Source organism: Carassius auratus, chromosome 5 (genome assembly GCF_003368295.1).
Source record: "Carassius auratus strain Wakin chromosome 5, ASM336829v1, whole genome shotgun sequence".
Lineage (NCBI taxonomy): Eukaryota > Metazoa > Chordata > Actinopteri > Cypriniformes > Cyprinidae > Carassius > Carassius auratus.
Window position 1 is genome coordinate 11115584 of NC_039247.1, and position 101714 is coordinate 11217297.

The window sequence follows — 101714 nt, forward strand, 5'->3', positions numbered from 1 at the left end:
CTTGACACACACACACACACACACACACATACACACAGACCCCCGCTTCCTTAGCTAACTTTTTATTAATGACCTCCCATGGTTGAAGTGGTGAGTGTGATATGACATTGTTTCCTGCCGTACTTGAAATAATCACAGATGCTCTTTACAAAACAGGGTAAGATCACACACTCACTCTACCTGGTTAACTATGTTTTTCATATGAATTCTTTAGATAAATTTGTCAAATATTTCAGTGTAAAATATTATGCAGATGATGATGTAAATGTCGTGAATAAAGTTAATTCAGCCGGACTAATGGTGAATTATAGCTCATGATGATGTGTCTCTTGGCAGATAAACTGTGAAACTGTGAACAGTTTAGGAGCAGAAAGACTCAGGGATGGCATGTCAAACTGAGAAACAGTGTTTCAGCAACTAAAGTTTTCAGTGTACTTTGGTTAACATTTTTTTAAACCAAATTATTTAGTCTCCGAATATATTGTTAATATTTGCAATATTTGCATTTATATGATAATAGTAGGGTAATAGTTTTGGTACTACACCAAGGTGAGGTACGTTAAACTAAATTTTCCCTTCAAAAATTGCAAACTTTTTTCTTCACAGTGGTTAAATTATACATCCTTCCTGTTTGTCAAGTCCGGGGTGGACCTTGTTATTTTCCGTGTTGATTGATGAACGTCCCTTTCGATAGATTGTGTGGACAGAAAAAAACATTTTAGATTAGATAAATAAGGCTGTACTCAGACGGTTCATGGCATATTGTTGTCACGATTTATTCAAGGTCACATCTGAAATGACATATTACTGGATATAGGGCGATGTAATAAAGGCAGGTTAAGTTTAAGAAAGATTGTGAGTGATTACTGTTAAACATACAGTTACAATAATTTATGTAATACTTATCTTGAAGAATATAAATAATTAAATTAGTAAAATAATTAGGTGTATATTTTTCAAATACAAAGAACTAATTTCAAGCAACTTCTAAAGCGGTTTCTGGAAAGAATGATCAACTCCTTCCGTTATTTTTCATGTCTGTGATTAACAGAGTTTAGAGGAGCGCTGCCAGCGGATCCTGCAGGAGATGGAGGGGTCTTTGACAGCTCGGGACCGGGTGGGCATTCAGGATTTTGTTCTTCTGGATGCCTACACCAGTGAGACAGCATTCATGGACAACCTCAGAAAACGGTTTAGTGAGAACCTCATATATGTGAGTCCCCACCTCTTAGGATAGACTGTAAAAAAGGCAGGCCGTGCAATGTCCAGTATCACTGTTTCTTTCATTATTGGGAGAGAATGATGTAGACTCTCATGGTGAACAGCTAGACCACTAAGTGAAAATATTCTCTACACATCTAATTTACCTGGTCACAGTGACTGGAAACTCACTTCGCTGATGATTCAGGTTTATCAAGGGCACCTTACAAGGATAAACCTCTTAAATGAAACTGCTGAGACAGGTTTATTCCCTGATGATCTTTAACCCGTGATAGTTCAAATTTTATCTCAATACTTAGTTGAGTGAAAATACTGGCTTTTAACTTTTTCTGAAATGTCCTTATGTTTTTTATTTCTGTTAGACCTACATTGGGACCCTCCTGGTGTCGGTTAATCCATATAAAGAGTTGGGTATCTATACCAAAAAACAAATGGACACTTACATGGGAGTCAACTTTTTTGAGCTGCCTCCTCATATGTAAGTTTGCATAATACATACACAGGAAATATACGCTGTTGTTCAAAGGGCTGTGGTCAGTAAGGTAAAAAAAACAACAACAACAACAAAAATGACTGTTATTCAGCAAAGATGTATTAAATTGATTAAAACAGACAGTGTAGATATTCAAAATGAAAAAAAAAATGAACAAAAGAATTCAATCTCAACTGAAATAGAATAGAAATTCTAAAATAGAAGAGTTATTTTTAATTGAACTATATTTCATAATATTACTGTTTTATTCTGTATTTTTCAAATAAATTCCCCCAAAACTTTTTTTCTTCTATTTATAGCCCCCCCACACTCCCTTTTTAAAAGAACATATATATATGGATACATTGCTTATTTTACATGTAGTCTTTCCATGCATTATTTTTCTGACCTCTCAGCTTTGCACTTGCTGACAATGTTTACCGGACAATGATTAGTGAAGCCAACAACCACTTCATCCTCATTTCTGGTGAAAGTGGTGCTGGCAAGACGGAGGCCTCTAAGAAAGTCCTGCAGTTCTATGCAGTGTGCTGTCCCAGCACTAGACTCCTGGACAACGTGAGAGATCGGCTCCTTCTTTCCAATCCAGTGCTGGAGGTCAGAATTCAAACTTTTTGTCTGAAATGAGCTATTGAAAATATGAGTACAGTACATTCTGAATGCACATGCTCAAAGTGTAGCACAGTATGAAGTAAAAGAATGTTGATGCTAACCATTTTATATCTACAGGCTTTTGGAAATGCCAAAACCCTGAAAAATGACAACTCGAGCCGATTTGGGAAGTACATGGACATACAGTTTGACCATAAAGTAAAGTCAGATTTAAACAGAAGTACAAGAACAGAAAGAAGTCAATAGAAATGTAAATAAATGCTTTTTTCTTTCAGGGAGCAGCAGTTGGTGGCCACGTCTTAAGCTACTTACTGGAAAAGTCAAGGGTGGTCCACCAAAATCATGGAGAAAGGAACTTCCACATCTTTTATCAGTTAGTTGAAGGAGGGGAGGATGAGCTTCTTCGCTGGCTTGGTTTGGAGCGAAACTGTCAGAATTACCGCTATCTTATTCAGGTGAGAAACACAGATATTACTTTATATTTTCTGAAATTAATATATATATATATATATATAGACATGTCAGAGTCATAAAGCATATTGATTTTATTGTTCAAAATCTATTTTCTGGACAGGGAGAATGTGCCAAAGTGAGCTCCATTAATGACAAGAATGACTGGAAAACTGTACAGAAAGCTCTTACTATTATTGAGTTTAGTGAAAAGGATATAGAGGTAAGATACTCTTAGATTGGAGTTTTTGTCCTCTAGTGTCATTGGGTCAGTGTAGAAGGTAGCTTTTTTTTGAAAGAAATGCAATTGTTTAATACGTTTGGTGTTTTTCTTAGCATCTGTTTGCAATCCTTGCCAGCGTCCTTCATCTTGGCAATGTTCACTTTGAGGCAAGTGCCCTGGGTTATGCCACATTAAACAGCAGTGTGGAAGTACACTGGCTGTCAAAGGTACTTCCACTGACACTTCTATCACATTTTCGAATAATTATGCATTAGAAGTTTTATGGTTTACATTGTAATACCAGTATTGACCTCTTATTTTGTCTTATTTGATTTTGTTGTTGCTGTTGTTGCAACCCTTTTAATTTCTCCTTTCTTAATTTTTGTTCTTGTTAGTTATTTGGCATCCCCTCAAACATGTTAGTGGAGGGTTTAACTCACAGAAAGATTGAAGCCAAAGCAGAAGAGGTGAGGCAGATTTATGGACAGTGGCTTTTTACTTAGTTTTTTTTTTTTTTTACCTATTCCAAGTAAATACAACATTTAATGTGACCCAAATAGTGTGTTTACATGGTCCTGTTTAAAAACACTTGATTAGGTAAAGAGTTGCTTTAGAGGTGGAATACCAAGTAAAAAAACATTTCCTGTGCTTCAGAAATCCCTGCTTATGTAGTATTTATCATTTTCAGGTTCTAAGCCCTTTCACCGCTGAACATGCGAAGTATGCCAGGGATGCACTAGCCAAAGCCATCTATGGCCGCACATTCTCATGGCTTGTTAATAAGATTAATGAATCATTGGCAAATAAGGTAGATTGGTTACATGGAATTTACAAAATATATATATATATATAAAATACATGAATTAGTTGATGGATTATTAGGTTATCAGTCAGTTTATACCAATGCAGGATTCAACCAGAAAGACGGTGATTGGACTGCTCGACATCTATGGATTTGAAGTGTTTGATGTGAACAGGTGACCCGGAAGCATTGCAGTTATATTCACTCACTGAATGCATTTATTGTAATGTTTTTCTTCAAGAAAACTTTTAAACGGGGGTTAATGAGTAAAAAAAAAACAATTAGTAACCTTTTAATCAATATAGTGTCAGAACAAGCCCTCTAGACACAACTAATAAAAAAATGGGTTATCTATCATTTAAAAGAGGTCAGTAAGGATGCATTCATTTGACTGTAAGTGACAGTAGGGACATAATGTTCCAAAAAAATTCAGTTTGAAACAGATCGCAAACTTTTGAATGATGAATGAAAACACACTACGCTGATTACATTATTTCTGTTGCGTATCAATTTTCTTATATTTGTGAAGTAGTAGCTATTTATAGTTGTGGTCAAAATTCTATATTTTAAAAGACTTTGAGGGACCTGAAGGATTTTTTTTGAAGAACAGCGGGCAGTCTAACTGTTCAGGACAAACAGTGGACTTATGAACAACTGTATATAAAAAAACGAAAAAGAAAAAAAAAAAAACCTGTGGATCATCCAGGCAACAATACAGTATTAAATATCAAGCGGACGTAAACCTTAAAACAGGGTTATTTTTTATAAATTCAGCTATTATTTTATTTTGTGGACTATATGTAAATGTCTATATGAAATATCTTATTCAGGTCAGTACTAAATAATAAATAGCATGCATTTTGTATGATCCCACCAATTTTGGTAAAATATTTGACATTCTTGACCACATTTGTACATTTTGATGGGTTGATATTTACCATGTGTATGATTACTGGTGCTTTGCTCCTCAGTTTTGAACAGTTCTGTATAAACTTCTGCAATGAAAAGCTTCAGCAGCTGTTCATCCAGCTCACCCTCAAATCAGAGCAAGAGGAGTATGAGAAGGAGGGAATTGAGGTGACTATTTCCAGAACATACAGCATTTATCAACAAAAGATGCCCTCACCTTCAGATACTAATGTTATAAAAATGCTTGCCTCACCTTGTGTTTTAACATATTTTCAATGATAAATTTTTTTTCCATATTGACATTTTTCAGTGGGAGCCAGTGCCATACTTCAACAACAAGATCATCTGTGACCTGGTGGAGGAGAAACATAGAGGCATCATATCAATACTGGTGAGGGGAACTGATTCAAGCTCACATATATATTAAGACATGATCAGGTCACAGTCTTTAAGTCATGTATCCCGCAATTAAAGGATGAAGAATGTTTGCGTCCTGGCGAAGCCACTGATTTTACATTCCTGGAGAAACTAGAGGAGAAGATGTGTGGTCACCCTCATTTCGTCACGTGGGTAGCTTTTCAATCTGAACTGACTTCATTCAAGTATTTCAGTGCTATCATAGCACAAGATGATTTTAAATAAAGGAAAGAGTTTAGCTTCAGTTCTAATTAAACCAGCTAATCAAGGTCTCAAGGATCACTAGAAACCTCCAAGCCAGTGTGTTGGAGCCAAACTCTGCAGGAAGCAGGAATGGACACACCTGCATTAAAACAAATCCCTAAAAATAATAATAGATCATTTTGTAGATACCGTATGCAGATCGTTTCCAATTATACTGTTATTAAAATCTTAGTTGTATTGTAAGATGCAAACTAGAATTGTAGTGCTGTGGTAAAGAAGAACTTGTACTGCTGCGAGGCATTATATTTATTTATTTATTTATCTATCAAATTTACTTTCACTACATTTCAGGCACAAGTTGGCTGATCAGAAAACACGCAAAACCCTTGAACGAGGTGATTTTCGTCTTCTACACTATGCCGGAGAGGTTACTTACTCAGTTGTTGGTAAATTATTTAAAGCAAACAGTGTAAATACGAATACTTTTTAAAAAACATTTCCTTATCTTGACCTGTACGATTTCCTTATGTCAGGATTTCTCGACAAAAATAATGATCTTCTGTACAGAAACATTAAAGAGGTAAGAGGTTCCACGGCAGCATGCATTCTCCCGTGGCCTGTCATCTCTGAAAAAAAGAATGACTGTAAAATAGACATAAATGCAAAAGTTGTTTGTTATTGTTTAAGGTCATGCGACAGTCTAAGAACAGTATTATGCAGCACTGCTTCCATGCTATTGAACCTGATGGCAAGAAAAGACCTGAGACGGTACAGTGAAAGACTTTTAAATAGACAATTAAAACAAATTATCATAACATCCTGATTGCTCTCTCTCGCTCTCTATATAATATACATTCAATGTTAATTTTCTGTCCATGAGATAACAAATTTACAGATTGTTTTATTATAGTTTTAGAATAGCATCATTATAGCTGATAATATATGAGCATCTCCCCTATTTAAGTTATTGCAGCACTTTAATATACTGGAATTATTAACCTTTTTTCTTTTTTGTAACAGGTAGCCACCCAGTTTAACAGCAGCCTTGCAGGCCTCACTGAAATCCTCATGACCAAGGAGCCGTGGTATGTGCGGTGCCTGAAACCCAACCACTGCAAGCAGCCAGGTGAGCATTTCACTTCACACCTCTGGTTAGTGGTTTAGTCTGCTGAATGTTTTACAAGATCAGTGACCTCTCTCTCACTCACTTAACCTCAGACCGCTTTGATGATGTCATGGTGAGACATCAAGTCAAGTACCTGGGGTTAATGGAGCACCTGAGAGTCAGGCGTGCTGGGTTTGCTTATAGGAGAAGATGCGAGGTCTTCCTGAAAAGGTGCATTTGCATTACGTGTGTTTTCATTGTGACTTCAATTGTCTTAATCAGTTTCATTCATTTGCCAGACATTTTCTATCTAAAGTTACAGTGCATTTAATTAGTGGTTCTTTGAACTTATCTTCTCTATCAGGTGTTTCTTCTCACCTGCAAACATCTGACAATCCTTGATGCTTTGCAGATATAAGGCTCTATGTCCTGACACGTGGCCACACTGGATGGGGACACCAGCGGAGGGAGTGCAGCGACTCATCAAACACCTCGGCTACAAACCAGACGAGTACAAGATGGGAAGGTACAGACTTTACAGGCTCCTGCTATGATGTGTTGTTCTAATAGGATCAGAAAATAACGGTTTCCTCATAGTGTTTCCTGAAGTTTTTTTTCCCTCTTGTTTATCAAGGACAAAAATCTTCATTCGCCATCCCAGGACTCTTTTTGCCACTGAAGATGCATTTGAGATCTGCAAGCATGAATTGGGTAAGGGACCAGTAACATTGGAAGAAAGAGGGCTGGCATTCCCTGAAGGTGTCGTGATGATTCTTGCAGTGCCATCTTTGACCTGATTGGTTGGTGTCTCAAATCTCTTTTGTTACAGCCACAAGAATCCAGGCCAAATACAAAGGCTATAGGGTGAAAGGCCGATACCAGAGGCAGAGGGAAGCAGGTATTAATCTTTTTTGTTTAAAAATACTAGAGATACTTAGGAAACCCATACATATAATGTCACTCTTAATTCATTTTTAACAGCTACTAAGATTGAGACATGTTGGAGGGGCCTTCAGGCCAGAAAAGAGAGGGAAAGGAGAGCCTGGGCTGTCAAAGTCATCAAGAAGTGAGACAATTAGCATGTCAGATGATTTGTTATTTTATTTTTTTGTGCTGAATGAAAATTCAGTAAAAATGCATTAAATTATTAATTTAAATATGCATTAATTTGATCAAAAGTGACATCTTTCAAAGAAAAAAAAAGTATTACAGTATCCATAAGAATATAAAAGAAATAGTTCACCCAAAAATGATGAATGAATTAACTCACCCACAATAATATGGTTACATTTCCTCAAAATATCTTCTTATGTGCTCAGTAGAAGAAAGAAATTCATAATGGTTTGGAAAAACTTGAGGGTGGGTAAATAATTACTTATTTTTTTGGGGTGAACTATTCCATTAAGCGGTTTTCAACATTGACAATAAGAAATGTTTCTTGAGCAGCAAATAGATGTATTAGAAACATTTCTGAAGGATCATGTGACACTGAAGACTGACGGCTGAAAATTCAATGGACATCACATGAATAAAATTTACAAAAATTATATATTTAAGTTAATTCAGTTGTATTAATTTTTCACAATATAACATATATTTCTGTATTATTTGGAGCAGATAATTGCTACAAATTGTATGATATTCGAGTTGTCAGAGATGTTTTACCCAATCCTGCAGGTTTATTAAGGGCTTCATGAACAGGAATCAGCCTGTCAGCATGGACAACTCGGAGTTTCTGGCCTTTGTCAGACAGAGCTACCTCACTCGACTCAAAGAGAATCTGCCAAAATCAGTACTGGACAAAACCACCTGGCTAACTCCTCCACCCATAATGCAAGAGGTAGGCCATACATTATTGGATGCTTTATTATTGAAACCATGTAAAGTATTGTTTTATAGCTAAAATTAAAATTATTTTTCACTGTAACCATACTTTATTTTGTAATAAATGAATTTATAGGCCTCAGTGTTCTTGCGTCAGTTGCACACACGTCTCCTTGTACGGAAGTATGTTCGAGGGATCAGTGCACAGCAGAAGGTGCAGGTAAAACTATTTTACCTCACATTTATCTTAATGTATTTTTTCCCACTTTATTCACTGGCTGGAGTCCGTTTACAGTTTACAGTTCAAATTTATTTTCAGCTGCAAATTAAAGCACTGGCCAGTGACATATTCAGAGGCAGAAAAGAGAACTACCCTCAAAGCGTATACCAGCCCTTTGCTGACACCAGGATAAGTAAGAGTTTATGAATTTATGTTTTTGATATGCTGCTGTTGCTGTAAACCTTTTAATGTGTAAATACAAAGATCAGGTTATACCTATGTATTACAGCACATTGTTTATTCCTTGTCCTTTCAGGTGAAAAAGACATAAACATCAAAGTTTTGCAGCAGATTTGTCCTGAGGGCATTAAGGTACATGCAACTAAGAGCAGTTAAAACAGTTTAAACATTAAAGGCCTGAATAAAATATTAACTGGCATTAACCGTATGCACCATAATTGCATAAAACATATGAAGGTAAAATTGGCACTTTTATGAGTTTATGTTGCTCAAATGTTACTGGCAAACTTGCAAGTATAATTTTATTTACTTGTCATTGTAGTCACTTATGGAAATTGTTAATTTTGGATCCTGAATGTATGTAAAGAATGCTTGGGAGAATTTCGGGGCTTTTTAACTAAGAGTAGAGTAGATCCATCTGAACTTTATTTTTCAAACAGACAGATGTTTATATCATTTGACATGCATGGGGAACTGATGTGATATCTCCCTTTATACAGTACAGCGTTCCAGTGATTAAGTATGACAGGAATGGCTTTCGGCCACGTTTCAGACAGCTGATCTTCACTCGGGCCGCTGCTTATCTGGTGGAAGAGGCCAAAATCAAACAGAGGGTCAATTACAGCTCACTAAAAGGTGCCCAATGCCAGATGATTAAAAGTCTATGATTGTGTGAAATTTGCCATCAATTTAGGTTTCCACAGTTATTTTATTTAAATAGATGTTTTATATCGTATAAGCACTTTAATATAAAAATAAGTACATGGTCCTGTTTCATTAAAAACAGCTTTCAAAGGTGTAAACATTCCACATGTTGGGTAACACACCATTACTAAGTTAGTCAAGTTGAATCCAGTTCCATATAATACCAACCCTTGTTTACATGAGCAATATTTGATTTTTTACAGGGGTGTCTGTCAGCAATTTAAGTGACAACTTCCTGATTCTCCATGTCACCTGTGATGACACGAAGCAAAAAGTATGCGATGAACAAATATCTTTCACAGGGAGTTTCTGTATGAATTTACTGTCACATGCAGTTTAGTAAATTTACTGTCTTCCAGTTTACCACATGCAGGAGGTAAACTGGAAGAACTTTTGTTCCTTTACAGTCTGTCACGTTCAATGTTATGTTGACATTAACGTTAGGGGTCTCACTTTCTTTTCCCTATCCTTTATTTAAAGAAAGTTCTTTATTACCGAGTGAAGTTTGCATGCCAAGCCACTCATCATACATATATAAGAATACATTTACTCATTCAGATTTTTGCTTTGGAGCCGATCGCTTCATGAGCAAGAGAGTTCACTTTGCTATCAACACATCAGGAAGCATCTTTGCTGCGTTCCTGAATGGCACATTCAGCGGTGTTCCTCCCTTGGGTGCCTCAGCTAAAAGAGCAGTTTCCTGTAACACCCTGCATGGTTGTGAGTGTCTTTCGAGATGTCTTTCCGACTGTGTGTTTCTGGGTGCGGTAGTTTCCTTACCACTGACTTATCACTGACTCACATGTCTGGGCCTTGGATAAGTCTTGATTGCACGGCGAGTTCATGTCCATGGCTACGCTAAGATCACGTGAAGGATGAAGGTGCTAGTCCGTCTAATGGTGGACCTACAGTAGCATCTCATTTGGGGCTCTTGAATAAGATAAGATGTCGCTTGCAACATCAGAGGAGGGGCTTTCATCTTCTGATGCTGAAGACTGCTGAGCAGCCCCCAGCAACGGTGGCAGCTAAGTTGGAATCAGAAGCTGAGTTGATGGCCTGCTCCTCCAGAACGCCAAGAGCATCGGGCTGGAGGTTAATTTGTCTCCATCTTTTGAGCGCTTAAGCCTGGACGATTAGTAACTGGGCCTCGCTTTCACCATGCACCATCCTCTGGCTAGGATACATGTGCCTTATCTTCTCCCTGGTCGAGTTCCTCCAGCACCCTGTGGCATTCAGTTTCCGGGTCCAGTACTTGTGGTGTATGCCATTAGTCACCCTTGTACTGGACTAGGTGTCCATTCATGAGATTCAGCTTGGGTAAACCTGTATGTTCTTTCTATGGTATGGTTTCCCATGTTAAACCTGTGTCTTTCCCTGGACAGTTCTACTGTTAGTCCCTGTTATGTCCCCCTAAACTGGGGTCAGGTCAGTGAACCTAGACTGTGCTGCAATCAGTCTTGTGTTTTTCAAATTCCTGAATGAATGTGTCTCAGCACCCCAACTATTGCAGAAGTAATAATGTGAGAATGTTGGAACACCTTTTTTTTTGGCTTCCTCAGTAAGCCCTTTATAGTTGATTTTTATATCTAGCTTATGGGGCATTTGGCAAGTTACGGATTTAGGTGCATCTGTTCTGGCATGGTTGGCTGTCAGCACCTGCACCATCAATTTGCTTAACACAGTTCTTGTTGTGGCTGTTTCGCTAGGGACCCCTAACGTCAGTGTAGACATAACGTCAAAAGTGACTGACTGAAAGGGAACGTCTCGGTTATGTTCCCTGAAGAGGTGAACGGAGACGTTATGTCCCTCATGCCACAACCTTGAATTGCACTGAATGCCGGTTTGTTTCTCGGCTCCTCAGGACAAACCTGAATGAGTGGATGCACACCACCATCTTATATACACATATGTATGGGGAGTGGCTTGGCATGAAAATTCCACTCACCATTAGTCATTGGCCATTTCTCGTAATGCTCACAGGTGATTGGGGCTCCCAAGTGAGATCCCTTACGTAAGTATCAATATAACGTCTCCATTACCTCCTTCTGGGAACAAGGGTTACATCATGTAACCGAGACATTTACATACTGTACATCAGAACAGAAAAAATACTTGTGTTCAACATGTATGAAGTTTTCTGTTGAACTCTGTATGAACAACCTGTCACTGATTTTTATATATATATATATATATATATATATATATATATATATGTGATTGTTAAATATTCTGTTTAAAGGGGACCTAGTCTTGCAGTGCAGCTATCTATTTGAGGCATTGACAAAAATCTGTGTGGTGACAAAAAATCATAGCCTCATCAAAGTTGTTCAAGGAAGGTGAGTCATACTTCAATCTGAATTGCCTTTGATACTCAGTCCTGCTCACACACACACACACACACACACACACACACACATATATATATATATATATATATATATATATATATATACATTTTTTTAACAAGAATGCATTATACATAAACTGAATTGTTGTCATTTTGTAGTGTGAGGTTTGATATCCAGCCTGGCAAAGAGGGCTTTGTTGATTTTAAGAGCAGCAGTGAATCCATGGTCTACAGAGCCAAGAATGGACACTTGATGGTGGTGGGTCCACATAATGCAATGCATACAACTAAATGAATACACTGGAAACATAAACTATATTTAAAGTGTAACCTCTATGTATGACCATTAATAATATGCAGGGCTTAAATTGGGCCGGGGCTGAGCAAATATGGTAAATATTGTGCTTGATAAAATCTATCTGCACATGTTTTTACGTCTTTGGAGTTTTTAAGTTTAAACACTCACATTTTTTTAAGCCATTTAAGCGCAATAAGCAGCAAAAGAGAGACGGTATACTGGTATATTCGGACGATATATTCTCAGATAACACAGGCTTTTTTTGCGGCTTATTGTGTAAATGTTCTGATACATACAAAATTTTCAAAATTCCTGTCTTGATGAGTGTTCCCATAAACACAGTCAGTTAAATCTTCAGTGAACGTAAACAACTTAGAAAGAAAACACATGTGTAATGTATATTAGACCCGAGCAGCTGTATGTTTTATTAATTTTAATCAAACAACAAAAGACAGAAAATCTAGTTTTCATCTATTATACAATGAAGACTATATAGTGTTTTAGTTTACATTTGATTACTTAATTCAAATTCTGTAGTATTTCTGTACCTGAATATTAATCATGAGACATACCTGAAAAACAAAGCACTGATTTACTGTCATCAGATATGCCTTTGCACACTGTCAGCATTTTGAATGATTTTGACCAGCATTTAGGTGTTTATAGCAGAAGGCTCTCTTAACTTCTTATATTTAACACTTTGTCCCTCGTTATATTGGATAACTTTAAAGTCTTTAACCACGAAGCCTCCAACATAACAAATCCCAATATAACCCTTGCTAATATGTGTATAAATGTATACCACTGTGATATTGATATAACTAAACGAACTATTTACATTATTCATTTTGAAGCCATTTATATTTTTATTTTGCAGGAATCTGCAAGGACAAAATCTCGATGAGGAAGTTTTACCTCACAAACCTTCCACAATGGCCCAGTTAATGCATTTCAGTCAAGCTTTATTTAACACCATAACTTTCCCTAAAAGAACCTAGAACATTGTTTTCCAATGGACTCCCTAATCAAACTCTCCTAATTCAACTCATCAGCTCATTGGCAGAGACTCTAAGACCTGACCTCAATGTTCAGTTATGGTGGCAAAATGTGTATTTTTGGGGAACTCCAGAACCAGGGTTGGGAAATACTGCTATAGGATATGACTTGTGAATTCAAGGGACAAATCATGAAATATCACTGCAGTTTAATTACCAAGAGGAAAGGAAAACAAGTCCAACTGATGTATTAAAGTAGTTTAATATTATATAATATTAGTATTATAAGATTGTATATCATTGTATAATATTACATTTAAATTCTGTATTTTCATAGTATATATTGTCTTTGATATGTATTTTATAAGTTTCCAACACGTCATGAAAATTAGTTGTCTTGAATCTTGCTAATTGTGCTAATTTCTGATGGATATAGAAAATAGGTTACTTCAAAACACATTTTTTAAATACAAAAGTACTTGTATAACTGTTCAGCAAAGACTTGCATGTGCATCAGTTACTCAGACAAACAAATTTACATTTTGTTGGTGCATTTTGTCTCACATACTGCCAAATCCTGACAACATACTGCATCTTTTGCTTACCACAGACAAACATACTGAAGATGGCTATATATGCACAGAACACATGAGCAAAACAATGTATGCATGAAGACATAAACAACATGTGTATATTATTCAAATATAAAAAGCCATTTGATATAAGACACTGTATAAATCTGTATATAACTCTAATAATAATCATAATTCCTTCTATATATCTATTCCATTCAAATGTGTGTTGCTATTGTGGTGTTAAATTACAGCAAATATCAGCATCTGTATAATGTTTAACTTAATGTAATGATAGTCCACCTTTTTTTTTATTGTGATGTATCTGTTTTTTTTTTCTCTCTCCTGCAAATTCAGTTCAGCAAAATGAGTGCAGTGGTAAAAGGAAATAAAGTGGTTCATGATTGAGTTGTATTTTCTGGCCATTTAACTTGATTTCCTGATAACAATTATAAAAGCTTAAAAATAAATAAATATATGATGATTCATACGTATTTACATTTTTTCTTGAACTTAGTTTGTATTTAATTAAACGTTAACTTTGTTGCCACCTCGTGGTGAATAAATGGACGATGCTTTTTGGTGCGCTACCTATTTAATCATTTTACTATTAAACTTTTTTGGACAAACGTCAGCCACTATTTAATGCGCAATGGTTTTTTCAAGTTTATTTCGAGAGCGTGATGACCACCGACTACAAGTCCGTAGCCCCACACGCTGCAGGACCACTGATCATATTTACAGAGAACAGTGCAAAACACAAGATACAGGGGGCGTGGTTGTATATCTAAGGTGGGAGGAGTTTGAGCTGGATCCAACCACGCCCCTAAATCTTGTGTTCTGCAGTGAAACGAAACTGGCGCTCTGGTTCTTATCAATGTACTGATTGGCTGATCTCCGTGTCAATCATTACCTCCCGGCATGACGTAGAAACACTTCCTCTTTGCTTCTTCCATCGACTGTTGTTCTTAAAATGGCGCCGTTGGACCTAGATAAGTATGTGGAAATTGCGAGACAGTGCAAATACCTCCCAGAGAACGACTTAAAGGTGACTGTTATCAGCAATTATATATTTTTCTATCAGAATATTAAACATATTCGATGTTGATTTATTTGTAAAGGCATGTGGTTCGCGGTAATGGCTGGTAGAATAGCACTGTGTCAGTGTGATGCAGTCGTTAGCGCTGCGTGTGTATGAATCCATTCAGTGTTTTCCGGGATTTATTTTAGACGTGCTATCAGAAATAGCAGGATATACGACTACAGAAAGCAGTCAGTCCTAATAAAGGTGTGTAACCGACTGTTTATTTCTAGTAGATTCTCGAGGTGGCTAACTTATGTTGTTGATTTGAAACGCCCATCTACTTTCCATCATCACCCGTTTAGTTAGTCTCATTTATGATATTTGCTAATTTGCAGTTTTTATCCTTGACTGTAACTTCCTCCATTCTTGTCTTTAAATAGATCTCGTGTAGATATACAGCTTCTGAATTAGTCCATAATGCAGTTCATTAACTGTAACATCCAAGCCACTAATGTGTGATATTAAAAATGTGATTTCACGAATTTAACTGAATTCGTATGACTTTAGATGCAGTGATCTGCTGCTTCTGTCATGAGCAGTGATGCCATTTCCTTTGCAAACTTGATCAAACCTGTTGTCTTCTCTTCTATTGCTTTGACAGAGATTGTGTGACTATGTTTGTGACCTGCTGCTTGAAGAGTCAAATGTACAGCCAGTATCCACTCCAGTCACTGTGTGTGGGGATATTCATGGACAGGTACGAGCGGCCCTATCAATGTGTTTCTGTTATGCACAGATGAGGTGACAATGTCCTTGTTTGGATAATAAAATGCATATTGACCTAAACCTTCTCTTTATCTCTAGTTTTATGACCTATGTGAACTCTTCAGAACTGGGGGACAAGTACCGGACACAAATTACATTTTCATGGTATTGTGTATATATAAAAATAATTCTATATGTTAAATATTGTTGTGTAGTTCATATTTGGTTACTCATGGGAAGCAATATTTTCCCCCCAAGCGTACACTGAAGAGACATTGGTATGTTTTCTTTTCTTCTAGGGTGACTTTGTCGACCGAGGATACTACAGCTTAGAAACATTCACATATTTGCTAGCACTTAAAGCGAAGTGGCCCGACCGCATCACACTGCTGCGTGGCAATCACGAGAGCAGGCAGATCACACAAGTCTATGGCTTTTATGGTGAGACTGCTGAAATCTAATGGATGCATACCATAATAATATACTCATCGTACTTCACATAAAATATACTTACTGTATTTTGTTGTGCATTTTTTATTTTCATTTTAATTTCTGTTTTTTCCTTCTATTTATAGATGAGTGCCAAACGAAATATGGAAATGCAAATGCCTGGCGATACTGTACTAAAGTATTTGACATGTTGACTGTTGCTGCTGTAAGTATTGTCTTTTGAATACAATTTATGTGTTTTTATTATTTTAATAATAAAAAACAGTAATAATGTTTTATTATTGTTAGACTTTATGCATACAAATAATACTAATATCAATAATGTCTATGCTATAATAGTGTACTTAGTACACAATCTAAATGCATTGCAATGCTAGATGTGTTTATTGTATACTTAATGCTTACACTGTACACTTTGATTGAAAATGCCATTTTGCACTTTATAACCGTCCGAAAGACTGTATATGGCTATTTTTTTTCTTTTTTCCGCTGTACTTAATTGCAATGTTTTGATTTCTCCCGTAGTTGATAGATGAGCAGATTCTTTGTGTACATGGAGGCCTTTCACCTGACATCAAAACTCTGGACCAGATACGCACCATTGAACGCAACCAGGAAATCCCTCACAAGGGAGCTTTTTGTGATCTTGTCTGGTCTGATCCAGAGGATGTGGACACCTGGGCTATCAGCCCAAGGGGTGCTGGCTGGCTGTTTGGTGCTAAGGTTACCAATGAGGTAAGAGCATTCTCTCCATGTACAGTCAGTGTAGTCCGATGGGAAGTGTGTAAACAACACTTGAGACATTTCTGTAATTACAAGTGGAAATCTGCGTATTGTCACTTACTGTCTGCGTTGAAACAGAGGTGTAGTTGAGAACTAGATTTATAAGTAATTTCAAATTTGGTAAAAGCTATGACTAACCGTATTTAGTTTTGTGGCCTCTGTATTATCTTGGATGAGTTGAATTTTAATCAAACATTCTGTGATTCTGTAAGTTTGACAATGAAATAAGCAATTCATGAAAATATCTAACTAAATGCATTGGTTGTTTGATAAAAGTTTGACATACTATTAAAAGTAAAACATTCAGTAAATGCTTCCTGTCTTGCAAAACATTATATATTTTTTCTCTTTTTCATTAAAGTTTGTTCACATCAATAACTTGAAGCTGATTTGCCGTGCGCATCAGTTGGTTCACGAGGGCTATAAATTCATGTTTGATGAGAAGCTGGTGACCGTCTGGTCGGCCCCAAACTACTGCTACCGCTGCGGTAACATTGCCTCCATCATGGTCTTCAAAGATGTGAACACACGGGAGCCCAAGTTATTCCGGGCCGTTCCTGACTCGGAAAGGGTCATACCACCTAGAACGACAACACCCTACTTCCTCTGAGGTCTTCATTGTCGCCTGTGTCCAGCCCTCTTCTTTTCATTGTTCTGTCAAGAGCTCTTTTATGGTCTTTAATTTTTCTGTTGCCTTTTTTTTTCACAATTATTTTTGTAAAGATCGAAGTACTCTCCAGAATAACAGTAGTAAACTATGGTCAGGATTATGGACTGATTGTTCAAGTTGGTCATTATTTGGTCAGTACAATCTTGTTAATGTGAGCATGTGAACGTAATTAAGTGGACATCCTCATGCTGTTCTCAAGCCACTCCTCTTACAAGGCTTTAAATGTAGATCTAAGAGCCATTGACTATCTTAGGACAAAAGTCTATGGTGTAAGAACTCACCTGATCAGAACAATGAGGTGTTTGTGTTTTTCAGAGAACAGATCAGAAACAAAAGCACTGTTCTTTTTCCTAGCCTTTAAGTGTAGAAAAGCAATGACCAGACAACAGGACAAAGAAGGCTGTGGTTATTTTGTACATTAATATAATTGTATTGTTTTAATCTTCTTTTTCTCAGATTTGTTGTATTTTATTATTGTAGAAGACAGCAGCCCATTTACCAATTAAATATTGAAAATAAACGCCTTTATTAAATAACATTTCTGGCGTTGTCTCCTAATCAATGGAAGCATGAAAATATCACTCTTTATTTTGTCTCTCCACACAAGACATTTTTAAAGGCGCTACAGTAAGACACCGCAGAGCGGCGCACGTCCCTTTTGAATCGAAGGGTCAGTGCCGTAGACGGCAGCACTACCCAAGTCCCGCCTCTATGAGTAAGTTGTATTCTGACTGACATCGCAGCCAACCAATAGAATGTATCGAACGTCACTAACAGACCGGCGGGCATCTGATAATCATGTTAGTTTGAGCGGGTTGCCACAACAGTCAATGAAAATTCAGCTGGCCAAACTGGACCGTCGACCGCAGTAGATGCCGAATGGCAGATACTCCCTGCTCTTCCCTGGGAGGGTGATTTGAATGAGCTGGATGCAAATGACGGTGCGCCACCGCACTGGATGTTTAGATTTGTTTCGGGGCGAGAATCACAGGCGAGCACTAACGTAACAGTTAACGTTACATGGAAACGCTGTTCTTGAGGAGCTGAAAAAGAAGATAGCCGCACCAAACTACACCAGTGCTCAGGTTGGGTCTCAAATCACTGACTTTTTTACAGATATCACTCGGCGATGTAGTATGCGTTAATTAAAAGACGAACATGGGTGAAGTTAACAAGTCTTAGTGGACTAAGATAGTCAAACATCAGTCAGACACACCATCATTAAAATATATTTATTCTGTAGCTTTCGGTCAGAGCGAAATATTTCTTATAGATAGGTGTACGTATATCATATCATCCCAATATATATGACAGAACACATCAGATGCTTTCAGTCACAGCGTCTGCTAAAGCCACAGTTTTGTCAACTCTGATGGTCATTTTGAGGACATGAACGCTCCTGCTTTCCGAACGTAACGTTAGTAAAACCCTGTTAACGCAGCTCTGTTGCCTCTATTGCCGTGACACGATCCAACCTATAGTTTCATCTTTGACAGAGTCACACAGAGTTGTCGTGGGTTACCGCATCCTGATCTGAGAAAGAGACAGACAGCCGTCGCGCTTGAGGTAAGTCATTATAGTTGAGACGCAGGCTTGATGCACCGGAGTAAGTGCATTGCGATGTGCTGGATGACGAGACGTGTCACAGTTGTTCTCCACACTGGTAATTGATGTAAAACAACAGCGATCAGTTAAATCAGTCCGCGTTCCTGATCAATGAACGGAACGAGCGCTATTACGCAGTGATGCACGCTGCCAAACGATTTACGTGTAGTTTTGGATTTTCACCCTTTGTCTATTGTTGCTTTTAGTCCACCCTGATATTCGAGTCGGGAGTGATATTGTGAATGGAACCCGAGCCAATAAGCATCTCTGTATTATTATTGAATGAAGACGGTTGAAGAATCATTGGCTGTCGCAAGAATTACTATATGTGCAGTCCGTGTTCATTCTGTCCTGCAACAGCACAGGATTGGGTTTTGCAGGGCGCTCGCTGTCTGCTGCTTTTATTGTTCACGATCGGGCTGAATCGGCCGTGCGTGCGTAATCTGAATGTAAGGGCAAGCGCGAATTGTATATTATTGTATAAGAAGCTTATTATGGCTGTGTTATGAATATGCATTGAACTTCAGATGAGGTCCTATGATAATTAAGCGAGATTAAAAAACATCGGATGACTGGGACCGAGAACAAAAAGGGAGATTTGTTGCAGAAATTCATGTTTTCTCAGCATCAGCTCTCACACACATCATCTTGTGAAACGAGCCACCAGGTTGCTTGGCTGAAATGACGTCATACAGACTGGTTTGTTATGGAAGAATGAGCTCATGGAAGAGAATTCTTCTTCTGTTACTGTAGGTAATATTATGGGTATTACCTTGTTTAGTTAGCGACAATAATGGGTGTAGTTTTTATCTTAAAATATTCATTTTATTTGAGCTCCATTGTAAACCGTTTTTAGTTGTCTGCACCCTTTTCTAACAGTCCATATCAACATGGTTGTGAATCAAGTAGCTCGGGTCGTGCTGGCAATTAGTGTAGGGCTGCAACACTGAGTACGATATTTCTTGAAGTCCACATGAAATCAAAATTGACCCTATTTAATTTGTTAGGCATTGGGCACAAAATCCTTAACCACTTCCCTCCAATCATCAGTCTGCTATGAGAGACGCCAAGGAGGTGTGATGAAACCAAGCACCTCCCACTATTTTTCTCATTCAATATTCTGTTTCACTCAGAGATACTTCACGAAACTGAAGTCGGTCACAAAACACTTGCATCATCATCATCATCATGCGATTTGACGCGATTGCATCTTAGATGTTCAAATCAGTATGTAATGTCACTCTAATGGCTGGAATACACTACACAACTTTTACTCTGATTTACAGTCTGGAGAAGTCCACACAATAGTTTCCAAAAGTCAGAGCCAGTCTGCAGATTTGAGTCGACAGATTTAATAGAAAATCGTGTATTGTATGATGGTTATGATTTTTAGCTTCAGACTTTTATTCCATCCAGTCGGAGGAGATCAGACATGTTTGATATTTTCAGCTGATTCTGAACCACACATTGTTTAAATTTTTCATGCATCTGCAACAAGGCACACACTTCTGCATGAGTTTGTTGTGACCGGAATGACTTTAAAGAGATACTCCACCCCAAAATGAAAATGTTGTCATTAATCACTTACCCCCATGTCATTCCAAACATGTAAAAGCTTTGTTCGTCTTCGGAACATAATTTAAGATATTTTGGATAAAAACCAGGAGGCTTGAGACTGTCCCATAGACTGCATAATAAAATAACGACTTTATTTAACAATTCCTTTGTCAACAATCTCTGAAAGAAAACAGCGCATCCTTGTGGCGCGGCTGACACAGAAGAGCGGAGGCAGTTTGAGTGATGTGGAGAGACACAGAAGAGACTGTGATTGCAAGCTGGTTTCTAAGCATAGCAAAGGCTTTCTGTTTGTTTCCTGTGTTTTATGGTGTATATATATATATATATATATATATATATATATATATATATATATATTCATTCCGAGCAGCTGAGTCCTTAGCAATCTTCAAGAATCTGTAAAAAACACACCTCTCCATCTTTATTTGGCCCTCTAACTTTAGCACTCACTATTCTAATTCTATTCGTAAAAAAAAGTATCAAACTAGTTTTCTTTTCATTTATTATTATTAATAACAAAATTAATATTAACAACATTAACAAAAAAAAAAAAAAAAGACCTAACACTAGCTTGCTCTATTTTTTTTCTATTCTAACTGTTTTCTTTTTATGTATTATGTTATTTAAAAGCCCTTGCTGTGTACTGCATTAAGTTAACTGAGACTTGTTATAGCACTTGTATATCATTGTTCTTTTGTTGATTTTGATTGCTTTCATTGTCCTAATTTGTAAGTCGCTTTGGGTAAAAGCGTCTGCTAAATGACTAAATGTAAATATAGGACACCTGTCCTATTTTTCTCTGCGTTTACTTCTTACCTCATTCCTGTGTGGATCTGAATACCGTTATAGAGACTTGGGCTCTTTTGCTACCAAGTCCACCATGTTTTGACTCACTCAAAACTCTCACTCTCTGTTTAGTTATGATGTTTCACAGTAACGGTATTCCATTAACATGAGGATGTAGGCCTTTCAGCATAATATTTGGTGTATGCCTAGATGCCAGTTGAATTAATTTTTAGAACTTTTAATAGAATGTGTTTGGTGATGCAGTGACTGCCAAAAGTGATATATAGGATACTGATTTGGCATATATTTTCAGTTGCATGTGTAGGTTTAATACAGGACAAACATACACATACTGCCTCATCCTGCAGTTCTTTTGCTGCAGATGCATAGCTCATGCATTTTTATGGAAGGAAAGGAAATGTGGGTCAAGCACACACATCTGTGCATGAGGCCTTTTACCTCTGCTGGCTTTAGAGCAAGCGCATGCATGTGTTTCCTTCATGAGACAAGGAGATCTTTCTTATACATGCCTCATTTCCACTCTTACCATCAATTATCCAAAGCCCATCCTCCATTCATTCCTAGATTGCATTCATAGAGGTTTAGAGGACAAGTTGTTTGTTTCACCATAAGATCTCACATCCTCTGGTCTGAGTCTTATGGCTGATTCTGTTTCCATAGCTCTGTGTCTATATATGCATATATTGATCATTTCAATTACCAATTGTTACAACATAAATATATAGAAAATTCTGTTTCAATATATTTGAAAATGTAATAGATCCTTCAAAAATCATTCTAATATGCCGATTTGCTGCTCAAGAAACATTTCTTTGAGCAGAAAAAAAAAAAAGTTGGGCTACTGCTTATTATTCTTGTGGAAACTCCGATAATTATTTTCAGTATTCTTTGATTAATAGGAAGTTGAAAGGTATGGCATTTATTTAAAGTGGAAATGTCAGTTTAATGCACCCTTGCTTAATAAAAGGATTAATTTCTTTCCAAAGAATCTTATTGACCCCAAACATTTGAACAGTAATGCATGAAAATTTAAATGTGACATTTTTTTAAAGGAACACATTACACACTCATTTACAGTCATTCATCTATTAAAATCAAGGCTTTGATCAAGTTAATTAGTTTGTGTTGATTTATAAAAATGCATGAAGATCAACCTTTCTGTTAAAAAAAAGTTACATTTTTCCAAACTACACTTGAAATCATCAAGTTATAAAATGAGTACTATTGTACTTATACATTTAATATTTTACTGTCAAAAACATTTACATTTATAAACTAATTTAGAACTTTCATAAGTTTATACCTTTTAATATTAAATTAGCTTAGATTTTTTTCTTATTCTCCTGGCACATGAAAACTGTAGTACCGGTATCTGTCTCATGCTGAAAAAAGAGGATGAATTCAATTGAGAATCAATGCAGAGGCTGTGCAAACAACCAGTGTGAAACGCTGAAGGTGCTTCCTTAATACAAGCATGTTTAAAAGTTAGGCATGATGTAAGGTGAATGATACAGAGATGTAGGCTACACATTCATGTAACGTGTTTGCATAATGTGTCCTGTTATTAAGCATCTCACATTCCTGTAGTCTATAATGCACATATGTGACACAAAATGTTGTTTTAATAATTATTTTATTTTATGTGTCAGCTAATGAGAAATGCTTGTCGACAGTTGACAGTTATATTGTTTGTTATAATACCTGTACAGTAGAAAACTACGGAAAGCTCAGGAGCCCTGAAAGTATGTGATTTTAAATTTTTTAGATTAGATCTACAGAGCATTATCTGAGCTATTAAAGTAATGTATGGCGTATATGATTACAAAAGAAATATTATGTTGTCAGAATACACATTTTAAATGCCCACTGTGCTTTTAAGAACCAGATGGTCTCGTTACCAGCAGGAGCTAACAGGGCTTTGGTAACAAGCTTAAACCTCGACCTGTGTGGTAGAGTCAGCCTTTTCCCCTCATTTGTACACCATACTAAATTCAGCATCTTAACCTGGGTACAAATTTGCATTGCAATGTTGTTGTTTTTTTGTGATCGACTCGAGTATGTACTAGCATTGTATTTTGTCCAAGCTTAAATAATAAGTTTGCTAACGATTGTGATAATTAAATTATTGTGTTAATTGGGACGACATCTTTGAGAAATCCACAAAATATTCTCTGAATTTGTTGACAGCAGTTGAAATGAAAGGTGGACTGAAACCGTCCATATGTGGACCATGGTGAGCCATCTGGAGGCTGAGCAGGGGTGATGGACACGCTCAGGTCTTGTCCATTCAGACCACCTTGGACTGACAGCTGAATGTTTGCCTTACTACCCACTGGGTCTGACCACATGCACACACACACACACACACACACACAAAAGTTGACACTATACAATGTTTGAGGCAATAAATGATGTTTCTCCCTGCAGTGGCTTCCAATGTCAGCACAATACATCACACAATTCTTGCTCTTATTGGTGAGAATAGGCCTTCAACATACAAATTAAGCATTTATTCTCCCAGATGCGGAGTTAGAGCTTTACATATATCTAGACACGATGCTTCTTTCAAAATCATTTGTAAAATTGTTGACTACATTGAGTCAAGGCTATTCAAGTTTCTTAACACTTTATAAATGAACCTTCTATTTTTTTTTCCCCACAAAGCTCACTTAAATTCATGCTTTGCATATGCATTATAGCTATTTATCATGGTTCCTCCTCTCATTTGGGTCTCTCCCCTACTCTGTCCGATTTAACATCTGATCTGAGCAGTAAGCACAGCACAGTCAGCCTTAGGCGTGTGTTTGTCATACTCCCGCTTTCTTACTTTCTCTGTGCCTTTGACGTCTCTTTCTCTCTTTCCCCCCAATCCACGCCTCAGACACAAAAACATACACACAAACACACACACACAATGCCCGGTTCCTCCTGGTGTAGCTAGAAGAGGTGCACGTTTCCTCCCTATGACACATCTACGCCACATTTATCTTCTGCCACCACAGAGAGGCCATGTGTGGTGTTGTGTTGTTTGGTTGACACCACATAGTGTCACACAAACACACAAGCTAAGTCATATTCACAGCATACTTAATGTGTAAATACACAAATAGAATCTGTGCTGTGATGTTTAGCATTTAAGAGTAGTGAATTATTATCGTGTTGATAATGTGAAAACACGCAGATTAATTGGGCTTCTGTGAGATCCGACCTTCTTCCATCTGCACAGAGTAGACTATATGCTGTCTTTAAAGGCCATTAAAGCAGTGAGCTTGCTTCTGAACAGGAAGGGCCTTTGAAATATCCCATTCTTCAGCCAGAAAAGATCAGTGTGTGATGGCATATGTAGCAGGCAGTTTGCAGGACCTGAATCTCTTCTGCCCTTTAGTGGTTTATTAAGACTTCAAGTCAGCATGAAATGAAAATTGACCTTACTTTACGTTCTTAGTCTTTAAATAATTTTAAATGCTACAATGTACAGTAAGTAAAATGGCTATTTATTTTGAGGTTTAAGATTACATTTAATAGTGTTATTAAATTTAATGTAGTTTAAAAGATTAATTTAACACCATATTCTAACCGGACACAATATGATAAGATTCCAGCAACACAAATTTTCTTTCCAATCCAGGCGCTTCGCAGCTACAAGATCAAGATGAATGAGTGGGCGGGCGGGCTTTTCCTGGAAATTAATTTAAATAAATGATTTTAACTTTATTCAAAATACACACTCTGTGGCTGTCAAAATGTTTGCCATGGAATATGCATATTTGTTTACATAAAGTTCCCAGTTTCAATGCTCTTGTTTCTGAGGTTATTCATTGTTGTTTTCATGCACAATGATATACAGACTAAAATTAAAGGAGATGAAAGCAAATGTAATCTAAATAGAGAAAATGGGCATGAACATTTTAAAGGGGTAATATGAAGCATTTTTTTTCTCTTTGGAGTGTTACAAGCTCTTGGTGCATGAAGAAGATCTGTAAAGTTTTAAAGACATGTTCAAAATCATGAATATATCACGTTATAATGGGGTTTATGGTTTTGTCTCATCGCTTCGCTGGACAGGGCATCACAATATGCTAAGGGCTGTAACATTTCCGTCACATGCTTGAGGTATTCGGCCAATCACAATGCACTGGAAAGCTGGCCAATCAGAGTACACCCGCTTTTTTTTTTTTTTTACCTTGAACTGCATAAACCCATTTCATTGCACCAAATACACCAGATAATTTTCTTTTAAGCAGCATCATATGACCCATTTAAATATCCAGTATCGACTGGTACTGATAAATTGTAAAATATCTAATAACGGTCGATAAGTCAAGTAAATTCTGCTTTATCGTAAATTCTTCCACATGTACATTACATGCATACAGAGAATCGAAATTGCGTTACTCACAGAACCCCGGTGAATACAGATAACATTAACAGTAGAGCCTTAAAATCTAGATCAAATACGAAATATAAGAAACAAGTTCAGGAGGGAGTTCAGCTTCGTGACAGCCTGGTGGATGAAGCTGTCCTTCAGTCTGCTGGTCCTGGCCTGGAGAATCCACAGTCTCCTCCCTGATGGCAGCAGACTGAAGAAGCTGTGTGTGGGATCACCTGCGATGCAGAGGGCTTTGAGAGTGAGACAGGTTCTGTAAATGTCCTGGAGGGAAGGGAGAGACACACCAATGATCTTCTCAGCTGCTCTCACTATGTATTGCAGAGTCTTTCGGCAGGAAGCATTGCAGGCACCATACCACACAGTGATGCAGCTCGTCAGGATGCTCTTGATGGTGCCTCTGTAGAAGGTGTACATGATAGGGGGTGGGGCTCTGGCTCTCCTCAGTTTGCGGAGGAAGTAAAGACGCTGCTGTGATTTCTTGGCCAGTGCTGCTGTGTTTTCAGTCCAGGAGAGGACCTCTGTGATGTGCACATCTCCTGTGCGCTCTCCTTAAGTAAACAATAATCTCCTCCTTCTTCTCCACGTTCAGAGAGAGATTGTTGCACTACACCAAATTTGCCAAGTGGCTCACCTCACTCTTTTAGTTTGTCTCATCTTTGTTGCTAATGAGACCAACCACAGTCGTGTCATCCGCAAACGTTATTAAGAGGTTGGAGTTGTGTGATGGTGTGCAGTCGTGGGTCGAGCGAAGAGGAAGAGTCGAGCGAAGAGGAGGGGGCTCAGCACACATCCTTGGGGGCAGCCCAGTGTTCAGTGTGATGGTGCTGGATGTGTTACTGCCGAACGGTACTGCCTGAAGTCTTCCAGTCAGAAAGTCCAACAGCCAGTTGCACAGCGAAGTGTTGAGCCCCAGCTGGACCAGTTTGTAAATGAGCTGTTGAGGGATGATTGTGTTGAATGCTGAACTGAAGTCTATTAACAGCATTCTGATGTAAGAGTCCTTTTTGTCCATATGTGTGAGTGCTGAGTGGACGGCAGTGACGATGGCATCATCGGTCGACCTGTTAGACCGATATGCAAACTGGAAGGGGTCCAGAGAGGGGGGGGAGGCAGACTTGATGTGGTGCATGACTAGCCGTTCAAAGCACTTCATGAGGATGGGAGTAAGTGCAACAGGACGGTAGTCATTGAAGCAGGATGGAGATGGCTTCTTCGGAAACTGGAATGATGGTGATAGTTTTGAAGCATGTGGGAACAACAGCTTGACTAAGTGAGATGTTGAAAATGTCTGTGAAGACATCAGTGAGTTCTGCTGTACAGTCTCTCAGTACACGCCCGGGGATGTTTTCAGGACCCGGAGCTTTTTGTGTGCATTGATTCTGCTGAAGGATCTCCGCACGCTGTCTGGGGTCAACGTCATCACTTGGTCGCCGCGAGGAGGTGGAGTCTTCTGTGCAGTAGTGCTGTTTTGTTGCTCAAAGCGAGCGAAGAAGGTGTTCAGCTCGTTCAGAAGAGAGATGTTGCTGTCACAGGTCCGTGGTGGGGGCTTGTAGTCCGTAATGGTCTGTATCCCCTGCCATAGGCTCCTAGTGTCTCTGCTGTTGCTGAATTGATGTGCTATCCTCCTGGAGTGCTGTCTCTTAGCCTCTCTGATGCCGGATGAACAGGATGGCTGTTCTCAGGCCCACCTCATCTCCAGCTCTGAAGGCAGCATTCCGTGTCTTCAGGAGTCTGTAGACCTCCCCTGTCATCCATGGCTTCTGATTGGCCTGGACATAAATAAAATGGTACTGATATATTGTGCATCCCCATTTTACACCTAAAGATGTAAACAGTATTTATTTTTTTTATAAATGTAACATTTGTGTATTTTACCTTTAGATGAAGTCATATCGACCACTAAAGTTGCAAATTTTTGATGTCTCTCTAATCTGACACACATTTGAGCTCTTGAAGTCCTTACTGATGAGTTGAATGAGGTGTGTTTGATTAAAGAGACATCTAAAATAGGCAGTGTCTGGGTTCTCCAGGATTGAACAGAATAAAAAAGAAAAACGACTTTCAAGCTTAATATATCTTGGTTTATTCATCTCCATGAAGTTCATATAAATGGATTATTTTAAGGGTTTCAGTGAAATGTTTGTTCCAACTGCGATGCAAATTCGTCAGAGCATGTCAGTTGGTTTGGAGGTGGAATTAGTCAGTTTATGTCAAAGCTGATTCAACATCTGCCCACGTCACTGATGCAGATTCTTATACCCACAATATGTCAGTTCAGAATTCTGTGGCGCTCATTTAACTGTGATTCATAAAACTTGCTTCCGCCACTGATGCCTGCTTCAGTGTTGTGCTAGTGCTAACGACTCAGTTTTGCTTAACTCTGCCGAAGGTCTGTTTTGAATTCATTTTTTGTTTTGTTTTGTTTCCAGCAGCTGCCATGACAGGGGTGGGGGCAGACGATGACATCCCTCTCTGTGAGAGAAAAACTGTCACTGACTTCTGCTATCTCCTGGACAAGTCCAAACAGCTTTTCAATGGCTTAAGGTCAGTCTTTTCTCGGTGTCTGAGCATTTTGCTGTTTATTTATGGTCTTGTTTGCCTTCCAGATAGCTGTCTGGGTCCAATGCTGCAGTGACCTCATGTACACTTGCTCAGCTCAAACTCTTCTTTCCTTCGTTCATTCCTTCCTTTCCTCTGTTTTCATACTTGCCTTTCTTTTTTTTATGAATTTTGTTCATTCTTTTGATAATTTGTTGTTCTTTTCTTCTTTATTTCATTCTCTTGTTTGTTTTTGTTCTTTCTTTTGTTTTCATTTGTTTTTCATTTTGTTTTTTCATGCATTGTTCATTTGTTTCTGTTTTAATTCCTTCCTTCAGTTTTTTTTCTCATTCATTGTTTCTTTCGTCTGTCTTATTGTTTGTTCATTTATTCATCTGTTTTTGGGTATGACCCATGAGGAATTCATTTGAATACCAGAGTCAAGCTTGTTTTCTGTTCTGGCAATAACCATAAATCATGCTTTAACCATGTAGTGACAGTGACTGATGTTAGAATCAAATATGGTGACTTATGTAACACTGGACTGTCTTATCACAGTTGAGACAACGTTATTTAATAACCAAGTCTAGTCGAGGCAGCCAAATCTTAATTAACCGACAGCAGCTTCAAATGCTTTTTAAATTTATGAGAGCAGCATATCGCTTGGGTTGCTTTCAGGCCACAAAACTGACCAGAACACCAGTGACAGAATCTAAAACCTTTGGCTGACACAAAGCTCATATTGCCAAATATGAACAAAAATGTGAATGGCACTCATTTTTTGTAATGTGGAAGATATTACCTAGTAAACATAGTACAGGTTTACTGAATACAGTCTCAAAGAGTCAAGAAAATATAAAGGGATAGTTCACCCAAAAATGAAAAGTCTGTCATCATTTGGTCACCCTTATGCTGTTCCTAAACTGTATGACGTTTTCTAATGTGAAATGCAAAGATAATGTCTTTTTGTCCATACAGTGAAAGTCAGTGGGGTCCAGTGTTGTGTGGTCCTCACTGACTTCCAACATGAGAGTGAGTGAATGTACACAAGATTTTCATTTTTGGTTCAGTGCAGTTCATAGAATATGGGTGTTACTCTCTTTTTAGCTGAACTGTGTGTGAATGTAACCATTTTTAGCACTCCGAAACAGGGCTGATAACTTTACTGTATATTGACGTGTGTGAATGTAGCAGTTTTGTAGGTGTGGTTGGTTTTCTCTGCATCTTTAAATGAGCAGGTTCTGATGTCTCATCTGTGCTGTGCTTTATGTATGTGTTGATGTTTGCCTGTTCATCCGTAGGGAGCGGAGAGCCCTTTATATTTTCCAGTGTCTGGGTGAAGTGAGCTCAGTTTTACATCTGAATGAATCTTCAGCTCTCCTCTTCCACCCCCTCATATCTGCCAGTGTTTGTCTATGCATTACACACACTCTTTAAAAAAATGAATCGCGTCGCTCCCGTGTTTATCACCATTTCTCAGTAGCCAGTAGGTTGCGCTTGAGTTAATCAGTAATTTTTAGCTAAGACTATTTATAGGACAAGTATGTCAGTAGTGTGGGCTCTCTCTCTCTTTTATGCTTTCTTCCTCCATTCTTTTTTCTCTCTTTTGTCTTCACAGTTTGTATTCCTTCCCTACTTTCTTATCTCGGTTTCCATGCCCTGTCCTTATGGACAGGGTTTGTGTTTGTTATATTTATATCGCATAAGCGACTGAGACTGCTACAGTCCAAGAGCTTGGTTCGCAGACTTACTCGCATGTTCTAACATATATTCATGCAGTAGGTTTTTTGCGCATCAAGGAATTTTGTTTTTTAACCTCATCTGTAGCAAAACAGGAAAAAAAACTAAAATCAGCTAAAGTATAAGTGAAATCAGGAAAAAACAGCACTCTCTCTTGCTTCTGTGATGTTGCTAAACCAATATCATATGATATTAATATAGGACAAAAACCCATGCAGGGGCATTTTTTTGTCTTCATATCTTGAATATTGTGGGCATAAAATTGCATTCATAAGCTACATGTTAAGTCATCGTTCTGCATCATGTTTGTCAGCAGCTGCATGCAGTGTAAATTGACGTGCAGGACTGGGCAGGGTGGAGTGCATTAAAATGTGTTAAAAAATTGTAATGCATAATTTTTTTCCATAATTAAAAAAAAACAAAAAACTAATTTCCTAGCCTTAAAAATTTCTACATTTTATCTGAAACCCCCCAAAATGACAAGTGATAAAAGTCTCTCCTGCATTTGGGACAAAAATAGCTTCCACTGACTTTTTTCCAGTATTAGTATTGTACCTCTAGTCCAAGCATAAAGGTGCATATATCTCTTATTTACTCATTATTCCTGCATGAAGGATTTCATGTGATGCATTTATGTTTCTTACCTTAATGATAGCTTGTGTCTACCCAAATACAAGACTAGAGGCTTTTTATGAGGCCACGCCCCCATGCCCTGTTTCTCCATGCTAATTAGGCTGTCTAACCAGTTGCGGCCTACTTCTGTATTTGACGCTTAGCAGCACCCTGTAGAGTTCAGTAATGAAACAGCTATTATTAATTGGTCTCATTTCTTTACCTAATACTTCCAGTACTTGATAGCGCTCTCTGTCTTTCACCTCTTTGGTATCTCTTTATTAAACAAGCTTGACTCATTAGAGACATTTATAGTGGCTTTGACATTTTCATTTAACATTCATATTCTTAGTCAGCATTTAACACAGAGTGAAAAAATGCAAACACGCATACACCACAGTTCAAAAGTTTACAGTAAGCAAGAATTGCTTTTTTTTAAAAAATCTTTATTCATTAAGAACACATTAAATGATTCAAAAGTAACAGTGAAGACATTTACTTTTGTCATTATCATTCCATATAAACGATTTACTCATCAATGAATCCTAAAAAATATCACAGTTTCCACAAAATATTAAGCAGCACAACTGTCTTCAACATTGATAATAATAAGAAATGTTTTTTGAGCATCAAATTAGCACATTAGAATGATTCCTGAAGGACCATGTGACACTGAAGACTGCTGAAAATTCAGCTTTGCAACACAGGAATAAATTACATTTTAAAATATGTTACAATACAAAATAGTTATTTTAAACGAATAATATTTCACAATAATGTTGTTTTTACAGATTTTCTCTTTTTTTTAAGAAATAATGCATACTTGGTGAGCATAAGAGACTTCTTTTTAACCCCAGACTTTTGAACAGTATTACACGTGTATGCCAGCATAGCTATGTTCAATTAAAAAAATATGTATAAAAAAACAATGCATATATTAATATATTTTAAATATCTAATATTTTTTAGATTTAGGGTTTTTAAAAAATATATCAATATCAATATAATTAGCCTACTTACTCCCGTATATTGTTTGTAGACTTTCTTAAACTAACTCTTTTGTTCATGTCAGTTCCAGAATATATTCCAGAGTAACAGAGTATAAATGACCTCACTCAGCCATACAGCATGCAGATGTAATATTGCTACATTACTCAAATAACACCACATCTGACCCCCATCTGCACATACACTGTCCTACATCCCTGCTTTCCTGCTTGCTTAATTTACAGGTCTGTCCCTGGCTGTGTTCTGCCAGTGAATCTGTCTTGTGAGTATTAATACTGACAGAGAGGATGGGAAATTAATGGTGCATGTAGTGAAATTAAAGCCCTGCCTAATGACTGCACCTATCTCCTTCCTGACCTCGTCTCTCGCAGCACACAAGGGCACTCGGGTGAACCGTAAATCTCACAAATCCATCTCTATAACCTTACAGTGTGTGTTATCAATGAAAGTTGTGCAACTGAAATGTGTGCGTGTTGGCGCTACAGCACCGGGTTTAACCGAATCTGCATGAATGAAAGGAGGTGTGTCTGTGCGCGGGTGTTTCATTGTGTTGCATGATGTGTGTGTGTGTGCATACATTATATGTGTATTCGCTAACTCAAGGTTATGCCTGGACAAAAACATTTGTTTTTTTACATTCATTTTTGTCTCCGCTCCTTTCCCTTAGTGGCCTGATGCAGGTTCATAAAAGATGCATCATCTACTGTAATCATGTGTGAGCTTGTGTAAATGAGGGCTTTTGCATTTACCTGCTGTATTCACAGCCTCCCTCCCTCCCTTCCCCAGTCCCTGCTTCTGTTGTCATAGCAACCCTCTGATGATAACAATAGGGACTAGAGGTGTTTTGGGAGGGTTCAGGGGGAAAGGGACGGGAAAGGAATAAAGAGAGAACGAGCGAGTGGAGGCGGAGGAGGCAAAAGAGCTGTTTCTCCAGCTGATTGCCATAGCTCATCAAATTCCTTCACATCATCAGCACTATGACTAACCACAGCCCTGCCCAAAACACTCGCACATTCTGACTCTCTCTGATTGCTCTGTTTTTGCTCTCTCCCATCAACAGTGACTTCACATCATTGCCATGATGAAGCTAATTAAGTGCATGACAACCATGACCACTTGTATATTTGGAAGGCTTTATCTGCTGTTGTCCACATGACGTCCTGCAATAGCAGTGTCTGGGCAGAGCGGCAGAAATGGCTATTGTAATGATACGTGGGTTTCAAGGTTGTAGGTTTGGTTTGAACACAGACTTGATATTATAATTATTAAAACAAACCGGTGATTAAAGCAATGAGTCACAGTGACCTTGATCATATTCACAAAGCAAGTTCAGTTGCATAGAAGTCTGCTAATATAGGGAAAATAACCTTAGATTGACAAAAATCATAATTGTCGATTATTCCCTTTATATTGCAATTGTGATTTATTAATTACGATTATCACAGTTTACATTGAAGGATGTTTATACCATTGTTTGATGCAACTGCATGCCGTATTTTTATATGAAAATAAACAAGCTGAAACCTTTAGTGCTTCTTCTTTAAATGATAAAATAAGTAAAAAAAATGGTTTTATAATGTTATACTAAAGCTAAAACGATGGAAAAACCATTAATATAACATGTAATAAAGAAAAAAACAGATCTTAAGCATGCAGAATAACATAAGTGGACTTTGAATTGCTGCTTTGAATGATTATGTAATTGTTGCATCCATAAATGCCATAATTGTAATCGCGAATAGAAATTTAATTAATTGTGCACCCCTAATTTACCTCATACCCGAAGTCTAATTTTCTATGCACTAATACATTAATAAAAATAAATGAAGCCAAACCTGTATGACTTTTCTTCTGTGGAACATAAAATAAGTTATTTTGAGAAATGTCTCTGGTGTTTTTTTTGGGACTACTATGCAATGGAAGTCAGTGGTCACCAAAACTGTTTGTTCACCAGCATTCTTTAAAATATATTTTATGTTCTATGTTGACTCTGTTGTAGAAGTCTGTATTCAATTGTTTTCTTCAAAACTTGATATCAATTTAATAGCAAGAAGATTTTCTAGTTTTAAGAAAGTCACCATTTTCAGTATTTACTTTAGTCATTGTCAAGTCATGTCACATTGATTTATGTAGCAGTTTATAAAATACTTAGGAATTGGTTTAATTTGATATTGCTTATAATTGAATGGCTTTAATCCCTAAACCTATTAAATGGTTGTTTGAATACTGATAAATGTGGAGATTAAACTGAATTTGGCTGTGTTTCTCTTGTTTGTTCTCTCACACTCCTGCAGGGATCTGCCTCAATATGGACACAAGCAGTGGCAGTCCTATTTTGGCCGAACATTTGACATATACACCAAGCTGTGGAAGTTTCAGCAGCAGCACAGGTCAGCCCTCTAGATGGACCTATTTTTGAAACTGAAAGGTCTTTTTTTTTTTTTTACCAAAAGCACAAAAATAAAGCAGGCTCTTTGGCTTAGAACTACATAGACTGAAGCTCTAATATGCATGACCAAACTTCCCTCTGATAGTTAATCTGCACCAGTGATGTCAACATAAATGACAGATGATTTCTTATGTGGTTTTGCTTTACTGGAGAATAGACAAGTCCTGGACAACCGGTACGGTCTCAAGAGGTGGCAGATAGGTGAAGTGGCCTCGAAAATTGGCCAGCTGTACTACCATTACTAGTATGGAGCTTTTTTAACACTACTCTTAATTCAGTTCATATCACACTGTGTATTGTAGGTATTGTTTTTAAACATTTTAATATATTTTTTTAAATCCTCAGCCTCCGCACTTCAGAAACAAGCTACCTAAATGAAGCCTTTTCCTTTTATTCGGCCATTCGCCAACGATCATATTACCACCAAGTCAACAAAGAAGACAGGTGAAAAGAAGCTACTCAACATACTTGTTTTTTTGTGTTTTTTTTTACTTACCATGTTCTGGAAAGTTCCTTGAAGTAACATACTTATGAGCAAGAGTAAAGCTCTCAAATTTCTTGATTTCTAGTCTTCAGTTCATCGCCCTGTGTTTCTTTTGCGCAGGCCAGAGCTGGTTGTAAAAAAGCTGAGGTATTATGCTCGGTTTATCGTTGTTTGTCTGTTGCTCAACAAGATGGACCTGGTTAAAGTGCTGGTCAAGGTAAGTGGACCTCAGACCAAACAAATCAGTTACACAGTTTTAGTCCATGGCTCACTATAAATATTGAACAGAGGATCTTGCCAAAAGATCAGTCAGCACAGACAGGCTGTTGGCCACTTATGCATCTGGAATTAATACAAAAACCATGCCTCATAAATTTTGGCACATTCAAGTAAAATTACACTCTGTCAGCCATTACATTTTTTCAATTTAATATTTACAAAGTACTAATCCCTATACTGCCAACAATACACTGTTAAAAACACAGTAGGCTGGCTATACATGGGTGTGTCTGAGACCATCTGTGGCGTCTTTTTCTACAGGAGCTGTCTGAAGAGATTGAGGACTACACCCAGCGCTTCAACACAGAGGACCAGTTAGAGTGGAACCTGGTGCTGCAGGAAGTTGCTGCTTTTGTGGAGGTGAGAAGTCTATAATGTGCCTTCATTATCACCACGAAACACCATTCACAGTTCATTGACTTCCATAATGTGATGACTCGCCAAGTGAAATAGAAAAATAGAAACAAATAATAATAATTTCTACCTGCTATGGTGGTTGTGGGGAGGGGCTGAAGCATATGTGGGAATATGAGGTGGAGCAAGTTATGATTTTGCTGAAAGATCATGCAACTTTAAAAAAATTTTTACATTGGAGTAATATAAACCAATTATACACACAACCTTGACCGTTACTTAAAGGACAGGTTTAGTGCAAAGTAAGACTTTTTTTTTGGCACTGTTTGAAAAATATTTTCCTGACATTGTGTCTTTAAAAAAAAAAAATGTTTTTTATCTATACAGGCAGATCCTCTTATGCTCCTAAATGATGACAACGCCGTGGTGGTCATATCCAATCGGCTGCAGGAGGGGGGTGTGCCCCCTCTTGAACAGGGCATGGTGGTTGGCCAGCTCACCTTGGCAGATGCACTCATCGTTGGCAACTGTAACAATCAGGTGGGAGTACAGCTGAGCAAGTTACATAATAAGTCAGACTCAAGAGGTGCTTTCTCATGTAATTGATTAGACACTTCAAATTTGTGGTGTAGGTTATAATAACAGTAGTGTTTATTGTAGTCTGGTTTTTGTGATAGATGGATTTTATCTGGTTTACAGGTGAAGTTTAGTGAGCTGACCATCGATATGTTTCGTATGCTCCAAGCGCTTGAGAGGGAACCAGTGAACCTAGCCACACAAAGCTCCAAGCCAGGGACACTTGTAAGAGAAGACTCTTACACTCTGCCTGTCACTCTCTATGTTGAGTGTTTCTGAGTATTTTCACCCTTCCTCCCTTGCTATTTCAGTACTTCACCTTTGTTGTGGCTCTCTCACTGTTCTTTCTCGCTCCGCGTGCTCTCGGTGTCTCTCTATTCCTCTCTCACTCGTTTATCTCTCTCATTATAGGAGCCCAATGAGAAGCCGGCCAAGAGAGAGAACCCTCATAAATATCTCCTCTACAAACCAACCTTCAGCCAGCTCTACACTTTCCTGTCTGCCTCCTTCAAGGTTTGGCTGATGTCATTCCAGTTATTAACACCTGTCAGTTTATTGTTAATCCATCCTGTCATTTATGTCCTTGTTTGACTCTATATTGCACAAGACCTTGTAGCAGACATGACGATTAAGCTTAAATCGAATGTGCCATATATACTGAGCTAATGTACTCCTCAATGACAAATTTTATTAGTTTGGGGTCAGCAGAGGTTTTATTTTTTCCATATATTCATCATGGATGCATTAAATTGATCAATTAAGACTTTTACATTGTTTATTTATTTATCTATTTAATGGCTTTTCTTTTGAACTTGACACAAAAATTAGTTTCATTAATGATAATAATAAGAAATCTTTCCTCAACACCAAATTAGCATATTAGATTGATTTCTGAAAGTTACTAAAAATCATCACAGGAATAATTTACATTTGAAAATTAATTAAAATAGAAGGCAGTTATTTCAAATGGTAGTAATATTTTACAATCTTACTGGTTTCATTGCAGTTTTGTTTAAATAATGTCTTTTTGAACATATGAGACTTCTTTCAAAGTAGGGCTGTGCGATATGACCGTTTTTGATCGTGAACGATAAAAAAGTCTCCACGGTCTGCTTTTGAAGAATATCGTAGTATTGTGCTACAGCGCACATACTATCAGCTGCAGTTTTGGCGCCTCCGTCATATACTGTACAACACCACATGCATTCACAGCATTGTTAACTCAGCATTAAAGTTACTGTCACAGGAACTGTATTTATTTCACAGACACAGAACTACATTATTTATTTGCTTTAAAACCTTGCTGGTTAAACGTTTCATTCACGTGCTGTGCTGACGTATGCTTTTTCGGAGTTCTTACACCCGAAGCGCGCCAACTAAAATACCTGTCAAACAGCACCCGATTACTGAACAAAGTTTTCTTTCGCAATAATACTATTAAAAGGTTTATATATAGACTCTGTTGGTTATGTTTAAAATGAAAGTAAACAGTTGAGAAAAAACAGATAGGTACCTGTGTATTAGATGTGTGCAGGACTTAAAGGGACAGCACTGAACATGCTGCTGACTGTCATTAAAAGAATAGTCCATCCTAAAATTAAATTTCTGTCATTATTTACTCACACACATGCTGCCCCAAACCTGTATTAATTTCCTTCTTGTGCTGAACACAGAAGAAGATATTTTGAAGACTGTGGGTAACCAAACAATTGCTGGTCTACTTTTAATTTGATAGTAGGAAAAAAATACTATGGAAGTCAACGGAGACCAGCAACTGTTTGGCTTTCCACGTTCTTCTTCAAAATAGCATTTATGTTACACAGAAGAAAATCACTCAGGTTTAAAACAAATTTTGAGGGAGTAAATGATGGTATAAAAATAAAACCCTATGACAGATTTGACAGAATGATGACAGAATTTTTATTGTTGGGTGAACAATTCCTTTTAATGTTAATAAAACAACAAAACACAGAGAAAAATCACTCAATGCTCTTGAAACAGTGACTGAAAACTTTAATACAGTTGCTTTAGGAATCAATTTATATAGTGTTTTATTTTTATATTTGTTCATTATATTTCTTGAATGCTCTTGCTAAATACACACATTGAACCTGAAAAGAAAGCTCTGTTTGTTTTATTTGTATAACGTGTATTTGTAATGTTTATTTTTGTTCTTAGTTTTTTTTAATAACAAAGATAAAAATCTGAAATTATTTTATCTTCACCCACTTTGGCCTAAATTTCTGCCATTCTTTTGTATATTCTGTTACATTGAAAGGCTTTGTCTTTATAATAGAGAAATCCATTTGGCTGTAATGCTCAGACAACTTGCAAAATAATAAAACCAACATGACAAAGAACCGTGATCAAATCGAGATTCGTTTTTTTTTGTTTAACAAATTACAATTGTGATATGATATTTTTGCCATATCGCCCAGTCCTATTTCAAAGTAATTTAAAAATCTTACTGACCCAGACTTTTGAACCGCAGTGCACCTATTTAAAATGTACTGCTTCTCTGGAACAAAAACACACCAAAGATATCTTTTATTACACAAATGCACACTAGAATGAGAATGTTCCTTCTTCTAAAATGTAAAACCTACAGCTAAACAATTCCTTTTGGATTGTAAAGGGCAAAGATAAATAAAACTGCTTTATTTCTGAACAGTTATTGCATTCTGCTTGTCTATTCCGTGCGCTAGTTTGGGTTCTGTTGTCTCGAGTGACACCTCGTGTGAGTGTGTGTGTGTGTGTGTGTGTGTGTGTGTGTGTGTGTGTGTGTGTGTGTAGCAGTGTTACTATCTACTCTGCTGTAGCGTAGCACCTCAAGAGTGTGAGGGAAACCCACACGCACATATGACTCAGATACTTTGTTTTTGCCACGCAGCAGTTCATTTTTAACATTTCATTTTTTCCCCATTGTGCTTCATTTTTTTGTTTAGATAAACAAATTACAAATAATTGTCAATTTTTTTTTAACCATTTCCAGTCATCAGCTGTTCTGTGTGTGTGTGTTTCACTATTTGAAAAGATGAATACTACCTCCTGTTATATTTTGAAATGTGTCTCGAGGGCATTACTGAGGTGCTCTGACTGCATAGCACTTAGAGTGCCACTGAACTTAATAATTAGACACTGCTTTACCATTTGTACTATTGTGAATGTTCTGATTTAATTAGCCAATTTAATGGATCCATTTTTCTGATGAAAGTTTTGTGTTCTTTGACTGATTTGTTTTATTGCTAGGAGCTGCCAGCCAATAGTGTCCTGCTGGTTTATCTCTCTGCCACCGGAGTGTTTCCTACTGGACGCTCAGAGAGTGAAGGTATGCCGGGGTGTTTTAGCTCACTATTGTTCTGACACCACCAGATATTTACATAAATATCTACTAAATATGGGCACTGTAGAAACACTGCTCAGCCGATTAAATTAAAGGATTCAAAGATTTGTTTAATATTATGTATTATCTGCATGAACAGACTAATACTAAATGCTTGTCAGCCTTTTCCATAGAGGATAATATCTAATCTTTCAACGTATTTTCAACGTATTTTCTGTCAATAGTAAGTAATATTATAATCAGTATTCTATTTCGGTATATTTTGAAATGTAGTTTATTCCTGATTTATTCAAGATTCTTTGATGAAAAGAAAGTTCAAAAGAACACATTTTAAATATTATTTTGTAACATCAATGTCTTTACTGTCATTTTTGAGCGGTAGTGTTGAAAACGGGGCAAACAGAAGTTTGATCCACGTAGAATTGTATTCCCAGTGCAAAAGGAAGATTTAGACTCCCATGATGCTTCATTTGGATGAATGATCCACACAGGAAGACGTCAGATCTGTCCTATCGTTATTATTTAACATCACCATTTCTTTATTCTATATAGGACCTTATGACTTTGGAGGTGTCCTGACCAATACTAATCGAGATGTGGTAAACGGCGAGACGGCGCAGAAGAGAAGCCAGGCACAAAAAGAGATGCACTGGTGAGCCTTCATTGACATCCATTCAATGCGCTAACTCTATGTCTGAGACACTGAGGTGTTATTTTAACATGCTTGTATGCGCAAATGTGTGTTTTTTCAGTCTCCACCCAGGAGACCTTTTCCCCTTCACCAGGAAACCTCTGTTTATCATTGTGGACTCATCCAACAGCACAGCATATAAGGTGAGACATCAACTCTCCGTCTCCCTGTCTTTGTCACACACACACACACACATTTCTTCCATTATTGCAGTATTCGGTGACTTCATGAGGCCCTTCATTATTCAAAAGCAGCCATGTGGTTGCTCGGTAAACGAGACTGTCTGACTTCTTGACTAGTATAAACATGAGAATAATAAACCTTGTATTCATTTTTCTTTTTACTCACAGTCTGATTGAATTTTTTTGGTCCATAACTGATTTTCTTTATTTGGCTGCTTAGTTCAGTAATGGAGTGCCCTCTTGTGTTCATATTGACATGGTGTACTAGTAGAACTGATTCTTCATCTAACTGTAGCTTGTTGACTTCTTCCTGTCTTTCCACAGAATTTCTCCAATCTGTTTGGCCAACCACTTGTCTGCCTGCTTTCTCCGACGGTGTATCCAAAGAGCATGCAAGGTCTCTCTTGATTTGCCATTGTGTTAGGACATAGGAAACATTTGTAACATTTGATTAACATTAGTTTTTCTTTTCTTTGAAGTAGGATCGTCTGATATTTATATTGATTATTCTATCTTGCAGACCAGTGTCAGCGTGGGAGTCTGTTTACTCTTTTCCTTTACAACCCCCTCATGGGCTTCCTGTCTGTGTGTGGACTGAGCAGCATGCGCTATGGATTGTGGGAAAAGGCCCAGGAACTCCTGCGGAAGGTTTTCCATGACATTGGCCAGATGATCACGAGCTCCCGAGCTATAGGTAATGCCAAAATGTTTCATCCCTTTCTTTTTTTTATGCCTTACATTAATTTTTATATACCAGTGACGTGTTTGACCAGTTTTCCGTTTCATAGTTTTCCTGTTGACTGTCTTCCAGATCAGGCCTATCTGCAGTTTTATGGCGATGAATTTCTACGTCTGCTCATGATCCGTTTCGTGTTCTGCTGCACCACGCTCCGATTACACAAGCTCTTCCGGGTGAGACTGAACTAAATAAATATCATACATGTTTATGTAATAAACACAATTTGATTTAATAATGATTATGTTTATTGATAACAGCCATATGTGTCACATGATTCTAAATGAATACATATTCAGCAATAAATAAACATTAGAGATATTCATATATGAGGTGTATCGTTAAACTTTTTAAATACGACTAGTTCCATTTATCTATAGTCTACTATTTTCAAAACGGATCTCTAAATCCATTGTTTATTGGAAGCTTAAAATGGATTTCTATTGAGATCCCATAAAATAATATCTTGTTGTTGTTGTTTTTGTAAATATGCATATCTATCAATCATTTTTTTATAACATGTAGACTAAAATTAGTGTGCACTTATACTGATCAACAGCCATTTATACCCAGTGTTGGTAGTGTTAACTAAAACTACAGCTATTTCTATGAAGCTTTATATAATTCATTAATTGAAATGAAAAATAAATATTAGATTAGAAACGTAAAACAAATTAAACACAAATTAGAAATGTTGCCTTGGCACAAAAAAAAAAGAAAGAACAAAAAAAGCTAAAGAAAAAAAATTAAAAAAGCACATACAATTTATAGAAACATTAAAACTACATATACAAATGAAAGCTACTTCAAGATATTAATAAATACTGTTATAGTATACAAATAATATAAAAATAACATTGTTTGTATCCCACGATCCTAAAATAATTATTTCAGACATCGGAGACAGTGGAGTATTAGACATACAAAGCTGCATCTGTTTCTAAACTGTATTTAAGTTAGAAATAGATAAAACATTGAGAAATTTTAATTTAATTTAAAAAATAATAATTCCAGTCATGTTGTATACATCCTGCTGGCACTACACACTCCACAGTTTGAGGACCACTGACTGACAAGCAGCTGGATGAGAAAATGTTTCTGTGTGCATGTTCCAGGAAGCAAGGAGTTTACCAGAATCATATCCTCCGCTGCCGAAACAGGAGATGGTGGAGAGCAGCCTTCTACAGAAGCATGTGCTGGAGCTGGCGGCCATGTTGGACGTGCAAAACCTCTTCTCTGATGGCATGCTGGATAACTATTGACCACATGGTGGCACAATGCCAACCTGCAAACACACATTTACACACACGCTCATGCCCATACACACGCATACACAAGTTGTAGGTAGTTTCTTCTGAATAAGCTAGTTGTTTAACCTAATCTCATTAGATCTAGATAGTTTAATAACTATTCAAGAGAAAATATCTTATCTTTGTGGGCAGATATTTACAATTTGTCAAGATCACATGTATTTTTAGATTTTAAGGCGCTTCACACATGCGCAGATTCGAAAGCGTTGCTCCCAAGATACAGGAAATTGTACTACATGCATGTATCGTATGGGTGTACGAGTGCAGGCACACAGGCGTTCAGACCTTTTGAAGGCAGCTATCGCCGTTTCTGAAGGTGATAAGAGAGCACAAGATGACGATTGAGAAGAAAGGAGCTCTGGAAACATTTATTTTTATGTGAATTGGTGCAATTCCAGGGAGATTCTTCCAAAATATGAGCCTACGGCTTTGGCAAAACACATTTTGGAGAAGGACGTTCGATTTCCTTCTCAACACTTTGCCTCTGCAACGTTTACAAATTTTTTCCATAGGGAGCGTGCTGCATGTTTGCATTTAATTGCTCCGCCTTGGATTTTTTTGGTTTGTTTTCATTCATTAAAACGTGTTTGCTTTTCCGTTTCGACACGCGTTTCGCAGACTTTAGCCTGGTCTTTCGAAGGAGGCCCACCATGCTGTGCCTCTTTCTAGTTATTTTGGTCATCAGCTAATCGGTTGTTAATTAATTAACGCTATGTTGACACCAGAATCTCCATTTTATAGAGCATTTCTTCAAAAGAGATTCTTTTTAGCATGCCTTGGTAGTGTGGTAAGCCCATACTTGCATAGCTGATGTAATAACCTAATGTCTTATTCCATGTGTGCTGTGGACACCAATAGCCAACGGAGTTCTCTTTTATAGTGTCACAGAGACGTACAGGCGTACTCCTGTATATAAGTACAAATTTGTGTATATATCTATATATAAATATATGTATAGTTCTATAAGAAGTCAATGTGATGCAGAGAAGTGTGTCTGTCTGGGTTGTTCGTGGTGGCAGATCTGTTAAAAGATGACCCTCTGCATGTGACCGTTTTGTCTAATCTGTGAATGGACCATGCCACTGTCTCAACTGCGCACCCTCCCGCCGCTTCACACAAGTGCAGTCAGCTCGACATTCCAAGGATCATGGCATAAGAGCGTCCCTCTGTCTCAAGGACAAGTGCACTGCGTGATGTGATCAGTGTTTCGTTCGTTGCATTACGTCATGTTTTTAATTACAGTTACAATAATAGCCTTGCACTTTACTTGCACTATTTAAGTTTGATTCTGATGTTATTTATTGCGCTTTTGGCAAGAGGCATGTCTGATCATTCCGTTACGTCACGCTTTGCAAATAGCTCATCATTTCCTCCATCTGTGATCTGTGTTAGAAAATGCCATACATGGTGATCGATTTTTCTAAGTTTACCGACTCTTCCAACCGAACTGCAGGCTTGATCGTGGCCATTCGAAGGGGACCAAAAGATTCTTGCATGTGAAGAGCACAATGTCCCGAACGATTCTCGTACTGTCATCTCTGTTGAGTTTGTAGTTGATAGTTTTGCACGTTTTCACCCAAGCATAGCTGCTTCCCCTCGTGTATTTTATTGAATAATTGTTTTGCATAAAAAGAGAGAAGTTTGCTAACGAACAAATCACTGCCAAACCTTCGCTTGGAATATCCACTGCCCAAATTAAGCAGACAACTGTGTTGTCTGTGCTTTTCGCGGGCACAAATAGTTTCATGGCCTAGCTTTTTTTAACAGTGTTGTTTTAGTTTGCCGAAAAGAGAAGGGCTGGATGGAGGATGGAGATGAAGAGGGAAACAGATGGTGGATGTCACTGTTTCCTCTCTGTCTAGTTGTCTGACCTTGACTGACAAATGTTTTTGCCTTGTTTAATGTGTATTTCTATGTGTATTTAAGTATAACTTTTCAGGAATCTATAAGTTCTTGCTCAGACTGTCCTGTATTCACACCGCACTATTTAGCTGAGAGCACAGGGGTGAATACAGACTTGAAGCATTTATACATGTAATGTACCACAACAGAAGCTTACCAACCTAAAATTTAGGGGGAAATGCAATACCCTTTTAAAAATGATTTTAACAAAAGTGTTTTCCTACCGATTGCCCACATTTCGGTGGTAGATGCATGCGAATTAGTAACCCCTGCTCCATTTGAATGCATCCTGTAAGTGCATTCGCGGCTATGATTGGAAGGAACACAAAGAAAATCAGCTGCATTTGTTTCCTGTTGTAAACATGGGGCCAGATCTAAGGTGTAGTACGGGTGATTTCTACCAGTTCCTACTGTTGTGGGAAGGAACATTTTCAAAAGTGATGTAATGGTCAGAATACTCTTTCTTCATAAGTTAAGGGGTTCTAGAGTTGCTAGTCGAACATACGTGCATTATCCAATTGTCATGTGTTTTTAATCGCTAAACTGTTTTGTCTTATCTGTTGCCAAATTATCTTTGATGTTCGTTGTTAAATGCGGGAAAAAAAGAATACAGAAAAAATGTGATGATACCAAAACATGCAAGCTTTTTGTTTTTAAGAATGCTATTTAAGAACATTAAAAAAAAAAGTTTATGACTGTTTTGGTTAATTTGTGGCGTTCCTTCATCTGTTTTATTTACTTATAGCCCGTATACAGAAGTGATGAAGATTTGCGGTGCATGACATTTTACATATTTAAAGTATATTTCCATTTATTAGTGTAGTTTAAAATTTGATATTTGCTCTGTTCATTTTGTCTTTTTATATTAAATTATCAGTCATCTTGTAACACTTGCTGTAACGTAAAAGCTAAAAACACTGTTAAATGCAGTCTTTATCAAATTTCAGAATTTTTAAATCCAGTATCCATTTTAGTGTTGCAATGTTTTAATTGCTTGATTTTAGTTTTTAGTATCAGCCATAACATACAAATAATTATCAGCCAGATTTTTAAATATCAGTGCATCCAACTCCTCATATACACCAATGTGAAAAACATTTGCTATTTCTAGATGAATCCGGCTCCTGGTTCTTGTGCCGCCCAGCCGTGAGATTACAGCGCCCTGTTCCTTCAATGATATCCCAGAGGAGCTGGTCTTGGCATGATAGAAGTTATCTGTAGCACATCCTTCAGACTACTATAAAGATCCCTTTATCTTCATTTCCTGATATGTATTATCTTAATTACCCTGCCCTTCCTGCTTCTGTAGGTCACCGTCCTGATAGAGCTGTTAAACAGGGTAGACATGTCTGTGGTACAGTATAGCGCCGGTGAGGCATTTAATAACAGGTTCCAACTCTACATAAATACTGCATTAAAAAAAAGGAATCGAACACAGATGACGACATAAAGGAGATCCGTTTACTTTATTGTAGCAGGCACTTTACAATGATCCCCACTCTACCACTTTGGTGTATGTACATCACTGGTTCCATTATTAAATCTCTGCACAAAAACATAAGAGTATGGGACCAAAGATGTGAAATAAAATAAGAAAATAAAACATTGATTAAATCTATTTTTTTTTTAGCACAGAAAACACCTCATATCCAATAACAGCCTCACATGTACTAGCTCACACTCACTTGATCTTAAATATGCAGTATGCTGTATTCACCATGTCACACCGTAACCATGTCGGATTGAAAGCTTTTAGATGCCAGTATATCATAGAATCATTTAGGATATACTGACATAAGAATGTTACTTCACTTTTACACAAGCAAATTTTTTTTCTGTTTGAAACGAGTGCCTCGAGTGTGTTTCTCTCACGTTTACAGTTCATAGTATTTTTCTTCATCAAGACAGTAGCATTCAAAACGATGGTCTATTCTCCTTTCCTTTAAGTAACAGGCAAACCTGCCTCGTGTCCTCGGCGTCTCTTAGCGTCACTCTTTCAGGTCCGGTCAGGCAGTCATACGGTCTTCCTGGCTGTCAGAACTCGAACAATAGAGCCTAGTCCTCCAACGGCAAATGCCTGGAATAAAAGAAAGAAAAACATGTTCCACATTTGCCATTAAAATCGTTCTATCTTATTTAAGGCCCTCCAAAGAGGAGTACGATCCAGTGGGCTTCGTAAAACTAAATAATGCACCATTACACCTCACTCTTGATAGCCTGGGTTTACCTTTTCATGCCACTGCAGCAATATGGCACTGCTATTTTCTGTGGGCCTCTCGAAGCCTTTGTAGATGTACTTCATGAGGAGATCGACTCCATTCTTGTCGAGAGATTTAACAGCAGGCTCTATATCGCTGCCCTTAAATGATGTCAGAACCCTTAATACCGCAGCCTGGGCTCTTTCCTGAGAGAAAGACAGACAGGAAAGGTGAACTTGAGCAGTCTGCGCCCCATATGCTTCATTCTGAAAAGTTCTCCGGTTAAAGCAGCCTGTACCTTTATTGCTGGGTTCTTGCTGTTGATTGGAGGGTTCCTAAGAGCAATATGAAGGGCTCCCATCATGTCCCCTGTGCATTAGAGCTGGTTAAGGAAGACATTAAAAGCTCTAGCTCTTATCATACCTACAGTAAACTGAAAAGGAAGCTTTAAACTTTGCACTTGGAGGAATACAGTTTTTCGGATGAAGTTGTCTCAGACATATACACACACACACACTCGAGCCCAAGAAGGAATTTCTCAGAACAAATTAGTCTTTCAGATGGGACTAGTCTCTTAGGAACGTGGATGATTGATTGTTTGGTAACGCTGCAGCTGCTTTCCACTGCGTTCTCCAATAACTGTCACACGCTTTGAATGAGAGAGAGATGTGGCTATCCCAATTAGATTCATTTCAGCCTCTGGTTTAGAAGAGACATTAATATCAACTTTTAATCTAAGTATTCAAATTTTAGACGCTGTGATCTCGATATTAAAAATAGAAGACCTCGACATAGAAGCAAAACAGAGAAAACTGAGTCTCAAGTCACTCGTCTACAGCGTCCTAGTGTTCTAGAAAATGCCGAACTTCTTGTCCCCAGGCGTCCTTTTCTCATGCTGTGCTGGGGACGTTCCACTTAAGTTTGGGATAACATATCCAACGATTTTTTTCTTTTTCAAGGCACTGTAATAAGGGACTTCTGGATTTGAGTTGCAGAATGAAGATGAAATTTCACTCTCTGCTTTTCAGAAACTAAGTAAAAATATATTATTTAAAATACGACATAATTGCCTTATTGCTTATTCACGACAAACAACATGAAAGGACCATAATATGAATTTTAAAAGCTCCAATGAATGTTCAACTCTGGGGAATTTATACAGAGCACATACAGATCTATATAGAGTTTGTTTTAAAGAAATCATTAGCTTTATTCAATGAGGATGTATTAAGGTTTATCAAAAGTGATATTAAAGACATTTATAATGATACAAAAGGTTTCTATTTCAAATAAATGCTGCTTTTTGAACCTTATCAAAGAATCCTAACAAAAATATATCAGTTTCCACAAAAATATTAAGCAGCACAACTACTAAACAACTGTTTTCCACACTGATAATATTGAGAAAGGTCTCTTAAGCACCAATTTAGCACACTGAAAATGATTTCTGAAGGATCGTGTGACAGTGAAGACTGGAGAAATGGCTGTTGGAAAATCAGCTTTGTATCACAGAAACGAATTACATTTTAAAATATATAAAACATATAAAAATACCCAAAAATTTGGTACGGGTCTTTCGGTTCAGATACCGAACATATAAAGCATTGTTTTTAACCACTGCACGAGCAAAACTTCATTGTAACTTCCAGTTACATATATTGTTACTTTTGGTATGAGAAAAGGTCTCATCTTTCACATTTTTTTCTTCTTCAGGAAATTCAAATGATGTGGCGGCAGATCATTTTATAAATGCCTCGGTTCAGATTGCAGCCCGATCATCTCTTCCTCTTTTCTACTAGATTTAACGTGAAATAATCATGAATGAACATCTCACACCTCATGTCATTGCTCAATCAGCAATTCAACCGCAGAAAGAAGTCAGTAAAACAGCTTGTAAACAAAATATCAAGTAGCCTTTCTTTTACCTCAGGAAGTCATCAGTGTCCACAGCTTGTTAGTTCAGAGAAACGAAGTCTAAGAGCATTTGGGAATATATTAGACTTTATAAACATTAATTTTACTCTTAACTGTTAGTGTTGTCTTAATTATTTAATGTTTAAATCAATCTGCTATGAAACAAGTTATAATAGGCAGTGTAAATGAACATATTTTAACAACAAATAGAATTTTTATAATTTAGAAGTTAATTTGAAAAACGTCATTATGTGCTATTTACATATTTGCATACCTTTTTTTAAGTTGGGAGTTGCTTTTTAGATTTAAAAATAAAAAGCATTTAAAATTTAAGGATGGGCTCTGTTAACTGTAACCTTACTGTAGATCTAATGTAAAAGGGCTCACATTAGTTCAGAGCATAAGCCGAGGTAGATTTTTATCCCTAAGAAATTCTTAATTATAACAATTTATTAAATGAAAGAGCAACTTGTTCAGTAAACCACGGATTAATTAAAAATAAATGTTTCGTTTTTCTCTCTGCTGAATCAAAACGTCAAAACCGAGGTACGTACCGAAATGTCATGTTTGTGTATCGTTACAAACCTATAATATTATATATATATATATATATATATATATATATGTGTGTATGTATGTATGTGTGTGTATGTGTGTATATATATATATATATATATATATAGTTGTACATATAAATATTATTATTAAAAAGTGATTTTCTCCCTATCTCATGAATGAGGTAAAAGCATGTACTGCAAGGGATTCTTTCAAAACATCAACAAACTCTACAGGGACCCAGTAATGCTCCTGTGGGACCTCTTGTTTTTCACAGTGCAGCTCAGTGTTCTATAATAACACACTGAAGTTCAGCTAGATCAAGCTCTTTGCATTCTGCCCCACTGAACTGAAGTGCTGCCAAAAAAGTCAAATGCTGATGCCCATCACAGCTGGACAAACCTTCACACTCAAAAGCTGCACATCTAGCCTGAGGGTCTCGTATTAAATTAGAAAGGATACACTACTGTCCATAGGGAAGGTTAATTAGTGCGTATTACCAATTTGAAACTTTTTGTAGCATGTAAGAGTGAAGTAGTGAGCATTTATTTGGTATCACTGGCTTCAGATGCTCTAACAAATCAACTCCAGATACCATCAGCAGGAACTTACTAAACCAGGGGACATGGTAGAGCAGAGAGGAAGAGGAAGCCTGATGCAAATCAGAGGTCTCTGGGCACAAAGAGGAGTAGAAAGTCCTGAGGTGACTGGCCTCCGATATGGAAGTCAAACATTTTCATTTCACATCCTGCCAGGGCCAAAACCCAACCCTTCACACAACGCAGAGAGAGTAATGACAGTGGAATGATCACGTCACTGGCAACAACTCTTCATCCAAAATCTAGAGGAGTGTATGTTCAGGCATATTTCACCTGTGAGCATAACTAGCACCATGGAGATCCTAAACAAATAGAAAGATCACAGAGACAATCACACCATTGTACCTCAGCCTATAGAGAACAAGGAAACGAGAATGGCAACGTGACAATAGCGTGTGGATTCACAACCCCCTTAACAGGTTTATTACAGTGAGACAATGTAGACGACTGTTCGCTTCACATGCCTATTACAATAAACGCAGTCTAACCTTATTGGAAAACTGTGACAGAGTGATGTTTATGAAATGTCAGACCGCTCTAGATCTCAGCAAGAGCCCCCCCCCCCAACAAAAACACATTGGTGATAAAAATGTTTTATTATTTTTATTTTAAGGGTCTAACACCTATTTCTCATATATTTTATTTAAAGTTGTCAACTGTAAATGAATGCACAGACTATCTTGAGTTCATTTTTATGTGGCTATTGTAAACAGTCACATGAACCAAGCGGTTTAATTCCAGTTTACTTCTCTAAAAGAACATTTCTGTGTTAAAGCTCCATAAAAAACATTTAAAATGTCAGAATTCTAATTATATAACATTATGATCGCACGGTCTCATAAAAAATCATAGTCAAAGGAATCATAAACATGTAATATTGTGACCAGAAGGAAACAGTCCCATTTTGAATAAGTAACTTATTGAAACACCTGATGAAATGTTAGATTTCAAAGGACTCTTACATTACATTATCCCCCTCATAGCTGCCTAGTCTAAAGAGTTAAATTATTGATTGCACTGTTCTTTTGGGTCTTATTGAGTAATTTCAGCATTTACAGTTGTGGCGAAGAATAGAGGCCACTTTTTAGCTTTTTTCGACTGTGCAACATTTGGGTATAAAAAGGTTAATTTGCTCTATGGAAAGTCACCTATAATCATGAACTATACTCATTCAAATATGCAGATCTGGTGTTCAAGAAACATTACGTACTATTATGCTGCTGCTGCTTAACATCTTTGTGGAAACCATTATACATGTTATAGCAGCTTATAAACTATAGCAAATGAATACAAAACTACGCGCTGTTAAAATCTTGTAAACAAAGCCACACATTCATCACGTCATCTAGTACAGTACAGAGGCGCGCGCTCACGTTCACGTCTCAACCCCGAATAACGCTGAGCTCACATTAAAGGATATTGCCTGATGAGGTTGTCGATTTCCACCGCATCGGGTCCTTGCTGGTCGGCAGCCTCATCGTGGTCGTCCACGAATTTATTCTCGTCGAATTCATCAATGTCCACCTTTCTGAATCGCGAAGACAGCGTGTTCTTGGCCATCGGGGCCAGTGTCCCTCACCAGGACGAACAGTTTCTGTGCTCCGAGGGCAGATTTCAGTCTCTAGTTAGAGTCGGCCTCAGGGGCATCACATTGAAACAGATCCAAAGATGGACGAGCTGATTAGTCTGCGTTCAGTGTGTTATGTCGCCACACACCAGCACATGAGCTGTTTCAGTGCACCGATGCAGAGCCGCATATTTAATATGCAAGGTATGATAGCAAAGCTAGAATACTACTGCCACCTGCTGAGTGGGAGCGTATGAGAGGACTTTACAATTAAAGGGACATGTCACACGAAATTTTGTAAACATGATCATTGAGTCCCAATTCGCCTACTTATACTACGACCTAAAAGTATGTACTTTTTTGTGAGGAAAAAGTACATACTTTTGAGTGTGTAGCAAAAGAGTATGGTTCTAGGACATACTTCGATGACCTCATGCAACGTGAACTACAACGTGGTTGCCTAGTTACGCACACCACAACTGTTAATGTTTCATTCATTCTTTATGTCCAATAAAATTTTATTTACTATTCCCATCTTTTTTTCTCATCGTTTTTTTTTCACAATACATTTTACAATGTGTTCTTCTACCAAGTTGAGGAGTGAAGAAGCAGGGCGGCGGCGTCGTAGAACCAAACGCAGGTCGTTTGGGAGGCGGCTGTTTCTGACGTTCATGTGCAATGTGTGTAACGAAATAAAATATAACTTTAATAAGGGTTAAACATTTGAATTCTCACACTTAAAAGCTGAGGGCGCATCTCTGCTGCTGCATCCGGCTGCCATGTTTACATCACCGCAAAGCCATCGCAAAGCTCCTCTCTCCTGCACGCAATGGGTTGTGGGCAATATTAGCACTTAGAGTGTGCATTGATCTGCACTTCGAATTCTAACCGGAAATAGTAGACCATCCGGGTATCTTTGGAATACTCTTTTCAACATACTACGATTTGGGACGTACTAATTCTAGTTTTGCATACTATTTAGGACGGATAGTATGCGAATTGGGACTCAGCAAATTTTTTTGTTCTACAATGTAAACTGCATACGTTTTCAAAAATGAACAAAACTTGTTTTGGGTATGGATGCGTGTAGTTTACATTGTAGAACAAAAAGCCAAAGTATCGTCAAGTTATGTTTACCACAGTCTTTATTTTATCTTTATAAATGTAAAAAAAAAAAAAAAACAGTATAAAACACTATGGGAAAATCTCGAAGGAACCCGTAGCAAATTACTTTTCTGGATTCTGACGTCATAGTTCTCCCACTCTATGTAGGAATATATAGCTTAAGCTTATATTGATGGTTACACATTTGTACCCGATGTTACCTTCAATAAAAGATATATATATGGCTTAAGCTTAAAGTTATGAATACACAGGGTAAAAAAAAAATCTTTTTTTTCATGCAATTCCACAGTAAAGAATATTTTTGGACTGAAGTTTATTTTAGTTAGTGAACATAACATGTTTTGTTATTTGTGTCACAACTGTAACTTGTGTTTTTAATTATGATCATTATTATTATGGCAATTGTCCTTTTAAATATAATATTTTAAAATAATTAATAGCTACTAGCACTTACCTATTCTATTATATTCTATTCACTCTAATTTATTTATAATAATCATAATAATAATTAATAATAATAATAATAATAATAATAATAATACATTATAATATACATTATACATACATAGTATTAACATTCAGTGACATGGCTACTGTGCTAGACTGTAAGACTTGTCACAGCACATTTACTGTTGCTCTCTGATTGCTTCTATTGTTCTCCTCATGTGTAGCTAAAAGCGTCTGCTAAATGATTAGCCTAAATGTAAATGTACAAATTAAATTTATAAAAGAGGGTAGTTATGTATTATGACATATTTTTTGAGATTATTCTTTTTCAGGAGCTTTTCTGACACAGACACAAACATGTAAACGTGAAATCAAAACAATCTGTACATTTATAGTTGATAACTCTGTGTAAAATACACCAAGAATTGTTGACAGCTCAAAACAAGTTTCGGTCTCAAATGTAAACGAGGTGTAAACATGGACTGTAGAGGTTGTAAGGTGTCGCTAGAGGGAGCTGTACGTCACTTAATTCTGAGTCTGCGCAGCCGTGTGACGTCTCCATATTGAACTATGCACCGAAATTATAACTAGTGTCTTTAATCGAAGACGGTTCTAAAATTCACGTTGACATACATTTTTACTTAATTAGAGTTTTTAAAAGTGTAGAGAGCAGTCGGGAAGAGGCATCACTGCGCCTTCTGTGACCGCGGTTTTCAAAACAACCTGCATAACAGAAAGAAACACATCACCGGGCAAAAAAAGCCTGCTTTGACATCTTCAGAGGTAATAAGAGAAAACTTCACAGAGCAGCAGGAGTCTATTAAACAATTCATTTGAGAGAGAGAAAAAAAAATCAGACGCTGCCACAATTTTAAATGAAGAGCGGACAAGGAGCCATGCAGAAAGTTTCTCCAGACAGGTGAGGAATTAGAGGAAGCTATTGAGCTTTAAGTCATAGTTCACTGAGAAGGCAAGTTTAATACTGAGGGTGAGGTCTTTTGGCGTTCATTTAGAAACTTTCACAGTTTGTTAGACGGGGCAGATTGTGGCTATTTCCTGTCAGTCAGATGAAAAGCTGCAGAAGGAAGACCCTGACCAAGATGGATCATCTAATGAGCGCTGCATTGATGAATGGCTCTCCAGAGGAGAGAAGAAACTGGCTGCTTTGACATCAGGAAGGTACTTAATGCAGGATACTGCACAGAATAAGGCTAAATTGTTTCTAATAAGTGTTTCATTCTCTAAGATGGGTTTAGTTACTAATTATTTTGACTTTGATGTTGACAATTGATCACTTTTCTTACTCACATGGGAACTCACAGTTTACAATCTAACATGAATGTTGGTGCTTATGTTACCCATTGTTTGGGGTTTAGTATTATACCGATTTCAGATAGACTTTTTTGTCTAAAACACCCAAATTGATGTTATGATTGAATATGTTGTTTAACTTAAGGGATGTAGAATTTCAGCTGCTTAGGTGCAAGTGTGTTTCAGGGAATTCAAAATGCATGAAAATCTTGTTTTAGAGGTCACCCTGACACACATTAAAATGAGATGCCTGCAGCCTACAGCTGTGTCATTTGCATAATCATCCGCATACAGGTTCACACATGCTCTTGAGCTCAGCTGTGACCTGTTACTCCTTTTATTTTCAGAGTTTTAAAGACTGAAGAGGAAGAATGTGCTGAAAACATTGAGCTACCTCCATATTTGCTGTCTATTCCATATCTTCCTCCAAATATTCATCCCCCAACAACTGGTGGTTGGAGAGTGACACAATGAATGGGGTTGAAATGTAATTTATAAAAGTTTTTTTAAAGACCATGCTACTATTATCACTACTAAGCCTTTTTAAGCCTCTCAGGCTTTCCAAGATGTAGATCATTTCTTCCTTGTAATGTAACTTCTCCAAATGTATTCCATCACTTTCTTACCATTAGATCCTCTGCAGTGAATAAGTGCAATACATTGATTAGCGAGTAATGCAAAATTTCTCCAAATATGACCAGATGAAGAAAAAAACTCATCTACATCTTGAAAGGCTTGAGGGTGAGTAAATTTTCTGATAATTTTCCTTTTTGGATTAAACTATTTCTAAAAGGGAGAACAATACGCACATTGTATCAGACTGTAAAGCATTACAAGTTGAGATGCATGGTGAAAAAATGCAATGAACTTGTATAGCTTGAAGACCCATTCCACCAAAGCATTTACTTTATATGCATTGTTGTGTGGAAATTTAGCCAGACCAGCATCCTTTTTTGAAATGCTGCTTACTGTAGTAATATGTGTATTTGTAAACTAACAAAATTACAAGGAGAAAGACCAAAGAAGAAGCACCACTGTTTTATTTCATTTGTTCACATGGTACAATTAATTGTAACACCAGCACATGTTGGCACATCATAGATTCAAGGTCGTTCTCTAGGGCTACATTGATGCAATATAAAGTTACATACATCAGTTGCTTATATTAGTGTTACATCACTACATTAATATGATTAAGTGAGCTAATTTGTAACTGCCAACGTGTATCAGCCGTTTGAATGTAATAGATGTAATTTAAGTAAATGTGCTGTAATATTTCCATGTGTTATTAGATGAATTTATATAAAGAAATATTGGAAAAATACAAAAATAAAACAAATTTTCATATAATCCTAGGAGTTTTATCCATTTATTACTCTGAATGAAAAAAACATATTGCCATGTTAAACAATAATACCCCTATTAGTGTGTAAAAACAATTTGCACAGCAGATCACATGCTTGAGCTTTGGAAATCGAGAGCATGATATGTTTCTGATGTCCTGAAATCAGTATATCTCAATTTGTATAGATATAGGTATAGATATATAAACCGTAACTTTAATTCACAGTAAATTGTCATTAAATAAGCATAGATTGCATATTTTAACAAGAGGCTGACCTTGACAATACACAATACAACATGTCAGAAAATTACAAATGCACGCAACTGCAAAAAAAACGTCATCATGTCAGCATTTACCTTCATGATCAGAAGTCAGAATGTTGGACTTTACTGACTACAAGTAACAGACATACCTTCCATGATAACAATGAAAAAAAGTCTGATCTTGTAAATTGATATGTTTCACTCTACAGCTTCATAAAACCAATGCAACACTATCATTACAGTCATATGCAGCAGCTGCAGATCCATTTAATTACTTAGTCATAACAGACTTAACGTACATTATTGTTTTTCCAAATTAAGTCAGAGAAATGTTAATGAACACCTATTTGTATCAGTTAAGTGTCACACAGAACAACAACACCCAATTTACTGTTTAGGCACTGAGATTGCTGACAAATGCATAAATTACAGCTAGATGCTGGATGCATACATTTATTTCAGAGTGTGCATAAGCCAAATATTGCTTGTTACGATTAGCTTCAAAATAATACTTCTGAATAACATGCACTGGTTCATTCCCTTTGAGTCATGCTATGAATACATAAACTTTGTGTGTAAACTGTGTGTAATTTTGTGTATATGTGCAACTTTAGAGCCTCCTGCAGTTACGTGAGTGGAATTCACTGTCCTAATCAAACTTGAAAGCTGTACACATGCCATTTGTAAAGCAATCCGCCGTTTTCACAGAAATTCGTACCTGCTCAGTAGAACAGACCTTGGAGAGAAGAGTTTAAAAGAAATGATTCTAAAACCCATATTTCAAGGTAAAAAGAAAAGTTGCATACAGTTGGTTTAAAAGCAATGAAAATTTTCTACTTAAGCTGTAGTTTTCTAGTGGACAAGGATCATGTGGACACAAACTTGGTTAAAAGTAAACGATGAGAGACAGTTATAATGTCATGACTTGAAAACTAAGAATTTACCATTATACAGATCACAATACCCCAGAACAAATGAAATCCACAAGTTGTTAAAGAAAATAATGATAATATTGATACAGACTGATTATTCACTGACAACACTGATGTTATTGAAATGCTAGGAAACATTTCATGCAAATATGTAATCATATGTAATAACACTCAAAACAATTATATTGCAGGATATCGACAAAAACATTTAGCCTCACATGGCACACTATACGTATAGCCTGTAATATTCAGGCATTTTCCACAATACTTTTTCCTCACACAACCAGCAGATAATTTAATAAAAGACCTGACAACAAACAATCCTGAGAGTCAAGACTGGAAGAAATAATGTTTTTGCAAGTTAACAAAAGACAATTGCACAGGTTAGAGTCAATAACACTTTGGATTGTCACCAAATTTATACTCTAGTTCAATCAAGTTTATTTCTGGTACATTTCTAGTACATTCATTTTCTTTTTGAATTGCTCTAAGTCTAACTACTCATGATGACTTACACTTGGTGTTGAAAATTTGGTTTATTCCCTTTTTTCATTCTGTATCCACGAATATCCCCAAAGGTTAAACCGGTGATGTTTGAGACAATCTTGGTGAAATAAATCTTGGATCTACTGGACCTAAAACTGTGTAACATACATGACCCAGTCACACAACGTTGTTACAAAATGGGTAAATTGTTTTGTCATTGTGTCATGTTATATAAACACCCTGACATGATTTTGATATAAAGTGGATTACAACTATACAACAAAATTCTACTTTGTAACATAAGCCTAAAAAAATGTAATATTTTATTGGAGAATGATCCTTAATATAGTAAAATGACTCTTTTAAACTATGTTGTTTTGGGCTAAACTATTCTTTTGTCTGTCTAACAACAGTCTCTCTTTACCTCGGGTTTATAGTAGAACGAAAGTGCAGCCTTTGGTGTTTTTGTAAGACTGTGACCAATATAAACTAGTAAAATGAGTGGGCTTTTTTTGTTGCATTTTTATCTTGTTTCCCTTTATCAGTCATGAGTTGTCTTAGAAACGGAACTGTCTATTTCATTCCTCTTCGAAGCATCTGATTGGCTGCGATGAGCATGACGCTGATGATGAATGCAATGGCGAAGGCACAAATCAAGCTCTTGCGCACACAGGTGTGCTTGACTTGTTGCATGGGACTTGCTTTTAGGAAAAAAAAAGAAGAAAATTAAAGAGAGGTTATTGTAGGTGCTGTATTTTTCGAATATACATATTCATACAACATCAGTTCTCAAATCTGGGCCGGGTTTCCCGATAACGATTGATCTTAGCGCTTAAGAGCGTTTTCTTCGAGTAATTTTACGATCGTTCGTGTTTGTTTCACGCGCGTTTCCCAACAATGCACGTAAAGCACGTAGCTGTGGGAGTCGCTATCCGTTTGTAGAGTGCTGAAATGTTACCTAGAATGGCTCTAGTAAACGATGTTTTATTGATGTTAACCTAATGCTGCGTTCCATCTAGACAACTTGGATATAATAACTACAATAAAATACAATATTTTATTATATTATAGTGTATACTATTATACTTTATATAATAATATAGAATGTACTTTATATACAGTAGGCTATAGAGAGAGAGAGAGAGAGAGAGAGAGATACGTCATTTCCGGGTCTAATACATGTTTTTCGTGCACTAATGTAATTCAGATGTGTATGTCTATTTTTTCTGCCCCTTTTAATAATTTCATTTATAAATTAATAAAAAAAAATTAATTAAGAAAACGAGTCATAAAGTGTACAATAAAGCAAAATCAAATCGCATTGCACTTGAATCAAGTTAAAGGTGTAATCTGCCTTTAATTTGTCTGTTTTTATGCGTTTCAGTCTGTTTTTTTAGCAGAGACTTTTCAGTGACTCTTTCTGCAGGTTACATAGTTTCACCAGTAGATGGCGACAAGTGAGTGTCAACCACTGATCTATATATGACAATATCTCTCTATTATAGTGGTGCCAACCTGTCAATAATGAAACAAACGCCTGTCTTTTGAAAAAAAAAAAAAAAAAAAACATTACATTTCTTAATTTTCTCCTCAAGTGTGTTATTGTTTTTTATTTAATTATTATTATTATTTTTTTGCTTCAATTAAACACATTGGACCTCATTTATCAAATATAGAAACGAGTGCAAATCCTTGCGCACAGATCAATTTATGACAGAGTTCAGGTGTGATTCAAATGTGAAGTAATCTAATTAAAGAGAGATTGATCTGAAAACCCATAAACCTTGTAATTGCAAACAATTGGGCTAAATTAATTTGTCATTTTTATGTTTATTAAAATACTGGTAAATATAAACGGCCTATGTAGTTCCCCACTCTACAAAAAAAAAAAAAAAAAAAAAAAACGGTATTAAGAATAGAACAATAATGACAAATAAATACCCTAGTTAAAAAATTGTATATTAAACTATAAATAAAATAAAATATAAATTAAAACATATTTCCTAAACATTCGTAAGCATATATTTTAAATATATATATATATATTTTATGTTTATAGCCTATCTTTTTATTTAAAAAACTGATTTGTTTTTTTCAGCGTAAATAGCTGTCTGACTCACCGCATCAATAACAAAACATTTTGAAAATAAAATGCTCATATCTTAGAGTTTCCTTCAAATTCTATCTTTTAAATATGGTGTTTGTCACAATACTGGGAAGAGCACGAAAGTAGTTTATCATTAGGCTTCTGTCTGTGCGCAACACCTGTGAACAGAGGTTATGTCTACTGTCATCAAAATGTTTTGTCTGCTGTTTCACAGCAGCCCTTTTGAAATAAACAGTGTAACTTCATGTTTGGTTGACTGCATTTTAGTTTGATGATGAATGGCTGAGAACCATTGTTGCTAGTCTGTGCTTGAGGCGCTTGTGCGAGCAGATGGATTAAACCTTAAATCTTACTGGTTAACAATCGACTAATGAGCTTTGTTTGACAGTCAGGAAAATGAAAATGAACAAAATTCTGCCATTCTACAATTCTCCACCGTTTTTTATGCTTCACACAAGTTCAGTTAACTCAAAAACTTGTGTACATGATCTGAGACCAGACGTGAGATTTTAACGTAACCACTGCTCACGTCCATATTGATAAATTACAAGTTTTTGCGTTAAAGCGACTATACGCCCAATTTTCAGCCGTACATTTGTTTAATAAATGAGGCCCACTGTTTGTAAGCTTCTTACAAAAGGGAATAAAAACTTGCCGGTGGCTGGTATTCAGTAAAAAGCTATTTTCTACCAAAGAGTACGATGTATTCAAGTGCTCATCAGTATTGCAGATACATTCCCCACTGCTTCAAACAGATTCATGAGCTCTTTTATTTCCCCGGGACTATCAACAGAATATGTTTCAGCTAAAAATAGACCATTTTCTACACTGCAGCAATGGCCTCTGTGTCTTGGGTTTTTAATGGAGTTGACAGACAATTTTGATTGACACGATAAAGCCCGGGCACTTCATAATGAAACGGATGCGTGGGCACACACAGGGAGCAAATATCCTAGAGACAAACAGCCAAGGTCAATGTATCATGTTTGTCACAATTTTGTTATCGTCTTTTGCTTTGCTGTTGAGAACTGTTAGTGTATGAAGACTTACTGTCAATATCTACTTGGCACTCGGGACTGTTTAAGTGACTCTCCTCAGTCATGATGATGTTCTCGATGTCTTTCATAGTCAAATGGTCACAGAAGGTGTCATACAGGAGTCTCTTCAGCTCATCCACAGTCAGCTTTTGCATGTCACACTAATGACACAAGGAGCATGGAGAGTAATACTGACCTTTTCATTAAAGGAACAATATTCAAAATGCCTTATATCCCTGAAAATGATGATATAACTGCTATAAATGATTAGCCGCTAATGCACAGATGAGTTATACTAAATACCACATTTAAGAGAATACTGCCTTCTAATGGACTGAAACAGCACTTTCAACATAAATTTTAATTCAGTGCTACTACTATAAAAGAAATGTCAGCAAGTTAATTGCAGAGTGTGAATAATATATGAATAATCTTCTTTTCCACCAGTAATCACAGGGAGTCCCAAAACAATGGGACAAATTAAAGCTGAATCCATGTAGAACTAATCATTGAGACTATGGGGGGAAATAATTGAGATAATTTTAAAGAAAACCTTCTCACCTTCCAGAATATGGAGTCAAACTCGGCTCCGTGAAATCTGTCAGGCATACCGGCTGAAGACAGTTTTGGTCCGAGAAGTGCCACAAACTCTTCAAAATCAACCTGACCGTCACCTGCAAAATAAAAGATACCAAAACACAGGCCGGCTTCAATGTAACCTTTTCTTGTGGGAGATTGTAATCTTACGCTGATCGAGCAGAACAGCCAGACTCTAATCTTCTGAATTGTTATCAGGAACATCAGTCCTTTGTTCAATGATTCACAATAACCATCACAATATTGAATTGTTTTGCTGTTGCAGTTGTTTTATATTGAATTTGCAATTCCACCATACCTCTCTGATAAATGTTCCCATAGCAGGGCTTAGATGCAATCAAAACGAGACAAATTAATAGCGATCTAGAGAATATCACACAGTTTAACAGGTGAGGGCTGATATACCATCCATGTCCAGTCTCTGAATGATCACCTCCAGCTCCACTTCATTTGGCATGTAACCAAGAGACCGCATGGCCACTCCTAGCTCCTGTTTTGAGATGAATCCATTCCCATCACGATCAAACACCTTGAAGGCTTCACGGATCTCTACAGATGAGCAAGATACATCGCCATGTGACAACATACAACCCTGCAAACATTTGTAATGTTAAACATGACAACATTATCTATATCAGTATGCTTGATGGGAAAGTTGGACCACTTTGTGGATAAATAAGTGCCATGATTTATTGCCCTTAAAATATCAGGAGACAATCAAATAAAACATTATTAATAACTGTCATTAAAAGTGATTAATAAGTGTCACAAGGAAATTTTAATATGCCAAGCCATATTTATATATGTTTGTGTGTGTGTGTGTGTGTGTATATATATATATATATATATATATATATATATATGTGTGTGTGTGTGTGTGTGTGTGTGTGTGTGTGTGTGTATAAACTTGGATTCACGTCACTTTACTTCACTTCACTTCACTAAGGGGGTACACTTTTATCATTATATGTTTCTGAGCTAACATTGAATTAACCATGTCATACGGCCTGTGGACACACACACACACACACACACACACACACACACACACACATATATATATATATATATATATAAACTCACAAAAAAATTCCCAACATCACTATGTAATTAAGAGTTAGGCCTTTATCTCTCAGGAACTGAATCAGTGTCAGCTAGGTCCGTTTATCACATGAATGTACACACATATTGGAAAGACTGCACAGAAACAGTATGCATAACATCATTCATTCAATTAATCAATCAATCAACTAAATTATGGCATGTAATTTATGTAGTTCCACAAAATAATAATAATAATAATAATAATAAATGTTTAAAGACTGTTGAATATGGTGCAAGCATCTATTAAAGTTATTAACAATGAATGTAAATTACATGTGTTTTTTAAATGTGTCTTTGATTTAGTTTTTAGTTGTTGTTTTTTTTAATGTAATATTAATTTAGATATGAAAGCTCACCTTCACAGTTCATATTGTAAGCTTGAACTCCACTATAGATTTAATCTGAAGGCGATTGTTTTTTTGTTGTTGTTTTTTTCGACCATTATTTGTCGACCTTTGTAAATAGTGTATAGGGAAAAAAACAAGCAATTTCTTCATAGCGGACAGTAGAGGCTGCAGCAGGGCGCTCTCCGTGGTGCTGAAATCTACATTCACAAAGTACCGGCAGCACTATCGCTAATGATAACGTCTCTCTTTAACTCACAATGAAATATCACTTACCCTCCACTTCATCCTCGGGGAGGCTGACGGGAGTCCTGTAGGAGAGGATATCTGGAATTGAGCAAAGTCCCCTGTACATGAACCTGGAAGTCACAGCACGCACTGGCATTTCTGCGAGGGCAAATTAACGCTTGTGACCTGTTCTTCATATAGCACCTGTAGTTCGACCACTGCAACTTTACTACAGAGCGCTTTCTGATAGCCCAAAACCAATAATCAAAACGCGTGTCTGATTCTTCTCCATCCCGTCTTATTGTGGTCCAAGTGCGATTAGTCACTCTGCACACTGATGCATGGAATGATCATTCATTCGATCGACTGCGGATTGCTTAACATCAGGTGCAAAACCTATTGCCATTTGATTTCAAGAATTCAAACATTCAAGTAATGCCATTCAGACGGAGCTTTTATGGTACAGGTGCGCGTATATTGCTGGAAATGTTCCCCTGTTCTGTACATCTTCAACTGGGTTTGAAGGATAAACGTGGAGCATCCCAACGCCTGTTCAAAAACAACGTGTGATCAGCTCTCCTTGAGATTACGGTGGTTCCATTAGCTTATATTCACCGTGTACAAATCTGCACGATGCGCACAAAAACCTTCGTTCGAGTGCAAAAAACCCGAATTGTGTCACATTATCCTAATGCGCATTACCTCCTGGGCATCACCGCCTCCCTCACGCGCTTGATGCAATCCTACAGGTAGTCGAACGGTCTCTAGTTGTACAAATCAGAATATGTTGAAGCATTCCAATCACCGATATTTCTAGCATTTTAATTATTTTTGTCCATTAGGTATATCGGAGAAAATGTGGCATGCTTTTAGGTCTTAGGTAGATCCTCCGTTACAGAACGACAAACAGCGAGTTCATTTACTAGAAATGGCTGCTGGTAATTGATTTGCGCAAACTCGAGATGCTAAATAGAAATCCAAGAAATCAGTGCTCCGCTGCTCCTCTGTGAGGTCTGATCCACGAATGCGCGAGCGCCTGATGCGTGTCCCTTCAGCCAAAGTCACTCGCCTACACTATCTGCGCGCGCTCAAACGCGTGTAACATACCAAAGACATATCCAAACTCTATCATTTTTTCAAAAAGTCTTTATCTTCATTTTGTTGTTTGTCGGTAACTCAGTGACTGTGAACTGAGCTGAATAAGTTAGCTCAGATCAGTGTATGTTTAGAATTTCTAAATCTTACGGTTCTAATAATAACTTATAATAGTCTCGGTTGCGTGTTTTTAAACGAGTTTTCAAACGCGATAGGTAATACACATGTCCGTTTCGGCTTTCCGTGGTCTAGCTCACGCTGTATACAGGTTAAATTTTGAGTTTTGTTTATAAGTTATGAGGCTGTTGAAGTGGCTGCTTCTGAGAAAAAAAAGGTGCTGGATTTGCCAATGCTTTGGCTTTGTTTTCAGAGTTATATTGCTGTTATTCGATAGTTATTGCATCTGAACCAAAGTTAACAAAGTTTCCAAAGTTACTTTCAGTGTCGTCTTCAATAAATGAAATTGGTTTTCACTCTGGGGCAGAATAAAGGACTAGAAGTTATAAAAAAATGTAAAAAAATGTGGCTTGCAAAACGATGCTTGATTTATAAAGCAGAACTGCAGCTCTGAATGATTTCAGTTGAGGTAAAATTGACAGGCGTGAAGATGGGCAATGCAAGTGTTTTATTTTTGTGGAAGAAGATATTTTTAAAAGATATGTTTGTGTGTACTTATGTATAATCAACCCAGCCTTTAATAGAAAGGCTGCACAATCATATTTCCTGTGCATATGAATATGTTGTTTTGCATGTGTTAAAGGCTTGCAGCAGCTCATTATTCAGAATGTTCAGAATGTGAACTTGAACTTGAATGTCAGCTTGTGCTGATGGACTGTTTGACAGCTTGTCTAAGAACTGGTCTCTCTACTGCACCTGACTCTTTCCCCATGTCTCTCAAGTCAAATGCCTGTCTGACAATCTGGAAGCAGTTAGCATGCAGTTAGCATGATTACATTTTTTTCTTCACTGCTCTAGCCTAAAAACTTGCAATTTAGCAGTCACTTTTTAATCCAAGTTGATTAATCCAGATCAATGTATATTATAACGACCTGAGGTTACGTGCCTTGTTCAAGGGCAGTAACAGTGGGATTACTGATTTTAAGATGGTTTCTGTAGTGGTTGAAAATCTAAAACTTTGAAAAAACAAAGTGTTCGAAGTTTCATGAGCTGAGAGCTCTTATATCCCTCTTCACTCCTGGTAGAAATGCATGTATTGATTTTGTTCAACTACAAGTTGAACTACTACGTGGCTTTTGTTTTAATTCATAGCCTCTTTGAAATCTCCTAAGCTCTTTCACCCTATAGCCTAGTCTTCAGTCCTCTTAAAACTGTCTGAGACTATAGCAAACTGGATCAAGCGAAAGGCTTATAATGAATGGAATGTAAGAGACTGTCACAGTTTTTTCTGATTGTACTAAAATGATGTAGCGAAACATTAGCTCATGTCGTTTTCTGATAGATTGGTACTTGTTGATGATTTTGCCTGCATCAGAGAAAAACAATCATTGATAAAATGAAGCAGTACCATATTTCACAGCATGAAAAATGTAATCTGTTAAACTAACAGAGCGGAGAGAGATACTTCAAAACCTCATAAATGCAACCTGTATTGCATTGTATCCCAAATGCTTTTGGGAATATTGATTGTGTCTGTAATTGCCTAGAGAGGCATTTTCACGGATGACTGTTCATTGGCACCTTTTCTTTTTTTAATGGAAATCCACATGTGTTCAGAATATAATCAGTTTATCAAGAGAGAAAACAGCTTAGGCTCTACTGAGCAGGTGTCTAATATATGGTAAAACTGGGATAATGGCCACTTTTATGGTACTTCATGTGATTTGTATTTTTATATAAACGTAATTTTTACATTTTAATCAAATGCATTTTTATATTGGTCACCTTGAAATTTTCATGCAGAGCGAAAATGAAATGTAAGCATTGCTGTATATCTTGCACTGCCTCTCCTTGTGTCTCTCCTTGTACCTCCTATTCTGGTCTAATGTCTTTTGTAAACAACATTTTAATGTATTTCTCTAAATTAAATTTCATACTACAAATGGTTCCACTAAGGCATATTTGCTTGAGATTTAGATAGTGTCATGTAGAGGGCAATGATTCATTTCAACCCAGTAATGATTTAGATTATATCAAACATAGGCTCAGTATAATAAGGTAATTTGAATGATTCCTAAATATGCAGAAAACATTCAGGAAGCAAGTGTTTTATTTAGAAATGTATTTTCCATGAGATTCCTGATGAATGATTAAAGTTTCCAACTAATATGCCCAGCTAAAGATATTTATGCCTCCCAGGTGAGCGGAACTATGACATAATGCAAATAAGTCTCCAATCAGTCAAAGCATGAAATCAGTCTGACATATTAAAATAAAAAATGTCCGTCATGTCTCTGAATGCCCCCTTATCTTCGGGATATTGTGAATATTTTATTAAAGGTCAACCAGGTCATACATTAATGACATCATTCCTAGGCAATAGTAACTTTGTTTGTATTACACTCCAGTGATGTTCTTAACGACAGTGAAGTAAAAACACTATCCTGATTTGAACCTGAATTTAGCTTTTTGTGTGTGTGTGTGTGTGTGTGTAAATAATCAACTTTTATGTTTCATTTGTTTTTGAACAACAAAAATATGTCATGGTTGTATATGAAGATGCAGAAAAACATAATTTCCACCCACAGTCTCTTAATTCTACTCAACAATGACACTGTTAACTGGATTCATCTGAAACTTAAAGTGGAATTTCTCCATAAGATTTTCATTATTTAACTTCCCTTTAGTCTTTATTGGAGACAACATCAAGTAAACCATAAGAAGACTGTGTTGGTGGGTGAAATTGTTTCTGTCATCATTATAAGCACTGCTGCCTCATTGCAGATATCACAGCTTGGCTGTGGTCATTGAACGTCCTTGTTTAATGTTGGCCCTGTGTTTTGCTCACATGAGTTCTGAGGTCCTACAGGACCCCACAGCCTCTAAATGTCCTCATGGTGCAGTAAGAAATCTTCAACTGTTAGAATAATGTATTTAGAGTTGGTGGAGCTGGTGTGCAGATCTCATCAAGCTGATCATCTAAGATTGGCCTTGACTTTGATTCAGCCTCATCTGATCTCTTTACATGTCTGGTGTAACCACTCACTGCTGGCATCGTTATCTGACTTCATTAGTGCCCTCTCATGTGGAAGGGGACAACCTTTACAACGGAGTAAATAAATTATGTAGATTGAAAACAAGCACCTCATATACAACTTTATTTTTAATAGACCCTTTTCACATCTCCAGGTTTCTAAGAAGTGGAAGGTGAACGGAAACTTGAACAAATTTTTTTTTCCATTTGCATGTCAATTATAAATATGTATAGGGATCGAATGGATCAAAGAAGAACAAAGAAGGAAACAATAATATAGTCTCATAACTGCTACCTATACAAAAGGTTAAGAGTATTCTCTGCAGTGACATTAAGCTCAAAGGCCACAACAGATACAAGTTCATAACAGACTTCTCAGAAACCTGTTCTTAGTTAAAGATTCTTCAAGAAACCACAAATGCCTTTATTTTTGCGAGTGTAGAGTAAATTTAATAGATTTTATAGCCTTCTCACCACTCTATCCATACACACAGAAAAAAATGCTCTATTAGCCCAATAGCAAAAAAAAAATTATGTTAATCAAAAGAGGGCAAGTTGTTATCATTCCCTCCCATTGTATTAAAAATGCTAATAAGAATGGAATAAAGAATAAATATAAAAAAAACTAAAACTTAATCACAGTCTGTGTAAAAGGCCCATAGCTATATTAAAAGACACCAAACAGCCTGTAATATAAAGTTTATTTTTAAGTGTTTACTGTATGTTGTGGCATTCTGATTACAAATTAAACTTGTGGCATTTTTTATTATAAATACTGTAGATGCAATTATTTAAATTGTAAATTTAAGATGTTTTTCAAAATGTGGCACTGATTTTATCTTATAATATAAATCAAGCATTTTGGGGAAAGATAAACAAATGCACATAAGATTAGCAATGCCTAAAGCTGCCACCGTGAAAGCGATCCCTTGTTTATAGAGTGAAAACTCGTATAATCATTGTGGCATTGGTGATGTATGGCACAGCATCCTCCACAAATGAATCACTTCAAAGCAATTCTCCCCTCTTGCTCTCCCGGTGTCTTATCAGGACGGCGTGAAATACCATGCCCTAAAAGTCCTTAGTGTCTGTCAGTTCAATTAATGTTGGAAGATAGCTGTACCAGCCTGGGCATAATATGCTCCACCCTAGAGAGGACTGGACATACTGACACTTGTGTGTGTGCCTCAATAATGTGAAAACCAGAAATCCCCAAACCATTTGTTGTGTGTGTTTGTGTATGTGTGCATCAGAATTTGACCGGTAAACATTCAAGGCCAAAAAGATTGTGGCTGGTCTGAATCACACAATAATTGTATCAGCCTTCCTCCATTTTGTCATGTCTGTCTGCTAATAACATTTAAGGGAAGTGGCGCTATTTCTAGAGTCTGAGGAGAGAGGGCTGCTGATCCGGCTCTCATGGAGAGATATCACATGAAAAGGACAACTGCAGTTTGACCCTATTACTCACATCTCAATGAAGAGACAATATGAGCAAAATGTAAAACAGTTTCATTTTCAAGATTCTTTACCTGTAGGATATATATGGATCCTAAAAGTAATATATGGATATTCCATTTCATATGATAGTATTATTCATAGTGTTAAAAAAAAAAAAACCTTTAGATACATAAGCATAGCAGAAATGTCAGTTATAAATATGTATAGGGATCGAATGGATCAAAGAAGAACAAAGAAGGAAAGAGTAATATAGTCTCATAACTGCTACCTATACAAAAGGTTAAGAGCATTCTCTGCAGTGACATTAAGCTCAAAGGCCACAACAGATACATAAGTTCATAACAGAAACCTGTTCTTAGTGATCACATCTGTAGTTTGTTATTTAGAAAATAACATGTCAAGTAAATAAAATTAAAACATGTCCAATAAACCTTTAGTTTTGGTTTTCAAATAAAATTCCACAACGACTCACATTTTGTGATTGTACTATATGGGAGAATACCATGCCATATTAGATTTTAAGCAGGGTTCCAAAAGGGAGTTTACAGAGAAGAACCATTTCTTGTGTCAGTTTCAGTGGTCAGTCCGTAAAGAACCATTTTCATAATGTGGAGAACATCTTCAAAGTCTAAAGGACTTTTTTTACTATAAAGAAATTATTGTGCAGTGCAAAGGTTCCCTGGATGTTATTGATTCTTCATAATACCACAAATGCCTTTATTTTTGTGAGTGTAGAGTACATTTAATTGTTTTTTGCAGTATATTCCACTTAAAACAGAAGAAAATAAATTGAGGTGTAGCAGTTTACTGAACATCATTCTTTGAGAAAAGCTCAGCAGTAACTGTCTAATTCTGTTTGTTTGTTCTTTGCAGACATCTTTGGCACAAATCCGTATTTGGTTCACCAGTATTATGTAAAGAGTAAAGAATTAATTTACATTCTGCTCTTGTTCCTGACTGAGGTTTCTGACACACCTGACACAAGTTTCTCTCAAGCCTCTCATGTGTTGTGAGAGGTGATATCTTTACTCACTCGTGGGAACTGTGTAACAGGACTGACTCGACAAAATGTCCTTTTCAAATTCCTTTGACCCCTCATCTACCAACCCTAGGCTAACATATAAAGTTTTTGCTTGGGTCTTGCTATATTAAATATTTTATATGTATTATATTTAAGTTGCACAATAACGAGGGGAACGAAGGGCAGAAAATACATTTGTCTTAGTTTGGCCTGATATTAACCAGTTTAACATCCTCTACTGTATATCCAGATGTAGTTTGAAATAAATGTTTTTTATTTACATTCACTTATTCTTGCACAGAGCTGGTTATGTAATTAAGATTATTGAGGCTTTAAAGGGTTAATAATAATCAAAATTATGATTTAGTCCAAGAGCTCTCAGTCCCTCCATTGAAGCTGTGTAAACGCTATACTGTCCTTGTCCAGAAAGGTAAGAAAAACATCAAAGTAGTCCATGTGACATTAGAGGGTCAGTTATTGCATTGTCTTCTCTTCCGTGTCTGTTGTGAGAGAGTTCAAAACAAATCAGTTTGTGATATCCGGTTCGCGAATGAATCACTCGATGTAACCGGATCTGTTTGAACCAGTTCACCAAATCGAACTGAATCATTTTAAACGGTTCGCATGTCCAAAACGCATTCATCCACAAATGACATAAGATGTTTACTTTTTTAATGTGGCTGACACTCGCTCAGAGTTAAAACAAACCAATATCCCAGAGTAATTCATTTACTCAAACAGTATACTGACTGAACTGCTGTGAGGAGAGAGATGAACACCGAGCCGAGCCAGGTCATGAACAGAAGACTGACTCACGGAGGTCTTACGGGTTTGGAACGACATGAGGGTGAGTTATTAATGACATAATTTTGATTATTGGGTGAACTAACCCCTATGAGCAAGGCACCCTGGTCAGCTGTGAAAACTATTTCAAAACAATGTATTTCCTTGGAATTGGTGATTGAATGCTGTATATATACTTGCCTCAATTCACTATCAATTCACTTTGCCTTTTAAGCAGACTCAATTACCCGCCTTTAAAAGGATTCTGGATGACTTTGTTGACAGATTAGGTCAACTGAAAATGATAAATGGTTTTTATGAAATACTAGTTACATTTATGTCAGTGTCTGCATGTCACCCTCAGAGAAGGTGACTTGCCTTTGTTCAAGTTTGCATTAATGCATTAGTGGATCAGGGCATTTTAAAGAATGGACTGATGTTGGATGTTGTGTCATTTACTCTGGCACATCCTTCAGCTCCCCAGTCTTAAAAATATCAGAATTTTTTTCGGATAACAGATTCCAAAGCCTTTTAATTAAGTGATTTCATTCTTTGCTCGTTAAATGTGAAAAAAAAAAAATTAAAACCATAAAAGTACTATACGCTTACCATGGAATATAAAGCAAAAAATGAAAAAGTACAGCATTATTTTCAATGTGAACAACAGTACCTGTGATGCAGTGTTAACTGTGCCAAGTTCTCTGTTCTTTCCCATTGCAAGATTATGTGTGTACATTTTTCAGATGTTCCTCTTTCTTTCAGGTAAACCATTTAAGATGCTCATATATAGAGACAGTGCCAACATAAAACCTTGACCTAATGTACAGAGAGGAAGACTTTTGTCTGTCAAGAGGTTAAATTGCACTGCAGGGTTCTAAAACTTTTGACTAATTCATTATTCTCAAGTATCCACTATGCTAGCCATTGTCTGAGTAGATTTAGCCCATCCTTCTCAACCAGGAGTCTGGCAGTCTGAACAATATTGTTTCCTACAAGGTGACTCTGGGGACAAATCTCATGGTTTATTCACAAGGAGCTGGACTGAGCTCTTTGAGTTGTTATACTGTGTTGAAACAATTACACTTGTACTAAAAGCAGCCTTAAATTGCCAATTAAATTTTTCCTGGATATGCTATAGATGAGCATCCCCATTATACACAATTCATGCATATAATGAACAACACAGAGCATTTAATTGAGTGATTCATTGATATTTTATGGGTTTTGACCTTCAGTTGGGCAAGCAAAGGGTGAAGTGATTAACTGTTCTGATGATACTAATGCAGGGTAGTCTTTACTGCTGTTTGTTTGTGCCATTCACCTTCCTTGTTACATTGATCGTCTCTCTTAAGAGGCCTTTTGGGAAGTGTTAAAACAAAAAGACAGATCAGTTGCCACAAAGGCCTCATAAAAGAAACCTCTGCCTCCCTGAAAGATCTGCAACAGTGGGCCAATATGCTTTTATTATACCTCTTTAAATGTACTAATGTATTCCCTGAGGTCAAATGTTAGCCCTGAAGTCCAGTCAAGTTTCTCAAAACACGGACAAGGTTGCTTGTCTCCTGTAGTGTGTGTTATAACCTGCCAAAAAATCAGGCTAAATTTGAGTTTCTTTGGGAAGCAGACGTTTGTCAGGGATTACCATGAGAGAAGCGCCTGAGGAAGCTTCCTCTGTATGCAAGTCACAAATGCTTGATTCATGGCACACAGGGACAGAGCAGACAAGCCCCCTGCTGAAGAATGAAAAGATGGGGAGATTAATATGGCAATCCTTAGGATACACCAGTTTGAAAGGAGTATTTTAAGAGCCCCGATATATCTAATTCAGGAAGCTACTGTCGCACGATTAATCTTGTTGCTGCCATGAAACAATGTCACACTTTAATTGGCGAACTTCCTCAGGTGGAAAGGTGGAAATCTTCTGCTTGCTGCAAGTAACTTAATGTGTTTGTGTTGTACTCATGAATAAGTAAGGCGGATGGAAACGTTTTAGAGAAGCGACTGCTGTTTGATGGCTGTCTGATGTCTGCACAAACAAACTTAGAAAAAGAGAGGAAGAATCTATGACTGAAAATATATATATGATGTGATACATTGTCTTACAGTTATGTAAAATGTTATGAATTTGTATTCATAACATTTTTACTGTATAAAAATGAATTCCTTAACTTGTAAAATAAACTAGGCCATCTGAAAACATCACATATCAAAAAGTAAATGTATGTTCAAATATTATAACAGTTATATTCATATATTTTTTTACAATTTATTATATTAACTTAAGTTTAATGTTGCACATTATAAAGTCTCAGTCACTAAAAAGTCATGAATAATCCTCTGTACAGTTAACTGCAGTCACAGCATTTGATCTGAATAATCTTTTTTTTTTTTACAAAGACCCAGCACAATCTGGTCTTGAAAATGTATGAAATTTGAAGAATGCTTGTTCCCTGTGGCAAGCTAATGGGATTTACTGTGGAGCTCCTGTCTAAAACTCCACTTAATACAAAACTGTGTGACATACCCTTATCTCAAGCCTGCCTTTGACCTTTAGAGTAGCACACGTTTTTAAATATTTCAAAATGTCACTGTAAAACAGCTTACATTGCAGTTACCAATGATATACAACAGTCATGTTATGCGCATTTTTGTCATGTGTATAGACCTTATGTAGTCCTGCTCCCTGTCTTACTTTTTGTATTTCGACAGCATGTAGGTATGGTCGTGGAAATTTATGAATTAACAGTTCTTCCCGGTGTGCTGACATTTGTGATGACATCTGCTTTTAAACATTACCTTGCATTTGATAACTTTCATTAACTCTACAATAAGTAAATCCACTTCATTGTGATGCTATAGAGCTACCACAAAAACAGAAGTTCAAAGACAGAATTCTAAAGAGAGCTGCGCACTTGTTTCTTTGACGCATGAGGTCTGTACGTTTTGTAGATTTAAGAATTGTCATTGTTGAATTTCACATTATGCTACTAGCTGCATTAAATTATTTGGCACTTAGAAATTCTTATTTAATATATATATATATATATAATTTTTTTTTTTTGTGATATCATCACATACTGTATCCTTGCAGAGAATTTCTAATCCCAAGGCCCCACAGGTTTCCCTCCTTTAAAAACTCCTGTAGAAGAGGTTTGGTGCTGGTCAATGGCATATTTGTTCATGCATTCTTCTCTTATCCTGTTCTCAACTGCAGTGCTCTTAGTTTTATATTTTCCACCATGTGTGGTTTAAATATTTAGCTGGTGTTAGCTGTCACCGTAGGCAGTCTCTGAAACGGTTCATTTAGATCTGACCTATAATGGCTCTCACAATTCCCATGGACTTTCTTTTGGAACAAAAATGCATTAGTGGGTCTTTTCTTTAACTTTTCTAAATGCCCTGCATGGTGTTTTGTACCTAAATGTAAATTTTGGTCAAACTTTATCATTACTCTAAGTGGAAGTTTAAAGATTGAAATGGGACGTGTAGGGGAGGGATGACTTGGCATACTCACGGATCACGGTTTTCCCATATCCAATAGCAAGAAGTTGTGATCACAGCCTGGATATAAAGCTTGCAGACATGACATCAAGTTTTAAGACTAAAACTCTAAAAGACCGGCCATTACTGGCCATTATTTGTTTCGTTCTGTATATGTTCTGTAAATTGAACTCGCTGGAATTATGATAGTGTCAATCAAACTATACTAAACTTGAAATGTTTGTATTGCAGGATGAGATGTCCTGTTCCCTCTCCTGCATGTACACAGAGGCTTAGCAAAAGTCCTAAAGCAGGGCATTGAAGGCATTGACTACAGAACCAGTTTTTTTTAAACATGATTGTTTTTACACTTTTTACAATTTGTGCAAATTACATAATATTAAATGTGTTTTTAGTCCCCTTTTGATGGAATTCTACAGTAGGTCTATCAGTAAGCTCCTCTCATCAGTTTTGAAACGTTACGCTGTTTACTAAAGGAGTCTGCAGTCTGCTCTGAGGTGTAATGAATTTCTTTTCTTTGCACTGCAGCTTTGCTATAAAGCTCAAGGACATGATGTCCACTCCTATCCGGTATAAGCTGACATAACTGACAATGAAAGAAGACAGCTCTCTGCTTCTCGAATAATAACAAAGCTTTGAATAAAAGCAATTCCAATTTTTAGATGTTGCATACCCAATATGGGCTGACAGATTGAATGGCGGGGTCATCGCGCAATTCCATGCCTTCAGTACACTTTTATGGAGATTTAATTGAAGATATTTGCTTTTAATGAAAGAACCATCATGAAAACGTGAGGGCATGCTGCCTGTTTGGTATGCAGAGGAGGGGCTCTAAGAGGAGAGTCTGACAGAGTGTCAGGGAGCTGCCTCTAGCTCTCAGACAACAGCTGCTCTGAATGAGAGGGCGTCCTGGGGTACTGAGACACAGACAGTGACTCTCTCCACTGGTGGGGGCGGCCAAAGCGTGAGGAGCATCAGAAGTTGGGCCGAGAGCCAGAGCCAGGATTTGCACTGGAATTATTCCATTTGTTTCCCCCGTAATTCCCTAAACTAATGTTTGTTCTTTAAGGAGGGCTATACTTGCCTTAAGAAAGCCACATTATTAATCAAAGCTTATCACAAGTATACCTTTTTCACAAGGTGAGGTAAATAGTAGAATTACATGATAGTTACATCACAGTAACACACGACACTAAAATAATGCAATAAACAGTAATTTAAAGGGTTAGTTCGCCCAAAAATTAAAATTATGTCATTAATAACTCACCCTTATGCTGTTCCAAACATATAAGGCCTCCTTTTATCTTCGGAACACAGTTTAAGATATTTTAGATTTAGTCTGAGAGCTCTCAGTCCCTCCATTGAAGCTGTGTGTACGGTATACTGTCCATGTCCAGATAGGTAAGAAAAACATCATCAAAGTAGTCAATGTGACATCAGAGGGTCCGTTGGAATTTTTTGAAGCATCGAAAATACATTTTGGTCCAATAATAGCAAAAACAATGACTTTATTCAGCATTGTCTTCTCTTCCTGTCTGTGTGAGAGAGAGTTCAAATCAAAGCAGCTGGATTTCCGGTTCTCGAACGAATCATTCAGTTCACCAAATCGAACTGAATCGTTTTAAATGGTTCGCATCTCTAATACGCATTAATCCACAAATGACTTAAGCTGTTAACTTTTTTAATGTGGCTGACACTCCTTCTGAGTTCAAACAAACCAATGTCCCGGAGTAATTCATGTACTCAAACAGTACATTGACTGACTGAAATCCAGCTGCTTTGATTTGAACTCTCTCTCACACAGACACGGAAGAGAAGACAATGCTGAATAAATTCGTTGTTTTTGATATTTTTGGACCAAAATGTATTTTCGATGCTTCAAAAAATTCCAACGGACACTCTGATGTCACATGGACTACTTTGATGATGTTTTTCTTACCTTTCTGGACATGGACAGTATACCGTACACACAGCTCCAATGGAGGGACTGAGAGCTCTCGGACTAAATCTAAAATATCTTAAACTGTGTTCCGAAGATAAAAGGAGGTCTTACATGTTTGGAACAGCATAAGGGTGAGTTATTAATGACATAATTTTCATTTTTAGGCGAACTAACCCTTTAACAACACATTGTGTAACGAACTATAGAAACATAGTCATCTCAGTGAAAACCTATCAAATGTGAAGTGTTACATGGTTGATTTTGGGAATGTCAATTTAAAGTTTATCACTGTAAATGAAAAGTTGAATTGTTATTTTTCACTTCCAAAAGCTGTATATTTAACAGTATTTTAATGTAAAATTTAACCAATTTAACCAGTTAACAGGTTTAACTGCATACATATATATTTGTAGTGAAAAGTTTCATAATTAAGTCTTCTGGAGTTCTTGTGAGACCAAATAGTTTCATGTGATTTAAATCATTGGGATTGAAATCTACCAAAGGTTTACAGTCAATAAAGAATTTGTGATCAACATTTTGCATCAGAACATGATTCTCTGCATTCTCTTGCATCGGTCGCCGTGATTTTGCCAAGTAAGACATGTTCCTGGATCAACATCTCCTGATGATCCTGGATCAACATTATTGTCCACAAATATAGACTTAACTCAATCACTACCCCTAAACCTAATATTATTCCTAAAATCAGCGGGAAATGATAGTTGATTAACAAGGATGTATAAACCACCTAACCCTGATTTTGAGCCTAAAACAGATATTTCCTGAAAAGTTATATCTCAGTTCTGATTGGTTGATTGGAATGTTGTTCCAGGATCAACAAGGATATTTATTCAGGAACATGTTGTACTTGGTGAAATCCCGCTCGCCCTCTTGCATTATAATTAACCTTCACTATTATGTTCAAGCCATTTATTAATTTTCTAACCCCGAACGTAATAGTTTTGGTACCGATAGAGTACTAAATGCATGTTAGAGTACATGATCTGTATCTGCTGTTAGTCGCTCACCAGCAGGTGGCACAAGCAGGTGTTGATGAAGAGCAAAGTCATTCACAAAAACTGATCTGCAATGATTTTACAACTCTTAAATTCTTAAATAAAACTTTTATAATTATTAGGGACAGTATGTATATGTGGAAAAGCTGATTAAGACTAAAGAGCTGTGTTTACATTTAATTCTGCATCTTTGCTGTTGGTTGTTTCCTGTTAAACCACATGTAACCAGCTTTCTCTTCCAAAGGAGATTATAATGCTTTTTCTTTTTACCCAATGCTGATATACAGAACTAACATTAAATCTAAGATATTGATGTCGGTTACTAGTTTCCTGAACTGTATATCATGACTTGTGTGACGCTGAGTTGTAACACTGCGGTTTCCCTCTTTATGTCACACCTCAGGATTCCCCAATGACACTTTACAAGCCTCAATTAAGTAATTCAGTGACATAAACAAGACCTCAGATCTCAGTATACAGTACACCTTACTGATTATGCAAACTATACAGGCAAGCAGATGAAACCAGAATATTCCACGTTAAACATTTCCCATAAAGAAAACAATTAACCTGGTTTATTGCCTCATAATAAATCAGCAAATTCTGTGTCTAGTTAATAAAATATGCTATATACAGATAAGCAGAAAGGTCCAGAATATAAAAACAAACCACAAAGTTTCACCAAAGATACCAAAGTTTCGCCTTTTTCTCCCATAGAAACCCAGACGTGGTAAAGTTAGTTTAAGTTTGATTTCAGCTACATATTCGATAAGGCTGCTTTAGGGATTGTTTGCAAATTTACTTCACAATATAAAATTAATACAGTATTCATTCAATTTAATGTTTACAGGGCTACATACATTGACATATTAAATAAACAACTATTTTACATTTCAGCCCCTAAAAATTTCAGTCCTGAAAATACAAGGCAGACAAATTGCAGCACTGTTAATGCAGTGCATTATTTTTTCAGTTTGTGCAATTCACCATGCTTTTTGTTTCAAAGACATTTGTGATTATTTTACTTCCACAGGGAACAATTTTCTTATTTTTCTGTTTGAAAAAAAAAATACAAATGTAGACTGCACTACAATTGAATTAATAAGGTTTCCTCATTGCATTTAACACAAATTTTACTCTGTAGTTAACTGTCAAGATTTGCATTTTAAATGTGGCACTAAAGTATAAAGAGAAGTGTTTCTGTATTTCACTGTGGGAATATCACAATCAAATTCAATGAAAATTCCACCAGTACCAGTCAACAAATAAAGATAATAAATTCTAGTCTTGCCAGGTCATATAAATGTTATGTGAACCAATATTGTTCTTCTGCAAAAATATTCAGGACATCACTGACAATGTCCCTGCAGGGAATGTGGATCTGGTGGCAGTCTTTGTCTGACGAGATCCACTTTCCTGCAGAGTTTAGCTCTAACCCTAATCAGAGTGGATCTCACGAGCCAGATTTGAGGATCACTGTCCTAGAGCTGTGGTGATCCATACCAAAAGACTTCATATGGCTTCTCCAGAAATTGAAAATGGGAAAAATCTACTTAAGGTCAATAATTAGTCTTATGAGAATTATTAACATGAAATTATCTTGCTGATTTTCTTAGGATTCTGTCGCTATTCAAGACAATCATGGCCTGTGTCAGTCTTACAATATCAGATCTTAAGTGCATTGTATTGTAACTCTAAAGACAGAAACAAGGTGACCCGTTGCTCTGTTTTTGGCTGTTGGTGTGGTCTGTCTCAAGTGGACGTAAATGTACAGCTCAGCTAGATCAGATCAAGGCAGGTTTGAAGTGTTTTTACTGAGTGTTCTCCACACTTTGGATCTAAACTGATAGTCAGCTTTATTTTAATGTCTCATAATGTGTAAGATGAAGGCTCAGTTGGATTCAAATCAGTTATCTGACGTGCGATGACAAATGTTGCACTATTTGTGACCCTGGACCACAAAACAACCTAAAGTCTTAAGTTACAGGGGTATATTTCTAACAGTAGTCAAAAAAAAAAAAAAACATTGTATGGGTCAAAACTGATTTGCCAAAAATGATTGGAATATTAAGTAAAGATCATGTTCCAGGAAGATATTTTGAAAATTTCCTAGCGTAAATTTTAAAAACTTAATTTTTTGATTAGTACTATGCATTGTGAAAAACTTCATTTGGACAATTTTAAAGGTGATTTTCTCAGTATTTGTTTTTTCTTTGCACCATCAAATTCAAGATTTTCAAATAGTTGTATCTTGGCCAAATATTATCCGATCCTAATAAGCCATGCATCAATGGAAAGCTTATTCATTCATTATTTATTCTAAGTTATTATCCAATCATCATACATTCATTTTGTGATCCAGGGTCACATATATCAGGCAGTTAATTTAACAGTTTTTAACTCATTTTTTGGCATGTGACATGTATGGCATATAACTGACATCATCATTCATTTTAAGATGTATTGCATGGGGTCTATAAATAAAAATGCTATGAATAAAACATTATTAAAATAATACATTTTTTATTAATTTCAATATTTTGAAACTAAGTGCCTTTATGGACCCTTTACAAGTTGATCTAAGAACACTAAAATTTAATTTTATTGTCATATTGTTTGTCTTTACTAGAAAATACTAAAATAGTTATGATTATAATTGTCTTAACGAAACAAAATATTTAAGTACTCCCTTTATCAATAGCCAATGAATGTTTGGGAATTACTGCTCCACACCCCCATAAGGCCAGAAATGCATTAACACAAGTCACGTAAAACTTTTATTGGATTATTCCTTCACTGTCAATTTCATTGAAACTTTAATATACATTACGTGAACATTACATTACGCTTTCAAAGTGAAAAAAGTGGTCTAGCTGCTCACTGGGCAACAGATTGATGTCATGATCTTTACTGCCATCGTGCGGTAGATTGATACATTACAAAATTAAATGGATTTATTAGGCTTCGATATCAATTATGACTTTTAAAGCAAGTCTTGTGAGCACTTTTTTTTTTTTAAAGTATTTACAAAGTTACATTTCCCCCCTACTCTGTCTCTCAGTAAGGTTACAAATTCGACTACTTCATACCTCATACCTTACTATCTTTATAATTTGCACTGGAAAAATATTTTCATTTTTGTCTTGTTTTGTAGTGTTAATATCTAAACATTCTAAACAGAATTAACATTACATAAGAAAAAATCTTGTTTTCCCTTTCTCACCCCACTGGCAGATATTTCATCTTGTTTCAAGCATGACCTTACTCAATTTTGGTATATATTTTTCAGAAAGACTTAACATATTGGGTCATTTTGCTTAATGTTGGTTTTAATAATGTTTAGATATCTCTACTGGAAAACAAGATAAAAACACAAAATACGATTTTTTTTTTTTTTTATCATTATTATTACCCTTTTTTCAATGTGGTATTAAATTAGTTGAAGCCTCTTTTTCTGTTTTACGCTCCTACTTTTTTTAAAGATTTTGTCAAGCTAATCTAGTTTATGGGTTCGTTTTGTGCTTGTCCATCACAGCTTGAAGCGGATTTAGTTTTTTTCAGGGAAAGGGCTGAGGACGCTAATACTGCTCAGGGCAATAATAATTTAAACTAGGCTATTTGACGTGACAAAATAAATGTACATCTCCTTGCTTTCCTGTTTCCCGTCAATTTATCAAAGGCTGCTTTTCTGTGCCATTGTTTCCATTTCTGTTTTCCAGGAAGAGCTGTACGCCTGCTGCTGTCACGGTGACATGTATTATGAAGGAATGCGGTCGTTCTCTTCATTCTTCATTGTGTAGACGCAAGATTTGATTATATTTTAATATCTGGTTTGGGCGTGATCAACGTCCAGAAACCGGATTAGCAAAGTAGGCGTGAATTCTTAGAACAGCAGGTGATGCAGATGGTGTTTATGCGGCGCTAGGACCCAGAGGACACCTTCTCGTTCTTTCAAGGCACATGCAATTTGCATGCGCGTGTTCTGCAAGGCAAATGCTGTATGAGTGCAACCGTAACCACCGGAAGATCGAGCAACAGACTCGCAGACTCGGTTATTGGTGGAGGATCACTGTCGTGATGGGAAGCTTTCAGTCTTTGCCGGATGACCATCAATATCAAACCCTGTCAAAGAATACAGGCTGTGAGTATAACTATTACGAAGGGTTTATGTTTAATGTAATTAATATCCAATTAATTAATATTTGATCTACGCAGCACCATATACACAGGAAACGTGTAATTATGTAAATTAAATCATCTGAAATATCTAATTTGCACAACTTGTAAATTACAGCTCAGATCTGTCCTGCATACATTTAGTGTAATATGTAGCCTACCTGTTGGAAACTATGAATGTTGATTTTTGGTTATACGTATTCATAATTGTTTATGTGGACAATTTGATTACAAAACGGTGGTAATGGAGGATTAGTTGATACCTCTGTGCTGCAGACACGAAATAGTGACTTGACATAAAAATGCGATAATTCGCACATTCATTGTTTACACACTCGTGTTGTTCCAAAGCCATATGACAGATGGAGATGTTTTCTGGCAGCCTTAATGACAGACTCAATTATCACTTGCTTTCATCTTCTTCTATGTAAGTGAACAATGACTGATGTTATCAGTCTCTAACATTACCCTTATGCTGTCTAGAAGAAATAAAGTCAAATGGATTTGGAGCAAAATGATGGTGAGTGAATGATGACAAAATTGTGAATTTTGGTTGACCAGCCTCTTTTATCTTATGTGATAATTCATAATTCAGTTAGAAGAGTAAGTCAGTCGACAGCTGTATGAAGTGTTTTAGAGAAGTTTTAGCAGTTGTGTTGTTGAATTCACACATAGTGCAAGGTGCAGACTGGTGACTACATTACTTTCGTTCTCTTTCAGTTTCACTGGAGCAGATCGCTATTCTCCACAATCGCTTTAAGCAGCTCAGCCAAAACGAGGAAACATTACGGTAATCTGCAAGTGGTTGTTGTGTGTGGGAGACGATTCTGCAGAATTGTTCTTGTCTGACTGTTGAAACAATGAGTGTTCAAAATGCCTTTCAAGAATCAAATCAAACCAGTTTTGCTGGTACTGACATTTAGAAAAATGATTGCTATGCTTTATTTATGTGTCTGCTTAGGTGGTTTAGTTGGTTATACAACATATAATCATACAAAAGTATACAAACCATAATGCCTGCCTTTTACCTGTCAAATTAATTAATTGTAATCTCATTTAAAGGAGAGATGACCTTAAAACAATCCAAGACCTGGAAAGCAACCCAATTCGGTCCCAGATTATAGAAGCTTTCTTCGATAGTAGGTTTGTGCTTGTTTATATACTATATATGTTATATGGCTTTAATAGTGACGAGTTACATGTATGTGATGCTTGAAATGATCCTCTACTGCCTCAGAATTTGAGATTGCATTTAAATACTAAATACTTTATTCAAAATGGATGTGAAACAACACCATTATAGTAAAGGGAAGTCTGGATGCACTGTGTTGATTTTCTTCTTTATATGAATAGCATCTTATATATATATATATATATATATATATATATATATATATATATATATATATATATATATATATATATATATATATATATATAGGTTCTTAGATCTCTATGTATTATATACTGATTGAACACGTTCTTCATTACAATACACAGTCTTCTTCAGAAAACAAATATTTAAATTTGCAATATGTAGATTTACAAGCTACAGCATTGTGTACTTTCTTTAGTGTGTGTTTTTTTCCAAGTCCCATTGGTCAAAATCATCTGCAAACCATAAACCTGAAAGTATAGCATTCAGGGCTCAGCGAAACTGTTGGTATGGAGCAATAACACATTACTATGAGCACTTGTACTTCACAGGAACTTCCAGAACGATGGTGTGGGATCTGTGGAAGAAATTGGTTTTGAGGAATTCCTTACGGTCATGTCGTACTTCAGAGCACCACCCCAACACATCACAGAGGAGCAGAGAGAAAAAATTAGAAGATCCAAACTGCGCTGTAAGGGCATGCAGAAAGTATATTCAAAACATTCTCTGGAAACTAGGATACTTGGAGATAAAATACCAGTCAACTGAGCCATAAAGTAAAAGTATTGATACAACACAAAAGTATTGATACAATACTGTTTCTTTCTTAATAGTCCTGTTCAACATGCATGACACAGACAATGATGGAACCATAACACTGGAGGAATACAGACATGTAAGAAATAACAAATTTTTGTGTAATTAAACCCCCCTGAGTTAATAATTCATGAAATATGTTTGCATATGGGTAGTTCATGATTATCTTCACAGATTTTCAGTATTGTTGTGGTCTGTCTTGTCTAGGTAGTAGAGGAGTTGTTGTCCCGTAGTGGAGCTCTTGGAAGAGAGACAGCTAAAGGCATTGCAGATGCTGCAATGCTGGAGGTTGCCAGTATCTCAGTCGGTCCCATGGTATGTTATTTAGAGACTGGATGACAAACATTGCATGGAGTAACTATATATCAATATATCTGACAATATATCATTATTATATCAATATATCTGTAAAAAGTTGTAATCTCAATGTGTTTTCCAACCTGATTTAATGCTTAAACACTTGACATTTGTTGGTGTTACCTCATGTTATCAGGTTCATTTATTAATATGAGTTCATATTTTTGAGTTTAGTAAAATAAAAATAAAAACAGTTCATGTAAATTGTGCCACATGAAGCACATTTTATTTGGTCAACTCTAGGTGTCACCTTTTTGTATTTTCATAATTAGAAAATTATTTATTTATTTTAGCATCTATACATTTGATTTATAATGAAATATCATGTTTATGTCCTTGATTGCATGCCATACATATGAAAGATATAGGTCACTTCTGAGGAAAAAAATTTGTTGATGAGCATGCACACACACACTTGCCAATCTGTCTGTTTTTTTTTTTTTTTTCAGGCACCTGATGATTTCTATGAAGGAATAACATTTGAGCATTTTTTGAAGGTTTGTCAATTTGTCTATTTGCATGCATAAGCCACATGATCGTATTTACCATTTGGCTATTTTCGATTAGGCAAATATTATGCTTTGCATTGCATTAAACATAATCACGCATGACATGTGATAACATAAGACATGGCATAATTTGATCATGTAAAACTTGCCTTACTGTTATAACCTGACTTCACTCTCTTTCTTTGTTTCTTGCTCAACAGATTCTAAATGGAGTTGAAATTGAGACAAATATGCACATTCGCTTCTTAAACATGGATGCAACTGTTTTGTGCAAGTAACATTAGGTCTAAATACTGCTGGTTAAATGTATGTTTTCCAGTAAAATAAGCACTTTATTAGATGAGGCTGGTTTAGAATAATTTGGATAGATCTCTAGTTCTATTAATTATAAGATACTTATTCTACAAAAGTTTAAAAGCAATAAGAAAAGTGTGTGTATTGATATCTGAAACGGCTTGCTTTGCATGCACATAATACATAATTATGATATGATATAATTAAAACTATGCAAGCATGTGTTTAATTATTTAATTTAATTTTTTTAAATTATTTTGTCTTTATTCTAAAAGAACTGATATCGTACAATTTTAAAAAAAAGTTGAATGCTTATAACCAAATGCAATTGTAATATATTTTCACTGAAATATATGAATACTAAATAATACTAAACATGTTATTAGCAATGTGATATAGCAATAATTAATTTTTGTTTGCGTTTTGATGTGCAATAATACTAATAAATGAAAACAGTACTTGAAACCAGTCTCAAAAAAGAACTGCAGTTACTCCTATCAACCAGCAGATATCGCTGATATCATTGCTTTAAGCCAGTCGCTTTAGAAATACTCAGGTACTTGTACAACCAATAAGCATGTTTCAGAATGTTCTTGCAAGTGCAACTAAAAAGTGTGTCAGCAAACATTACATTACAAACTATGCAAAAAAAATTCTAAAACAATTCATGAGACTGTGACACCGATAGTCTGTAACTGTTAGTGTACACCAAAGACCTTTAATCAATTTCATTAGCCATGTATAGTTCAATGATGAAAGACTTTGAGACATAGAGCTGAAGTTGTGCTGTGTTAGCAGTTATAAATTGTGCATGGATTGTGCAGATGTAGGTTTAACAGTTGAATTAAACTTTGTGTTGAGCATTTTATTTGCAAAAATGAATATGGCATTTTCTCTGTGAAAATGCATAAATGTCTCATAATGAATTAATGTGTCTTCTGAAGGACAAAAAATGACTGTACATGCACCCACTTTGTATGGAATCAACGTGCAACTTGCATTTACCACAATAAAACGGTATCTTGCAACTCTGAAAACGTTTTGTAAATGCTCTGATGTGTTTTCCCCCTGAAGCAATCAAAAGCATTTCTTAGATCTCTTCAGTATTTGATGGTAAAGTTGATGATCACTTTCATATTTCATGTGAATGTGTCAAGTGAGGTCGCCAGCACTAGACAGGAAATAAGTTCTCACACAAGCACCTGTTTTGATGGCATGTTATTTGATTAGTGGGTCTTCCCCTCCACAAGCTGCTTTTTGAAAGGCTGTAGGACCCACTTCCCTCCTTTTTTTCATGCCACTCCTTTGGTTGGTTTGCTAGTAAGCAGGGCACCGCTGCAAAAACCCCATCTGTGCTTCCACAGAAATTTTCAGATATCAGGAAGTTTGATGCAGTCTCTCATATCAAATGTTTACTACAGCTATTTTGCACAACTTCAGGACACAAGTTTCCAGGCCCATTGATCTACCAGAGATCATTATGAACAGTGTGCTGACTGGAGAGATTTTAAAACTGTCCTGTCATTAGCGCATAAGCAGGTATTCCACCAAAAATAGTTGTGAAATGGAATTTGTCCAGAATGAAAGACTTGAATTTTTCATTGGTAAAAGTCCTTTAGCTTTAATTACAAGTTCTAAAGCTTTGGTCATTTACTTTGTGTTCTTCAACACTTTTTTGTCTCGTATTACATAATGAAACTTCTGCAACACTGAATGACACTTTTGGCACCGCTAACCTCCTGACATGTAGTGTTGTGCTGAGATGGACCACTGATGCAGTATGGCAATGCTTTCTGTAAATGTTTTGTTGAAAAGAGTGTACAAGACATTTAGCTTTTTCCAGTTGAATGTTATAACAGACAGCATAATAAAACGTGTTCAACAAAATGGGAACTGCTGATTAAGCATTTTGTTTTCTTGTCCCTGGTTTTTCCTGAAAAACGTTGCCATGCAGAACTTGACCTATAATGAATCTTCCTACTTCTATTTCCACAGAAGCGTGTGACTAGAGCAAAGTGCCTGAGGTGACATTTTTTCTTTACTGCAATCAGCCACTCACAACATTTAATTAATAAAACAGATTTTAACATATTAATTATTGATACCATGTCTCCTTAGTGGTTATGTTCTTTGGTATGATATGACACTATGATATTACTATTATGATATAATATTACTGTTTATGCCATGATTTTGTTGTTATTTAAAGTGTCAGCAGTATACTGAAAGGAAAGAAAGGAAGAAGCACTTGTGAATTTCCACGAATGCAACTTGTGCAACAACATCTGTAGAGTGTAAGAGCAAGTACAGACGTTTATTTTTGAAAGTATCAATGCAAAATAATTTATCATTACATACTATACATACTGGTTTCATATAAATAAGTATCAAAATATATACATACATTCATAATTACAACATTCCTCAAAAGCATTCATAGTTGTCCTGAGTGAAATGTTCAGACCATAGTCTGTTAATTGTAAAGGGAATGGCTTGAGATTCACTCACATCGACACAAACACACAATCATATCTTGTGATGGGGAGACGGCTAGTCAGTTTTTTTTCCACTTTCTGATGTGGTGAAATGAATGCGTCATTATGGGCTCCTATCAGTCTTTTGCACTTCCTGACTTGTAAAATGGTCTCAGCTGAAGGCTATGTCTTAGATAGAACATATACATCTTACTAGGTCATTCAGGTCATGCTATAGATGTTAGCATTAACCACAAAAGCCAATATGGCCAACGTGTGACATCACAGCTTAATACTGCAAATTTCTGTGTAATCAAAACTTTGTCTGTGACGACATACATAACATCATAGAGTGTTGCAAAGAAATCCTGAGTAACTTGTGGTTTTGAGACTTCTTTCTTGAAGGGCAGAAGTTATCACATCCTGTTATGCTGTATACAGTTTTGAAGAAAATATTTTTTTCTGTCAAACAATTAAAGGAATCATGACAGTTCTTTCTTGTCAGACAGATCCATTCTTGTCCAAATGGAAGTAAAAAAATTGGTATGAATTAACAGTTTTTTCCATATATATATATATATATATATATATATATATATATATATATATATATATATATATATATATATATATATATATATATGAATAAGTTAGAACAAAAATAAATTATATTAATAAATATAATCAACAACAGAAAAAAACATACTCTGTTCATCTCTTTAACAGTTATAGATATGCAACAATAAATATGAATAAATTATGTAAATACTGTTTCATGTCACAAAACACACTTTAGTTCAAGAGCCATTTCTGGTCCTTTTTTCTGCACATTTTCCTCTTTTTAAGAGACCTCTGTTCTTGAACTGCTTTGCTAAGGAGCTCCTGAAGCCGAGACAGGACAATGCATCCATAGGCTTTCTGCTGGAAAATATTTTGTGCAGGGGGAATTCCTGTTGGCCTTTCAGCTGGCTCAGGAATGGGTATATTTGGCTGCAGGAATTCTAAGATACAGTTCACCCTCACAGCAATGTGGTGAACATGTGTAATCATCCTGTTAAGCCCCTCCGCCACAGGGTTGGTTGGAGGATTTAAGTCTGTCTGCTGCTCCATCACTGTCTTCATGTGCGGCAGAAACTCTTTCAGGTGGGTGTAAACACTCAAGATGCGCTGCGATATGGTCTGGCCAGAGACTGTTGATACTGGAACATTGTCCAATTGCATATCACAGATCAGGTCTGCAAAATCTCCCTGACTGGCTTTCTGAAAGAGAGAAGACAAGAGTCTATAAGAACCCTGGTTGATTCATATCTATCTATCGGTCTGTCTGTCAGTCAGTCAGTCTATCTCTTGATTTTTAGTTGCTTTGTCTTATGAAAAATATTTTAAGTCATCTTGAGGCCCCCTAGTGGGCCTGGTTAAGAACCAGTGACCTAGACAGAAATTGATTTTTAAAAATAAACCCACTCTGACACCTAACCCCATTCAGTGTCATGACTGTCTTTTGCATGACCCATACCTAAATTTGGCTATTATTCTGAAAGACTCATTTCCACATTATTGTGTATTCTTGAACAGTTTTTACTATAAAAGGGTTAAATTTAAAGTTCCCACATACTCCCACCCACACTCAAAACAGCCCAGTTTTGTAAATGGAAGGAATCACCTCATTGTACTGTATGCGGAAACCACCCAAGCAACTGTTGACCATATTAGGCTTACATTGTCAGAGCATCTCTTCTTTGATGTACTAATCAATTTACCAACAACTGATTTAGGACCACTGACATAAATGTTAATTGCAAGGTTAACAATTATACTTTCAAAACAATAACTAGAAAGCGAGTACTTACATATGTTTCTAAGAGCTCTTTCGTCCTCTTGCTCATTAACCTGGTGAGCCTCAGACTATGCTGAAGAAGCTGGCTGCAGCTTTCGTTCTTGCATGACACTGTTGGAAGCACTAACTCAACAGCAATCAAAATGAGGACAGGGAGGATCATTCCTGAATTAAAAAAAAAAAAAAAGTAAATAAAGTAATGTTCTACAAATCACCTAAGCTCAAGTCAAAACATTCGTATTTTATGGTGCACCCTTTCACAGATACAATAGGAGATCTTTAGTTTCATATTCAATGGACTCAGAATGACCAGATGTCCATCTTAGGAGTGCACATGCATATATACTGTATATATATAAAATCAGTATACATAAAACAATCAAATGCAACATACTTTAACAAATATGCTTGTTTTGTTTATGTATATTGTAATTGGGTTATAAATCGAATCACAGCATTAACAGTGTTCCATGCTTGACCATTGTTAAGCATCATAGTAAACATATTGTTATGTGTGCAGTGCGGCTGTGATACTTACTGAATGTTGCTTGTGATCTCTGAGATAGGCAGACCACGTTCCTGACATGACAATGCATTCTCCGTTCACAGACAAAGTTTCAAACTGGTCATGATCACAACTCTGAAAATGTTTTTAAAGACTGAAACCACACATTTGCAATTGGAAGGAAATGACGCAGCCAGCATTCTGAGGCAACAGAGTTCCCAGAATTTTTCTCTTTTTGCGTCTTCATTATCACATGTACTATGTGTAATGTTGCCTCCTTTAGTAGCCACCCATATCTCCCTATGTGATGCAGAGTCTGGATAGTTTGAGCAATAATGTTGATTTGTCATAGCTAATTTACGCCTGATGTCAGACAAGCTCATAAGTATAGATGTCATGAGATTGTACTCATACCTCTCATATCTTAAAAAGATTTTTATGTTGCACAATTCTACATGACCACTGAATCTCTCGTTTTAGTGTAACATAAAATAGGTAGATTAACTTTATTTTTTTAACATTTACGCAAGTATATCCTTGGATTTTGAGATCACACTTTTCAGACTTTTTTTTTTTACATTGTGTTATCATCGTTTTCAGTCAATAACATTGCTCCAAATTTGACAATGCCATGCTAAAAGCAACAAAATTAGAAAAGGAACCACCATCCAACACAGTGCTCTTCCACCCTTGCTCTGAACTCTGTGCCTTATGCTTCAACAGGAAGTAGTCTTTGTAATAGGAAGGTAGTTTCTCAACATTAGATTTTCAATGATACCTTTCGATCTTTTGACGCAAAAGCACAAAGTTGGGAATTTCAGCCACTTATCAGCTTAAGACAAGGAAGGAAAATGACAAACATTCTGCTGTGCTTTGATTTTCTGCACTTCTATTAAACTTTTGTGTGATGCAATGACATATTTATTGCATTCAGAATGACTAAAGTGGACAAAACTTGCATCTGATGTTAACTGAGCTAAGCTTGTTTTGACCCCTTTTGACTCAGGTCTACAAGGGAAACCCCAGAGCCAAAAGTTTAGAACTTGCCGAATTCACTATAGTCCCCCAATTAAAGGCTGATCTCACAGCCACATCTGTAATAATACATTCATATGCTTAGTCAAATAAATGTAATTTCTTGGGTAAGAATTCTGTTTGTTCATGCATAAGCATGACACTGATGTGGTAAGTCACAGGGAAAATCAGTGTCTTCTCAGCAAAACACAGGTAATAGTAATTCAGTACCTGGTACTTTCCAAAATTCTTACCAAAAAAAGCCATGCACTATAGGTAAAGTATCATGGCAATGAGGATAAACTGGAAGTGTTGGATTTGCCCTTTTATGCTGTCTGTGGTCACATTCCCCTGTATTCGTATTGTTGTTTTAACATCCTAGGTTTTGGATGTGGGTGTGGCAGCCCAGTCTTCAGAACAGAATCCCCCCCCTTAATGTTTATCAGCTTCAGTCAACTCTTTGGAAGTGTGACTGTGAAAATTCAGTAGTATTTTATATTTGGGCCAAAAAGATCAAAGACAATTTCTGTTAACCTCTAAACCTCACAGGAAGTGCTTTACTTGACAGTCTGAGGAAATTCCCTATACTCTTCTTTATGTATTTCTCATAATTGCCTATTTAGGCTTTTAGTCTGAATTCACCAAAACAAGATTACATAGACTCTGACCTTGTTGTTGCAACAGAGCTGATAAAAATTATAATATGTTGCAAGTGAACATATATATATATATATATATATATATATATATATATATATATATATATATATATATATATATATATATATATATGTTGTCGTGTTTTTATTTATAATTTATAATTAGAGCAATGTTCTATTCAACATATTAGTAATCTATCTATCTATCTATCTATCTATCTATCTATCTATCTATCTATCTATCTATCTATCTATCTATCTATCTATCTATACATACATACATACATACACACATATATATATCGGACTCGCTGATGAATGACTCAATCAGCTGCATGAACAGTCGATCGTGTGATGCTACTTGCCATGTAAAATAGCTTAAATAAACAATTGATTTCTTTACATGTAAAACTTTTTAAATCAGCACAAACATTCACTAAGGGTGCGTTGAAGGGTGTTGGGAACGATACAAGTTTAAGACGCGTGCACGAGCACACACGTTCTTTCCGCTGATTGCCCGTGGTAGACATTGCGTAACTCACTCTATCCCAACGGATCTGTTTGCTTCCTCCTCCTCCTCCTCCTCCTCCTCCTTCTTCTCAGGAAGTGCAGCCGCTAGTCTGAAGAGAGGCTCCGGACTCCCGCTCTCGCTGTACCGAGCGACTCGCGCGTCATCCATCGCGATGCCCTGCCTGCTTTTGCAGGCACCCGTGAGCGCCATACGCCAGTAACAGATGAAGGGTGAAGAGGATGCGCTGGAAGCAGGAGGCTGTATGCGGGCAGCAGGGAGACGCAGCGGCATCATCCTCATCCTCAGCAGCAGCAGCAGCAGCAGGGCGCTCGGTTAGCTCCCACCCCCACTCGCTTCGTCTTTTCCTCCCCCCCTGCAGAAGCATGCTTGCGTGAGGGATGAGGCTGGAGACAGGGACATCAGGCCAGAGCTGCGGCCTTCTTCTTTTCACAAGAGCCGGGCTCGCCATCATCGCAGCAGCAGCATCCGCCAACGCTTTGCCATCATCACACCAGCATCTTTGGTAGGCAGCCCATCTCTCCTCTTCCGCTCGCCGTTTTTGCATAAGAAATGCCATGGTCATCCACTCAACCCCACATCAGTAGCCATGGCAACCACATCCTGTTAATAAGCGCTTTTTCATCCCCTCCATGTCTTTATATCTCTGGAGCGCAGGCTTATTTTACGCCTAATTTTTGTTGTAGTAAAGATATCCATTTGTTGTGATTTGGAGCTCTTTTCTGGAGCTGTACATGATGTACACTGCTTTTTTTCTCCCTCCACATCTATAGATCTTGCTCAGAATGCAAACCAAGTCAGACGTTTATAAATAAATAATTAAATATATATATATATATATAGAGAGAGAGAGAGAGAGAGAGAGAGAGAGAGAGAGAGAGAGAGAGTGAGAGAGAGAGAGTTCATAATTAAAACAGCATATTTGCATTTTGATTCAGTCAGTGTCACTATTATCGCCATTATATTTCACTCAGGCACAGTGTGTTCAACCCATCAAGATGAAGCTGATTAATAATTTTCTTCTTCATTGCAAAATTATATGATGCTAAACACTAATAGTACAACGTGAAAGAGATGATTGTGATAAAAAGTTATACGTTTAATATCTGTATTGCTCAATGATATGTGTAATGCAGGCTTCATAATATCTGGTAGCTGACATGTGCTAAAATGTAACATCTAATATAATTTTACTTTATTCAGAATTTTGCTTCTTTTTTTATAATTTGCATGCATGCCGTTTTTATGATCTCATATTAAATGAATAATTACATAGAACATTTTTACTATCAAAATTAATTTACCACACCACAGGATCAAAATGAACTAATCATTATTATAATGTGATAAAGAACAGTGAAACACCAAAAGGGGAAATCTATATCTATATCTATATCTATACAATACATTTTCTTTATGCATGCTTATCAATTTTAAAATCAAATTTTGATATTAATGAACTCATTATGCATCAACTTTTCATGTATTCAGTAGCTTCTGTTGTCCAAAGTTTTTAGATGCTTCTTAAAAACATGGAGATTTTTGTTTTATTGGTCCATTCTGTAATATCATGCTAGCAGTGAGCAAAAAACAAACTTTGAATATTTTTCAAAGAAAATGTCAATGTATAATATTTCAAACAATGCAGATCATTATATTCATAATTGATCTGATGGGGCCAGAAAATGGCACAAACAAGATGAAGTATACACTTCTTTTTATTGGTCATATAATAATTAATATATGTTTACATATTTATACATTTTGAAAGTTATAAATAAATCATAACATCAAAAAAAAAAAAAAAAAGACAAGAAAGTAACTTACTTTACAGAACTGGTCATTGTAAGGAAAACTATTAACTAATAGTTATGTTAAGATCTCACATCAAAAAAATAAAAAATAAAATAAAAATAATAAAAATTCTTGCTCACCTTACTTGATCTTTGACCCCAACACACTGTGTGTTTGCAGGTCAGTGAGCAGATCCAGGAGCATGAGCAGGAAGTTGTGTGGCGTGAGCAGATGTCAGGGTATAAGCGCATGCGGCGGCAGCACCAGAAGCAGCTGATCGCCCTGGAGAACAGGCTGAAGGCCGAGATGGATGAGCACAAGCTCCGGCTGCAGAAGGAAGTGGAGACCCAGGCCAATAACACCTACATTGAACTGGAGCGGCTGGCCAAGAAGCAAGCTGCACAACTGGACAAGGAGGTGTGTGCTCCTGCTTCACACACTGTGGACAAGGTCATGAAAAGTTTGCAAGATGTCACATTTTTGTCTCTAAGTCAATATCTATTATATGGTCGACATGCAGTAGTGTCCAAAGATTGAAGACCACATTAAAACCCTGGAATGCAAAATCGAATTTGAACTTGGAATTAAACAGAAAGTTGTAACAGTTTGAAAGATGTAGAACAAAGAATGTTATGAATTCAGATTATTATGAAATATTTACATTTTCCCAGGCTTTAGTATTATCAAACAAGCACATTTGTGACACTGATCACATGAAGTCCTTTGTACAGGCGCTCAGCTTGAGTACTGCTGTGATTAAAACAAAAGGTAAAAGAAATTCTGGAGTTAAAATGCCTTTTCATGATCTGTAATAAAACATAACTTAAATAGAAACCATGGTGACAAAATATTATCAGTTTACTAATGCACAGCTGACCACAGTGAACTTTTTGTGATACTTATCCTCCTTTTGGGCCTAGATGATTAATTTGTATGTGGTTAATGCTGCAAATCCAGATGTTATTTCTTTTGTCTCTCAAAAGATGAAATCCTCGGCAGCTGAAGAAAAAAGAATCCAGCAACAGATCTTGGTCCAACAGAAGAAGGAACTGACCACCTTCTTGGACACACAGAAAAAGCAGTACAGACTATGCAGAGAAAGAATGAAAGAGGTGAGATCAGGACAGTCAATAAATCCACAGAACATGGTACAAACCCAGGACAACTTTTAATATATAGGCCCTCCTTTTCTGTGCCTAAATAAGAATTTTTAGTGGGCATCCTTTGTCACAGGGCCCTGAATGATGTCAGACCAATTGTACCTGTAAACGGCTATATTCTACTGACACATTTTTGCAGTAAACATCATTTAATGTGATCTGTATACAATAGGAAATGAATGAAGACTCCGATACACCAAAAGAAGAGAAACAGGAGCGCTTGTCACGGCATAAAGAAACAATGCAGCGCTCCCAGGCTGAGGAGGAGGCCCAGCTGCTGAACCAGCAAAGACTGGTTTACGAAAGGAGCTGCCGTGCTCTAAAAAGAAGAAGCCTTATCAAGAAGCACGAGTTTGAACAAGAGCAAATGCGGGAGGCAAGAAATTACATGTCACAACAAAGAAAGTTTCAAGCACATTGTTTTGTTCTTGTGAATTTTGAGGATTAATTTAGACATATCCATATACTTCCATTCAAAAGTTTGAGTGTATGTAATTTGTATTCATGTCATTTTAAAATATCTCTTTTATATTTAAAACATTTTAAAATGTAATTTATTCCTGTGATGGTAAAGCTGAATTTCCAGCATCATTACTCCAGTCTTCAGCATCACACGATCCTTCAGAAATCATTTTAATATGCTGATTTTGCTTAAGTAACATTTCTTATTATCAATGTTGAAAACTGTTTTAATTTTAAGTGCTGCTTACAATTTTTGTGGAACTGTTATTTTTATGGAATATTTTCTTAGAATTCTTAAATGAATGGAAAGCATTTATTTGAAACAAAACTTTTCTAAAAATGTAAAAGTCTTTACTGTCACTTTGAATTTATTTAATGCATCCTTGCTAAACAAACGTATTCATTTATTTAAAAACCAAATCTTACCCCAAACTGTTGAAAGGTAGTTTGAGTATATTATATATAGTGATGTATATTGTTGAACACACTTTCTTTCGCGATTTCAAGTCTGAAATCTGTTTCCAAAATCACAAAAAACAGATCTTAATTTTTATACACATTCTTTTTAAAAAACGTTATCCTTTTTTTTTTGATGTTGTTCAAACAATTTAAACAGTATTCATAAATGACTTACTCTTTGTGTTAAAGGAGCTTAACAAGAAGAAGACACAAAAAGAAATGGAGCATGCATTGATGATCAGGCAGGATGAGTCCACCCAAGAGCTGGAACAGCGGCATCTACAAACCTTACAAAGGCTAAGCTTTGAGCTGATGCGCCACCAGCATCAAACTGAGTTGGAGAACCAGGAGGAGTACAACGGTCGACGGCAGAGGGAGCTCCACAGGAAGCATGCACTGGAACGCCGAGAGCAGCCCAGGAACCTTAAGGTAAACTTTACAGTTTGTAATGGTAGGTAGAACTTTCGAAAAATATAAAGGAAAGAAAATGGACATGAAGAAAAGCACAATTGTATTTAGCTTTTGAATGATGCATTGTAAAAAAAACCTAAGGAATCTCCTCTCATTATAGACATTGGAAATGCAGATCAAAAAGCAATTCCAAGATACTTGTAAGGTGCAAAACAAGCAGTACAAAGCTCTGAGGAACCATCAGCTAGAGGTCTCCCCCAAGAGTGACCACAAAGCCATCCTGAAGTCTCTGAAGGAAGAACAGACCCGCAAGCTTGCACAGCTGGCAGAGCAATATGAGCAGAGCATTAATGAGATGATGGCCTCTCAATCGGTAAAGTACACAGGCACCAGACAAAAACTACCATTTCATGGCGAACCCACACAATTTGAGCTTGCATCCTAGGTTATGAACTCGAATCTTTGATGAATCTGACAGTATTTACTAAGTTAGTTTAGGATTTATACACAAGCATTTTTCACATTGCTTTTTTGGAACCTGAGAGAACCTGATAAAATAGAGATTATTTCCATATCTTTAGTGGGAAACGTTTCAAAGAGCAGCTACTGGCCAAAACCATTTAAGAGATCTCCCTCTAGTGGCTACAGAGAGAAATGACTTTCCACAACCAAGCCAAAAATTCTACTTGCACCATCAGTTTTCCAAATGAAAACGGATCTTATTGTTAAGCATTATATTGCTGCTTATATATGAAATATTGTTTCTACTGACTACAATAGAAGATGAGGCATTACACAATATTATCTACATCAAACCATATATGATATACTCTTAGTTTTTGTTGAACTTTTAAATGTGACTTTATTTCTATATTTTCTGTTTTCATTTGAATTGTAGTTAATGTTTTAGTAATTTAGTATATATTTTGTAAATATCTACATAGTTTTTATCATGTTTAAGGTTTAGTTGATTTAGTTTTAGTTATTTTAGTGAAATAAAATGTTTTTATTTTAAATGGTATTTCAGTTAATATTTATTTTATTTCAAGTAATATATTATTATATTTTTTTTTTTATTAACCCTGCAATTACCCCCCTTAGTGTTTGAGATAATAATTGCAGCATGTAACACTCTCAGTTACGTTTAGATGAAGAGCAGGAGGCTGAATGTCAGGCTTTAAGGCAGCAGCTACATCAGGAGATGGAGCTCCTCGATGCCTATCAAAACAAAACAAAGGCGCAGATGGAGGCCCAACATGAGCATGAGGTGCAGAAGTTGGAACAGAAGGCGTCCTTGCGCCGGGCTCACTTGGAACAAAAGGTGAGCTGTTTTACTTAATTAAAAATGTTTTTAACAGTAAATAAACCTGTGTAATTCATAGGATTTATTTGCCCATAACTGGTCAAATAAATAAATGATACCTGAAATATCAAGTAAACCATCTGCCCACACCTCTGTACTCAGATTGAAGAAGAGCTGGCCTCACTTCACAAGGAACGGACTGAAAAAATCAAGCATTTATTTGAGCGTCAAGAGCGAGAACTGGAGATGTTTGATTTGGAGAGTGCACGGCTAGGATTCGGAAGCTTGGCCTCATTTGACTTTCCCACGGATGAGGCCAGATGATCCAACGGAAATCGACGGGACTGTTCAACACTGATGTCTTTGGACACATTGTGCCTGCACTGTCCCTGATTGTTGGATTTACCAAGATCACCCAAACAGTGACAATGCTGGATCAATATCTTATAACTCATATCGGCTGTGAGAACTAGGCTGAGATTCTGAGAGGAGAAACTAAACAGCCACAGACACAAAAAAGCGGTTTGGTGATGCATCACTGAGCTTCTTAAACCAAGAAGAAATATCTAGACAAACTGACCTTTTCTCCATGCCATTGTCCCACTTTTGGTATTAAATTAGTAATTCAGGATATTTTAGTACAAGTAAGCACTTTGATATGTCAAGTATGATCCCATCATGTGAGGTGGAATGCCTTTGGTGTCATCAAAGGACATTACGACTGTAGAATGTGTCCTGCGTCTTCACCGTGGCTATTAGCTGTTTTGTATGTATCACAGAGAATGTGACAACTGTTGATGAAAACTTTACGCAGAAGCAGTGTCTGATTTTAAAATATGGTGAATACATTTAATTAATTTCATATTGTGGAACCCACGCTTTATTTCTTTTTTACTTAGAAAAAAAAGGGGGGTGGGGGATGATGGGACAAAAAAAAAAAAGAAACAAATGTATTCATTGTTCAGTATCCTAAATGAATTGGCATTAGTTTTATCAGGATGTGGATTTATTACATTGAATCAGTTCTTTCAGAGTTACTGGTATTATTGCATGCACTTTAAAAGACAAATTCAGGTTGTGAAGTGGAGCATGAATCTGTCCGAGATTTTAGCCGTGTACAAATAAAAGTGGTCATAGCAGTTTTGTTTTCATGGCTATTGATACTGAACATAAGCTTTATCTTTGATATAAATACCCGCCAAATTGCCAGATGCCTTTAAGTTATGTTGATGAATGTTTTTGTTCTCCTTATTTTGCACAATTTGTTGAATTGTGATTCATTCAATGTGGACTTGTCACTGCTCTTGTACAGGGGAAATGTTGCAATTTGTGTTGAACAAATTTTATATAAATATTTGTATATGATAACCTAAATAGGGTTTACATATGTATTGATCAATCATTGCCAACGAAGATCTATGGAACTGTTGTTCAGTGGAGGCAGAGGAATGCAAACTTATTTTTGTAAGTAAAACAGAAAGTAACTTATATTCTCATGCATCATGTGACAGCCTACATGTCTGGTGGAGCGATAATGCGAACGCCTCTGTGTAACAGAGTTCATGGCTTGCTGTCATTTAAGAAAGACACCACTCCAGCAGCTAGTAGAAGGGGTTCAGTTGATTCTTAATTCACAACAACATGTTCTTTATAGGCAGATTTGTGGTGTGTAATAAAAGATTCTTTGGTCCTGACCAAATACTATCTTTTATAAACTTCTGACATTATTCATTCATGAGTGTCTCATAATGTTTTATCAGTGATAATCAGGATGATTTCCTGCTATTGTCATTTAAAGCCTCTTCTCCGGCAAAGCCATTGTTTAAACTGCAGTTGCACAAATGAAGTGATGTTTAAACAAATAAACACAATGAAGTTTTGATCGGCTAATGGCATGCTGAGAAAAATTGAGCAGTTTTTTTTTTTTTTTGCGTTATAGACCATTAGATTATTTATTTGTGTATTGTGGTTGCTGATGTTAATGAAACAGGAGATCTGCATTTCTGTCCATTTTCTAGTGCATACTGTTCAGTAGTGCAGTTCTCTATGCTCTTGAACAACTGTAAATATGATAAAAGACACTGTGTAACAGATATCCTGTCCTCTCCATGTCAGTTCAAGGTACTTTTGGCTTCACATTCTACTCCGATAATCATCTTTGATTTGCTTCTCATCTGTAGCACTTCTTCCTCCGTTCTCTCAGCCCCTTTATGTTTAGTACATGATTAATTTTTGCTAGTTTTAAATGTAAAAACCTATAAAATGAGGGAAACTATAATACAGAACCTTAATAGGCCTATTGTTTATATTATAATCACAGGGTTTAAATAATATTAATGTGAACACCTGGGGAATATTATGGGCAATGTTTAATTATTTAGGTGTTTTTACCATCATTTGCCTTTAATCCAACTTCCAACTTCCTCAGAATAGAGTCATACAACTTCTGAATAGTCTCCAGTAGAATGTCGTCTATCAGGAAATCTGCCAAATGATTCAGAGAATCAGCTTCTTACTCTTCTCTTCAAAACTACCTACACTGGTTTGATGATTTTTATGTCAGATGATTTATCTGGCCAGTGCAGATGTAAAATTTTATCTTGATGATCCCACTGTCCGAGTTTTATGAATCTTTTCTGCTCTTTAGTACGGGTGTCTGTGATTCAAGTTTTGGCATTTGCAGCTCTTTCATGGATGTTGGCTTTGAGGCCAAATTATTATTTTTTTGGGATGCTTTTTGGATGCTTTCTTCAATGTGAATGACTTGCTGTCACTTTTTCTGCAGTAGTTCTGTTGTTTGGACATAGTCTTTCTTATTATGACTGAAGGTCCCTATCATTCACTTTCAGTTTTCACCCACTATTCTTCTTCGCTGATGAAGTCTTCCCATGCTTTGTGTACACAGTCATAATCATAAAGACCATTATTCTTAAAACAAACAGGCTGATACAGGTTTACTTAATATTATTTCACTCATTTCACACATAGCCTACATTACTACCACACACATACATTACTAAACACTGCTGAACACAACTGTATTTTCACTGGAGTCTACTCAAATTATATTAACCACTATAAAAACATGAATTAATCGAATATGCAGTCCCTCCACTGACCACAAGATGGTGACATACCTTACAGAAACTCCTCCATTGACACAAGACCGATCTACTTGGTTCACTGATTACAGAAATATAAATATTCATACCTACCTCAAAACATCCAGATTCTTTCAAGTGAAACTCACATTAACTAATACAAAATGTAATTATAATGGTAATTTACGTTTGCCTTTATCTATCTATCTATCTATCTATCTATCTATCTATCTATCTATCTATCTATATATCTATATATATATATATATATATATATATATATATATATATATATATATATATATATATATATAAACTCCAAATAGCTTAATATTAAATTGAACATATGAAGGCGCAATATAACAAAAGGTGTTGTTTAAACTTAGCTCAGGAGTTTAGCGGTCTGGAAGTTGTCACACGTGAATCAGGTAATGGGTAAATAATGTTCTTCCTCACTTCATGGATTACTGAAGCTTCTCAACACAGTTATTTAGGTCAATATAATAGTGTTTCAGTTGCAATTGGACAGTGTGTGGTTGCTATTTCTCAGAGCTGATCTGAATGAACTTATCAGAGAGGTCTCTGCGGTGGACTTTCGATAATATTTTTCCTCTACCAGTCCATCAACTGGTTGTATGCACTGTATAGAAAAATAATATGTGATTTAAAGTAAAGGAATTTTTCCAACAACGTTCATATATTTGGAGCTAGCATGTGGCTTTCTGAGGGCCCATTGCGCCCCATCCATCCTTTCTCTTTCCAAATAGAAATGGCTGAGTAACATTTGCCATTCAATGTAATGTTTCATTCCACACAGTTACAGTTGTTGGCCACACGAGGGCGCAGGCTAAAGTTTCTTTAAAAATGTGACGTTTATAAAGTTCCAACCAAATGTTGCCATACAATAAATATGTAATTGTCTGAGCCTTTGAAATACTTATACTTGTTGCTACACAATATACTATAGGCTACTATATACTTAAGTATAAATACTTATACTTAAATACTTGACGTTTACAAACTGAAAAAAATAATTTAACAATTTAACAATGGATTTAATTATTATTTGATTCATTATTTTCATTTATTATTACACTTCTATTTATTTTCTTTACGATGATTCTAAAATATGGTCAATGGTATAAAATTAGCTGGTGTATCCCATTTTTTGGACTATAACCACATATAAAATCAAACCAATATCTGGAAATAAACTTGTGATATTCCTCAATATATCAATATAAAAATATAAAAAAACTTCACTGATTCCAGTTTCTCTTTGGAGTCCTCATTTGATTTTCTTTAACATCTTCATGTTACAGTGATAAATATAAAAATGATTACATTACCTTGTTATATAAAAAATATCAAATAATCCACGAGTCGTTATAAGGAAACCTAATTTACATTGCAGCAGTCCACTTATTACCTTTAGAAAGGGTAAGCATTGAAATCTTTACAAACTTTACAGTTTAAGATACTGTGTTTAGAGGCATTCATGGCCTAATGGTTAGAAAGTCAGACTTGTAACCCAAAGGTCATGGGTTTGAGTCTCTGTATCATCAGAGATTGTAGGTGGGGGAGTGAATGACCAACACTGTATTCCACCCTCAATACCACGAATGAGGTGAGGCCCTTGGGCAAGCACATGGCTGCCCACTGCTCCGGGTGTGCAACTGGATGGGTTCAATTACAAGTATGGGACACCATACTTGGTTACACGTCACATCACTTTCACTTAATATAGTGCTTCATATACTCTATAGTCTATACTGTGCCTTAAGGCTTATTATCAATACACTGAATTTGTAAAGGTCCTAAGACTTAACCATGTCATAGCATCTGTTGCTATTAATAATTTATATTAAATAAATTATTTAGTGTACAAATATACAAAGCTCAGAACTGCAGTAGTCTAAATTAAGCCATATCTATGAAAGGAAATGAGTTGATGCTGAGCTAAGCTTGCAGCTGTTTGTTCGAGCTCCATGTTAACAGTTGGCGTGGTCATAAATAAATGTAGCTTTGACAGCGGAAACCACATAGGGAAAGGTATGTCAGGTTCAGATGCTTTCCACACGTCAGAAGGCATTTGATTAGGGTCACTGCACTGTTTCATAATTCAGGACCTTGTATGGATCATGGCCAACAAAAGCAAACCCTGGATGTCTTGATAACTTTGGTGATAAAAGGATTTAGACTTCATTTCCTTCAAACATTTAAGATACACAAAAATAAAACATTTAAAGCTTAAAGAAAATTGAGGCTAAAAGATCATTCTGTCTATTGCAACTTAATGAAATTGAATAATTCAGCTTACGGATGATAATTTAAAAAGTTGACTTTGATTTAAAAGTTGCCAATGGTTACGAAGCAAAATGATAACTTATCAGCTCTAAGTGAGGGCGCTTCCATGGGTTTGACATTTGACGTTACAACATTTAATGCACTTCTTTTAATTTAGACCTTAAAACACTATATGCTCTCTATAAATCATGTTTTGCCTTAGCTGTTTATGTTTGAACTAAACACTTTATCCCCTGAGGGTATTTAAAACCGTGAGTGATGAGAAGCTTGGAAATTGTTGGCTGGTTTGTGGCTATCAAATATTGCTGCTGGGAAGCCTAGATGAGCTGCTGATCTCAGACTATTTACAGCT

At 36.5% G+C, this 101714-nt stretch overlaps 8 protein-coding genes and 1 long non-coding RNA gene across 14 annotated transcripts; 6 read left to right on the plus strand and 3 right to left on the minus strand.

The window, feature by feature from the left end:
- The first annotated feature begins 1087 nt into the window (after positions 1–1087).
- LOC113087581 (unconventional myosin-Ih-like) lies at positions 1088–9782 on the plus strand. Its single transcript, XM_026255594.1, has 28 exons — positions 1088–1213; positions 1584–1699; positions 2110–2308; positions 2441–2521; positions 2599–2778; positions 2898–2996; positions 3110–3223; positions 3392–3463; positions 3685–3804; positions 3906–3973; positions 4770–4875; positions 5018–5098; positions 5182–5273; positions 5680–5774; positions 5862–5908; positions 6016–6096; positions 6349–6454; positions 6547–6664; positions 6846–6959; positions 7068–7144; positions 7263–7331; positions 7415–7499; positions 8111–8273; positions 8394–8477; positions 8577–8670; positions 8794–8849; positions 9218–9353; positions 9626–9782. Exons 1-28 carry the CDS (start codon positions 1088–1090, stop codon positions 9760–9762), a joined length of 2916 nt encoding a protein of 971 aa, XP_026111379.1. The 3' UTR covers positions 9763–9782.
- A 4751-nt stretch (positions 9783–14533) lies between these two features.
- On the plus strand, positions 14534–17864 carry LOC113075233 (serine/threonine-protein phosphatase 6 catalytic subunit). The gene is made up of 7 exons (XM_026247900.1): positions 14534–14682; positions 15320–15415; positions 15523–15588; positions 15723–15864; positions 15999–16078; positions 16399–16608; positions 17018–17864. The coding sequence occupies exons 1-7, from the start codon at positions 14608–14610 to the stop codon at positions 17264–17266; spliced, it is 918 nt and encodes a 305-aa protein (XP_026103685.1). The 5' UTR covers positions 14534–14607; the 3' UTR covers positions 17267–17864.
- Positions 17865–18033: 169 nt separating this feature from the next.
- Positions 18034–42561, plus strand: LOC113075174 (protein SCAI-like). 3 transcript variants are annotated; one of them, XM_026247868.1, is made up of 18 exons: positions 18034–18411; positions 18823–18892; positions 28136–28250; positions 33899–33994; positions 34211–34297; positions 34399–34497; positions 34658–34754; positions 35078–35176; positions 35558–35710; positions 35870–36010; positions 36158–36259; positions 38996–39074; positions 39642–39741; positions 39842–39923; positions 40287–40359; positions 40483–40656; positions 40774–40874; positions 41814–42561. In XM_026247868.1, exons 3-18 carry the CDS (start codon positions 28144–28146, stop codon positions 41958–41960), a joined length of 1737 nt encoding a protein of 578 aa, XP_026103653.1. In that variant the 5' UTR covers positions 18034–18411; positions 18823–18892; positions 28136–28143; the 3' UTR covers positions 41961–42561. The 3 variants fall into 3 exon arrangements, with proteins under 3 accessions (XP_026103653.1, XP_026103654.1, XP_026103655.1); XM_026247869.1 differs by having other exon boundaries at positions 28139–28250; XM_026247870.1 differs by having other exon boundaries at positions 18086–18411; positions 35870–35971.
- A 2788-nt stretch (positions 42562–45349) lies between these two features.
- On the minus strand, positions 45350–50939 carry LOC113075280 (actin-related protein 2/3 complex subunit 5-like protein). Its single transcript, XM_026247986.1, has 4 exons — positions 50597–50939; positions 46407–46479; positions 46138–46314; positions 45350–45987 (listed from the first exon to the last, which is right to left on the minus strand). Exons 1-4 carry the CDS (start codon positions 50734–50736, stop codon positions 45925–45927), a joined length of 453 nt encoding a protein of 150 aa, XP_026103771.1. The 5' UTR covers positions 50737–50939; the 3' UTR covers positions 45350–45924.
- Positions 50940–52856: 1917 nt separating this feature from the next.
- On the plus strand, positions 52857–56875 carry LOC113075283 (uncharacterized). 2 transcript variants are annotated; one of them, XR_003280911.1, is made up of 3 exons: positions 52857–53234; positions 53329–53494; positions 53974–56875. It is a non-coding gene; the product is annotated as an uncharacterized LOC113075283 (long non-coding RNA). The 2 variants fall into 2 exon arrangements; XR_003280910.1 differs by having other exon boundaries at positions 53341–53494; positions 53974–56868.
- A 139-nt stretch (positions 56876–57014) lies between these two features.
- On the minus strand, positions 57015–63118 carry LOC113075263 (calcium-binding protein 7-like). Its single transcript, XM_026247948.1, has 5 exons — positions 62118–63118; positions 60799–60942; positions 60358–60470; positions 59810–59957; positions 57015–57353 (listed from the first exon to the last, which is right to left on the minus strand). Exons 1-5 carry the CDS (start codon positions 62224–62226, stop codon positions 57226–57228), a joined length of 642 nt encoding a protein of 213 aa, XP_026103733.1. The 5' UTR covers positions 62227–63118; the 3' UTR covers positions 57015–57225.
- A 16670-nt stretch (positions 63119–79788) lies between these two features.
- LOC113075241 (calcineurin B homologous protein 3-like) lies at positions 79789–84384 on the plus strand. 3 transcript variants are annotated; one of them, XM_026247919.1, is made up of 9 exons: positions 79789–80180; positions 80648–80735; positions 80936–81005; positions 81278–81358; positions 81923–82062; positions 82205–82266; positions 82395–82502; positions 82994–83041; positions 83254–84384. In XM_026247919.1, the coding sequence occupies exons 2-9, from the start codon at positions 80714–80716 to the stop codon at positions 83329–83331; spliced, it is 609 nt and encodes a 202-aa protein (XP_026103704.1). In that variant the 5' UTR covers positions 79789–80180; positions 80648–80713; the 3' UTR covers positions 83332–84384. The 3 variants fall into 3 exon arrangements, with proteins under 3 accessions (XP_026103704.1, XP_026103698.1, XP_026103693.1); XM_026247913.1 differs by having other exon boundaries at positions 79790–80180; positions 80699–80735; XM_026247908.1 differs by lacking the exon at positions 80648–80735 and having other exon boundaries at positions 79796–80180.
- A 2122-nt stretch (positions 84385–86506) lies between these two features.
- On the minus strand, positions 86507–89832 carry LOC113075262 (uncharacterized). The gene is made up of 3 exons (XM_026247932.1): positions 88197–89832; positions 87672–87823; positions 86507–87081 (listed from the first exon to the last, which is right to left on the minus strand). Exons 1-3 carry the CDS (start codon positions 88252–88254, stop codon positions 86614–86616), a joined length of 678 nt encoding a protein of 225 aa, XP_026103717.1. The 5' UTR covers positions 88255–89832; the 3' UTR covers positions 86507–86613.
- A 381-nt stretch (positions 89833–90213) lies between these two features.
- Positions 90214–97328, plus strand: LOC113075225 (serine/threonine-protein kinase TAO3). Its single transcript, XM_026247889.1, has 8 exons — positions 90214–90870; positions 92340–92576; positions 93143–93271; positions 93492–93695; positions 94430–94669; positions 94812–95024; positions 95790–95972; positions 96117–97328. The coding sequence occupies exons 2-8, from the start codon at positions 92391–92393 to the stop codon at positions 96276–96278; spliced, it is 1317 nt and encodes a 438-aa protein (XP_026103674.1). The 5' UTR covers positions 90214–90870; positions 92340–92390; the 3' UTR covers positions 96279–97328.
- Positions 97329–101714: the final 4386 nt, after the last annotated feature.

Coding starts and splice junctions, on each gene's coding strand:
- LOC113087581 (XM_026255594.1), top strand. CDS start 1,088: ATGGAGGGGTCTTTGACAGCTCGGGACCGGGTGGGCATTCAGGATTTT. Junction 5,909..6,015: donor TGTACAGAAACATTAAAGAG/GTAAGAGGTTCC, acceptor TTATTGTTTAAG/GTCATGCGACAGTCTAAGAA. Junction 6,455..6,546: donor CAACCACTGCAAGCAGCCAG/GTGAGCATTTCA, acceptor ACTTAACCTCAG/ACCGCTTTGATGATGTCATG.
- LOC113075263 (XM_026247948.1), bottom strand. CDS start 62,226: ATGCCAGTGCGTGCTGTGACTTCCAGGTTCATGTACAGGGGACTTTGC. Junction 60,471..60,798: donor TCAGAGACTGGACATGGATG/GTATATCAGCCC, acceptor TTTATTTTGCAG/GTGACGGTCAGGTTGATTTT. Junction 57,354..59,809: donor GTGCCAAGTAGATATTGACA/GTAAGTCTTCAT, acceptor TTTTCCTAAAAG/CAAGTCCCATGCAACAAGTC.
- LOC113075174 (XM_026247868.1), top strand. CDS start 28,144: ATGACAGGGGTGGGGGCAGACGATGACATCCCTCTCTGTGAGAGAAAA. Junction 34,755..35,077: donor TGGTTAAAGTGCTGGTCAAG/GTAAGTGGACCT, acceptor CTTTTTCTACAG/GAGCTGTCTGAAGAGATTGA. Junction 39,075..39,641: donor TGGACGCTCAGAGAGTGAAG/GTATGCCGGGGT, acceptor TATTCTATATAG/GACCTTATGACTTTGGAGGT.
- LOC113075280 (XM_026247986.1), bottom strand. CDS start 50,736: ATGGCCAAGAACACGCTGTCTTCGCGATTCAGAAAGGTGGACATTGAT. Junction 46,315..46,406: donor GCAAGAACCCAGCAATAAAG/GTACAGGCTGCT, acceptor TCTTTCTCTCAG/GAAAGAGCCCAGGCTGCGGT. Junction 45,988..46,137: donor TGCTGCAGTGGCATGAAAAG/GTAAACCCAGGC, acceptor CTTTTATTCCAG/GCATTTGCCGTTGGAGGACT.
- LOC113075262 (XM_026247932.1), bottom strand. CDS start 88,254: ATGCATTGTCATGTCAGGAACGTGGTCTGCCTATCTCAGAGATCACAA. Junction 87,824..88,196: donor GAGATCACAAGCAACATTCA/GTAAGTATCACA, acceptor TTTTTAATTCAG/GAATGATCCTCCCTGTCCTC. Junction 87,082..87,671: donor AAGAGCTCTTAGAAACATAT/GTAAGTACTCGC, acceptor TCTCTCTTTCAG/AAAGCCAGTCAGGGAGATTT.
- LOC113075225 (XM_026247889.1), top strand. CDS start 92,391: ATGTCAGGGTATAAGCGCATGCGGCGGCAGCACCAGAAGCAGCTGATC. Junction 93,696..94,429: donor AACAAGAGCAAATGCGGGAG/GCAAGAAATTAC, acceptor TTTGTGTTAAAG/GAGCTTAACAAGAAGAAGAC. Junction 94,670..94,811: donor AGCAGCCCAGGAACCTTAAG/GTAAACTTTACA, acceptor CTCTCATTATAG/ACATTGGAAATGCAGATCAA.
- LOC113075233 (XM_026247900.1), top strand. CDS start 14,608: ATGGCGCCGTTGGACCTAGATAAGTATGTGGAAATTGCGAGACAGTGC. Junction 14,683..15,319: donor TCCCAGAGAACGACTTAAAG/GTGACTGTTATC, acceptor TTGCTTTGACAG/AGATTGTGTGACTATGTTTG. Junction 16,609..17,017: donor GTGCTAAGGTTACCAATGAG/GTAAGAGCATTC, acceptor TTTTCATTAAAG/TTTGTTCACATCAATAACTT.
- LOC113075241 (XM_026247908.1), top strand. CDS start 80,000: ATGCAATTTGCATGCGCGTGTTCTGCAAGGCAAATGCTGTATGAGTGC. Junction 81,006..81,277: donor CAAAACGAGGAAACATTACG/GTAATCTGCAAG, acceptor TCTCATTTAAAG/GAGAGATGACCTTAAAACAA. Junction 81,359..81,922: donor GAAGCTTTCTTCGATAGTAG/GTTTGTGCTTGT, acceptor TGTACTTCACAG/GAACTTCCAGAACGATGGTG.